Source organism: Aethalodelphis obliquidens, unplaced genomic scaffold (genome assembly GCF_003676395.1).
Source record: "Aethalodelphis obliquidens isolate GAN/ISIS:26980383/991018 unplaced genomic scaffold, ASM367639v1 scaffold41, whole genome shotgun sequence".
Classification (NCBI taxonomy): domain Eukaryota; kingdom Metazoa; phylum Chordata; class Mammalia; order Artiodactyla; family Delphinidae; genus Aethalodelphis; species Aethalodelphis obliquidens.
The window spans coordinates 5994946-6139124 of NW_020837985.1; the positions used below are offsets into that span (position 1 = coordinate 5994946).

Sequence of the window (144179 nt, forward strand, 5' to 3'; positions counted from 1 at the left end):
CATGTATCTTTGAGGCCTTTGGGAATACAAGGTTGGGCCTAGTGGTCCATCTGACTTCTCCTATGATAGACCCTGGCTTGGACCCGCATTCTGGTTTCACTTCTTTCGTAATGATGGCATCTAATTCCTTCTTAAAATGCCCAAGAGGAAATGCTTTATCACTAAGCTTCAACTGATTTACATTAACTTAAATTTAAATAGCCACATGTGGCTAGCGGCTACCACATTGAACAGCACAGTTCCATACATTGGGAAGTGAGACCAATTCTTCACCGAAAGTGAAAAATGTCATTTCTGTGATTTGAAATAGATAAAGCCTCTGTGAATTCATATCTGCATGGCTTTTAATATCAGAGATGAATATTAAAAATAGGTACACCTCATAGTGATAAGAACAAGACAAGGTAGAAAATGGAGGTTGCCTCTAAGGGCCAGGTGGTAACCAGCGGACGTCCTGGCTTCAGTAGAACTAGAATGCTTCTTAGCTAAGCGGCAGCAATTACACCCCAGTCTAGCCAAATGTTGGCCTGAGAGAAGGTAGTCCCAGTACTGTTTGATCTAGTGATTTTCTGTGAAAAACTGGAAATCTAGGTCTTCATGTGGGATTTTCTGGTGTTTTTCATGTTGGCAACTGATTTTACCATTCTCCAGGCAGCCTCAGTCTGGTTAAAGTAAACACTAAGGTTGGCTGGATATAACCTTGAGCATCTCAGTTGGTGATCTCTGTTTTGAAACAAAAATTTCACAGAGACTTACCTAGAAGTATTTTCCTTGATCTTATTAACCGAACATCACAGAACTTTCGGAAAACATCAAGTGTTAAACAACACTCCTGAATGATGAGTTCTTTTCACACATTCCAATTTAGAGAGAACCCAAATGATGGACATTTAAAATGAACGTATTGTGAATTTCAGGATCGGCTCACTTCCAGAAGCTTCCAGAACTTGCACTGTGTTGTGATATTCCCAGGACTGACAGATGTGTTTGTCTCTGATTTTTCCCATCAATTCAATTCATAGAACAAAAAAGAGGAGATGACAGAAGGAAGATTGGCAAATGCCAGCTCTGCAGTTGCTTAGATCTCTCTTTGACATGTAAGGACTCTTTAAAAAGACATAGGGTGATAAGTATAGTAAGTTCTTTGTCTCCTATAAATACATCTGTTTTTACTTAAAATTTCTTTTGCTCATAAAATTAGTCTTTTCAACATTTAGCATTCGCTGAGCACCTGCTTCATGCCAGGTCATGGGCAAGATGTACACAAGCCAGGTCAGACATAAGGCTCTGCCCATGGCAAGGTTGAACATTGAGCAGGGTAACTGGACTTTTGCAAATCTTTTTCAAGGCATTAATTCCAATTATAAGAAGTGCTATGAAATGGAAGTATCGAGTGCTAGGAAATCTTGCAACAGCGAGTCCTAATGTTGTCTGGTGGAGCGTGTGGGAGTGTGAGTTAGCTCAGCAAAGGGGGAGGTGGGACCAGGGCAAGGCATGTGAAGTCTTGGGGAAGAAGATGAGCTTGAGACTGTCCAGAACCTGAAGGCAGGCCACTGTGGCTGGAAGGTGGGTGAAAGCAAGGCGGAGAGGGAGCAGAATGAAGGTGGTCAGGTTGTGTGGGGATTTGTAGCTCATACTCAAAGACAATGGTCTAAGATGCCCTTGATGGTAAAAACAATAGGTCTCAGGAAAGCATCCTGCAGAAGCTGTGAGGGAAGAACTGGGCTCTGGCAGCTATGCTACCTGTGAATCAAGGCTATTCCTCAGTGAAATTTTAACCCCAGCACAAAGCATACAACCCCAGTGCAAAACTTCCCTGTGCTGGGGGAGTTTAAATCACCTTGTGTTGATTCTCAGTGGAGGCATAGTTGCCCCCCCGCCCAGGGGATATTTGGCAATGTCTGAAGACATATTTTATTGTCAGGATTTTTGGAGGAGGTGCCACTGGCATCTAGGGGGAAGAGGTTCCCTAGAGATGCTGCTAAACATCCTGTAATGCCCTCACAGGGCAGCTCCCACAACACAGAATTATCAAACAAGACATCAAGTACACCAAGGTTTTGAAACTCAGGTTAAAGTGAATATCAGAGGAAGCTGTAATTAATGGGATTGGGAACTTAGAAGCAACCGCAGATAAAGATGTCAAGAAGTGGGGTTGGGGGCCACACTTTTAACTATGGCTAAGTTAGCCATAGTTTTATGGCTAACTTAGCAAACATGAAATTGTATTAAAATACAAAAATTATGTTTTGGCTATTTCCTTCTTTCTTCTCGGTTTACCAACTGCCAGTGGCATCTCTCAAAATATCTGGTCTCAGCCAATCAGCCTTATTTGCCTTAATAATCCTGACTGTAATTCTGTCTGCTCGGCATCAAAATAACTGTTCAGAGTATTGATTGAATAAATAAATGTACATTGACTTATTTCCACGGAATGAAATTTTGTTTAATTATAACTATTGAGCTACTCATTTGTGCAAGGCACATTCTATGCTTTGATCTAATCCTTACAAAAGCCCTGCAAAGGAATTATTAACTATAATTGACAGAGGAAGAAACAGAGTCTCGGGGATGTTAAGACCCTTGCCGAAGGTCAAACAACAAGTAAATCTGTTTGATATCACTGCTTGTCCTTTTTCATTGCTCTGAATGTGATTTTGCATTGAGAATGGGATGTGAACCAAATTTTATTTTCTTCATGCACCAGGTGGAATCAGGTATGCCTGCCTATATGAAAAACCCCCAAATGGTGACCCAACACATAAGGCTTCCATTTTAATGCACATAAATCAACTCCAAGGTAGATAGAGTGACTACAAGGATATCAGAGGTCCAGACTCCTTCTATCCTACCTAACCTTCCTTAGTACCTATTTGCATCTCAAGGCTGCCTCACGGCCTATGGAGTCAGCTAGAGCTCCAACCATCAAGTCGCTCAGAAAGAATGGGGTGGGATAAGGAAGTGGGCCTTACCTCCTACTTGCTTCAGCTCATGGTTAAGTAACTCCAATGGAATTTCCATTCCAGTGCTTTGCCTTACACATGATTGGCCATTCCTCTGCAAGGGAGCCTAAGAAATGGAATTTTTTGGCTGGGAGTATTACCGTTATCAAGGAGGAAGGAGGAATACGTACCGTAAGAAGCCAGCGGCCATCTCTGCCAGACCACAGTAGCAGCTATCACTCTTGAAGAGAAGCTTAGAGGTTTCTCATGCGGTTGCAAAACCCCAATAGCAAAAGCAGTGTGACAATTTAGTTACTGTCAGTTGATTGTGTTTGGGCCCATGAAGCCCTTTCATACTCCACCCTGCTCTATCTAATGAGCCACTTAGCTTCCGTCTGTTCTCTATCTCTTCTCCTCAACATTTGACCTGCCCTTCCTGCCTCTCCAATCTGACACCTCTTTCCATCTCTTCTTTCTTGGTCCTTTTTATCTTTTGCTTCTGGTCTTCTGCTTTTGTCTCTTTTCCACACGTGGAGACTCAAAAAGCATAGCACAGGAAACTGTCATCCTACTCATGCCACACCTTCTTTGTCCATTTGCCCTTCCTCATCCTTCATCTCTGCTACTTTGTGGAAAATCTTTTGTCCTTCTGAAAACTATCCTTCTTGACATGCAGTCCCACTTAGATGATTGTAGCTGCAATTGAAGACTTACTTTAAGGTTGTTGGTAGGCAGTCTCCACACTGTTCCATGAATCTGCCTCCTCTGTTCTCACTCATTTATTCATTCTTTATTTCCACGTTTATTGAACATCTACTATATGCCAGGCCCGTTGTTAGGCCCAGCAGGTTCTCCATGGGATAAAACAGACATGGTTCCTTCCTTGTAGTGCTATCTGGGAGAGGAGCCACATTCAAATCATAGACCATCACTCATCCATAGCTGCAGATTTTGGTAGGAGCTGTGAGGGAAGGGGTATTATGGAACATAAAACAGGAGCAATCTTGGAGGAGCCAGTGAAGGCCTCCCAAGGTAGTGACATTTAAGATGAAAGCAGAGGGATGAATGGGAGTTAGCCATGCAAAGATGAAGAGTGTTTGAGCAGAGGGAAGAGCATATACAAACAATCTCATCTGAAAAATCTGCCAGTGGAGAGCGATTTTCTACTCTGTGCTGATCACTATTCTTGAGTATGAGTAGAGACGAAGATTCTGCCTTGAAGGGACTTATATTTGAGCAAAATGTTTAGAGAATAAATACAAAAAAAAAAGATACTTTCTGGTACTGATCAATTTTATGGAGGAAAAAAATATCTAGTTGGAGGAGAGGGTGTGTTTGAATGATGGGGAGTGGTCATGGTTGCTGGACTGTAGTGAACAAGGGGCAGAATGGAGGAAGATGCATTTGGAAAGGTAGCTAGTGGCCAGGTCACCTGAGTTTCATGAGTGATAGTAAGGTTTTGTGGAGGCACAAGGAAGCCTTTGGGATGTTTCAAGTATGAAGATGATATAACATGATTCGTACTTAGAAAGATCACTGAGATCCTGAGAGTAAACTATGTATAAATGGAATGCAAATCCTTGGACCAGATGGAATCCCTAGGGAGTGAAGGCCAGGTGCCCAGCCAGGAGCTCAGAGAGTACGCCAGCTTTACTTTGTGACCTGGGCAAGTTACTTCCTCTAAGTCTCACCATCAAATGGAGGTTATGATAATGGCTCACAGGATCATGATAACAATCTGATGAGATAATATTTTACAGCAACCTCGTCCAATATCTTGCACGTGGTTTACACATCCAACCCCATCTCCCCTTCAATGTGCTTGTCACTCCCCTCTGACAGATCACACACAGTCTCAGGGGGGAATGTTTTGATCATGAGACACGAAATTTAAATGGGAACCTAATAGATTATATGACACTTCAGAGCTCAGCAATTTTACAAAGTCTTGAATCATTCTTAAAAGAGAGGAACATGCTGGCTCTCAGTTTGCATTTTGATGTTTCAGAATGTTTTGCAAACAATTCAAAGCACTTCAGAAGCCTCAGAAGCCAGCCCCCCACCCTGCCCCCCGGCCCCCATCTCCACAGGTATTTGAAAGGAAGGGTTGATTGAACTGGAGTCACTGACTGTGGTGGATGACAGTGAGATAAAGAATTTCTTCAGAAAGAAGTTCATAAAGTAAGTTTCCTTCTTATTCCTCTAATATCTCAGCTAAATCTGGTCCGTCAACGTGGGCTTGACCATTGGCCCAGTTCCCCATCTTTACTCTCTGGCCCCTATTATTTTGTCTTGCTTGGGATTCTTGTTTCTGTCTGCAACAGTCTCCTGCCTTGAACACATATAAAACCCAGTGAGCAACCAGCGTGAGAGAAACAATCCCTGTGCATAAACGCTGTGTATCCTTCACTTGGCTGAAATGCATTTTGTAAACATCTGAAAGAAATAAAAAAGAATCACTCCCTATCTGAGAAAATCAATTGATTCTAAGGGATCAAAATATGTTATAAAAACTGCTGGGATCATGTTCCCATGAATGGAGTGATAATGAGACATTCTTCAATAAAGGAGGGATGATTAGAAGATTATGGTGACATAAAAACTCATGGTCAAGGCAACTTTTTTCTCAATTGGAGCACAACTATCCTCGAGTTTTGTTTTTGTTTTTTCTTTTTCCTGCTAAACCCCAAAGAACATTCTATAACCCAATGTTTTTACATGAAATTACATTCTTTCCATGGGGCAGAAACAAAGTAAAACATTGCAAGCAGGAAAGAAAGGTGTTTTACTTCACAAAAGAAAAGTTGCTCAACCTGAAACTAGCACAACATTGTAAATCAACTGTACTCCAATAAAAATTAATTTAAAAAAAGAACCAGGATATGATTTAACATGTAACCTTTTCCAAGTAATCATGAAAGAATCTGTCCAAATGGAACCTCAATCAGAGATCCTGCCGATTATTTGTGGACACACAGCATGAGTGAGAGTTAAACCTTTGTTTTGTTAAGCCACTGAGATTTGGGCATTCTTTGTTACTGAAGCATATTCTAGCCTGATCAGTAATAAATGGATTGGTTACACACACACACACACACACACACACACACACACAAGGGGGCTCATCTGCATTGCTAGAAAGATTTCTTGTCTTGGATGTGTTGTGCAAGGTCAACTTGAGAAACAGTGAATCTCATGGAAGAGAGGAACTTCTACGATATAAAACATTGCTCAAGGGACTAGGCTAGGCTGGCATGGATAGATTGGTCTGCCCTCTGCCTAGGGAAGTAGAAGTTGTTTAGCACACAAAGACTGGATCCTATGAAGAATGCACGAGATAATGCAAGAATCAAAGCTAGATTAAGCTATGATTGATGATAATTGAAGTTTAGTATATGGAAAAACTATCAGCCTGTACCTAAGTGTTCATATTTCTATAAATCTTGCTCTAAATTGTGATGTATCATCTATATATTCTAGTAATGAACAGACAAATAATTTATATCGCTGCTTTAATACAAATATGTATTTTGTAGGAGCACAATCAGAGATTTACTTGTGTGCTCATCTCGGTAACTTTGTCCTGCTCGGTCTCACCTTTGAGCTTAGGAAGTTTGACTGAAAACACAATTCATCTGCTGGAAGTTTTACAGCTTGTGTCTTGGGAAAATATGTGTGTTTTTTTTTCCAGATAGGTCATGTAAACCTGAAACCTATTAACCGTTATAGCCAGCTTGAATTGTAGAAAGAAGTATATTAGAGCAGGGCTCTATAGTCTGTGGACCGATGCTGATGAGAAAAGTACAGAAATTGAAAGTAAGCACTTAGAGACTTTCCTAGCAATTTGATGTCGCCATAATATCTAAACTAGTCACACGAAATGGGACCATGTATCATCTGGGATGGTTTGAAAATTTAAAAACAAAACAAATAAACAAGCAAACAAATAAAACAACTGGTTCTTCATCACAAGAATATATGAAACACCAAACCGGTTTGCAAGGCAGAACTAGAGACACAGATGTAGAGAACAAACGTGCCTGAGTTAGAGTCATTTGACCTCCACTTGAGGACCTGCTCTAGACTCAAAACAGTCCTCTTCCCAAGAATGTGGAAAGGGATGGAAATTTAAGAAACCAGGTTTAACGCTTATCTTTTTAATAGCTATTTATTGATTAGCTATATGCCAGCTACTGTGGTTTCTAGGGCTATAAATACAAATAAGAAACTCCTTGAATCAGAAGGCTTAAAGGCCATTTGGAAAGACGTAAACAAATGATTATAACATAATTTAAGTCAATAAACCTTTGTCTCTCTTTCCTTCCCTCCTTTCCTGTCTTCCAGAAATACTTATTGCTCCCCATTTTACTCTATTTTAACTTTTTTGTTTGTTTAAGATTGAATGTAATTTAAAAAAAATTTTTATTGAAGTATAGTTGATTTACAATGCTGTGTTAGTTTTAGATATACAGCAAAGTATTTCATATATATATATATATTCTTTTTGAGATTATTTTCCATTATACGTTATTACAAGATATTGAATATAGTTCCCTGTGCTATACTGTAGGTCCTTGTTTATCTATTTTATATATAGTAGTGTGTATCTGTTAATTCCAAACTCCTAATTTATCCCTCCTCCCCTTTCCCCTTTGGTAACCATAAGTTTGTTTTCTATGTCTGAGTCTCTTTCTGTTTTGTAAATAAGTTCATTTGTATTGCTCCCTATTTTAAACACCATGCGTTACTTTGACGATATGGTGCTGAATAAGGATGCTGCTCTCTTTCTCACATGAGGATTTCAGCTTTGTCCAAAAGACAGCCATAAGCTAGATAACCACAGTTTAATTAAATGATTAATTAATCCAATGAGCAGCCATTACTGTAAATTAAAATAAAGAGAGCCGTGAAAACCTAGAGAGACCTAAACTTGATTCAACATATGGTGAAGGAGGGTGAGTCAAGTGGGGAAGGTGTCCCTGAGGGTGGAATATTTGAGCTGAGCTCTAAAAGATAAGTGAGAGATATCCCAGTGAAGAGGCAGACAAAGAATGTCTGAGGCAGAGAGAGCAGCATGTATAAAGGTCCTGTGGCAGGAAGGAAGCCAATGTGGCTAAGGGGCTATGGGAGAGGTGGTTGTCTTGCAAACCTAAGACTTTTGTTGTCTACATCCTACTTAAACCTGTTAGTCTGGCTATCACTTAGTTTTTTTCCTTCTCCATAAACCAAGAACAAATAATTGTATTCATGCCTTTTCCCTTATATGGAGGACGCTGTATTGTAATCCCTTGCTTTCGCAAGTGGTGGCCCTTACTTCTTCTGGGAACTCTCCTTTTCCCAATTGATGGTTATGATCATAGTGATGAATTTTATTACCTCATTCCTGATCACTGGACTAAGTTCACCCATTCAGAAAGGCACCACATCCTCTGCTCTATCCTTCCTTTGCTTTGGCTACACAACATTCTTGGTCAGTTGTCTCAAATACCAACTAACGCTGACTACTCACCTAGCCTTTCATCTCTTAGATTACCAAATGCTGTAAATAGAACACTGGACTGCTGAAAGAAGACTTCCTCTTATTGCTGGAAATGCAGTCCACCTCCTCAGCTTTTTCCTCAACTCATAAGTTTATTTAAAGCAAAAGGACCTTTTCTGGCCTTCTCTTTCACCTTTCAGTCATAACTTCTCTGTTCAAATCTTGCCCCTATTTGTGGCATGCCCTCATAAAATATGGTGCAGTGAAAAGAGAGTAGACTTTGGGGCCAAACCAACCGGGGTTCAAATCCAACTCTGATAATTGCCACCTGTGTGACTCTGGGAAATTAAATCACCCTCTCTGAGCTTCAGTGTCTTGGCTAGCACAGAGAGTTGTTGTGACCGTTAATTGAGTCATTGTGTTTAAAACATCTAATTCTCACAGAATGATTCTTTTTTAGCTATCCAGCTAGTGCTTTAAAGCCTATTTGATCATGACAAAAACAACTCAGATAGAAAGGACGCTGCAGCCTCACCTCAGACAAATGAGTAGAAACTCACATTGTCAATTACGATCTCAGTCCTCCTCACTGAGGCATCTGACACAGACACATGTTGTGTTTTTATTAATATTTTATTTAGCCAACATACTATTACAGAAGCCAATCTATTCTCCATGAACTTCTCTTTAACTTTTTTTTTTTTGCGGTACGCGGGCCTCTCACTGTTGTGGCCTCTCCCGTTGTGGAGCACAGGCTCCGGACGCACAGGCTCAGCGGCCATGGCTCACGGGGGCCCAGCCGCTCCGCGGCATGTGGGATCTTCCCGGACCGGAGCACGAACCTGCGTCCCCTGCATCGGCAGGCAGACTCTCAACCACTGCGCCACCAGGGAAGCTCTCTTTAACTTTTTTAATTAGCTTATTAATGGGATTGGGGAGATGGATATCATTTAATGGGACATTTCTCCCTCCCTCTGAAGAGCATGACATTCATAAATCAAAGAGGTCTTACATTTGCATCCAGCCAAGGGACTGGCTCTGATAAGATGATTTGTACTCCTAAATTCTGGACTTCTGTGAAGTCTGAGCAGTAAAGGAGAGAGGAAGATTAAACAGAGGTGGGGCAAGGAGACAGACAGGTGAGGGTCTGTGGATGAGAAAGCAGAAGCAAAGCTGACCCTAAAATAGATTAATTAAACATAACTTGATAATGTGAGCCTGGGTCGTGGGGAAGGAGGGCTGGAAGATGGGACAGACAGAGTAACAGCCAAGTATCTGGATCAGGGCCCTTCCAGTCTGACAGGCAGGGTGGAGAGTTTCCTGTGAGCTGGAGGAAATGGAGTGCCTGCCTCCTGAATGTTTGTCATTGTGTGAGGGTACAGAGCTTCAAAAGGCACAGTCCTTCACCTAGAAGAACCAATGATCTATCGAAGGAGAAGGACTTTCGGTACAATATTATCAGAACACTGTTAAATGCTATGCTAAATGCCATAATGGAAATATGTTCTATGAGCATTGATGCTGAAAATATAAAGTCTTTCTGGGGAGGTAAGGAATGGCATCGCAGAGGAAGAGCCTGGCTTAAGTCCGTTCACTAGAAGCACAGCCTGAGATGGGGATTAATTTAGGGTGTACTCTTAGAGGAGCCAAGTAGTAAGGGAAGTAGGATAGGACAGGGCAAGGACCTATGCAAAGATGCACTTTCAAATTGCACCACAGAGGTTGTCCTATCTAACGCAAGGGGCCTGAGTTTTTATTTCTCTTCATCAGTCAGTCATTTGCCCTGAGTGGGTGTGTGTCTGTGTGGTCACATCCTGGACATCTCTAGGAAAGACAAGGGCAATATTTCTGGGGAAGGGAGCTATGAGTGGTTAGCTTTAGCATCCAGTGCCTGCAGCCCCTGACAGATGAGTGTACCCAGCGCTGTACATGGACACTGGGCCAGAGGCTCACAGCATTGCTAGAGTGACATTTGAGGTGGCTACCTTGCTGTGATGGGTTGGAGGATGTTCCAGCATTCCATGGAGAAGCAAAAGTATGTGCAATGGCCTGAAAAATTTGCGGGATCAGTTTTCCTTAGAGGGGCCAGTAGTCAGGTGTGCATGAGATGGGAGTGTGGGAGAGGTGATCAGAGATGAGGCTGAGAGAATGATGGTTAACAGCCTGGGTTTGGGAGTGGAACAAATCAGGGTTTGAATTCTGGCTGTTGCTTATTGACTGTGCGACCTTAAGCAAGATACATTACTTTTCCTAGCTTCAGTGTCCTCATCTGATAAATGGGTATGATAAGACTACCTTTCAGGATTGTTGTAAGAATGAAATGAGATAATGAAAGTAAACCATTGAGCAGAGGACCTGTGACGTATTAACTTTCAATAAATGGTAGTTATCTTAATTATTATAAAGCTGGAAACAGTGGCTGATTTTGAAGATCTTGAATTGTATTTAAAGGAGTTTGGATTTTATCCAGAAATGATAATCATGATGATGATGATGATGATGGTGATTCTAATGGCAATAATAGCAACAACAGTAGCAGCGGCAATAAAAGCTAAGAGATGAAGTGGGGAGCCAGTGAGCATCTTTTAAAAAGTAGGGAATTTGCAGGTCTGTGCTTGAGAAAGATATTTTGGTCAGCCCTGTGGAGAACGGATTGGTGATAGGAAGAGAAAACAGGTAGGAGAACCAGCTATGGGGCTCTCTCAATAGTCTAGGCAAGAGGGTTTGAATTTGGTCAAAAGTGGGGGCCAGGAAGGGACCGAGCCAAGACCAGAGTGAAGCCAATGAAATCCTGTAGCAACTGAGCTCAAATTGCATGCTTGGGACTCTGCCACCACTCAGATGAACCACTTCTACTACACATAGTCCAAATGCAGTAGAGCGTAGTATCCTGCTCTGGGTATGGTCTTTTATTAATGGAAAATTGGCTTTGTGATATGCAGGTTGCCCCTGGTAAGGATGATTTCAGTGATGCTCATGAGCCTTCTCTGTCACCTTTATTGAGTTTCTGTGGACTCAAATTCATTAATAAAGGAACAAAAGGGGAACCTGGGCATATTTTACTCTCATCATTATCTGGAAGAGTCTTTCGATGAAGCTCATTGAGCATGATGACATCACTGTTTCTGCTGAAAGCCCATCTCTATATAGATTGACCTTGTTTATAATCCTTGATGAAAATGGGGAAACATGCTGTATTAAGTTGGTCTCATAAAAGCCCTCTATGGAGGAAATCAATAGATAAATGCAAATAAAAAAACTCGCAGTCAACTTGGTTGAGTTTCCGCCTTGTCTTCAGAAGCAAGATGGTTAGAAGAGAACGTCATACCTCTAGATTATACTGAGCTAGGTTTGATGGCATGTCATATTTTTTCCAGCTCTAACATTCTGACTCTATGACTTCCCAAATTATACCTATAATAAGAGAAGTTAATAGCGCTAACATTTATTGAATCATCATTCTGTGGCAGGCACTGTGTTAACCGCTTTACTTAGATTTCATGGTAACCATATGCAGTAGCTACTATTGCAATTTCCATTTTACAGATGGGGATACTGAGGATCGATGAAGTCAAACAAAGTGGGGCAGGGGCTGGGATTGAGAGGAAGAGTCCAATGTAGCTGGTTCCAATCTCTGTGAGCTCTGATTTCTGCCCCTTGCCTCTTCTTTTTGCTCATTTTTAAGGACACTAATCTTTTGACATTCAGAACTAATTCCCCATCAGGTCATTTAACAGGTAACCATTAAAAGCCCTGTATGTTTTCTAACCTCTCTGGTTGTCAATGGACTATCACAATGCATGCTCTTCCCATGGACCATAGGGACATGATCTCACATTGTCCTGTGCTAGTATCTGTTTATTGAATGGGTGGGATTCATTGCCTCCCAATCACACTTTGGGGGAAATGCCATCCCCTGTTATGCCCATCATGATTTTTTAGCTCATGCTGATCACTTCTTGTCTGAACTGAACCCCTAAATATCTGTCTCTATTCCATGTTACAGCATTTGTTAATATAGACCATTGTCCTGCTTCATACTTGAAACTATATTTACCCAGCCAGATTGTAGGCTTCCTGAGGGCCAGAACCAATATTATTTTTTTCCTAGAACCTTCTTCTTCCTTCCCTATACACCTTCTCCATAATATAAGGCATGGAGAAGCATAGTAATTACAGATTTATTAGAGATTCTTTCCTTTTGTAGAAATAAGATAGTGAAGAGAGAGTGAGAGAAACTATTTCCTGGAAAAGAAGATATCCTATTTCCTGTGCCAAGTAGTTTTCTTGTTAATAGTATTCCACTCTCAAATCTCCCTGTTCAAGGATGGAGAACCTATTACAACCATCTGCATAAATAATATATGCTAAAAGCCTTCTCTGTGCCACAAATATTGACCTTGTTTAATAATTGATGATGAACTCCATACTACCCTGGAACCATGCTGACACAGTTTTGTGTCCTTGCTACAAACTCATATTTATAGCTTTTGTTTCCTTAAGCCTGAAATTTACCTAAATTTCTTTATGGAAGGGTATTTTCCCCCTGGGGCTCTAATATGATACTAGAAACTGAATTCAGTAAGGCAAGTATAGTGGAAATGAAAGGGAGGAATCTCACTCCATCATTGTAAAGAAAGTCAAGCTTTCTCCTTTAAATCATGTTCCTGATAGGTGGCTCTTTTTGTCATAATATTTCAGAACTTGACTTTTGCCAAATAATAATACAAAACAGCTAAGATTTAGTGAACATTTACTAAGTACCAGGTTCCCTTGAAAGCACTTAACTTGTATTGTCTGATTTAATCCTTAAAAGACCTCCAGGAGAGAAGAACTGTGATTATTTCTATCCTACAGATGAGAAAACTGGGTTATGGGAGGTTAGGTAATGTTTTAAACACACAGAGGAAGTGGCAGGGTTATGATTCCAATATCAACAGTCTGAATCAAAACCTTATGCTCTAAAACACTATGACAAACTGACTTCCTGCTTGTATATCCCATGTAGTGGAAAACGGCTGAGTTTGCTTTCTAATCATCACTTCTTATGGGAACAGCCCTTCACTTTTCCCTTAGAAACCATTACTGCTAAGCTTTCTGTTCACACCTGGTTCATAGGAACTAATTTAATGATAGGACTCTGACCTAAGTCCAGTATGAGATTGATTGTAAAAATGATCTCAATTTTTCACCTTCCCTGTATCCATGCCCTTGCAATGTGACTTTAAACCTCTTCCCAGTTCCTCCCAGTCCTTTCAATATGGACTGGCTTTGTGACTTAACAGGACAAATACATTGCAGCAGAAGTAATGTACTAATTCTAAGTATTGACTTCAATTTGACTTGTGTATTTCCACCCTCTCTCTTAGAACCATGCAACTGCCATGAGAAAAGTCTGGGCTAAGTTTTTGGAGGGTGAGAGACACAGGAGGAGAGCCTGGTTGTTCTAGCTAACGTTACTCTAGAACAACCAGTCTGCCGTTGCCCAAACAAGTTGAGAGCCCAGACGAGATCAGCAGCCAGTTGTCCCACAGCTGACTTCAGATGCACCAATGAGTCCCACTGAGACTATCAGAACCACTAGTCCCACCTGCAGACTCATGAGCAATAATGAAATATCATTGTCCTAAATGATGAGTTTTAGGGTGATTGGTTAGGAAGCAATAGGTTAACTAGTACATCTGACTAGCAGAAACCTTTTGAAATTTTTCTGTAGCTATTAGGAAAGAATTGATATCAATTTATTTATATTGTTAAGCTATTAGGATTTAAAATGAAATTATTGGTGGTCATTTTTGCCTGAAGAAAAGATTACTTGAAAAAATGCCAACACAAAAGAAACAGTATGAAAGATTAAAGAAAAATATTTCTGATAACATTCTTTGATCACCTGGATGCACCAATGCCTGAAGCCAAAGCTTGAATTTTCTTGTAAGATGAGGTAATAAATTTCCTTTTTGGCTTAAAACACTGTCCCTTATTAACACAAGAGTTCTGATTAATGTGATGACTATAGACTTTACAATAGCTTTTAATGAACATCATCAAATTCCTTACCTTTCTCCACCCCTTTTCTCATACATGTCCTCATCCTGGAATGTCCTCTTCTCATATCTTTACCCATACTGTTATCATTTGAAGTCCAAGCCTTGCTTCAAAATCTTATGAAAGTAAAAGGTGGAAGATTTATATGATTTGAAGAGAAACCAGAGAAATTATTTGCAAATCATATATTTGATAAGGGATTAATATTCAACATACACAAAGAATTCATACAACTCAGTAGCACCCCCCACCCCACCAATCCATCTGATTAAAAATGGGCAAAGGAACTGAATAGACATTTTTCCAAAGAAGACACACAAATGGCCGATAGATACACAAAAAGGTGCTCATTACCACTAATCATCATGGAAATGCAAGTCAAAACTGCAATGAGCTATCACCTCACAGGTGTTATAATGGCTGTCATCAAAAAGACAAAAGATAGCAAGTGTTGGCAAGGATTCAGAGAACAAGGAACTTTTGTGCATTCTTGGTGGGAATGTAAATTGGTGCAGCTACGATGGAAAACAGTATGAAGTGTCCTCAAAAACTTAAAAATAGAATCACCACGTGATCAAGCAATTCCACTTCTGGGTATATATCCAAAAGTATTGAAAGCTAGATATTGAAGAGGTATATGCACTACCATGTTCATTGCATCATTATTCATGGTAGCCAAGATATGGAAACAACCTAAGTACCCATGAATGAGTAAATGAATAAAGATGTTTCATATATACATATATGAATACTATTCAGCCTTCAGAGAAAGAAGGAAATCTTGCCATTTGCAACAACATGGATGGACCTTGAGGGCATTATGCATAAGTGAAATAAGCTAGACAGAGAAAAGACAGATACTGCATGGTATCACTTATATGTGGAATTAAAAAAATACAAAGTGAAACTCAAAGAAACAGAGAATAGAAGAATGGTTGCCAGGGGCTGGAGGATCAGAGAAATAGGGAGAGTTTGGTAAAAGGTACAAACTTTCAGTTACAAGATGAATAAGGTCTGAGGATCCAATGTATTGAATATAATATGGTGACTATTGTTGATAATACTGTACTGTGTGATTGAAATTGCTAACAGTAGAACTTAAACGTTCTCACCCAAAATGTAAAAAAGATAAATATGTAAGGTGATGGATATGATAATTAACTAGATGGGAGAAATCCTTTCACATGTGTATGTATATTAAATCATCATGATGTATACTTTAAATATATTATAATTTTATTTGTCAATTATACCTCAATAAGACTGAAAAACTCTTATGAAAGTAAGGTCAAAGATCCAAAATGAGGTTAATTAGCAGGAATGGGAATGGAAGATACTAAGGATGGAGTAGGAGAAATACTACACCTTGGAGCAGTTATGAGCAAAAGTCAGAATCATTGATTCATTCACTGAACAAATAGTTGTTGAGTAAGTCTATATATCCATGCTAGGTTTTGGAATATAGAGAAGGCAGATAATTTTCCTGCCCCTAGGAAACTTAATTTTTAGAGGAAGAGACAGATACACACAATAAGTGCACAATTTCAGACAAAGATAAATGTTTAACTTCAATGACTGAGGCAGTAGGAAGGCAGTGACTCACATGGAACTGGCATGGATGGGTGGTCCTGGAAACCTCTCTGAGAAGTGATATTGATTAGAGGCTTAGAGAATGAGAAGCAGCCAGCTTGAAATAATCTGAAGGAAAAGCACTTCAGGCAGGGGGAAATCAGTACAAAGGTATGAGAGAAACCTAAGATCTTGTGTTTTGAGGACAAGGGAAAAAGTACAATAAAGTGAGGTGAAAGTGGGAGGGCAAGAGATGAAGTTGGGGGATTTGTCCAGAGTCTTTAGGCGATAGTTTATAAGGAGTTTGGATTTTATTCTGAGTGTGAAGGTAAGCTGTTGAGGGTTTTTTGTTTGTTTGTTTTCTGTTTGTTTTCATTATTTTTTGTGGTACGCGGGCCTCTCACTGCTGTGGCCTCTCCCGTTGCGGAGCACAGGCTCCGGACGCGCAGGCTCAGCGGCCATGGCTCACAGGCCCAGCCGCTCCACGGCATGTGGGATCCTCCCGGTCCGGGGCAAGAACCCGTGTCCCCTGCATCGGCAGGCGGACCCTCAACCACTGTGCCACCAGGGAAGCCCCAAAATGAGTGTCTTTTATACCTTTTTTTTACTTTTGCATTTAAAGACAAAATAAACTTATGATAAATAGCCAAGACATATTCGAACTCACATATACATATATGTTAACTTTATAAAATTAGAGTCATCATGCTCTGTATCTAAGATTATCTGCATTTTCACTTGACACTAAATTATTCATTCAGCAAATAGCTATTGAATAGGAACTCTCTTCCAAGTAATTTTCTAGGAAATGGGGGTTAAAACAAGGGGCGAAAGAGACAAAAATATTACGGCCCTCATGAAGCATACATCCCAGGTTGGAGAGACAAAAATAAACACGATTAGCAGAATGTATAGATTTCAGGTGGTAATAGGAGCTAAGGGGAAATGCAAGAGAGTATTGGGAGGGGCTGACATTTTTAGAGATGAAACTTATGGCATACTTCTATTATCTTAAATAATTAACCAAACATTTTAATGACTCCTCAATATTCATTATGTTAACTAAACCTTAAAACCCCTATTTTTAATGACAGCATATATTCCTTGTATTTAATATTCCTATTGAACTTGGACATTTTGATTTCTTTTAATTTTCTCTATTATATGTAATTATATATAATTCTCTGCAGACACCAAGGTTTCTTGTATTTCCTTCAGCATGTGCTTACTTAAGGCTCTTGAAACCTGTACCAAACTACCTTCCACAAAGGAGTTATAATTTGTATTCCAGACATCAGTGTTTGAGAATGCCTTACAGCTGAACACTTACTTGGGGCTCTTCCTTCATGAGATACAGAGGCAAGAAAACATTGTCAACTCTAAAAGGACTTACTACACATTTATTTTTGAACTAGGAAAGTTTACAAGATGCACTGAGCCCGTTAGCAGCATGTAAAAGAGGGAAAATTGAGAAACAGAAGAAAGAAGTGACTTGGCTAGATCATTGGAGAATTAGTGACAACATCTGGACTATATCCCAGATTATTTAATTCTCAGTCCAAGGTTCTTTTCACTCCTTCATTCAATAATTCCCATCAAGTGGACAAACAAGGTGTTCAGTGGAAATTTCTGTATGAGCAACAATATTAATTTTAATGTATCACCTCAAGGTCTATGTACCATGTTGCTCCTTACCCTTTTCTGTGGGAATCTTATTTATATTGGAGAGATCCAGGCAGCTATACAGGGTTCAGCACCAAGGAGAGCTCCAGCAAGCCTGTGGCCCTTGATGTTATACAAACTTTGAAGCTTATATCATGAATAATTTAGTATTGTCTGTCTTTGGAGAAGAACTTTCTAAGCTTTAGGAGATCTGGCATATTAACATGGGTCCTGATCTCTTAGCATAGAGTCATAGATTTCTCCACAGAGCCTACTAGCTGTTCACCCACATCAGGTCGGCCATGGAACTGGCTTCTAGCTAATGGAATATGAGCAGAAATGATGTGTTCCACCTCCAGGTCTGGACATAAAACCTCCCATGCAAATTCTTCTAAGATCTTTTCTACTGAGATGGTGACACAGAGCAAACTTGGAAGTCACATGTTGAACATGACAAAGCCATTGCAAACCTAGGTTTTTAAGTGGCTGAGTAGGGAAGAGCCACAGATAACCTGGATACCCCACCCTGGGCATAAGAAAGAAATAGACATCTTGTTCTGTAAGCCAATGAATTCTCTGGGTTCTTTCTGTTACAGTAATTTACAATAATTACCTTATCCTGCCCTAATATGGTTCGTTCTTCTATTAACACAAAAGCTTTCTGCATTTGATTGAAATCTGTGCCCCCACAACAGTTGCTATTCACAATTGATTGTGTATCCCACAAATCACCTCTCCTTACTTACACCTGCTTTTCTTCTGGCACATTTATCTCACCTGTTAATGTATATAAAATTGTAAAGCCACATATTTTGGATTTTTTCATCTCTTTTCCACAAACGCTCATCATCATACCTATCTTAAAATTTCTTATCGTTTCTTTCCTTCTTCTGCTGGAAGAGATACTCATACTTTCAATTCTATCTCCTCTCATCACCCCCTTGAGAACTTGATATAACAGTTATCAGCTATTTTCCTTAGAGCACCAATCTCTCTATGTTGCAGCCAACCCTTCTGCCTACCACGATGGTTTGCTTTTCATTAGCAGATCAATCCCCTTACCTCTCTTTTTCTTCTTTCTCTTTGCACTTCTATCTTTACTTCCATCCTATCTCCATTCACCACCAAACTATGAGAAAGGTCAATTCACACCTACTACATTGACTTTCAATACAGTTTCTTCCTTTCCCTTGAGATCTGATGTTCTCCATGTTTTTTGAGGCTGGAATTGCTCTTGCTATCACATTATCGGTGGTTTCTCAGTTCTACTATCTTGACCACTGTGTACATTTTGACCTTGTTCAGCACTTTTTCCTCTCCTTCTTTTGTCTTTAAGCTAATGGAAATCTCCAACTTTTCTACATGTTTCTGTTTCTTCTTTGTTGATTCTTCTCCCTCTGGCTTTACACCACATGCATATTTTTTCTTAGGCTCTTACTTCAGCATCCATGAGCTGTTCTCTCTTTCCAATACTATTTCCCTGTGGCTCTGGTTGTATCGAAGTAATTCCTGGGCTTCAAATTTACACAGTTCCTGTCACATTGCTCTTGCTATTTCCTCTTGCATTCATTTTCCAAATATTCGTTACAGTTATATCCCTTCTTCTAGTTACCAATCAAACATTATACCCTCTATGAAGCTTTCTCTGAATCTCCCAGATGAAAGTTCTACTGCTGTCTAAAATCATTTTACACTTTATTTATACCTCTACCATGAAATATTTTGTAATGTGATTATTTGAATAGAGCCAGACACATAGTTGGCCGTCACCAGTAACTCCTTCCTAAGAGGAAGAAGAATGAAGAGATTGAAAGGTACTTTTTGCCTGGATTATTTTGTGCATCTGCAACCAAATAGCACATGCACTGTCTGTGACCGTCAGGATCTTGAATCTAAATTGCAGTTAACCTCCACGAAACCTCATGCATCAAGCTCTGGGTGTGTTCTGTGCCATTTTCCCCTTTCTTTTTGGAGGATGATGAATCAGACTCATCATGGTATTCAATTAATTCCACAGAGCTGACTCCTGAGGGAGTTTGTACCCAGTGTCCTCTAACTGATGATCAATCATGCTCTTGTTGTTGGTACCCAAGGCAGCAGGCAGCAGGCCTGTGACACGCTCCAGGTTGTCGAACAGAATGTGTCCCCATCCAAGCAGGAAAGGTTCTGGTGACCTTTGATGGCATTTGAGAGAAGTCATTTGCTCTGGCTTTTCTGAGGCCATATTGATCTCTGCCCAGGATTCAATTTTAGACAAACAGGCAACATAATTTATGTAAACTGGGCAGGTAATTAAACTCTCCTCCGAGGCAAAAAGGTCAGAGCAGAATATTTAAAGTTTTATTTCTAAGTAGAAGCGGTTAGCTAAAAAAAGAGAGAGAAATCTCACTGGGGTTGTCATGTTGCCAACTGTTACCCTATAAATTATATGACCCAGATTATCTTCCTAAGAATGGATCTGAGTTCTTTTTGCTGAAGGAGCTAAAAAAGGCAAAAATACTCATTAAAGACAAAGTTTGCATATTCAAAACGACTGAGGAGTAGTAGACTTAGTGCTAGATTGTGATGAAATCTTCCAATAACTTTTTCAGAGTGATTTCCAGACAATAACAAGTTTAAATGAAACTTGGAAGTACAGCATAAAGAATTTCCCTTCCCTCCCCCGAAACCATTTGAGAGTAATTTGCCAACATGATGTCCCATCACCCTCAAATCATTCAATATTTATTTTCTGTACATAAGAACATTCTTCTCTATGATCACGAAATAGCTGTCAAAATCAGAAGGTAATATTGATACATTACTGCTATCTAATCCTCAAGCCCCAATTAAGTTTCTCCAAGTATTCTACAATAGTTGTTTTTAGATAGCATGTCTCTAGTTTTTTTCAGCTTGGAACAATTTCTCAGTCTTCCTTGCACTTTAATGACCTTGATATTTTTGAAATGTTACCAGCCAGTTATTTTGTAGGACGTCCCTTATATGGGTTGGTCTGCCGTTTCTTTGTCAGTAGATTCATGATATGCACCTTTGGTAGGAATACCATTGAACTGGTGCTGTGTCCTTCTTCTTGCTTCCTGTCAGGTCACACATCATTTCCACTTGTCCTGTTACTAGGGATATTAACATTGACCACTTGATTAAGTGGACTCTATCGGTCTTCTCCATTGTAAAATTATTCCTCTTTCCTTTGTGGTTAATGAGTGTTTTGAAGGGAGGTATTATGTATGAAACTATGTAAATATCCCATTATTCATCAACCTTTCAATTTATTCATTGATATACTTACATCAGTGTAGACACTTGGATTCTTCTTTTATTCAATAGGTCATAGTCCATTACTCTTATTATTTCTTGATGCTCTAATTATCTGTGATTTGACAAATGGGAGCCCTTCTAGCTTGGCACATGTGTCCTCTTGATATGTTCCCATCCATCTTTGCATACTTCTTTATACTGGCCAAAAAAAGGTGCTCCAGGCTCATTCTGTACTGTCCCTGTCTCAGCCCTAGATTCAGCCATTTCTCCAAGTAACTCTGACTCCTTTTACTGGCAAACAGTACTATTTAGAAACCAAGATGCAACTGCTATGTTTGATCATTGCTATTGGGATGACTCAGCTCTTAGGTCCTTTCTGTGGACAGAGATAGGGAATATATGCACATACTCTAGATATACACACATACACATTTACATCATCCTCATTGCTGTGTTCATCTATTTATATATTAAAAACCATGAGATTATATCAGCACCTCCAATTCCAATTTGACACTCCAGGGTTCATTCTGGTTTCCTCTCTTTTTATATTTAGAACTCTCTTTCTATTATTAATAGTGAGAATCTCGAATCCATTACCCTTAATGCATTTACTTATTTGATCATTCTCTCTGCATGTAAACCATCCCTTGCCACAAGGGCCACCCTTCACTTTTGCAAAGATCATCTGTTCACCCTGCTTGGGCTCTCATACCCTCCAGTGGACCCCTGTCACAGCCAAGCCCCAATCCCTCCTGGGGACCCTCCTCACCTGCCCAGGTTATGACACACCTCTCTGCCTACATTTCTATTCCTCTCTCTGCTGCATAGATGCCTTCCTCTCCTCGCTTGAGCTCAAATCTCCCAGGCTGGGCTGCTGCTGCCATTCCCCTGTATGGATACCTTCTTCCCCCTGCCCAGGCTCTGGTGCCCTGCATTGGGCCAACCTCTTCCCCCAAGTAGAAACCCTCCCCTGCCTTCTCAGGCTCTGACACTGTGCTGGGATGCCCTCAACATCAATGTTTCCTCACTCTTCCTGGGCTCTGACATCCTGTACCTGATTGCCCATACCACCATCCCCCTACGTGTAGGTTCCTCTTACCCTGTTCAGGCTCCAGTAACCCCGCAGGGTAACACTCCCACACAAATGCCTTCCAGAGGCCAGTCAGACTCTGACATCCTTGTCAGGCTGCCCCTCCCCTGGGGTGCCCTCCAACACCTGATTGGGCTCCCATCCTCTGTGCTGGGCAGCCCTGCCAAGCAGATACTCTGCTTACTCTGCTCAGACTCTAACTCCTGTGCTGGGCTACCTTAATCTGCCTCTTCCACCCACAGATACCTGCCTTACTCAGCCCCACCGAATCATTTTGCATTAAATTATTTGGGAAGGAAACAGGAAAAGAAACCTATTTTAAAAGAAATTATTATTATTTTTAACTTTGAATTTGAAAATGACTTTTATTTTTTTTAGTTAAAAAGTTCTGTCATATTTGTCAGAACTCGGTCTGACAAAGAAACTAGGATATTTCAGTATGCATTTCTATTTTCCAAAACAATTCTAACCTCTTTGCTATCTCGTGGTCTAAGAAAAGCCTTTGGTTTCTATCATCTTCCTAGGTAGGTGTGATCTTCTGACATTATGATATTAACATCTGTAAAAGCAGTATTCCCAGCAGAAAACAGATGGTATGTGGAAATTAGGATAATGTATGTAGAGTCTAGTAAAGTTACTACTTATAAAGTTGTGGGTAAAGTTAATATCCACAAGGGATCATGCTGGACCTTGGAGGTAGTAACTATAGAGAAACAACACCATCTCTGGGCCTTGTGTCTTTGGATCTCTACTTACAGTCCTGAGGTTCAGTCACTGCACCCGGTCCTGGCGTGGGTGGATTGTCCTAGCTCCCTTCTTAGAGAGCCAGGGAGCATCTGGTCTCATTCATTCTAAATTTTTCCAAGTTACTGTGTGTAATCAGGAGAACATTTCTTCTCCTTTTAAAGTGTGGCTTCCCCCACGTCTTGTCCTTTATTCTCCCCTCTCTGTGTTTTCCATACAGTGACTCCTCCAAGTTCCAGGTCCTTACATATTAAGGCATAAATAAGAGAGAGAAAAAAGCAAGAAAAAAAAAAACTGTGGGAGTTCTGAGACACCGTTTTCTTTTTCTTGAATCAGTCTGGGTTTCAAGGTTATTATCTCCCTGTAGACTTAAGCAAACAGCACTTTATTTCGGAACTCAGAGCTTGACAGTGATGTCTTCCTTCCAAGCATCGTTAGGTAGAAAATGGCTGCAGAACAGTCAGGAACAACCAGGGGTCCTTAGGAATCAACACATCATAGAGATTCTTCCACTATACGCACAGGCCGTGAGATGTGTATTATTAACTCTATTTTACAGGTGAGGAAAACTAGGGTTCAAATAAACTATGTAATTTTTCCTGAAGACATATAGCCTTTCATGGCAGGTTTGGGATTCAAACCTAGCTTTGACTGTAAATACGTTCCTTCTCCACTATTGCCTGTTGTTGCCCTGTCTCTCTCCACTATGTGATATGATAAGCTGTAAGTTATTCACACAATAAACATTCTCATGATTGCCTATGCAGGTCTCAAAATAACAGCTTGTTGTGAAAACTAAGATCATTTTGTGTCTGTGCATACGAACAAATGACATTTGGTGGTCATAGTTCTTTTTTTTTTTTTTGACACCTTAACTAATTTCAGCTGTTTAAAATGTGGAGTAGTTGAGGTTGCTTAACCTGTCTTATGGGTTATTGATAGATTTAGAGTCAAATTTCCAGTCATTGTGAAGCATAACCATCCCTATGCTAACTCAGTGATCACTAGAGAGAAGGTGGCGCTATAGCAAGTCTTTGAGAATCGGTGGCCACCACTGAGGTGCAGGGCTGAGATAGCTCTTCAGTCAAGAACTTGCTGTTTATTTGTGGGGAGTGACGTCAGATGACATACTCTAGCTATAGAACCCTTGGATTGGCCAGGGCATTTGAGCAAGGCTGTACTCCTGGGGCATTAGGACCTAACCGTTTTTGCCCAGTGGTGGCTTGTGGAGGGATGTCCGTGCTCTAACAGGTAGTCTTTGCTCTGGTGCTCTCTGAGGGGTTGACTGAGACTTTGTCAGATCTGCATTGCAGTCTGAGGCTCTCCCTGCCCTGTCCTACTTCCTCCCCTTGTTACCATTCACAGGCTTCTTCCCACCACCCACTCCATAAGCCTCTTGCACTTGTAACTCTGTCTCAACATCCATTCCCGGAAGGCTCATTTGATGCAGAACTACTAAAGAGAGGTTTTTTTTAAAGCGATTTTTATTTATTTATTTATTTATGGCTGCTTTGGGCCTTCGTTTCTGTGCGCGGACTTTCTCATCCCGGACCAGGGCTTCAACCCGTGTGCCCTGCGCTGGCAAGCGGATTCTTAACCACTGTGCCACCGGGGAAGTCCGAGAACTACTAAAGAGAGGTTTACTCTTTTGGCTCAAGGGTATATCGGTAGTAACATGAACAAAAGTCAAGCCCAAGGCTATCAGGCTCAATTCATCACATCACCTCGTTGTATCTGAGGAAGTGAGAAGAGTCGGTAGATAGTAGTGTGTCAGGAATTTAGAGAGCTCAGCAAAACTGGGTTGGAAGCAGTGGGGTGTACTGAAAATGAGAATAAGTGAGAGGTTTAGTCCAAGTAGTCTATTTAGGCGGCAAACTATGACTCATCCTGAAAGAAAGTCAAGGCCGGCCAAGCCTGTTTATTTCCTGTGCAGCCAAACTGTTCCCTTCTCCATGTTCCCATCTTTCTCTGTTCCTATGTCGGTCAAAGCACTTATCAGATATTGATTTAAAAAACACGTCTTTCTTTAACATAATCGCATGCATGCTAGAGCAGCAATGTCCACACCTCAGGGCTTTCCAGAACTCACCACAGCGCAGCATGGTGTCAGTGCTTCCTAGCTGCTCAAACAATGTTTACTGAGTAAACGTATGAATAATTACATATGAAAGTCCCTGCTATATCAGTTTCTAATTATGTGTTCTAATCACATCAGATTATTTCTTTAGAATTCACTGGACTGACATTAAGGCCCTACAAGAGAGAACAGTCAACCTTCTCTGTTTTAGCTGGAGACAGAGTTTGCCTGCAAATCCGCTATGGCACAGTGAAGTAAGTCTCCATAGAAGAGAGACCTCGGCTGGCCTGGCTGACAGGAAGTTAGTCAGAATGGATTTGCCACTGGGAGAGTCAGCAACAGCTATATCATCTTGGTATTAGTCAAATTAGTAACAACATAGCTACTGCTTTCAATAACCATCCTCTCTTCACTAAACACCTCACTGACCACTTTTTCTGTTCATCTAACCTTTTCATCAGAAATGTGCTTCAGATATTTGGTTATAGCATACCTTTGAATGTTCAGTCCTAAATCTACCTAAATTCATACTATTCTGTTCTGTAAAGTTCTTATTTGCATTGGTATAATTATTGGACATTATTCCATTCCCAACACTAGTATTAGTAAATGACTTGACTTCATTTAATTTCTTTTTGCTTACTTTATCTTAAACATATGTGTTTATAGCATCATTTTGGGGGGTCTAAAGTTGTAATCTTAGAAACAGGAATGATAATCACATTCATGTGTAGAAGACTCTGTATTTTACAAAGAACTATCACATATATTAGCTCCCGGGTGTAAGGACAGTTGTAGTACAAATCCATGTGCATTAAGAGATTTGCATGAGTTCGTTACCAAGGTCCCTTGGTCTGTTTAAGGATGGGTAATTACGATATACTTTGATGATAGTGATTATGAGGCCTTTTTGAACATTCTCAATATGCTAAAGGATGTGAAAAATGTATTCCTGATGAAACACATTCCTGAAAATAACTTTTTTCTATGGCAGTATAGTGTATACACCACCTTCCCAGTCATCCCTGGAAGGTGGAGGTTACAGGAATTTGGACAGAGCATTTGATGCCAATTTCCTCCCACTCCACTGAATGCAAGTTCTTTGATTCTCCTTCTGAACTAGCTTCATGGTTGGCGTACAGTGTAGATGAACAGCACTACAGATGACACTGCTTTCTAGCTCTCTCTGTCCCAAACAGAGTGGACACCTGGGACCAGACTTTCTCAGGCTCAGTAAGATATGCTGCTTCCCATATAGGCTATCACTTCACTGTGTCTCAGAAGACAACAGTGAACATTAACTTTAAGACACAGGGGCTTTGTTTCAAATTCTGGCCGTGTCATTCATTAGATGTATGATATCATGTAAGTCACTTAGCTTCTCTGAGCCTCTGTTTCCTCCTGGGTAAAACGAAGACAGTGTCAATCTGTAATGGATATTTATTGATATTCCTACCTTGCATCCATTCTTTCCCTCCATTCCACTGTTATGGCAACAATATCACAATTTTGTTTTGATGGTACGATTCCACCCCACTCTTGGTTCTTGGGCTTTGAATGAATTTGTCTCTGTCTTTCCCAGGGTACAAACAGGTGACCTAGGTTAAGGCTAAGCCAGTACAATCTAGAGCATCATCCCTCAGGCTTTGATGATTGGCTTAGAGCTGGTCACATGATCTAAGTCTGGCCAATCGAAACCAGGAAAATTGAATTCTGGTAGATATTTTCTGAGCTGATGGAACGAATAGATTCTCTTGTCTGCTGGATTGAGTGCTATATTTGTGAGTTTGAGCTAAGTGCTATCATTCACCACAAGGACTCTGAGAACAGAGTCTATCTAGAAGACGAAGATGGAGAAAAAGATCCCAGGGATATCATTTGAGACTTGGTTGAGCCATGTCTACGGCTCTTGGATTCTGACCTGAATTTGCAGGCAAGTTAATAAATTTTCTTTCTTGTTTGAGCCAGTCTGAGCTGGGTTTTCTGTCACTTGAAAGTATGAGTTTAAATTGATAAAATTATCTCTAAAGGGTTGTTGCAAGGATAAAATGAATGATTATGAAAAGCACTAATCCAGAGGAGACTCTCAATAAATAGAAGCAATTATTGTGGTTTCATCTTCAGGTTTTTTCTAAATGCTACACTCTTTCCATAATAACGATTGGAGTCGTCTCAAAACCTGAAAGCTCTCCAGGGATCTGGGCAGAACCAGGTGATGCAGGTTTGTGTGTATTTTCAAAAGTTCAAAGCATCAAGCCAAAATACCAGTTACTCTGATGCAGGCTGAGTATTCATCCTCAGAAGTACATATGCAGCAAACACACACACACACAAATGTACAAAACTCTATAAACATTCATTCCCATATCCAATGACTATGTAAGTCTCCCTAGGGTAACAAGGAAAGAACAAAACTTGGCATAACCTATCAGATTAATTCAATGGAGTGTCCAAAGTAGATTATGTTAATTCCAAGAGTAATTTTTAATATTTGTAATGTAATGTATTACTTGGTAAGATTGTGAAACCTTCTGACAGCTTATTAGCCAGTGCCATTAAAACCAAACGTCAACTTTATCAACTGCTGTCAGCGAAATTAGCAATGAAACAGTCTCCAGGGGATGGACATTCAATTTGTGTTGGATAATGGTATGAATAATCACTTGGATTTATATAGCACCTTTTCTCTGAAGGGTTTAAAGAGTTTACAAACATTTACTCTCACAGTATCCCTGAATAGAAAGAAGGGGCCAACTTTATTGCCCCTATGTGGTTTGTGGTCACTTTACAGCTTTGAGATTGTGGAGCCAGTGCTCACAATAGGGTTTACATCACCCCTAGCTACTTTTCTTGCAGTTAGGATATAATGCCACTGGGTGTGGAAAAATGCCTATATAGAAGAGACTAATAACAGAAAAAAGAGAATGAAATGGTTTTCCATTTTATTATATTGAAACATTAAACTGTAGCTATTACTAAGTACAGTTAATCACAAAGAGTGACTAATTATCATGTTTGTAAAAATTAACGTACAATTTTGAAGAAATGAAAAGCAGAGACATAGACAAAGTTAGAAGAGACCTTATAGAAAACCAAGTTCAGTGCCCTTATTTAAGCATTATGCATTTTGGTGACCATTTTTGCATTTTCTCCCAAGCGTCCATTCATCTTCTTGGTTATGACATTCCAATTTTCCTCTGGGAGTCATGTTTTCCCATACTCTGTCCATGCAGTTTGGGTGGGGATGAAACTAATCCTGAGTCTTGGAGTAGTGACCTGATCCAAACTTGGCTAATGAGAGGACTGTATCCTTCTGGCTACCCCTGCTTTAGAGATAAGCATGTGATCCCAACAGGGCAGTGAGAGAAATACCTGCAACTTTTCCTATAACTATCAGGAAAGAGATTTTCCTTTTTCACTGAAGTTGCTAATCTGGTAAAGTATGAGCCTAAAGCCATCTTGCCCTCCAAATTAGAAGAGCCTTCCTGAGAATAAAAGCACTATAGGAGGCAGAAGAGCTATAAAGGGAAAAAGAACGAATATGATTCTCAGTGACCCCACTCTAGCTCCTGGGTCCAGCTGTGTGTGAACCCTATCCTCTTATACGAGCCAAATTGAATGGGCTTTGAGCATTTGCTAATCAAAGAGATCTTATGCATGTGATGCTTACTAAACCATACATGTCATGGATTGCTAATTAGCCTAAAGTTGCTTTCCTTTTGGGTAGATGTGCAGTCAGGATGGGCTAAGGTTTGCTGTGGTAACAAACACTGCTGAAATCTTAGTAGTTTACAACTACAATTTGTTTTTGTTTTTGTTTTTCCAGCTGAAATACAAGTCTATAGAGGGTGGGCTAGAGGCCCTTTGCCTTCTTGGTAAAGGTTACACCTGTCAGAATGGCTGTAGTCAAAAAGACCACACATAACAAATGTTAACAAGTATATGGAGAAAAAGGAACCCTTGTACACTGTTGGTGGAAATGTGTACTAGTGTAGCCATAGTGGAAAACAGTATGGATGTTCCTCAAAAAACTAAAAATAGAACTACCATGTGGGTATATATCTATGTGACTACTTTTTGAATGATGGCATGTGAACAGAAGTGGTGAACACCATTTGGAAAGGAACCATAAAACTTTCTGACTAATCACCCATTCTATGGTAACGGTGGAAGTCATATACTGAAAACAGTGACATCATAAGTTATGAAGAGCTAGGATCACTGAATCATTGTTTAAAGGAGAGCTACCCAGGAGAGCCAGAGATCTCCATAGGCCCATGCAGTAAGTAAGGAATAAGCTATGTGCTAATCCACTAAGTGTTTATTTATCCTTTCTTTAAATTTTATAGCTAATGTGGATTTTCCCTCTAATATATCAGAACATATAGAAATGATCTCAACCATTTCTTACCAATTGCTACCTTGGATTGCAATGATATAGGAGTACCAAAAGGGGAATTTAAATCTAAGTAGTCAGAAAAGTCTTTCTAGAGAGTTGAGTAGAATACAAATTTGATGTACCTCCACTGAATAAATGTGATTTTCATCCTGTGCATCTCAGTACACAAACTAGCACATGGAAAGAAAAAAATGTCAGGGATATGAAATCCTTCCACAAAGTGGTCTTCTTTCACCTCAGAAACCCTGAGTAGAGTCTCTGTCTTTGTCTCTAATTCTTGAGACAAATTCTTTCCTGTCTAGCAGTATTCCTCCTTCCTACACTCTTTCCAAGTCGAGCCTTTTTTTTTTCATATAGCAACAGTGAGTTCATGTCTTTCAACAAGTTAGAGTCTAAAGTCAGTGTTTAAAATGAGATTGTGTATATAATTAAAATTACGCTGGGAAGTGCAACAGGAACAAGAGAGATTCTGTCTGTCTTCCAATCCCTGATATTGACTCAGGTTGCTCACTCTATTCATAGTTAGCCATCCACGTAGACTTTACCCATCTCCCAGAAAATGACATTTCCCTCCTGAGCACCCAAATGCTTTGTGTCATAGCCCCAGGGACTAACTCAGGGACGAGTCTTGCTTATTGCACCCTAGCCAGAATCAGTTCACTTAGTTTTCCCTATTTTCTAAAAAAATCCTCCACATGTCTTCATTCTTGTCCTCGTGATTCATGTTCAACAACAAAAAAAATGCCTTCTTCTCATAAACACTAGATATCAGAAGACTAATTCGCAGGAAGAAGTTGTGATTGCCTCAAGAAAGTTTTATTTATGTTAAATTCAATCTTTGAAGGTGTCCGTGTTTAAATGTGCCACTGTTTCAAAACACAGTAATCCTTGTAGGCGTAAGCAGAGTGCATTTGGCTATCTTGGGCCATCAGGAAGGAATGGAGAATAAAAGTGGGATAGCAAGTGTCTTGCTGCAGAGCACAAATAGAAATATAGTGGGAATAAGACAGGTTTAAATTTGGGGCATTTTTAATTAGACTTAATCTTGTTCAATAGTAATTTTTGTATATGGGACTCTTCTAAGCTGGAGACTTTATTCCAACAAAAATACACATATGCACATAATTTAATATGTTGCCTATGATCCTAGGAGAACTATAATTTTTGAGGTCCCTGCATGGATTCGTTAAGAACTTTTGATCTAATCTACCTTAACACCTAGGATGGGATTTGTTTGAGAATTCCAAGTTGCAATCTATAAAAATACTTTTCTAAGACTCCAAGATTTATGAGTATTAAATTCTGAGAATATAGGACTGTTACATGACAATTCAACCAAAAATACAATCCAAATACCTTTTCACTTGAATAATGCTTTGGAAAAAATTCTGGTAAAGTGTCTTCTGATGTCCCCATGGATGACGTTTTGACAAGTTTTGCCCAGGATGACATTATTGGCAGATGACTTGTGGAATAAGTTTGAGTGGCTATACTTGAAGAATATTAATAGTGGCTCAGTGTCACAGGGGAGAAGCGTCTCAAGCAGAGAATGAGGACTAAAAACTATTGAATAGTTTTGTCTGTTATTTAGGAGATGCCATAGAAGGGAGAAATATGAAATATAAAGATTATACAGGGCTTCCCTGGTGGCGCAGTGGTTGAGAGGCCACCTGCCGATGCAGGGGACACGGGTTCATGCCCCGGTCCGGGAAGATCCCACATGCCGTGGAGCGGCTGGGCCCGTGAGCCATGGCCGCTGAGCGTGTGCGTCCGGAGCCTGTGCTCCGAGGCCACAACAGTGAGAGGCCCACGTACCACCAAAAAAAAAAAAAAAAAAAAAAAAGATTATACAATTCAAAATTTCCTTAAAAATTAAAATTTTGGAAGAAACCAAAGAGGTGAATTAGAAAATTAAAGTCCAACATTTAGGATGATGCCATGAATTCCATTCATGGAAATATATTGAATAGATGGCCATCTTACACATCTTCCCACCACAACTGAGGATACTGTTGGCAATTCTGCCTAAGAGACATCAATGAATTTGAGCAAGCGCAAGTGTGAGCATCCAGTATGGTAGGTGGTGTGGGGTAAGAGTAGACCTGGTCTAGAAATCATAAAGATTGGCTTTAAGAAATGAGGGACCTTTTTCAAGAGTAAAGAAGACCACAGAGAAAGAGAAATCTGCTCTCAAATATTGGGTTGTCCAAAAAATTCATTCGGGTCTTTCTGTAAGATGTTGTAGAGAATCTGTGTTCTGAGTGGCTTCTGGTGGTGAGTCTCCAGTTTGTATATGGAAGTCATAGGAGGTACTTTTCATCTGTTCTGAGGGAATAAAAGTCTACCTTCAGTTCCTTATCATGTAATAATTTGTCTGGGTGTCTGTTGGGCTCTCAGTATGGTTTTGCATGTAATTACAGGATTATCATTGACCAAGTTTACTAAAGAAATAGTGCTAACATTCTGTGGGTGGTTAGATTGAGGGTCCCTAAGATTCTTAGGTCTTTACAACTCTAATACTTTATATCTGTGATTTATTGTAAGCCTTAAAACCATAGTCAAGTGAGAAGGACTGCAATTTAATGGTTAGCATTGGCAATAAAATGATAAGGAAATAAGGATTCATACATTTCAGTAATTATTGTTCTGTGGTCTCGATATAGAACATATTAGATTTTTTTTAGAACCAGGTGTTTGATAAGTATTTCTAATTAAATAACTATTATTTGTTGAATGCCTATATGCTAGATGTGTATATAACTAACACCTATGAGGTAGATGTGGCATTATTTCCTATGTATAGAATTTAAATAAAAGGGTCAAGGATGTCCAACGAGTACGTGGCAGGGCTAAGATTCAAAGTCCAGGTGCTTAACCAATCTGCCATTTTGACACCTCAGTTTTCTGGGGCTATAACATGTTGGGCTTAGCATACATAGTCTTTAGGAGTCTCTATCTTGGTCCATTTATTGTGGGTCATTTTCTCTGCTTGAATCCTTTAAACACTAATAGGACCAATACAAATGTCTGAACTTGACAAACATTTGAAAAGCAAACATCAATGAGAAACATATAAAACCCTTTAGTGGGCTCTCAGGAGTTTTCTTAAATGAATCAGAGGAAGCTGAGAGGGGAACATCTAGCTGACCATTAGCACACGCTTTGAAGAGTCACAGATGTGATGCTTTTTAAAGTAGATTTGCATTTGTTAAAGGTCACTCTCCACTGAGTATTTGCACTTAAGTCTAAGACATAAGAAGGCCACTTTACCTCCTTCCTCCAATTTGTCTGTTCCATGATCAATATCAGAGTCTAGACTAGGACGACTACAGAATCTTACTGCTGGTTAATTTCCCAGAAGATTAACTGGATTTCCTGAAATATCTGGGGTGGGAAGCACAGAGAAGTGCACCGGAGTGACAAATGTCCTTATGCCACACTAAGATGCACCATTAACAGAGCTGGATGCTTCCTGTCATCTTTATACACAACCTTACTGAGATCTTCCTGCAAAATGTTTATGTATGAAATAAAGAAAATACTACAAGACTGAGTCACAGAGCCCTGCATCTGAAGAAAAGTCAAAGATGTACATGGCATTTCACACTCTGTCTAGCAATGGTCTGAAGGTGTGCTCCTCCCACCAGGCTTCTTCTCTCTGGTGGAGCTTCTTGTCGTCCATCAGAAGGCTCTGCTCAGTCTCAGGCTCAAGCACCAAAGTTATCTTTTTTATATATATATAAAGTTATTTATTTTATTTATGGCTGCGTTGGGTCTTCATTGCTGCGTGCGGGCTTTCTCTGGTTGCGCTGAGCGGGGGCTAATCTTCGTTTTGGTGCGTGGGCTTCTCATTGCGGTGGCTTTTCTTGTTGCGGAGCCCGGGCACTAGGTATGCGGGCTTCAGAGTTGTGGCATTCGGGCTCAGTAGTTGTGGTGCACGGGCTTAGTTGCTCCGCAGCATGTGGGATCTTCCCAGACCAGGGGTCAAACCCATGTCCCCTGCATTGGCAGGTGGATTCATAACCACTGTGCCACCAGGGAAGTCCCCAAAGTTATCTTTATTCATGGGGCTTAAAATAGGTTCACAGGAGTCCCTCTCAGGATACAGCCCTGAGTTCTTCTTCCGCTTAGTCCTGTCCTACCTAAGATCTTCAGTTCCAGTGACTGGACCTCTGCCTTGCCTGAGATAATGTTCTAATTTATATATATATAGGTTTTAGGTATTTACTTCTCTTTTTTTTTCCCTGTGTCTGCATCCCTGTGCCTTTGAAGACTAGATCCTTGGGGCCCCAGCTCTAACTACATGTGGATACTTCTTCCATTTAACAAAAATGTATTGAATACCTACTATGTGCTGGAAAACACAGGGATGAACAAGACAGAGACATTTTCTGCTCTCATGGAGCTTATAGTCCAGGAGAAGGAGATGACAATAAACATATCAATTAAATAAACAAGATAGACAAGATGGCTAAGAGGAGGCCACGGCTGAGCAGATACTCAGTGAGCTAAGGGAGTAAGAGTACAAACACGTGGGAGAAGCTATTCAAGGTGGAAGGCAGTGAAAACAAAGTGAATCGGGAAGCCTATGCTTGGTGTGTTTGAGAAAAGTTATAAGGCCAGCAGAACATAAAAAGGGGCAGAGTGGGCGTGAATGAGGCTGGAGGTGTAGCCCAGGGTTCTGACCTGATTCAGTAAGTCTTGGGTTGATTTCAGGTTTTGCGTTCTTTGAAACACAGGCTGGAGGACAACTGGTGGAGAACCCTGGAGGCCACGGTACAGATGTTTTCTTAACTCCATCAGTGATAGAAGCCTCTTGAGAATTTTGAGCAGTAAAAGAATGGCCTGATCTGAATTACATGTTAAATGGATCACTCAGCGGTAGGAAGAATGAGGTGTGGAGAGACAGAAAGTGGAAGCAGGAAGACAAGTTATAAAGTTCTTGCTACCATCTAGGAAACGGAGGGCAGTCACTTGACTGGGTCCCCAGCAGTGCAATTGGTGAGAAATTGTTGGATTAAGGATACATTTTCTAGCAAAGCCAGCGGGACTCCCTGATGAAATAGATGTGGGATGTGAGAGGAAGAAAGAGATCAAAAATGATTCCAAGAATTTTGGCCTGAACAAATGGATAGAGATTAGGGCTATTCCTGAGATGGGAGGAAACACTGGGAGAGAAGAAAGTTTCAGTAAGAGGTAGAAGTCAAGAGCTCTGCTTTAGACAGATTAAGTTTGAGCTGCCCATTAGCGTGCATGTGGAGATGTCAGGTAGGTATCTGGATCTATATACCTGGAACTCAGAGAAAATATCGGGGGAGAGACTTAAATTTGAGAGTCATCAATGTACAGAAAAGTACTTCCTAATCTTTTTCACAACATGGCACATTAAAAATTAAATATTATTTTGCTTATATTGAAGTAAATGAAGAAACTGTTTATGATTAGAGGTGGTAAGCTTGGAGACTCCAGATGTCCTAGAAATAATCAATATTTCCTTATATGTCTTACCCACATGATAGCTACCTAGGTATTTAATAGGAGCTAACTTTTTTTAAAAAATGAAATTGGTTTCTTATTTTTTGGCCACGCTGCGAGGCTCATGGGATCTTAATTCCCCGGCCAGGGATTGAACCCAGGCCACAGTAGTGAAAGCGCCGTGTCCTAACGGCAGAGTCCCTAGACACCAAGGAACTCCCAGGAGCTAACATTTTTTAAAGCTTTCACTATGTGCCAGGTACCATGCTGTCTGCTCCCAGATCTATTCTTCACCCAGATCCATCCTTCTCTGTACTACTGAGAAGTAAGTTTGGCTAATAGTAGGTGCTAGTGGGAAAAGTCAGTGTATTTTGACCACCCTTTAGGGATTGGCAACAGCGGACAGCCCCTTCCTTTAAGCTCCCATTTCTCGCTGTACAATCCCCATCATTCTGGCTGCCATCTGTAGCCCTGGCTTCTGTGCTTTGGTAAGTTTCACAGTGTCCCTTCACTCTTAGCAGTGGTACTGGCTTCCTACTGCTGTGCATCTCTGAGGTGTCTCATTGTCCCATATTTCACTTCTCTGACTTCTCATCACTGATGTAGCTAATACCAAGTGTTAAATTCTCTTTATTGAAATATCTAAAGTGATGCCTGTGTCCTGGCTAGACACCGCCAGACTCATATGTTACGTTCTTTACATAAATTATCTTGTTCAATTCTTGACCTGATCAGTGGGTGAATTGGGTGGGTAGGAACTATCATAATTATTACCATTTTTCAGCTGAGAACATTCCATTGAAAGGATGTGTGTTACTCATCGAACAACTAGTAAATGGTGAAGTCAAAGTCTGAATCCCAGAAATTCAACTCCAGAAACCATACCACCTGACTTTTATGCTGTATTGTCTCCTTTGAACAAGTACCTGGATTCTGCATTTCTCCTATGCATTTGACCTATAGTTTGCTTTCCTGAAGCTTGCATCCCTTACTTTTATTCTAGCTTCTAACAGTAACTTTGATTATAAGATTAACCTCTTCTGGGTCTGGCATCTAATGGATATCTTCCCTCCTCCCAACCCTGATAGCTGTTCCCAGCATGTCATCCATTTTTTAAAGGCTGAGTTGATAAAACTCAAGGTTATACAACTAGGAAACAGGAAAAGCCACTTTCAAATCCAGGTTAATTTGAGTTTCAATCCAGTTCCATCATTTCAAATAGTGTTGCCTAGAGTAACTTCTTTGCCTTTGTTAGAATGAAATAGAAATATATCATTGGCTACTGAGAAGAGTAAGTGAGTTAACATATGCTAACTGTAACAGTTCTTTGCACATAGATGGTACTCGACTGTTAGCTGTAATTAATCAAAATATACCAGGTTTACCTGCTTGTTCAATTGCTTATTTGACATCTTTATTTGGTCTTGTATCTTAAACTCAACTTACTATCTTCTCTCTCCTCTCGTATCTGTTTTTTATCCATTATTTTCTATCTCAATAAGTGGCACAACCGTCCATTCAATGATCCAAGGTGACCCAATCCTCCTCCTAAATTTCTCTACCTAGTCAGTCATGAAGCTCTTATGTGTCTGTCTAGGGTGACAAATGCATCTATATTTGCCCAGAATTGTCCCAGTTTCAACACTGAAAGTCTGTTCTAGGAAACCTGGGAAGTTTGACCATTCTATGTCTATTTCTTAAACATTTCCCAAATAATTTTACTTCTCCCTATTCCTAATCTAATCTGTCATTTTGTTCTCACTTGGATTACCTTACTGGTTTTCCAACTGTTCTCCAAACTTCCCATTTTACGATGGCCAGATTGATCCTTTAAAAGACCAAAATCTGACCATACCATTCACTTGACTTAAAATGCTTCAGTGGCTTCCTATTGCCCTTGTGATAAAGCCCCAGGCCTTTAACTGGTCTGTATTTCTCTGCACGATTTGTTTCCTGTTTTCCCATCAAAACTTATACCTCATGGTTATCAGGTCTTCTTGTCTTCGCCCTATCTACTGGACTCCAGACACTCTGGAGTAAATTCGTAAATTCGCGGTCAGGGCTGTTGCTTATGGTTTGCCAGTTGTGTATTATTCAACCCCAGGAGCAACCCTACATCCTGTAGCCATTGTTGAATTGTATGATTTTTATGTCAATTCTTTCAGTGGATAAGAAGTCAACTACCTTGAGGAAGGAGTCCTCTATCTGTAAGGATAGGCTAGGATAGGCTGCAGTAACAAACAACATCTAAATTTCAGTGGCTTCACCAAAAGTTTATTTCCTGCTCATATGTAATATACTGCAAGTCCAGGGTGACTGTCTTTAGTAGCAGTCCTTCATTCTTTGTGATCCCAGGATGCTTTGATTTTTGCTGCTGCCATTTCAGTATGAACCTACCTCCACAACTGCTGAGTCAGAGGAATAATATGCTGGAGGGTCTTGTATTAAACTTTAACTAGGGTGATCTGGAAGGCACACATAGCACTTCTCTTCAGAACCATGGACCAGAGTCATCACATAGCCCTGCTGACTATAAAAAGGGGTTGGTGGGAAAGTGTAATCTCTCCATGCTCATAGAAAGAGGGGAAAACTGGGTATGACTGAGCATTAAATATTTCTACCATGAATGTTTTAACCTAATGTGTACAAATTTTCCCTTAGGGCTAGTGGGATAGATTGCTGAATATTTAAGCCATTGCTTTGTCTATGTGATAATTTTCTTGGGTTTGGGGAAGGCACCTGGTACTTTAAACCTAGAACAGGCATGTGGGGATGTATCTTCCTAGAAAATGGGTACCCAGGGTGATACCAGGTTGGAGAAAGCCCTAAAGGGAATAAATAACATTTCACCAGACAGTGGTTGGCTAGAGGGTGTTTTGCAGGAGGCTGGTCTAGGGCTTTTCTATGTTAAGTTAAGGTGTGGCATACTTGGTCAAAAGTTCTCTGGACTTGATATTGCTTGGACTATAACAAAAGTTCAAGTCCACTGACTGATTGTGGGGTTTCAGTTGTTTAATATTCCTGAATTTGTTTCTACATCTGTCAAAAAACAATTATAACTGCCCTGTCTTCCTTCACCGGCTCATTTGGAGAATCGCAGGAGATGAAGTATTTTTTGTAAAGAGTGGACTCTTGGTTGTATTAAGTTGAATTAGGTGTGAAAGCACTATGGAAACTCTAAAGCACTCTATAAAATATATCATGGCATTATTATTGCAATAATTATCAGGGAAAATTAAAGTGAAACCAGAGTAGGAGGATCATAGCGATTCCTTTCTGAGTATTCACCTGAGTGTATCTCCCTTGATTTGTATTTCTAGAAGGACGAATGTGAAGACCTATGTGTTTAATACATGTTGACTCCATTTCACATTTACATGTTATGGATTGCCATTAGCATGCATTGAGTGAAAATCTTTAGGAAAAAAATGGTGCTGTTGCAGCAGGCTGTACTATGGCAGCTTTAGTCATTCTTCTCTGAGGATTTCAGCCTTTTAGCCATGAGATAAGAAAAGTAAATAGTTCAAGTAAATAGCTTAAGATTACCATATTAAAACAACAACAAAAAGTGCAATGCATAGATCTTGTTTATTCCTGATGCACCTAAGTCAATTGTAAAAAGACATCTTCTACATAATTAGAGAAATCTGAATATGAAATTAAGTGATTTCATATTTAATTTGAATATGAAATTAAGATGCAATTAAGTGACTGTTGTTAGTTTTATTAGATGCATTACTGTCATGGTGTTAGGGAAACCACACAAACAAAACATGACCTTATCATTCAGGAATTCATACTGAAGCATTTACACATGAAATGACACGGCATCTGGGATTTGCTTTAAACCAATCCAGCGAGCGAAGAAATAAACAAAATTAGAGGAGGCACTCATGGGTGATAGGTGACACTGGCAAAATCATGATTATTGTTGAAACTGAGTGCCTTGATAGGAAGGGGTCCATTCAAGGTTTTTTTTTTTTTAACGTTAGAAAATTTCTATAATAAAAGAACTTCAAAAATTTCCATGTAAAAGAATGAAGTCATCCTGGGGGTGTGGAGGAGCTTCTAGAAAAGCCTTTATGAACAATGAGTACTTTTGGAAACATCACAAGCACCTCATGCCAAGAAGAGGATTGTTGTGCTTCATTCTGGAACCCATTCCTTTTCTAAGTGTGACTGAGAGATAAAATCCAAACGTGTGATCACAGCAGAATAACATAGTTCTATTTCATAGAAGGGGGAGTGGGGAAAAGTGACGAGAAACAGACAGCTGGTCTTCAGTCACCAAAAATAATTTGAAAGTCAAGCTTTTCTCTGGTCTGTCCTGTTTCTCTGTTACACGGGCCCCCACCAATGACTCTTGAATGTTCTGACATCTATTTATCTAAATATGTGTAAGTATCGATATATTTACATGCATGCTGAATTCCTTTGTCCGGAGGATGCAGACAAATCATTCATCCAAAGCTGTGGAAACAGCTAAGGTTTCCAGAAATGGCAAACAGAGCTGAAAAGGATACTAATGATAATTGACTCTTTCATTTATTGGGTCATTCATCCATTTAACCAAGTTTGAGTGCTTATATGTGCCAGGCACTGTGCTAGGCACTGGGACTCAAATGGTGAATCGCTCATGGAGGTTACAGTTTAATGACCCAGGGATTCCACATCTTGTTATTAACGAGGCATAGAAGACCAAAGAAGGTAAATCATGACTGTGCGTGTGTATGAAATCACACACTAGGAAAAACAGATATTCATACACCATCAGTAAAAATACAAGTATTTTTAGCTTCATCTCTTATATCTGACTTCCCCTGTTCTCTCTCTCACCAATCATGGTCCACAGATTGCATCCTACTTTACAACTAGACCAAGCCATTTTTCTGTTCCCTAAACTTGTCACCTTACTGAATGTCTCCACATCTATTTTCCTGCCTGATTTGGTTTCCCTCCTCCATCCTCGAGAGGATCATTCTTCAAAACCTAGAGCGCATATCACCACCTCTCAGTCTGTCAGTGATACTCCCTTTCTTGCTCCCCAGAGGAATTACATACTCCCTCTTCTCTTTTCTCATAGCACTCTGTTCAGACATGTGCTGTAGCACTTAAGACCCATATTGTCATTATGTTTGTTTGTTTATACATCCAGCTTTCATGCTGAACTCTGAAACTCTCAAGGCAGAGTCTATACAAGCATCCCTGTAACATCAATGCCTAGGACCATGCCTGATTCATAGTAGATGGTCAATAGGTGTATATTAAATAAATGAATGGATAAATTAATGAATCATATAAATGAGCCTTTTTAATATAAAGGTTTAGTTCCCTAAGAGCAGTATACAACAGTTCTTTCAGCCAAAGTCATAGGATTTCAAAGTTGGAAAAGATCTCAGAGATTATCTATTCCAAACACATAATTTAGCTTTCGAGTACATATGATGATGGACTGGACTTTCCTGATTGGCACAGAATGAATTGCCTTGTTATGCTTTGATTATTCCAATGATTCTGTGTTAACAGATTCAGAAAGAAAATAGAAAAGCCAGGACATAGGAGAGGGAGGGGCAGGGAGAAGCCAACGCAGAGTTAAACATTTACAAAGGGGCTTATCTGCCTCTGGAACATGGTCACATACTGTCCTAAAGATCTCCCTGTTTAATACTGTGGGCCCCTCCCCCAACTCCTGAGTCCCTTACCCTGCTCTACTCTTTAAGTTTTCCTGTGACTAACTTTTAACATGCAATTATCACTTATTTATTGATCACACCCATTGTTTAATATCTACTGGTTCCTAATGTGGCACTCCTTTCACTGTATACATTCATACCTCACAGGTTTATTGCTTTCACAGCAAGCAGTGAGGTTTTGGGGGCCATAGAACGTAATGCTTTAGAGCAGTGGGTATCACACCATCTCTGGTGAAGGACTTGTTTCTAAATTTCCAGTTGCTCATGGATCTATGTGTGGTTCTACTGTGCGTAACCAGCATGCAGCCTACACCACAGTTACGTTACCATGTGACTTCAACAACACCAGAACTGCTTTATACCTTGTTCACGCATATGAATTTGCTGATCACACTCTTGGAGGTCTGGTGAGTGGCAGGTGGCTTTAAAATTTCCCAATGCTCACTCTCAATTTTTCTACTCATCTCATCACACGATGGAAACATGTCAGGGACTGGGACCAGTCCCCAGACCATTTTTTGGCTTCAGAGTCCATTGACCTGGGTTGAATTCTAGCTCTACTCTCTCCCAGTGAGCCTTTCCTTGTCTCAATTTCCTCCTCTGCAAAATGTGGATAATTATAGTGGCCCCCATAAAGGGCTGTTGTGTAAGTGACATGAGTTTATGCATGTGAATGGCTGAGAACAGTGCCTGGCGTATTCTCAGTATTCAATAAATGTCAGCTCTTGTTACCACTTGACTTTTTCTCAATCAGGAACACTCCCTTCGTCTCGTGGTTACTGAATTTCACAGCCAAGAGTGTCCTGGGGGTGCAAGAGAAGGTGGCTATGGGGGTTTTGGGGAATGGCAGCAGGACAGCTAGCCAGAGACTGAGATAATCTCCCTTTCCTTCCCCTTTCCCACTAAACAGCAGAGGTGGTCATTCTGTGCCTCCAGTAGGGGAAGGAAGGAGGACTCATTGTCCTAGATTTGAATGGCTAAATATAAAAAGAGGTGTTTTTCTTGGCATAGAGATTCCTGGTGATCCTCTCCATTCTGCAATGAAGTGTTCACTTCTGGGTAAAATTAGCTTGTCCCAGAAGAGGTGAGAATGTGAGTAAGGTGAGCACTTGTATTGCTTTCCAAAGAGTTCAGAATCCCAGCTTTCATTCTAATTTCATGGGCATTGCCTGGTTTGAGTTAGCACCTCTTTGGGGAGACATTTTTTTGAGTGATTAGTAATGTCCTGAGAACAGTGATGAAAATGTCCTGGAGGATGGCTTCTCCATCCCAGATAAACATCTATTTGTTGAACAGATTTGTATATATAAACCTAGCCCATTTTCTAAAGAATACTGAATAAACACACCACTATGACATATTGAACATTTAAAACAGATAAAACAGAACAATCAAGTAATAAATGAGGAAGAAATAAATTCTGTTTACTAAGATGGTTCACTTAATTTAACCAATATTTCAGGGATGACTCAACTAAAATTATACACATATACATATTTATACTATAAACTCTTGCATGGCACTTAGTATATTCTAAAGCACTGTTCTAAGGTTTTTGTATTTTAAGTAATTTAATCCCCTGATACCAAGATTATCTCTATTTAGAGATGAAGAAACTGAGACGCAAATAGTTTAAGTGATTTCCCTAAGGTTAAGCGTAGTAAGTGGCAAAGCTGGGAATTGAACTCACAGTCTGGAGCTAACACCCTGGTTCTTAACCACCATGCCATACAGGATGGTTAGAGCTTCATTTAAGGCAAGGTACATAAAAAGAAATATAACTATTTAAGCATCAGGTAAAAAGGTGGACCATTTTGTATGTGCAATGCGTGGCTCTGGATGAGTTACTGCCTTTGAACCTTAGTTTGCCAATCTTGTAAATGGAATGATTTGATAAGGCACTTCTTGGGGGCTCTTCTAGTCACCACACTCCAGGCTTTTCTGCCTCTAATCACCACTACTGTTTCCTTCTCAGTGGCTCTGCTTTGTTTCCCATTTCTCCTTTACCTAGCATCTCCTACCTTTCCTGATTACCCTCATTTATTTCCCTACTTCTGCTGCAACAGGCTGGAAGGAATGTTCCACGCTGTTTCTGCATAAAGGACAATAAATCCACCAGGCACAATCTTGGGAGAGATCAAAAAGTGTAAGGATTCACAAATGGTGCAAAATTAAGGGCCACCTACCTCTTCATTATGTCAACCCTCCCTTCCCCCATCCCCAGTACAGATGTCATAGAAAAGTCCAGGATCAGAGAACAATGGAAAAATGCCTTTAAAAAAACCCCTAAATTATAGGATCCTCCAAAACGCTGAGACTCTGTTTATTTGATTCACTGATACATCCTCAATACTCAGCATAGTACCAGCTACACCCTAAACACTCAATACATATTTGTAGCATAAAGGTCACCTAGCTTCACTCTTGTCCTATGCATAATTCCACCTTTATAATAACTGTCAATATCTGTAGAGCTATGTAGAGTTTAAAACCCCCTGCATATCCATTATCTCATATATTTGCAATTATCTCACTTAATTCTTCCTTGGCTCCAATGCACCAAGATAAACTCAGCTCACTTCCTATTTTTTAAGAGGACTTCCCCCTGCAACAGTGAAAACCTCTTTCCCCTGAAGCAGGTCAGGATTCAATTCAAGAAACTCTCTTCTGAGAGCCTAGTGGATATTAGGCACTCAACCTGGGCACTAAAACGCAAAGGAAAATAGAACAGCCAACAACCACAGTAGGTAACGGCCACTTGAACGGCACGGAAAAGAAGATCCCACAAGAATGTCCTTCTTTTTCTTAGTCAGTGAAGCACTCAGAGCATTTGCAGAAATAGACATGACTCACGTGGGGACTGACCACACAGTTGAATGGAATCCACAAGATGGTCTGCCTTGGTATTGACGGTAGGGGAGAAGGAACTTTGGATAATTCCTGTTTCACAAATTGGAAATAAATAATTTGATTTATTCAGGAAAATACTAGCCGTGTCCTCCCTTCCACTAACAATGACTGACAGTGGACATTGATGGATGCTGATGGTTTGAGGCTTCTATTTAATCATTTTCTGTAATTAGTTTTGAGGACTGACTCATTAAAAGCTTTGCTTTGGAATGACTTGCCTGCCCTGAAGTATGTGAAGCTCTGGTTTATTAGAAATACGAGTTAAATAATCTCTAAGAATTGTAAACTTGTCTTTGTATTTATGTTTTTTTTTTAATTTTATTTTTTACATCTTTATTGGAGTATAATTGCTTTACAATGTGTGTCAGTTTCTGCTCTATAACAAAGTGAATCAGTTATACATATACATATGTTCCCATATCTCTTCCCTCTTGCATCTCCCTCCCTCCCACCCTCCCTATCCCACCCCTCCAGGTGGTCACAAATAAACTCGTCTTTTTAAACCAGAGATTGGGATTGGAGATTTTAGTAGACAGCCACAGGCTTAATTCAGCCTGAGCCTTTTTGGGAAGTGGAGAGAGGATATAGTGCCATTCAGCGGTGCATCATACTGAGTCAAGACCCTGAAAAGATGGAAGGTCGGGGTTGGAATTATTTTCTTAAAGGATCATCCCAGTTCTGCCTGGTTAATCAAGTGGATGGAAGATAGGTCTTCGTTACTCCAAGTGGATTGTCCTGCCGTGATGAAATTCAACTACAAACAAGTCATCTCCTAGGTTTGGGTTGCTCTGGGTCCAGTTTTACAAGGGATATCCCTTCATGACGTGTTGATAAAGAAAAGAGGAACATTCATTTTCTGATGCCTACTACGAACTAGGGGTTGTATGGATATAAACTTACTTATGTTTACAATTCTTTTGTAAATGATGAAACAGGTGTTCAAAGTGATTCTGTAACTTTGAATCAGGGTCAAGCAGCTAACGACATGTGATGGAGTTAGCATTTGAACCCTTGGCCTGTTCATAATACCACGCTGCATCCCTAGTACCTCCATGTGACCAAATCTGTATGTTTCTTTATCTTGTAAACGTGCTCAGCTAAATAAAGACATTGGCTACTCAGTGAGAGTAGGGATGAAAAGAAGAGAAGCAGACGATATTCCATTCTTCTGCCTTCCCACCCAGCGACGTATCAGCCTTGGAACCAAGTTACGATCTGTCTTCTCAGCTACTAAACGTGGGGAAATGAGTCCCACCAACCCAAATCCGGCTGAGCCTCCATGCTCTATATCAGTCTTTTGGGCAGCTCTTTTCCATTTCCCTCAATGACTCCTTCAAAATTTTAATACCCTCTCCAAGCACTTTATCAACCTCTTCTCAGCAAATAACCTTATTACTGAGACCATGAGACATGAAAACTTTCAATGCTCTGGTTGTTCTTTGGTCATTCAAATACAGTGCATCCACTATTGACCTAGAATCCTAAGCTATTATCCTCATAGACAATGAAGTAGTTCTTGTCTTCTTCCCTCAATTACCTGCCCAAATCCAATCATCAAATCAAATTTTTACTTTCTAAGTATTTCTTGAATCTCTCCCTCCCTCTGTATCTCTACTATTCTTGCTCCAAATCTGAACTTCTTACTCTTTGGCTTCAATATACTAGCTGCCTCTCTATTGGTGTCTCAGTTTTCAGTTTCTCCCTCTTTTCATTCTTACCATATATAACACTGTGATTTAGGTAAAATTAAAAGCCAGCCCTTCCACTTAATTTTTCAGTGGCTTCTCATCTTTCTTACAAGTCAAACTTGAAGCTGTTTTGTAGGGCGTATAACACCTTACACAATCTGTTCTAGATGACTTGTAACTTGGAAAGTGTTTAGAACGGTGTGTGGCACAGAGTAAGTTTTCAATTTTGTTAGTAACTTGGAAAGTGTTTAGAACGCTGTGTGGCACAGAGTAAGCTTTCAATTTTGTTGGTTTCTTTGATGATGATAATGTCGATGACAGGGAGGGTGAGGATGTTGATGATGATAACGATGGTGTAATACTTCTACCTACTGCCTCAGCTTCATTTCTGCCATTCATTCTCAAGCAACTCCAAATGGCTTATACTTTTCTCAAAACAATACGCTAATATTTTGCTTCTGTTCTTTTTATCTCCATAATCTCTAGTACCCGATATGCCCTTCTCCCTGAACTCCTTCTCCTCTGGCTAAATCACGCTCTTTTATTTCTCTTGCAGGTGTAAACTTCACCTTGAAGTCTTCTCCCAAACACTCCAGGATGGGAGAGGCACCCTTCTCAATGCCTTCCTCGCCCCTTGTGAATACTGCATATTGCGATGGGCTCTTTAGTTAAGTCGGTCTGCCCACTAGATGGTGGGCTTGAAGGATGAGATGCTCTTGTTCTGTGATTGACCCCAGGCTCTGGCATAGCGCCTGGCACAGAGTAGGTGCCTCATGTGTCAGTTAAACAAATGAATGAACAGCAGGATATAAAATCCAGGGATGAGGATAGAGACTGGAAAAGTGACAGGACTCTGGAAACAAGAGGCAAGATCTGCCTTGGACCCCCCTACAGGTGTACGAAGACCTGGCTTTCTGATTTGAATCTACCGCACTATCTTCCAGTTTAGTGTCCTTGGTGTCCGCTTCAAGGACATACTTTATTGAAACCTACTTTATTCAAGCTTCATTTTTTAGTTTGGGTTTTCCATTTAGTAGGAATCAAATACCTCTAGGGGCATACATTCTAAATTATCTTGAGTCTATTGAGAAATAGAACGAAAGGAATTGAAGGCTGGTTTTGATGGAGGTAGGAGCAGATACTATGAGACCTGTAGTCATCTGGGAAGGGGTGTGGCGGGAGGGGATATCTCCAAGGGGGTCAGCTGCTTCCTTCCACTCCGGAGCCAGTGCAAAAGTACCTTCCTCATAATTTTGCTGAGGATTGGCCTTGACACCGCCTATGTCTTAAATTACCCTCAAATTGAGGGGAGATAGCAAATCTCTGGGCGTGATTAAGAACCTTTTAAAGGGGCAAAGTTCAGAGGGAACAAAAACGGTCTGCACAGAACCATAAACAGTTATGGTCCTTCGGCCTTTTTCTTCATGATTGTTAATCAGCTCCTTGCCCGAGGATGGAAGGTGTGATATTTGTGCACATGCTAATCAAACTGTGCCAAACGTTAGGCTCACATGAGACTTATCCTTCCACAAAGTAAACACGGGGCCGTTACTGGTTATCATCTCAACTGCAAAGAGTTCTAAGCCGGGTACTATTGATCCAAGCAAAACAGATAAAACCTGAAGGACTTAGCACGCATGTACTTTTGCTTGGGGCAACTCCCTTCGGTCTCTCCAGTTTCACATTTCACAGCATCGCAAGGAGAACTGTGCAATGGCCCACATGAACATAGCTGCCGCTGACATTGCCAATAATAACAGCTCCTGCGAGGCTGAGGGTGAGAAGTAGGTACAGTATTGGCATTGTAAGAGGAACATGTACTGTAGGGCCAGACAGGTCTAGTTCTGCAAATATTCTTACAGTGTTATTGCCTCTCTTCCACTCTGGTTCCTGTCCACTGCCGTGATCTTTGTATATTTTGCAGCTCTTCTGTTAGGTGTACACAAAGTTAGGATTGTTATGTCTTCTTGTTGAACTGAATCTTTGATCATTATAAAATCTCTCTTTTAAAAAGAAATCTCTAATGATACTTCTTGCCTTAAAGTCAACTTGTTTCTGTCTGAAATGAATGCAGCCCCATCAGCTTGCTTTCGGTGTTCTTGTGGTATAGCTTTTCCTGTCTTTTTCCTTCCAACTTCTAACTTCCTTTTAACTTTAAGTGTGTTTCGTAAACAACATATCACTGGATTTTTTTTCCTTAAGTCTAGGCTGACGCTTTTGTCCTTGAATTGGAAGGAAGCACCAATTTACATTGAATATTAGTTACTAATAAAATCGGGCTTTACCTTTACATCTTACTAGTTGTTTCCTACTTGTCCTGTTTCTTTGCCCTTTACTCTTCTTCCCCTGCCTTCTTCTGGATTAACCAAGTATTTAAAAAAAATGATTCCATTTGTTTTTTTTTAGAAGATGTTGGGGGTAGGAGTTTATTAATTAATTTATTTATTTTGGCTGTGTTGGGTCCTCATTTCTGTGCGAGGGCTTTCTCTAGTTGTGACGAGCGGGGGCCACTCTTCATCGCGGTGCGTGGGGCCCTCACTATCGCAGCCTCTCCCGTTGCGGAGCACAGGCTCCAGACGCTCAGGCTCAGCAGTTGTGGCTCACGGGCCTAGTTGCTCCGCGGCATGTGGGATCTTCCCAGACCAGGGCTCGAACCCATGTCCCCTGCATCGGCAGGCAGATTCCCAACCACTGCGCCACCAAGGAAGCCCGGTGATTCCATTTTATCTCCCCTTTTTTGGGGGAAGTTACCTCTGTACCCCAGAAGTTTATCCCTTTAGCCTCTTGCTCCAGAGACAGCATTAAAATACGGCAAATGTCTGGAGGGGAAAACCTGTAGGATTCTTTTGCTTGTTGCAGCCTTGTTTTTTTTTTTTTTTTTTTTTAATCGGGACTTTGTGCCTGACAATCTCCTTGTGAAACCACAAGGACATTTCACTCTGCCTTTTCAGGCCAGTCTCAGCCTCCACGCCTCCCCAACACTCAGCTTAGGTTTCAGCATGCTTTACCTGCCCCTGTGGCTGTCAAACCCCACAGGTTTCTCTTTCCCCTGCTGAGGGCTGTTGGGTTAGGCCAAGTCCAATCCTCTGCCTGTGTCCAGAATTGGCAAACACCCTCAAGGGGAGAAAATGTTAGGCCATCTCAGTTCACCTGAGAAAGACTCCTTTCTAAGTGCTAGCTCTTCCAACCCTCTTTGCACCCCCAGCTTGCCAATGTAATTAAAATTATGATTTTGAGGGAGGGGAGTGACTTATCGTTTTAATTTTTTCTAGCCTTTTTAGTAGAAGCAAGGCCTATGATTACTTCCTTAGAAATGGAAGTCACCATCATCACTGAAATTACACATGTGAGATGCAGAGGTACGTATCAGAGGCAAAGTGGGCAAGGCTGGAGTCAGATTGCTTGGTTTGAATTCCTGTTCTGCCATGCAGCCTTTGTTGGGCCCTGGACATGGGATTTCACCACTGGGCTTCTATTTCTTCTCTTGTAAATTGAGAATAATGATGGAACTCATCTCACAGGATCACTGTGACAGTCTGATAACATAATGAATGTCAACTATTTCACATGATGACTTGTCCAAAATAATCAAACCATTAGCTATTATTAGCTATTATTGATTATATTAATTAGGAACCCAGAAATCACTGGTTTTGAATCAGATACCACTTAGGAACAGTGCTACTTTGAATGACTTAATCTCTTTATGGCTTCATTGGCTCATTGTGAAATATTGGATTAGTAATAATTTCTCATAAGGGCTTAATTTCTTTTTTTTAACATCTTTATTGGAGTATAATTGCTTTACAATGATGTGTTAGCTTCTGCTTTATAACAAAGTGAATCAGCTATACGTATACATACATCCCCATATCTCCTCCCTCTTGCGTCTCCCTCCCTCCCACCCTCCCTATCCCACCCCTCTAGGCGGTCACAAAGCACGGAGCCGATCTCCCTGTGCTATGCGGCTGCTTCCCACTAGCTATCTATTTTATATTTGGTAGTATATATATGTCCATGCCACTCTCTCACTTCATCCCAGTTTACCCTTCCCCCTCCCCGCGTCCTCAAGCCCATTCTCTACATCTGCATCTTTATTCCTGTCCTTCCCCTAGCTTCTTCAGAACCATTTTTTTACTTTCTTTTAGATTCCATATATAAGGGGCTTAATTTCTAATTTTATTGAGCTGGGAACATCATGGTCTGTAAATCAGAGTTGTTCATGACCAAGACCCATGTCATGGGTCTGAAGCTGAGTTAAGGTCTCAGATAAAATTCTAACTTAACTGAAGGAATAGCATTCAGGGCATTGTTCTCATTCTCATGACATGAAAATAGACTTCTAACAATGGTGTTCCAGATCAAGTTGCATATTCTCGTTCTACTTTATGCGAGCATGTTGAATACAGATGTCCAAATTTTAAACAAGCATCAAAAATTGCATATTCTTTTCAATACTATCATCTATCGATGTATATTGGGATTTTTCTGTATTTTCATATATTTGTGTTGGTTAACCAACTGTACTGCCTTGGGAAAGACTTTCTTTTATTCTGAGATTCTGGCTTTCAAATTTTTTTATTAAAGTGATTCTTGTTTTAAAAATGATGCCAAATAGTAGAGTAGGTGTATTTTATTTTAAGTGATTTTATTTTGTTAAAATAAAATCCTGGAAAACTTAGTCTCCTACTTAAAAAAACAAGCAAACAAAACTTCTTGCTCATCCATGAAAGCTGAAAGTCTGAGAACAACTCACTTGGGTACCACGTGGTACCAATGGTACTTGGAACCATTCACTCACTGAATCATAATTCAGGTTCCTCCCAAGCTTTGTTTTTCTCTTCTCAACTTCATATATATTGTAACACTTGCCAAGTATCTACAAGTCGTAGATTTCAATTTTTCATTTATACTTCATTGCATTTTATGGAAGAAATTATATGAGTGGTACTCAAAATTTCAGGAATTCTCAAAAATCATAGAAGTACTAAACTTGAGTTCCAAGGATTTTTTCACACATGTATATCAGGTATCACATTGTTGACGTTTTAATTCCCTTTGTTGCAAAAGGAAAAAACTGAGTCACAGAGAGTTTGGATGAGGTGCTTGAAATCTCATGATCAATGTTGGAATCTGGAAAAAAAAAATCCACCCAATTCTATGAATTCTTAATCTTTTCCAGGCAAGTGGAAAACATGTCTGCTTTCTTTTCTGGTCTCCAGTCAGGGGAAATGTAAAAGAAGGTAATAATCTCTTCCCCTTCCCTGCATATTTCTCCCTTTTGCCCCAGAAGCTGTATCACAAAATTGCCCTGTTCCTTATTGACTCCTGAATCCAAACCACCTCCTGCTCCATTGCTCGGCCTGGAGGAGACTGGCCACTATTCTGCCTCTCTGGAGCCACCAATCAAAGATGTGGATTCTAGCACCTAGTTCTTACCCATGTTTCCAAGAGGTACACAAAAGACATTTTGTCAGGCTTGCCCTGCACCTCAATGCCCTTCTATTTTTTTCTGTCATCAGCACAGACTGTTCATCTGGTTTGTGCATACTTTGTGGTTTTTTTCTCCTGTAGAACTTGGAGCCATGGTAATAAAGTCAGTTTTCAAGGAAGCGGTGGATTGAATGTGACTCTTTCAATGAAGCTCAGGATCACAGCCCTTACTTGTCTCTCAATGTTGACAGTCGCATTTTTCTGAAAGGACTCTGGCTTGCCCGTGTTGTAGTTATGTGGGCCTCACACGATGACATAGTTCTGATCATTGAGAGGTCAACTACCACATACTAGGTCCTAGAAGTTTCCCTTCTCAGCACTGTAGAATTGTTGATTTTCTAACAGGAGTGTCAACATGCACTTGGTTCAATTCCTTGTCATTGAGCTATTATTAACCCTGTTTGGTTGATGAGCCAACTGAGGTTAACCAAGATAAAATTTCCCCAAAAGATTCAAATAGGTGAGAGGGAAAAAGGAAGTGAAGCTCCCTTGTTTTTAAATTCTTTAAGCAATGAATCCTTTTCTCAAAGGAAGTGTTATGGAGAAACCCAGTTTTTAAACCCATTAAAGCCATTGGCATGCCATTGTTTCAGAAGTTCTATTTTTTACGTTTATTTTACTATCAATAAATGAAAAAATCTTCAGGCAGTTTTGACGAAATAAATAAGTGGATTTCAGATCTGAGATGATAATTATTTCACTCCATTGACTTTAGTTTTTTGTTTCTTGTTTGGGTTTTGCAGTCTTATGTAAGCCTCCACTCACATGGGAACAGAGATGTAAAAGTTACAGTAAGAGAAGGACTTGTCTTGCAAAGTGCTGTACATTCTCTTGTTAAATTGACTAAGGAGCTTCGAAGAGCATTGAGTCTTTTCTACTCTAAGTTGAATCACTAACAACATCTAACTACTGCCCATGTTCCTTATAAACACAAGTGTTAGAGGATCCAAAGCCGACAAGGGCTAAAATCAAAAAGGCGATGCTCTGGTGTTTCATGTAACTTTTTATGGGACCACCTACACCACACTGTGTGTTGAAAGTATGCTCTGAGCACCTAGAGCCCTGCCTAGCATTTAACTGAGTGCAGTGTATGTGTGCTCGTTTGTGCTTCTTTATGCAAGAAGATGTGTACAGGGCTGAACTCCAAGAAGAAGAAATTCCAAGTAAAAAGCTTTCTAAGTAATGATATAATTCCATGAAGTTTAGCCGTATGCGCAGAAATGGGAAAAGAAGCTCTAAGTTCTGCACAAAACCTAATTAACTTAGCCCAAGATATCATATTAGCGGGTCTCTGAGATTTTAAAATTTAACATGTTTGAGTGTGCTTACTGTGATAGTTTTTTAAAAATAGTATATATGTTATGGATATTTGAGTTGAATATTGTAAAACTTCTAAAACGCCCCAGAGAGAGAATTCTTTCCTATGGTCTACACCTCTCTACATGTTCTGGTTCTTGTCTGCTACCCCACCTACATCTTCTACAATCATCCCCTCTCTGTATCTTCAGCAGAGCAATCCTTTCCCGTTGGAAGTTCTTTGTATTAGCTATTGTTTTCTCTACACTCCTTGACATCTATGACTACTTCCATCTTAATCTTTAAGAGCTCCACTCAAATACCACTTCTTCAGTGGGAGAAGACTTCCACTAAGGGATTATCCCTTCCAAAGTAGCTCTCATTCCTTCAGCTACTTCCCATCACGTCACCCTGTTATATCCTAAGACATATCACATACCTTTACTTTTTTATTCCCTGCCTTCCTCAACTAAGAACACACTGTAAGGACAGAGGCTCTGCCTGGTTGACTACATAACCTTAACTTATTTGGATAATCCTGGTGTATGCCTGTTGTTCTGACTCTTATAATTGCCCCTTCCATTCTCTAAAGTATGTCATTTTGGACAATAAATTATACATTCACTTGAGTCAGGTCTGTCTTATTTAAAGTCCTCTAATCCTGGGCTTCCCTGGTGGCGCAGTGGTTGAGAGTCCGCTTGCCGATGCAGGGGACACGGGTTCGTGCCCCGGTCCGGGAAGATCCCACGTGCCGCGGAGCGGCTGGGCCCGTGAGCCATGGCCGCTGAGCCTGCACGTCCGGAGCCTGTGCTCCACAACAGGAGAGGCCACAACAGTGAGAGGCCCGGGTACCGCAAAAAAAAAAAAAAAAAAAAAAAAAAAAAAGTGCTCTAATCCTAATATAGTACAAGGTACAGGATAAATGCTTAGTGAGCTTTTGTCGATATTCACATGTCCTGGATTGGAAATTGTGAGTCCTGGGTTCCAGTTCCAGGTCCAATCAAGTAGTGTGCCTAATACCCCTAAAAGATTAGTAAATCAGGTACAAGTTTTAGCAGGCAACATCCTCAAGTAATTTCCATTATCTTGCTTTCTATCCTATCAGGAAGATAACAGAGTACTTTCAGGCAAAGTGGTTCTATTTCTAGAGATTTACGTAGAAGTTCCAAGTTAATTCATGGTCCAAAGCATACACTGACACAGGGGCAGTTGAACTTATAATAAGGAAGAATTATCAGAGCCAAGGAGACCTCGTGAGGCAGTGAGAACCCGCTGCTGGAAATGCTCAGTGAACTCCCCAGGGAAGTGTATTCCTGTGGAAAGAATGCTGGGCTGCATATTCTAATCCTGGCCTGTCAATTAATAGCTGTGACACTCAATCTCCCTGAGACCAAGACTTCTCATGTGTAAAATGTAGAATATGATTTTGATTCTTTCTATCAGATCCTGCTTATTTTCTCTGTTAAGTTTGCTGTTAATTAAAAGAGTTGATACATTATTTTATTGTCAAGTGTAGGTGACAAAACTGTTTGTTGGCAGCCCAGTGTAATACAATTCACCCCCGATGGTTGCCTGGATTTCCAGTGCAGGGACTGAGGGGCTGGGTAAGGGAGGGAGCTGAGATGAATGGTTCAAGAACCCCTTAGACAGAGACAATTCTGTTCCTGCCTCGTATGTCTCAACTTTGGACTTTGTAAAATGGGTGTGATGGGAGTTGTTTTGCTTCCACTCCAAGATCAAAAGAGCATTCTATTTGAGACTGCTGCTTGCGGGTGAGGAAGCACTATATAAATATGAAAGTCGAGGTGTTGCACAAAATCCAGGTGGGGGCTTTCACATGTCCAGGTGGGAGCCCTGCAAGACACATTCAGGGGTGAATGAATTTCCCTTCCTTCAATGTGACAAAGTTGAAAGCACAGTTGTTCCTGTAGACACAAGAGCCTTGAAAGGTGAGAGTGTAAGAACGAGCATAGGTACCCTTGATGGGAATAAAGGCAGAGTGGAAAGAAAAGTGATCATCTTAGCACTTACTCGGCTCCACGTTGTCTTGCATAGGTGATCTCATTTACCTTAAGCTTCATACAAAGCCAACGAGGGAGATGTTATTATTTTTATGCTACAAGTGGAGAAACTAAGGCTCAGAGAGCTTGAATAACTTGCCCTAGATATTGTAGGGCATAGGCAGCCTGCTGGAGTCCCAGCAAAGTGAGAATTAGATAGAAAGTGTGTGAATTATGGTACCACAAAGACCAAGCCTTGAATGTTGGTCTGTCCCTCCTCCAACTTAGTGATATAAACAACAGCAAGCCCTCCCTTTTCCTACTCCTCTGACATAATGACTTTCTCATTCCCACCTCGCATGGGACCACTTCAGTCCCACTTGCACGGACAACAAGAGAAGCACAAAGAATTGTGTCCTTTCATCAGTATCCTTGTCTTGTGTTCCATCTACAAAGCTTGTTTACTGGTTTAGGGATGGAAGTAACCTTAAACTTAGTCCCAGTCAACATTCTCAGAAATCTTGGGTCCCAATCCAGCCCTCTGTGGTTTTGCTTAGGCAGAAGGGCACACAGGCTGTAACTGGCAAGACCAGAATTCTAAGTCATTTCTTTCTAACTCATGCTCTAGATGTTCCACCGTTCAGCTCCCTCGGTTATGTGCAAAAGGATAAGCTCTACTTTGTAGAAGATTCTTTATTTAGATCATACAAGGGTAGTTATGGGGAATTCCAGTTCATTAAAATTCATTGAAAGCTACAGAAATTCAGGTCATATTAGTAGATAGAGTATTTTCAGACCAGGTTCCAAAGAACTGAGTCTAAATTAAATACAAATGATGACTGTTCTATAAATATTGTCTTTCTTCGTTGGCAAAGGGAATGGAATTGATGACTACCTAGTTCTTTTATCATCGGGGTCTATTATTTTTTTCACGATGACCTCAGAGTAGCCACGGCATTTATGATCTTATTCATCTGGGCTCCCTGCCCAGAAACACAGGGGAATGAATCTTTCCCTAAAATGAATAATTCAGATGACTTTCAAGCACCTCACTGCCCCCTGAAACAATTTAAACTTTTTATTGTTATTAATAAAGATACCTTTTATGTACATCTATGTTTCATTTATTCTGTGCCACTGAAGAACCTCACAAAGAGTTTCTTCCCATGGCGTCTCTGAGAGTGAAAAAAAAATGGTTTCCAAAGTGCTTCTGGAATTATCACGGTGGTGTGGTGGGAAGGGCATGCATTTGAGGAGGCAACAGACCCGGGGTTAAAGCTCACACTTGAAGTTCCAACCAACTGTGTGTCCTTGGGCATATATCTTAACCTTTCAGGACTTTGGTGGCCTCATCTATAAAATACATATCTTTATGCCCACCTGTCTGCGTGAAGGAAGCAGTATGATGCTGCCTGTCTTTTGTGAGGGCTCAGTAAATCCTACCTCCATTCTCTTACACCTTCACAGGCTTCTAAGTGATATGTGGCACATTTTCCTATATTGGGAGTCTTCATTGTGACTATGTCAAATATTTATTTAGCTAAATGAAATTTATTTAAAATTAATTTTTAAATACAATTTTATTTGTATTGTACAATAATATATCTTCATTTTAAAGAATATTCAGGGCTTCCCTGGTGGCACAGTGGTTGAGAGTCCGCCTGCCGATGCAGGGGACGCGGGTTCGTGCCCCGGTCCGGGAAGATCCCACATGCTGCAGAGCGGCTGGGCCCGTGGGCCATGGCCGCTGAGCCTGCGCGTCCAGAGCCTGTGCTCTGCAACGGGAGAGGCCACAGCAGTGAGAGGCCCGTGTACCGCAAAAAAAAAAAAAAAAAAAAAAAAAGGAATATTCAGACTGCACAGGCGTGCATATGGTGAAAAGTAAATCCTTCTTCATCTACCCTGAATACCTATGTGCCCCTTCTTAAAAGTAACCACAGGTAACGATTTCATATAGAACTTTTAAGAAAATTGCAATGTATATATGTGTATAAATATGGATATATTATTTTAAAATCATTTACTATGGCATTTCTCCATTTTTTCACTTAATTTACCTGAGTTATTTACTATATTAGCATAAATTTTAATAGGCTCATAATATCCCATCATATAATCAATTCTTTACTGAATAACATTTTTAAACCTAAATTAGCAACAATGTTTAATATTTATTTTTGAGGCAAGTGTGCTCGTTTTGGAAATAAATTTGGGTTCAAATTCTGCATCTGCCTCCAACATAGTAAACTTGGACTTTCTAAGCCTCTATGTTCTCATCGGGACAAGACTAGCTGCCTCAAAGAATCATAAGAATTACATTAGGTAATGCCAAAGAGAACCTAGCATATCACCAACTTATACAGATTTCCCATATATGTTAACGGTAATAACGATAACCTCCTAACTTCTGATCGAAGGGCACATATTCCTCATGAGTTGATGACTTTGTGAAAAATAACAGGTAGCAGGACGTCGCAGGACATTGTGATTGTCACTGTTGATGCTTTTTGGTGACCAGTAGGACGAGGCTGGGAAAATAAACCACAGGTCTTGACCACTCCAAGGAAACCTGCAGACAACAATATTTTGAGGCCACATCTCACACTGTATTTTTCACTGCATGCAACTAACTTGCTCCCTTGCTAGCTGTGAGCTCCTAAGGATAAAAAGAGAGGTGTTTCTTTTCATATACCTTGCACCTTACAGGGAGTGTGAAATATTGTATTAGAGATATGGGCTTGATTATGGTGGTGGTAGAGGAAGAAGAAATCTTAGTAGAAGAAGGTAATATTTACTGAAAACTTACTCTGTGTTTAGGGTTTTACCTGCATTATCTGATTTAAGATCTACACTTTGAGGTAGACAGTATAATTTTCAGCACACTACCTAACTTTCGGGTGTCTGTTTCCACGTGCGTAAAATAGGGATCATTGCGGTACTATCTCAGAGCTTAGGTGTAAGGTCTTATTGAGATCATACATGCAAAGTGTTTAGAGCAGGGCTCAGTGCATGGTGAGCACCCAAAGAGCAACCTGAGGCTTAGCAGTGTTGAGAGGCACATGCAAGGGAACCTGTGGCGTAGACGCAGCCATCGGATTTCAGAGTCACCACTCTTCACCACTGAGCCTTACTGCTTTTCTGTGCTTGTCATGAATGTGAGTTAAACGACTCACTGGCAAGCCCCGCCTTTATAGAGAAAGGAAATAAGGTTTAGGAAAGTAGAATGACCCAACTGTACCTGACATTAGGACATTCCAGTATCCTCCCAAGTTCTACGATGGGAATGCTCTCCACTACAATAAGCAATGCAGTTCTTGGATTCTGACTTAGACGCACACTTGTACTTTCCACTTTTCCTCAGAGGATTGGGAGGCCGGAGAGTGTAGGAATCAGGAGCTAAAGTTCCAGTGTTCACCTGGTGTTACTTTGGACCAGTCAATTACCATCTCTGCCTCAGTTTCCTCATCTATAAAATTTAGAATTCATTTTTGTAATCTCTTAATTCCCTGCCAGGTTTACTCAGCTTTGTTTCATGCGTCACCTGTTTCTTACCTCCTATGCAGTGAGAGCTAAAAACCTATAAACACCTCTTCTCCCACTGCTCACTTGCCAGTGATCTCCAGTGGTCAATGAGATGATGTGTGTGTTCAGGTTAACCTGAAAAAAGGTATACTGGGGGTTAGCTGGAATTCCTTCTCCCATGGGCCTGCGATTGAAACGTGTCTTGGAATTGTTTCTTGAGTATCCAGTTTCTTGACTCAGGATCTGAGGAAGAGGCCAAGCCCTCTTGTTATGAGTTGTCTCTGAGCAGTCTGTCCCCGTGACATCAACCTCGTTTTTTTTGATACTATGATGCAGCCATCTTTAAATGGCTCACACCTGTTGTTACCATATGTGTGGCTAAGGCTCGGATGCTTTGACATCAAAACAAGAATGGTTGCTGGGAGACAGAACAAAGATGTAGCATTCATGGACACTTGTGTCAGTACTGCAGAATGCTCAGCAGCATGTCAATTCAAATAGTCGATAGACACGTTGGGGAGACAGTCGAAAGAAATACAGACATCAAAATGCATCTAAATAGAGAGTCTTAGACTGCTACAGTCAAAGGAGACTGAAATAATGTTCAGCCACTTCAACTGCCGTATGCAATGAGTCGCTTTACCATATTCTAGCCCAGGTTTGTCAAGCTCCTATTGAAACATCCCCTGGGATGGAAACCTCACTTCCCCACGAGATTCTGCTAAAGTCTAGACAATTCTATGAACATGTGCTCTTATACCAAACTGAAGTCTTGATGACCTCATACAACAATGTCAGTTGCATCTCCATTGACACAGAGCCCAAATTCAATCATTGTTCCATATGGCAGCTCTCAATTCTTTCCAACTGCCTTCTTTACCCTAAGGCATTTTCCCCCTGATCGAAACGTATCCTTCTATCATTTCTCATAGGACATGATTTCAAATTCTGTCCTAGTTAGGAAAGAGACCATAATTGATTAGGAAGGTTAAATCCTATACACTTGTTCATTAATTCAGCCAGTCATTAAACATAAATATCTTATGTGCCTGCTAAAAGCAAGGCATTCTGAAGGATACAGAGACAGATCATATCTTATCCCTTTCTGCAAGATGTCTCAACTTTGTCAACTTTTGCTCGCTGTGTGACTTTGGGTGAGCTGTTTAACCTTTCTGAATCTCAGCCTTCCCCTCTCTAAAATGTGGATCAATTGAGCAACCTCACATGATTGATGTAAGAATCAAATACAAAAATGTATGCAACACTGTGAGCAAACTGTGATGCACCGTAAGAACATAGGGCATCCTGATCAGAGGAGAGAGATCACAAACTAACTGTCTATGGTAGACAGAAAGGGATCCACATCACAAAAGACTTATTAACAATACACTAAGATTGAAAGACTGAATGTTACGTGCACATTCAATACCAAGAAAAGGAGGACTTCCTAAGCCCAAATCCAAGTTAAGAATTGTTATGTCAACTTCCAAGCAGACAGAATTAACCCACAATAGGAGTAGCAATGACTCTCAGGGAGAAAGGCAGAAATTTTTGCTGTACAAGAATCCAAGTGGAGAAATGACCACGTTCAAAATTCTTTCCATAAGGCAAATGAAAGAAAAATACTTTGGAAGTTGGCTTAAAAACACATGTGTGAGCGTATATCTGTCTACATGCACCTGCATGCACATGTGCCTTTTTGGTGGCATTCATGCTACATGCTCCCCCCTCCCCACAACATGTACAATATAACAGCCAGTGGCATGGCAAGAGCTCCATAGACTATTTTGGGCAAGTGGTGGTCTCCCCATTGGAATGCCCCTGGCTCTGAGGTAAAATCCTAGCCAGGGGGTCTCTGATTGAATTTGTATCCATGGCAGGAGCCAGAGCTTTCTCCAGGGAGACAGAAGGTTATGGGCAGATGATTAGATCATATGTTTTCTAAAATGGGACACTTTTTTTAAAACTTTTTATTTTATATTGCAGTAGAGTTGATTAACAATGTTGTGTTAGTTCTAGGTATACAGCAAAGTGATTCAGTTATACGTAGGCATGTATCTATTCTTTTTAAAATGGGACACTTTTGAGAGTACAAAAAATGATTTTAATAATTGTTCCAGGACAATAGATGGACACTAAGACTGTCCCAGACAAACTGGGATATGTGGTTTAAAGAATGAGGTTTAGGGTCAGTATAGACCAGGTTTCTCTTTCATCTCTAAACCCAATGAGCTATGTCACTTTGGGCAAATCACAGAACTTCTCTAAGACTCTTTCTCTATTTGCAAAACAGAGTCAGTAATATCCATTTCAAAGTAGTATAAAAAGAACTGAATAACATGCTGTGTATAGAAGTGCCCTGCTCAGTCATGACACCTTGAAAGCTTGTGAAATATGTTGGTGTTCTTCCTTTCTCAAGTCTCTCCCTTCTCTTCCTTCCTTCCTGCCAGCCTGCCCTTCTCAAGTCTTGAGGTAGCAAAGCTAAGGACAAGAGTGGGTAGACCCACCCATTCTGAATCCATCAGAGCCATCATTATGATGATTATGACCTACAGGCTCAGGTGTAGACTGAGGGCAGGAAGGAAGGAAGATTTTGTAGGAAGAAAGTCAGCTATAGGTCAGGACACTTTACTCATTGGCACGTGGACATTTGTATAACATAGATAATGAAAAAGGAGAAGGAATATATAAACATAGAATGTTGGAATTTATTCAGTCATCCACCCATTCATTCAAAAATATTGAGTGCCTACTGAGTCTTTGACCCTGTGTTACGCATGGCAAACATGGTGGTGGGAACATAAGACAGAGATTCTTCGTTCATGAAATTAGTAATCTAGACATTCAAGAATCTTGAGAAACCCTAAAGTGTTCTATGAATCTCGACAAGGGAGAAAACAGTGATACTTTAATAAGTGTTCTTGAAGTATTTTCTTATTGCTGAATCTTTACATTTACTGACAAAATTATAGATGCATATGTACACCTGAAACTAATATCATATTGTAAGTCAATTGTACTTTAATAAAAAAATCACAGATGCATGTATATCAGCATCTCACTCTGTTCTCTGGAATAGAGATTCCAAAACAAAAACTTGGTATTGTTAAATATCATCAGTTAAAGTCACAATCTCTAATCCAGGAGTTGGCAAATACAGTGTTTTTGTAAATAAAGTTTTATTGGAACACAGCCACAACAGTTTGTGTATGTATGGTCTGTGGCTGCTTTTGTGCAGCAGAATTGAATTGGGACAGAGATCCTCAGACCCATAAGCCTAAAATATTCACTCTCTGGCTGTCTAAGAGAAAGTTTCCTGACCCCTACTCAGAGGACCTTTGGGAAAAGTCCACAAACACATTTGTATACTAAAAGCTCTGAGAAGTATTGTACTCAAGAAATATTTTAATGTTGTTTAACCCAGAATTTCTGGGCTCAACAGTTCCTAAAATGGTCTTCAATGATTCCTACTCCCTGGTATTCCCACCCTTGTAAAATCTCCTCCCTTTGACTATAAACTAGACTTTGATTTGCTTTTAATGATGATGTGCTTTTACTGACGAGATGTCATTTCTGAGATTAGGTCATAAAAAGCCCATGTTTTTTGTCTCGGACACTCTCTGGTTCTCTCCTGCTTTAGGATCACAGGTTGCCATGTCATGAATACACTTGGGAAGGCTCTGGTGAAACCCAGGTGGTGAGAATCCAAGACCTACAAAAAACCACGCGAGAACACTTGAGAATACACCTTCTGAGGCTGCCAACAGCCATGCGAGTGAGCTTGGAAATAAATTTGTTTTCCATCTTCATTTGAGCCTTGAGATCATTGTAGGCACAACTGATAGTCCCATGGCCACCTCATGTCGGGGGGAGACTCTGAGCCAGAGGCATCCTGCTAAGCTGAGACCAGATTCCTGACCCCCCGAAATGATGAGGCAATAAGTGTTTGTGGTCTTAAGTTGAGAGGCATTGGAGTAGTTTGTTATACAATAAAAGATAATTGCTACAACTTCCTAAAGTATTTGGCCATTGAAAACATTCTATTTTCTCCCTTTCCAACTCTTTCCCATAGATCATTCATTGCCTCCTATCAGGATGCCAACCGTCCAGAGAATCCAGTTTGGGAAATGATAGTATAAGATACTAAATAATGTAATCTTACAAATATTCTGAACTAAAGAAGAATAAAGATAAATTTTGTTTCCATCCTAGACTTGGATTAAAACCCCAAAGAGTTTGGTTTTACTGTCTTTTATTTGATATAGTATTAACATGTAATCTTTACACAAAAGGTTATTATTCAGATCAGTGTTCCCACACCACTGTAAAAAAGAAATACAATTATGGAAAATCAACAGAAATAACAACTGCTTCAGAAAATAGTCTATCATCTGCTGCCCTCTGAACTCTGTGTTTTCCATGTTACACGAAAAAATAGAGATGCTGTGCTATAGAGACATATTTTGCTAAGCACTAATATCTTCCCTGCATACTCACCGGAAGACACAGAACCATGCATCATTATTGTTTATGAGCTCTGGGAAATGTCTTGGTTGTCCTGGAACCTGCTTTGCTTTCTGATTTAGCCCACAGCTGACTCACTATTTCATGACGTCTGTTTTGCTGACTTGTTAATCACATGGGTTAGTGAAGTATTTTTCCCTCATAAATGACCATAAAGCCTTTTCAACTGAGCTGGATCAGCAACAGAAGAGACAAGGGCTCAGAATACATGATACTGGAGAGCTTAAATATTCAATCGATCTTTCATTGACAGTAGAAGTTAAACAAAATGCTCATCAATTTAATGATATCTTTATAATAAACTTGCTTTTAGTATCTATTTTGTGTTCAGGGCTGGGGATGAACGAGAACTTGCATTTCTATCAGTGAAGGATGTTAGCTCCTTCCTAAGTGGGCCCCAAGGCAACTCAAAAGAATGTACACTTTGGAATTAGACAAGAGGGAGTTTGAATTCTCATTTCACCGTTTGCTAGTTGTTTGAGCTTGGGCAAGAGGCTCAGTAACTCAAGGCTCTGTTTCTCGATCTAAAAAGGTGTAAAATCATGGTGTTGAGAATTATGAAATATATAAAATATATATGAAACATAACCAAATATAAAAATTCAGTTAACTTTTCTTTAAAAGACCATATAGTAAATATATTAAACTTTGTGGTCATTTGCTCTCTGTCACAACTACTTAAATTGGCAATTGTAGCATGAAAGCAGCCATGGACAATGGCCCAGTGGCTGGATCATGATAAACACTTAAAAATGATTATTTTTTTCCTTGCTTTACTCCTTTTCTAGACTTACTTTTCATAGCAAAGCACTATGAGGTCCTTTTCTACACTGCACCCTGGATGAGCTGAGCTACTGCTCTGCTTGTGTGTTGGTAGCCTCTTATCTTGTCATCTTTTGGATCCTTATGTGTAGCTTCTTTTTGCCTCTAATTGACATGTGCTTTCTTTGACATGAAGGTTAGGAAACTTCAGCATTTTCCATAAATGACTACGATGCTCAGCAGTTAATAAACATCCTAACTTTGAGAATTTTAACTAGTTAAGAGATTACTGGAAGCAATATAGATCTAAAGCAGGGGTCAGTAAACTACCGCCCTTGGACCAAATCTGGTCCATTGCCAGTTTCTAGAAGTAAAGCTTTATTGGAACCCAGCCATTCATTTGCTTACATATTGTCTACTGCTGCTTTCCCAATACAATGGTAGAGTTGAGTACTTGTGACAGAGACCATATGGCCCACAAAGCCTAAAGTATTTACTACCTGGCTTTTTACAGAAAAATTTGATGACCTCTAATCTAAAGAGCTGATCTCTGGAGACAAATTTAGGGGTTAGACTCCTGAAGGTCTGAACTGATAAATATTATTGTGGAAGTAAATTAGACTTGAGAAAACAATAAACATCAGAACAAGGGAAAAAATAGCCTGGAAGATCTAGAACTAAGATGCATTTCAGTGAAATTAGCCAAGGTGGTGGGGAGCAGATAGGCATGAATTCAGACATCTGGGGTCAAAAGACATAAATTCCTTTCACAGCTCCATCACTTTCAAGCCTGTGACCTTGAACAAATGGCCTTGGTCTTGAAGAATTGGTTCCTTAACCTGTGAAATAAGGATGGCAGTATCACCTTCATCAGAGAATTTTTTTAAGAGCCAATGAGATAGAGTACTCTGCTTTATACCAATGTTATTTTTATATAGTTATGACGCATAATAGGCATTGGAAATATGTTTGCTGAGTGAATTAAATTAATTCATTAATTGAATTGAAGTACATCTCTAAGGTTGTTGGCAACTTTCTAGGACTGTACATCACAGTATATGTTATTTTAACAGTCAAGTATGGGTTAAATTCATCCTTGCCCAAAGTTCCAATTATATTTTCTTTTTAACTCAAATGATATTTTAGGCTTTTAAATTTAAGATGAACTTCCAATCTAGCCACTTTCAGATCCCCGTAGATGACGTGCCATGTGTAAATTGATAAAAGTCATGAAATGCCGTTGGACTCACTCCATACTGATCAATGGCAGGAGGTTTAAGCATCCTTGACTCTCGTGCAGGGATTATTCCATCACTGGGCCTGGAACGACCAGTCTGTCTCAGAACCATTAGAGCCATATGGGATAAAAAAACCTTCTCTATTCTTCCTTCGGCCTAGGGGCATGATAATATGCTGGCAGCTTAGGTAAAACTCATGTTCCTACCCCCTGAGTCTTCCGGCCTTGAAGCAGATACACAATGCTCATTGATTTGTAGGCATGTACAAATAATATCTTTGGGAAGGTGCAGGAAGGATCTAGTTGCTCCTACAACAGGGAAGAGAGGGGAGGAAGAGTTAGGCAGTTAAGACGATGATAGAGAAGGAGGTCTGCCTTGAGGGGGGAAAAATGGGGTGAATTTAAATGAAAACTTCTTATTCTGGGAAGATGCTGGCAGGATTCCCAGATTTCCGTTTGTGTGAATGGCATTTGGTTCAATTAGGTTTCCAGCCTGTGATGTGCTCCAGCTGTGATTTGTGCCTGCCATGTCAGTGATTTACTCTCTGCCACTTTTAATCCACACATTTTCAGGGCTGGTGACAACACATACTGGCACCTAATTTGCAGTGACTGGTGTCATTCTGACATCAGAATGTCATAAAATAGAAAGTACCTATAGGGAAAATTTCTTGTGATTGTGGGGCATGGAGGAGTTAGGGTGCCCAGAGAAAGAGCCTTCGGAAGACCTGTGCCCAGATTCCAAGGCAAGCTCATTCTCTCCTCTTTGCTTCACCTACATTTATCTCAAATACTGTGTATAAGTAAATATTCTAACCATTTTACAGATGAAGGAACCAAGACTGAGATAAGGGACTTGTGCACAGTCATTCAGGTAGCAAGTATTAACTAAATAGAGAACACAGGTTAGTCTGTCCACATTCTTTTCATTCTAAAGGGCTGTTCTTATAAGCCCTGGCTGGATCTTTTAGTATCAGGAGTGTCTTTTGTGACATTCTCTTCCTATTTCCTTCCTTCCTTCCTTCCATTTTAGAACTTAGAATTGTTGGAGTTCCATCAGACAATCAGCCCATGCCAACAAAGTAATTTTAATTTGGTGGTGTCAGAATTTGGAGTGTTTGTGAATAAAAGCACAGTGGCCCACTCACCACCAAATCCAGTGCCAAGCCAACTCCATCAGAGTTGTTCAACTAATTTATACATATTAGTTAATTTTTAAAAGAGAGTGGTTAACTTTTTCTGTAAGGGCCAGGTGGTAAACATATTAGACTTAGTGGTCATTTGGTCTCTGTCACAGCTCTGCAGTTCTAGCGTAAAAGCAGCCACAGACAACCTGTAAATAAATGAGCAGGGCTATGTTCCAATAAATCTTATTTACAAATATAAGCAGCAGGCCAGATTTTGTCTGTGGGCCATGACTTGCTGACCTGTGTCCTCGACTGCCTTTAGCTTTAAGTGGCTGAGCTGGGATTTCTCTGCAGTCTATGGCAGATAGACAAGATAAAAACAAAGAGACTGCCTGGGGAAACATCTGATTGGCTTTAGTGCCTCCCAAGAGTTCCAGCTTCCCTGGTTTTTGTGTGATGAGGTGAAAGGAGCGATCACTGGTGACCACAACAGACAGACCCAAGAGCAACTGCCCCTGTGAGGCTAAATATGGAGAGGTCAACTGGTGGGCCTCAGTACTCAGGGACAGAACTGGGGTTGAACTTGAATACTTCTAGAGACACTGAAGAGAAGATAAAATAAGAGGCTGTCCGTGGTTGTGCTGGTGGTGGTAGAGGGATTTAGGGACCAGTGTAGGGACAGAAGTCATGCCATTTCAACCATCTGCTCTGACATCAAAGTCAAACTTACTTTGAAAGATGGAGAACAGTATGGAGGTTCCTTAGAAAACTAAAAATAGAACTACCATATGAGCCAGCAATCCCACTACTGGCCATACACCCTGAGAAAACCGTAATTCAAAAAGACACATGCACCCCAACGCTCATTGCAGCACTATTTACAATAGCCAGGACAAGGAAGCAACCTAAATGGCATGCATTTCTTTTGCCCTGTGTTCTAAGCAGCCAGGACACTTTCGTTCATCTGTCCAGTCATCTGCTCCCTCACTGACTCATTCATTTACGCATTCACACTAATCATGTTAACTATTTACTATGTGTCAAAGACTTGCATTGCAGGTCTCTGCCCTTGAGAAGCTTAGAATCTAACGGCCTGGGCCTGGCAAGTGACTAACAAATGCAGTGACATCTTGTGGGTGCCATGATAGGAGTTTATATAAGGTACACAAAAGAGGCACAGATTCGTGAGTGAGGAACGGTCTCAGGTCAGAATACAGGCATACCTCACTTTATTGAGCTTCGCAGGTATTACATTTTTTACACCTGGAAGGTTTGTGGCAACCCTGCGTCCAGCACATCTATTGGTGCCATTTTCCCAACAGCATTTGCTCACTCTGTGTCTCTGTACCACATTTTGGTATTTATCACATTTCAAATTTTTCCTTATCGTTATATTTGTTATCGTGATCTGTGATCACTGATCTTTGATGTTATTATTGCAAAAAGATTATGACCTCCTGAAGTTTCAAACGATGGTTAGCCAATTTTAGCAATAAATGATTTTTTATTTAAGGTATGTACATTGTTCTTTTAGACATAATGCTATTGCGCACTCAATAGACTACAGTATAGCGTGAACATAACTTTTATATGCACAGGGAAACCAAAGAAATTGTGTGACTGTATTGCAATATTTGCTTTATTCTGGTGTCTGGAACTGAACCCACAGTATCTCTGAATTGTGCTGATACAGGGCTGACCCACACTCAAAAATTGCGGACAAGGATGATGACTCAAACTTAGCTTAAGTTGTTTGCTGTTGAAGTTGATGCTTAAACCATTTAATAAACAAGGTAAATGCCTCCTGAGCTCCCATGGAGGTGTGGAAACGCTTAGGGATCAACACCTGCAAAGAATAAGTGCCCCACCAGGTTGGAAAAGCAAAGAAACTGAGGTCTTGCTGCCTTTTGTATCACCAGAATTGGGGAGATGGCCACGCCATTCAGGTTTTCATGGATTCTGTTTCTATGGCATCCTAGGGCTATCATCACACATGGTCACACTCTCCCATATTATTCCATAATTTGTCATGAGGAATGAATATGGAAAATTCATTCTGATGCTTTTGCTAGATACAGCTCAGTAAGCATCAGCCCATGTTGTTATCAGTGTTAACATTAATTATCTAGACAGCTAGTGTTTATACAGGGCTTTAGCATTTGAAGAAAATGTTCATACTTATCTTCTCTTTTTTTCTGACCCTACAGCAATCTTATAAGACTGGATGAATAAATGGAGGTTCAGAGACATGAAATGGTTTAGCCAAGTTCTCACAGTTGATTAGTGGCTGGAGCAGAATCTTAAGCCTGGTTCCCTAATTCTAACTTCTGGCTCAGAATTCTTTAAAATCCACCATGCCAATTTCACCTCTGTTGTCTCCCTCTGCTGCAAATATTCAATGAGCATCATGAAATAGTATTTTTTAAGATAACACAGAAGGGCAGGGAGGATAGAGTACTGTGAGCTTAAAGTTGGGAGGGAAATCAATTGCTGGGGATTTGTTCTATCAGCTTCTGCCCTCCAAATGGGCAGGGTGTATTCATGGTCATAAATGTAAGCTAATCCTCTCTTAGACTCTGGGAGGTCATAAAAGGAAGGCTTAACGTGGTAGGGAGATTTTGAAATCTCTAAGGAGAGAGAATGAATCCAGTGATTTCACTGTTTTGGGCTGGAGATAAGCATGAGCATTATGAAGAAAGAATGTCAAGTAAGGATTTCTAAGTATACTTAGTCTTGCATTCTGTGTAAGGATCAGAAAAAAAAGGGAGTGGGTATAAAAAAAAGGATTTTCAATCTTTCTTACAGTCTAACAAGTATTTTCTCATTGGTTATCTCATTGAATCCTCCCAAACATTTTGGAAGTATCATTATTATTTTTAAGTAGTGTTATCACCACCCTCATAGAGTAGAGGGGAAAACAGACTTAGTGAGATGAAAAACATGTTCATATTCACTCAGTATGTGACAGAGCTGAGAGCTGCCTCATTCCTAGTTCTATGTGAGGTCCAGGCTCTTCTTGGCTTATTTTTTTCTCTACTGAAAATCTTATCTGTATTTTATCCAGATGGAAGGAGATCTCTATCCTTTTTGGCCCCTTGCCATTTTCACTGCTAGAGGATAGGGCAGCACACTAGTTCATCAATGTCACACACAATCTGACACATACACAGAGGAGATGCTGACACATACACAGAGATGTTCAGGACATGTTTGCCATGGGAGAGTGAGGAACTGATTCATGGATTAACGGGTAGAAGCCACCATGGATGTGTCGTTGACCGAGATCACAGTACCTCATGGACTATGGACATGGCTTTTATACTCCCAGGGACCATCTTTCAAATCCTTAAATGTCAGAGCTGGAAGAGGTCTGAGGTCATCTAGTCCAACCTCCTGATATTGCAGACGAGGAAAATGAAGTCACACTGGAGAACTGTCTTGCCTAAGGCTACACAACTTTGCTCAGCTCTGTAGCCATGGATCACCACTTCGTAGCTATGCACAAAGGTACAAATGGTCATGAGGTTGGCCAGTTCAGCAGGGAAAACTACGCATGGTGCTGAAACATGCATTAGGCCTAATAATGCATGGAAAGATGGAACAAATGAATAAATCCATTTTCATTCCTGGAAAATGATGCTAAATGCAGGCCTTACTGAGAGTGAGTCATTCTGTCCTTATTGCCAGGAAAGGCAAGATGTGTCTGGGTGTCCACTCCAAAAAGAGATAGTCTTAGAGCCCATTCATTTCTAACTTTTAAGGACTCATTTACTTCTGGGTCCAGAAAACCCTGACTGACAGGTACAAATCTCCTCTACCTTTCCAGAGCCACCTCATTTAGCAAGATGTTAAAAATCTCTTGTCTCTTTATTCAGAGAAATCGAAGTTGATTCTACTATCCTCTTCTGCTTTTTGGTCTCTGCAGAATTCTTGAGGATCCAGCTTCCCCTTTCAAGAAATTATCTGCTATCTCATAGATAAATGCAATCACAATGGCCATTCATGTTTCTGAGGAACTTATCTGGAACAAAGGTATCTCTGTGTAAGGCTAAGTAAATAAGGAAAACCTCCTTTTTTCTTATTTTTTTCCTGGACCTTTTAATGCTACTGGGGTAAGGAGTTTCTACAATGCTGAAACTGCAACAAGAGCAATTAACAGAAATATGGTCCAGGTCAAGCCAAAGACTCCCTTCTCTGAAGGCTTTCGAAGAACCTACCTGAACAAGTGAAATGAATTTGTATGTCCTTTTAATTGAGGATGCACCTGCTCTGGAAATCAAACATTGAATTTTTATAAATAATGGGTAATTTGTGTCCAAAAGTATAGCTAAACAAGGAGGACATCAACTCAGAGTTTGGCAGTGTGGGTTCTGCTCTATCACTATCATTTGCGACTTGTGTGACCTCAGGAAGGCAGGTCCCTTACAGTCTCCCTAAGACTCAGTTTCCTTATTTGTAAAATGGAGATAATCATACTTATCCTAAGAGGTTAACTGTGAAAAGAACTAGCACAGTCTGAGGCATCTAGTTGGTCCATGGTTTGATTTCAACTTGGGTGTGAAATTTTGGAAACTAGGTTTCAATGGAATGAACCCTGGGCAAGTATGACATTGGGCAAGTGACCACTCCACTGGACCTCAGTTCCCACACCTGTTTTCTGAGTGTAGATGGGATGATTTCTGAGAGTTTTTCAAGCAGTAGTAATTATATGCAAATTATATTAAATGAAAAGTACTTTATATATGTATGCGTATGTATATACATGTGATATATGTCCGTGTGTGTGTGTATATATACACACACACAAACACACACAAACACCCTGGAGTTAAATAATATCATCACTTGAAAGAAGAAGGAGGGTAGGTTGGGAGAGAGCAAGTAAATATCCAAGGTCACAACACCAAAAAGTGGAAATACTGGGATATAAACCAGATCCTGAAGACAGTCAAGACCCCACATGGCTCTGCCATGTGATACTGTCATCTCAGAGATGGTGCCACGTTGGAATATATAGGAATGTTGGGGCAATCCTAAGACACCTTGATTCCCATGCCAGCCCCTCAATGATTCCAACACTGTCTTCTTAGGTCAAGTCTCCTTGAACTTAGACAAAAATTAGACAAAAATTAAATAATCTACAATCTTTTCCTTCTTATTTAGACCAATAACCAGCAAACTGGCTATGAGCCCCCATCTAGGGTGGATGATGTCACTCCCCTTCGAATTCCCTGTACCCTCTGGACACATGGCAGGGGCTCAATGCCTGCTTCCTTGAATTGAGCTTACCGTGTACTTTGTCCATCTCTGTTTCCTGCTCTTGTCTTTGCAGCACTTTTATTGAATTAAAGTCTGTTTTTAAAACAATTATCAGAACCTTAAAGTAGAATAGATAAAGGAGCATTTATTTTAATGCTTTCTTGTTTTAGGAAGGAGACTGAATTCACAAAGTGAGCTGATGGCAGAGGAAGTTCTTTCTTCAGTGCAGGATTCTTCTCACCCCACTCCCACTGCCTCAATCAAACCCCACTGCAGCTCCTATTCCTAGAGCTGCGCTAAGTGGCAAAAAGCATCTTGGCCCTACAATGTTAGAATGGACTGTGGTATTTCTGCATTGTATCAGGTGGGCTAGGAAGATTCTGGGCCAGGGACTCCGGACTGCTGTTTACAAGTATACATGACTGACTTTATTTTGAAAGCTTACTGTGATGTTGTGATTTATAGTAAGAAATAAATATTTGGTCTTGGACCTCCTTCCTGGCCCAGAGCTCCTAAAACTCTCGGAATTTCCTAAGTCATGAGCGAAATCAAGGTGTTTTATTTAGGTTAATGAGGTGACTTTTGGAAGCCCCTAGGTAACCTAAGGATGGGGGCTGGTTGCCAGGAGAACCAACCATAAAATTAGAGGGTTGGAACCTTCAGTCCTGGTGGAAATCCCCAGTCAGTCTCCCCTACCTACCCACCTCCAGGGAGGGGAGAAGGGCTGGGGGTTGAGTCAATCGCCAATGGCCTATGATTTAATCAATCATGCCTGTGTAATGAAACCTCCATAGAAACACAAAAGGATGCGGTTCAGAGAGCTTCTGGGTTGTTGAACAGCTGGGGATTTGGGGAGAATGGGACACCTAGAGAGGGCATGGAAGCTTTGCCCTTTCCTGTACCTCGCGCTATTCATCTCTTCTATCTGGCTGTTTCCCAGTTATATCCCTTGATAGTAAACTGGTGAAATAGTAAGTAAAATGTTTCTCTGAGTTCTGTGAGCTGCTCTAGCAACTTAGTGGAACTCAGGGAGGGAGTTGTAGAAACCTCTGATTTATAGCCTGTTGGTCAGAAGCACAGTTGACAACCTGGGCTTGGGATTAGAATCTGTAGTTGGGTTGGGGGCAGCCTTGTAGAACTGAACCCTTAGCCTATGGAATTTGCCTCTAACCCTAGGTACATAGTGTCAGAATTGAGTTGAATTGTAAGATACCCATTTAGTATTGGAGTATTGCTTAGATGTTTGGGGAACCCTCCCCACTGAAACTGGGTGCAGAACTCTTACCTCCCAGCTAAACGCAGCAATAACAAAAATCAATCGAGATGCTACCCAAAGAATAGGAGGGCCTTGGGGGAAAGGAAGAAGAAGAATCAGCAGGAGGAAAAATGTGTGGGCTAATATTTTATTCATTTATCCCCTGTGAAAACCCTCAGTGGGCTATGCCATTTTACAGCAAGACAGATTTGTCCCTGAGATATCTGTCACTAGAAAAAAAAAAAAGGTGTCTTCAGTCTTGTCAAAATTGGGCTTGGGCCAATGAAGTCTGTGCATCTGGGGTCTCTGAGAGGGATGTGCGGACAAAGTCTAATTGTAGCTTACTGAGGAGTTAGTCAAAGACACTAGAAATGAAACCAGATTGGGAGGAAGAAAGGAAGAGAATGTTTATTGATTACCTACCATGCTCCCAGTCAAGACAGTGCAGAGGCTTTAACTCACAAACCTACAAACCCAGATTCCCAACTCTCCAGTTATATAACCTAGCAATTTATTTAATCTTCCAGTACATTATAAAGTTTTTATGAGCAATAAATTAGATCAGTCAAATAAAGTTCTTAGAACACTCCCTAGCTGGTGGTAGCACTTGATAAGTTTCATCTCTTATTATGATGGAGTTTTTGCAATGTGTGTTGGGGTGGGAGAAGGGGCAGGGAGCAGGGGGTGCTTTCAGTTGCCTCAGTGACCATGGGTATTACTAATATTCAGAGCTCAGCTTCCAGAAATGTTTACTGTCTTACAATGTATGCAACAGACTTGCACAAAAGGGGGTTTTCCCCACCCCAAATGTCAACAGTGCTTTTGTTGGGAAACACAGAGCTAGGACCTATAATGTGGGTTGCATAATTTTTAATCATTACCAAATACTATAAGGTCAGTTATTATTACCCCTAATTCACAGATGAGGTAACTAAGATTTTCAGGAACTTGCTCAAGGTCTAAAAGCTATTAATTAGCATTGCTTGGTTTTGAATTCACACACTTCTCTCTCTAAAATGAATGTGCTTTTTGCTACACTCTGCTTTCTTGATTACAGGGATCCAGATATTGGTGTTTGAGTCCTTCAGAAAAATGGAAAATTGGGGGTGAATCCATGTATTCCTATCGTAATTTGAATAGGAATATCCTAATTGGGTGGAAAAAAATAGCTAATTTACAGGGCGACTGTTGAAGTTCAGCAGCTTCAGCTGTGTGAGAAGCTGCTCATTAGCCAGGAGGGAGCTTGTCTTACTAATAACCGATCTCTCCTCCATCAGGAGCCTCTACTATCACAGATGGTGTGATCACACCACGGAGATGCCCTGGGCATCCACAGTGGCTGCCAGAACACCCCATAAGCTTCCCACAGAGGTGTTCTGAGCTAATGTGTGGAGGTAACTGGTAATTAAAGGAAGGGTCAAACACATCAACATTATACAGTTGAGGGCACTAGAGGAAAGCACCTCTGCGAAATATATATTTTTCTCCGATTTAAAAAATGAATCAGGAAAGCAGCCTCCGAAGGATTCCTACATCTACTTCCCAGTGTCCATAATATCCCTTGGATGGGGTGGAATGCACCGTTACTCAGCATCTGATTTAGTCTGTGTCTACATTCACTTATTCACTTAACAACGATTTCTTGACTCCTTTCAAGGACAAGCCATTGTGCTAAGAAAACTGTGGATACAGAGATGAATGTAAGAGGATCTTCAAGATGGCGGAGGAATAAGACGTGGAGATCACCTTCCTCCCGACAAATACATCAAAAAAACATCTACATGTGGAACAACTCCTACAGCACACCTACTGAACGCTGGCAGAAGACCTCTGACTTCCCAAAAAGCAAGAAACTCCCTACGTATCTGGGTAGGGCAAAAGAAAAAAGAATAAACAGAGACAAAAGAATAGGGATGGGACCTGCACCAGTGGGAGGGAGCCGTGAAGGAGGAAAGGTTTCCACACACAAGGAGCCCCTTCGTGGGCGGAGACTGCGGGTGGCAGAGGCGGGGAGCTTTGGAGGCACGGAGGAGAGCACAGCAACAGGGGTGCGGAGGGCAAAGCGGAGAGATTCCCGCACAGAGAGGATCGGTGCCGACCGGCACTCACCAGCCCAAGGGGCTTGTCTGCTCACCGCCGGGGCGGGCGGGGCTGGGAGCTGAGGCTCGGGCTTCGGTCGGAGCGCAGGGAGAAGACTGGGTTTGGCGGCGTGAACACAGCCTGAAGGGGCTAGTGCACCACGGCTGGCCGGGAGGGAGTCCGGGGAAAAGTCTGCAGCTGCCGAAGAGGCAAGAGACAATTGTTTCGGGGTGTGCCAGGAGAGGGGATTCAGAGCTCCGCCTAAATGAGCTCCAGAGACGGGCGCAAGCTGCGTCTATCAGCGTGGACACCAGAAACGGGCATGAGACACTAAGGCTGCTGCTGCAGCCACCAAAAAGCCTGTGTGCGAGCACAGGTCGCTCTCCACACCTCCCTTCCAGGGAGCCTGTGCAGCCCGCCACTGCCAGGGTCCCGGGATCCAGGGACAACTTCCCAGGGAGAACGCACGGCATGCCTCAGGCTGGTGCAACGTCACATTGGCCTCAGCCGCCGCAGCCTCGCCCCACACTCTGTACCTCTCCCTCCCCATGGCCTGAGTGACCCAGAGCCCCCTAATCAGCCGCTCCTTTAACCCTATCCTGTCTGGGTGAAGAAGAGATGCCAGAGGGCAACCTACACGCAGAGGCGGGGCCAAATCCAAAGCTGAACCCCAGGAGCTGTACAAACACAGACGAGAAAGGGAAATCTCCCAGCAGCCTCAGGAGTGGTGGATTAAATCCCCACAGTCAATGTGAGGTACCCTGCATCTGTGGAATACCCGAATAGACAATGAATCATCCCAAATTGAGGAGGTGGACTTTGGGAGCAACTGTAGACTTAGGGTTTGCTTTCTGTGTCTAATTTGTATCTACTTTTATGTTTATCTTAGTTTAGTATTTAAAGCTTATTATCATTGGTAGATTTGTTTATTGATTTGGTTGCTCTCTTCCTTTTTTTAAATATATATATTTATTCTTTTTCTTTTTCTGGTTGTGTATGTGTATGCTTCTGTGTGTGATTTTGTCCATATAGCTTTGCTTTTGCCATTTGTCCTAAGGTTTCTGTGTGTCCGTTTTTCTTTTACTATAGTTCCTAGTGCTTGTTGTCATTGGTGGATTTGTTTATTGGTTTGGTTGCTCTCTTCTTTTTCTTTTAAATTACTTTTTAATTTTTTTATTTTAATAATTTATTTTTATTATTTATTTGTTTATTTTTCCATAAATTTATTTATTTATTTTTGGCTACACTGGGTCTTCATTGCTGCTCGCAGGCTTATTCTAGTTGCAGCAAGAGGAGGCCACTCTTCATTGTGGTGCGTGGGCTTCTCATTGTGGTGGCTTCCCTTGTTGCAGAACATGAGCTCTAGGAGTGTGGGCTTCAGTAGTTGTAGCACACTGGCTCAGTAGTTGCAGCTCACAGGATCCAGAGCACAGGCTCAGCAGCTGTGGCGTATGGGCCCAGCTGCTCCACAGAGACTTCCTGGACCAGGGCTCGAACCCGTGTCCCCTGCACTGGCAGGTGGGCTCTCAACCACTGCACCACCAGAGAAGCCCTATTTTTTATTTTAATAACTTTATTTATTTTTTCCTTATTTCTTTTTTCTTTTCTCCCTTTTCCTCTGGGCTGTGTGGCTGACAGGGTCTTGGTGCTTCAGCCAGGTGTCAGGCCTGAGCCTCTGAGTTGGGAGAGCCAAGTTCAGGACATTGGTCGACCAGAGACCTCCTTGCCCCTCGTAATATCAATTGACGAGAGCTCTCCCAGAGATCTCCATCTCAATGCTAAGACCCAACTCCACTCAGCGACTAGCAAGCTCCAGTGCTGGATACCTCATACCAAACAACTAGCAAGACAGGAACGCAACCCCACCCTAGCAGACAGGCTGCCTAAAATCACAATAAGTTCACAGACACACCAAAACACACCACCAGGTGTGGTCCTGCCCACCAGAAAGACAAGATCCAACCTCATCCACCAGAGCACAGGTACCAGTCCTCTCCACCAGGAAGCCTACAACCCACTGAACCAACCTTACCCACTGGCGGCAGACACCAAAAACAAAGGGACCGACAAACTTGCAGCCTGTGAAAAGGAAACCCCAAACACAGTAAGTTAAGCAAAATGAGAAGACAGAGAAACACACAGCAGGTGAAGGAGCAAGGTAAAAACCCAACAGATCAAACAAATGAAGAGGAAATAGGCAGTCTACCTGAAAAAGAATTCAGAGTAATGATAGTAAAGATGATCCAAAATCTTGGAAATAGAATGGAGAAAATACAAGAAATGTTTAGCAAGGAACTAGAAGAACTAAAGAGCAAACAAACAATGATGAACAATGCAATAAATGAAATTAAAAATTCTCTAGAAGGGATCAATAGCAGAATAACTGAGGCAGAAGAACGGATAAGTGACCTGGAAGATAAAATAGTGGAAATAAATACTGCAGAGCAGAATAAATAAAAAAGAATGAAAAGAATTGAGGACAGTCTCAGAGACCTCTGGGACAACATTAAACACACCAACATTCGACTTACAGAGGTCCCAGAAGAAGAGTAAAAGAAAGGGACTGAGGAAATAGTTGAAGAGATTATAGTTGAAAACTTCCTTAATATGGGAAAGGAAATAGTCATTCAAGTCCAGGAAGCATAGAGAGTCCCATACAGGATAAATCCAAGGAGAAACACGCCAAGACACATATTAATCGAACTAACAAAAATTAAATACAAAGAAAAATATTAAACGCAGCAAGGGAAAAGCAACAATTAACACACAAGGGAATCCCCATAATATTAACAGCTGATCTTTCAGCAGAAACTGTGCAAGCTAGAAGGGTGTGGCTGGACATTTAAAGTGATGAAAGGGAAAAGCCTACAACCAAGATTATTCTACCCAGCAAGGATCTCAGTCAGATTTGATGGAGAAATTAAAAACTTTACAGACAAGCAAAAGCTAAGAGAATTCAGCACCACAAAACCAGCTTTACAACAAATGCTAAAGGAGCTTCTCTAGGCAGGAAACACAAGAGAGGGAAAAGACCTACAATAACAAACCCAAGAAAATGAACATACCTATCAATAATTACCTTAAATGTAAATGGATTAAATGCTCCAACCAAAAGACATAGACTGGCTGAGTGGATATAAAAACAAGACCTGTATATATGCTGTCTACAAGAGACCCACCTCAGACCTAGGGACACATACAGACTGAAAGTGAGGGGATGGAAAAAGATATTCCATGCAAATGGAAATCAAAAGAAAGCTGGAGTAGCAATTCTCATATCAGACAAAATAGACTTTAAAATAAAGACTATTAAAAGAGACAAAGAAGGATACTACATAATGATCAAGGGATCGATCCAAGAATAAGATATAACAATTGTAAATATTTATGCACCCAACATAGGAGCACCTCAATACATAAGGCAAATGCTAACAGCCATAAAAGGGGAAATTAACAGTAACACAATCAAAGTAGGGGACTTTAACACCCCACTTTCACCAATGGACAGATCGTCCAAAATGAAAATAAATAAGGAAACACAAGTTTTAAATGATGCATTAAACAAGATGGACTTAATTGATATTTATAGGACATTCCACCCAAACACAATAGAATATATTTTCTTCTCAAGTGCTCATGGAATATTCTCCAGTATAGATCATACCTTGGGTTACAAATCAAGCCTCGGTAAATTTAAGAAAATTGAAATCCTATCAAGTATCTTTTCTGACCACAAAGCTATAAGACTAGATATCAATTACAGGGGAAAAAAATACAAACACATGGAGGCTAAACAATACACTACTAAATAACCAAGAGAACACTGAAGAAATCAAAGAGGAAATCAAAAAATACCTAGAAACATATGACAATGAAACACGACCCAAAACCTGTGGGATGCAGCAAAAGTAGTTCTAAGAGGGAAGTTTATAGCAATACAATCCTACCTCAAGAAACAAGAAAAATCTCAAATAAACAATCTAACCTTACACCTAAAGCAATTAGAGAAAGAATAACAAAATAATCCAAAGTTAGCAGAAGGAAAGGAATCATAAACATCAGATCAGACATAAATGAAAAAGAAATGAAGGAAATGATAGCAAAGATCAATAAAACTAAAAGATGGTTCTTTCAGAAGATAAACAAAATTGATAAACCATTAGCCAGACTCATCAAGAAAAAAACAGAAAAGACTCAAATCAGTGGAATTAGAAATGAAAAAGGAGAAGTAACAACTGACTCTACAGAAATACGAAGGATCATGAGAGATTACTACAAACAACTATACACCAAAAAAATGGACAACCTGGAGGAAATGGACAAATTCTTAGAAAACCATACCTTCTGAGACTGAACCAGGAAAAAATAGAAAATAGAAAATATAAACAGACCAATCACAGGCACTGAAATTGAAACTGTGATTAAAAATCTTCCAACAAACAAAAGCCCAGGACCAGATGGCTTCACAGGCAAATTCTGTCAAACATTTAGAAAAGGGCTAACACCTATCCTTCTCAAACTCTTCCAATATATAGCGGAGGGAGGAACACTCCCAAACTCATTCTACGAGGCCACCATCACCCTGAAACCAAAATCAGAAAAAGATGTCACAAAAAAAGAAAACTACAGGACAATATCACTGATGAATATAGATGCAAAAATCCTCAACACAATACTAGCAAACAGAATCTGACACCACATTAAGAGGACCATACACCACGATCAAGTGGGGTTTATCCCAGGAATGCAAGGATTCTTCAATGTATGCAAATCAATGTGATACACTATATTAACAAATTGAGGATAAAAATCATATGCTTATCTCAATAGATGCAGAAAAAGCTTTTGACAAAATTCAACACCCATTTATGTTAAAAACCCTCCAGAAAGTAGGCATAGAGGAAACTTACCTCAACTAATAAAGGCCATATATGACAAACCCACAGCCAACATTGTTCTCAATGGTGAAAAACTGAAACCTTTTCCTCTAAGATCAGGAACAAGACAAGGTTTTCCACTCTCACCACTATTATTCAACATAGTTTTGGAACTTTTAGCCACAGCAATCAGAGACAAAAAAAGAAATAAAAGGAATCCAAATTGGAAAAGAAGAAGTAAACCTGTCACTGTTTGCAGATGACATGACATTATACACAGAGAATCCTAAAGATACTACAAGAAAACTACTAGAGCTAATCAATGAATTTGGAAAGTAGCAGGATACAAAATTAATGCACAGAAATCTCTGGCATTCCTATACACTAGTGATCCAAAATCTGAAAGTGAAATCAAGAAAACACTCCCATTTACGATTGCAATTAAAACAATAAAATACCTAGGAATAAACCTAACTAAGGAGACAAAAGACCTGTATGCAGAAAACTATAAGACACTGATGAAAGAAATTATAGATGATACAAACAAATGGAGAGATATACCATTTTCTTGGATTGGAAGAATCAACATTGTGAAAATGACTATACTACCCAAAGCAATCTACAGATTCAATGTAATCGCTATCAAACTACCACTGGCATTTTTCACAGAACTAGAACAAAAAATTTCACAATTTGTATGGAAACACAAAGGACCCCAAATAGCAAAAGCAATCTTGAGAACGAAAAATGGAGCTGGAGGAATCAGGCTCCCTGACTTCAGATTATACTACAAAGCTGCAGTAATCAAGACAGTATGGTACTGACACAAAAAGAGAAATATCCATCAATGGAACAGAGATAAACCCACGCACATATGGTCACCTTATCTTTGATAAAGGAGGCAAGAATATACAATGGAGAAAAGACAGCCTCTTCAATAAGTGGTGCTTGGAAAACTGGACAGCTACATGTAAAAGAATGAAATTAGAACACTCCCCTAATACCATATACAAAAATAAACTCAAAATGGATTAAAGACCTAAATGTAAGGCCAGACACTGTAAAACTCTTAGAGGAAAACATAGGCAGAGCACTCTATGACATAAATCACATCAAGATCCATTTTGACCCACCTCCTAGCGAAATGGAAATAAAAACAAAAATAAACAAATGGGACTTAATGAAACTTAAAAGCTTTTGCACAGCACAGGAAACCATAAACAAGATGAAAAGATAACCTTCAGAATGCGAGAAAATATTTGCAAACAAAGCAACTGACAAAGGTTTAATCTCCAAAGTTTAAGCTTTAACAAAGTAAAGAGTTAAAGGTCCCAGACAACAGTACCAGGAGGTAAGAAGTTAAATGTGGGTATGGAAGTGGGTTTCTTAATAAAGTTTTTGAAATGGAAGAATACTGTTATAGGTTGAATGGTATCTTGTTAAAATTCATACATTGAAGTCCTATTCCCTAGTACCTCAGAATGTGGTCTTGTTTGAAACTAGGGTCATGGTACATATTAGATATAATTAGTTAAGAGAAGGTCATATTGCAATGGGGGGGCCTCTAATACAATATGACTGGTGTCCGTATAAAAAGGGGAAATTTGGACAAACAGACATGCATAGAGGAGAGACAGAGGAGACACAGGGAGAAGCCAGCCATCTACAAGCCAAGGAGAGAACCCTGGAACAGATCCTTCCTTCACAGCCCTCAGAAGAAACCAATCCTGCCAACTCTTGGATTTTGAACTTCCGGCCTCCAGAATTGTGAGGCAATACATTTCTCTTGTTTAAGCTGCTCAGTTTGTGGTACTTTGTTATGGCAGCCCTAGAAAACCAATACGATGTCAAGGAATTATGAGGTTAGGTTTTGGATGGTTGATCCATGAGACTGCCTCTAGTGGATACCATTGGTACTTCACTCTTATTCCCTTGGATGCCTACTGTTTCACCAAGCTCTGCCCCACTTCCTCCCCACTTTATTGGGCTTTATCTTCCTTCTGGAGGATAGCCCTTAGGCTACAGGAGCAGCTTTGCCCTCACCTGCAGACTGTGGGAGTTTAGAATCTCCATCCCTATACCCAGTGGTCCTAGACCAATGGCTGAAGGGTGAGGGTGGAGGAACAGCCAGCTTTCTGGGCTCTGAGGTGGAATCTCCACTACAGAGGTCTCCAGCAGGATAAGGATGAAGCTCCCTTCCACAGGACTTCATCTGACATCTCCCTCTTGGACTGCTTCCCCATTTTTTTTTCCCACCAGATTCTCCTGGAAGTACTTCTTTCATAAATCACTTGCATCTGAATCCTCATCTCAGGATCCGCTTCAGAGGACCCCAGCCTAGGATAATGTTGACTCTTCACCCAGCACCTAAAATGACTAAAGTTGGAGTAGGTAGTAAGGCTGTGATTTCTCCACGAATACAGGAAATGAGATTAGTAAATGCCAGCTAGGGTGACAGTTGAAAGGCAGTATGGACAGATAGCATGTTCCTTAGAAGACAGTATTGGCACAGGGATGAAATAAATAACATGAGGAGGTCACAAAAGGGACCTAGGAAAATGTCAACACAACATCTATATCCTTGGCACACAGGGAGTCACATGTTATTAAGAATAACACGAGCATACTTATAATTATGATGCAACGTAAGTCACAGCAGATAGATTGAATAGTTCACACACCTTGATTCTTAGCATGTTGTTTTACATCTTCTCGTTGTGCTCCAAGAGTTAAGGCAACATGTGTAACTTGTATCAAGGAAGTGACTTTTTCACCTGCAGAATTTGGCTCTGTGTTAGTGAAATGTTTTGGAATTTAAAGTGAAATTTTCCCTTTCTTTAAAATGTCTAAATGCTGTGTTGATAAATGTCACAGACAATAATGAATGTGCTGGAATGTGCTGAGGATAATGGGAGTTACTTTCTCGTTCACCTGAACCATGACTTCTGCATTTAGCAAGAATAATGAATGTAATTTAATACAGCACCTTTGTAGGGAAGTGACTCAAAACACTTTTCAAAGAGAATATTAAAATGCTGAATTATGCAATAAAGACATAGATTTAAGCAGATAATAATAGATCACCTAGTTACAAAAGCACACAATGTAGCAGAGGGTACATTTATTTAAATATGCATTATATTGTTATTAGGTGGAAGAATGAGCATAGAAAGAGAAGTCGATATGGAATAAGGGAAAAAAACGTCATATAGAGATTAAACAGCAATTTTAATGAATAGAGCCAGCACTACATACTGCAAAGGGCATGAAATCTAGACTCAGATGGAACATAATTTGATCTACCATGGGTGATCTTGGTGGCTTTAAACAGTCAGTTAACCTATTTGAGATTTAATCTCCCTACATATGTAAAATGAACTAATATTACCTGCTTTTTAGGGTTTTTAATGGGGAATTAATGAGGTAATATATATTTTAGCAGGTGCTCAAAAGATAGCTTTTTAACATATTATCCTTATTATCAATGAGATGTAATAACTATAGCCACCTTTTACTTATTCGTAAGGTCCTGCTACACACTTTAACATATATCAGTGACATGCCACTATATGTTAGGTTTTGAATGGTTGATCCATGAGACTGCCTCTAGTGGATATTACTGGTACTTCACTCTTATTCCCTTAGATGCCTTCTACTGTTTCATCAAGCTCTGCCCCACTTCCTCCCCACTTTATTGGGCTTTATCTTCCTTCTGGAGGATAGCCCTCAGGCTACAGGAGCAGCTTTGCCATCACCTGCAGACTGTGGGAGTTTAGAATCTCCATCCCTATACCCAGTGGTAATCCTTAACTATCCCATCGCTCTCTATTTCATGGAATACAGTCATAAATCATATATAGCACTTGAAGAAAAAAATTGAAATTCATCTAGTTTAACCACTTTATTTAATACATAAAGGAATTGAGGCTCAATGAGGTGAAATGATTTGTTTGTAATCATACCTAATTGTAGCTACTATTTTGTTCCAGGGACTCTGCCCTGCACTTTATATGCATTACTATATGAGATTCTTATGACAAGTTTATGAAGGAGGTGTTCTTATTTATCCCTGAAGAAAGTGAGGCACAGAAAGAGGAAGTCATTTGCCTAAAATTACACAGCTGTCCAGATGGCATAGCCGGGTTTTCAACCTAGGTCCAGCTGACTCCTCAGCAGGTGTTTTCTGAGTCCCTACTTTCCTTCCACCTCCCCACCTGCGTATTCCTACTGAGCTTGCATGGAGCCAGGAAGCAGCTCAGGCCTTACTTTACTGGTAGTTATGCAAACAGGTTGCTGCTAACTACTGTCATTTCTCCTTTGCTAGAGATTTTCTGTGTCCCTGTGGGAAAACAAAAAAACTACTATATATTGTTGATTTTGTTTTTAACATCAAACAAAAGGTGAGACTTAAAATGCATTTTCAGATAATCCATATTTTATGAGAAGTGTTTGCTGGTCCACTGGCCATAGGACACAAATTCACACAAAAAAAGATTACTCTGTTGAATTTTTATAAGTCATTGTGGCTACATAGTTTTTGGTTTTGTTTTGTTTTGTTTGGCTATGCAGTTTTTTGAATACAGGACAAAGGTAAACTATCAGCTACTTTGTTTTTATTCATCTTATTGAAGTAGAGTTGACTTACAATATTGTATTAATTTCAATTGTACTACAAAGTGATTTGGTTTTTTATATATATATATATATATATATATATATATATATATAATCTTTTTTTTGATTCTTTTCCACTCTGGGTTATTACAAGATATTGAATCTAGTTCCTTGTGCTATATACGACATCCTTGTTTTTCAAATATCAGTTACTTTGAAATGACGACTAAGGAAATGATGGTTGAGAACACAGAACTTTCACATCAGGACGCCAGCATGACTTTCTAAGCCTGCAAGATCCTTGGCAGTAGCCTTGTCTAGTAAATCAGCGTGTCAAAAGCAACAGTAACCCTTCCCACAGAACAGGAATAAAACCACTGAACTCTCCAAGGTGGACTTGGAACAGAAGTCTCCAAGACAACCTTGATACCTCTCATTCCTTTCTCACTCATTGAGGGCAAGTACAAGGGGTGATGGAATTCCTTCAACCTAATCAAGAGGCTCACTAATCCAGAACGACCCTAGAGGACCCAGATAAGAGAGTGAATTAATTGCCCATTGTAAATATCAGTATCCTTTGGCCAAGCCACCAACCGTTATTCTCTGATGTAACATGAAAAATTTTTACTTGGACTGGAACCCAGGAAGCAAATTAAAAAAATGTAATAGTTCATTTTAGCTTCCTGACAACAATCAGGGTAGGAGGATTTGCTACCAGAAATCCAAGGGAAACCAGATCAACGGTGGGATGTTTTCGATTTCATAGATTTCAGAGATGAAAGGCAACTTATACATCAGCCTGTCCAACTACCTTGTTTTACCCAGGAGAAAACATGGACCCAAGAGGCAAGACAACTTGTTCAAGGGCACACAGCTAGTTATATTGCAGAATTGGGTCTAGTGGCTGGTCTCCTTGTTCTTTTTCATTCCTTTTTCCATAATGTAACATGGCCTCTCTAATCATGAACTGTGGTCTGGCAGTCCATCATCCATCATGTGTGTATTGAGCACTTACTATGTGCTTATCTATGTTTCCAGGACCAACTCTAGGAAAAAAACTGAATTAAGTAAATGATAAAGAGCATTATTAGTGTATACTGTCTCATTTAATCCTCACAATGGCACTGAGACCCTACTATCAGTGAGGAAACCAAAACTTGTTTACATTCACACAGCTAAGAGCAAAGATGTGATTCAAATTAAAGCTGTTTGACCATATATTCTAGGCTTATGACCCTCTATCATTCTGCCTTTCACATTCCAGATGTTTTCCTCTTCAACTCGTGTACCCCCTGACTTATTTCCACGGGGCCTTTTTCTAATCCAGTTGTCAGGGATGAACCATGATCTGGGAGCTTACAAAACCCCTGACCTCAAGAAGCTGACATTCTTGGGGGCCATAGACCAAAGACCATAAATAAATACATGTGCAATATTTATCAATTTGGGATAAGGGCTAAGAAAGAAAATGAAGGAGTGAAAAGAAGAATCAGACTGACAAGAGGGGTGCTAATTGAGATATGGTAGTCAGGGAAGGCCCCTCTGAGGAGGGAGCTTCTGAGCAGTAGCTGAAAACGGCAAAGTGCAGGGGTGGATATGGTCACACAGGGAGATTTTGAGGAGACAACATAGTGTGTCAGTTAAGGGCACACACTCTTACACTGACGATCTACTGAACTGTTTATTGGCTACATGACTCAACTAAGTTCACTCAAATTCTCTGAACATCCTCTCTAAAATAGTACTAATAATAGTACTCACTTCTAGGGCCATGTGAAAATTAATTGAAAACAATGTCTGATACACAATAAATATCAACTTTCTTCCTCTCTCTCGAGTCTCTCTCTCTCTCTCTCTCTCTCTCTGGCTGTAAATGATATGCCCATCATAACTTCATATCATTGCCCTAGATGCTGTTTCCACGCTTTAAAAAAAAAGCAGACTTTTTTTTAACCTTTTATCACTTCAATAAAATATTATGGGGAAGGCCAATAAAATAAAATAGATAAGAGGGAAGCTGTTCTGGTTGACCCGGGGAGCAGAAGGCGGGCAAAACCTACTCAGCTCCACCCTTACATAACCCACCCCATGTGGTCCCGAGAAGGCCCTGGGTTTCAGAGAACACAGTTAATAACATTCCCATTTGACAGAGCTCCTAACACAATGACTGGCACGAAATAGGGGCTGAACGTGTAATTGTTAAAATAGTGGTGAAAACTGCAAGGCCTAGCCTCTCGGCTCTTTGACTTGTCTGAGTCAGGAGATTACTAGGCCATACCGCACATAGCCATCCTCCTGGAGGAGGGTTCTTGGGTTGTTAATTTAGCTCAGGTTCAGTCACAAGTGTAGAACATTCTGTGGGTGTTACCGGAACTCGGTATCATGGTTCATCCCGACTCAGATCACTCCAGCTAAGGCTGCCAGTGACCTCCCCTGGGGGGATGGCTGGGATTCCCAGGCTCTAAGAGAGCAAATGGGCCTCCTGCTTCTCCTTCAGCCTAAGGGACAGCCCCTGTGGCGTCCTCATCCCCAAGAGCTGGAAGGGGCCCTGGCAGGTGCCTCTAGTGCCCCGTGAGGGAGACCACCCTGTGTTGTGGAGCCTGCTACTTTAGATTTCTAGAAATCTCTCCATCACCTGGAGGCCAAGTTATGTTTTTATCACTTTCATGTGTCTTGCTTGTATGCTGCTGTGAATTTGGGTGTGGTTAGCCCAAATATGGGTCTGTTGTTGAGGGTTTATTGGTCTCTTGCCTGTTCACTTCACTCCACCGCAGCACTTTACTGAGCCCTCTTTTCTTCAGTTCCTGAAGCTCACTTTCTTCAAGGAAAGAGACTCCTGTTTGTTGAAGACCCTCCTAGGTGGCAGCCAGAGGATAGGCATGTCCAACTTCAGAAACGTGTTTAATCCTCTCAACAGTCCTATGAGGAAGAACTTATCCTCTCTCTTTAGAAGAGAGGTCAGGGAGTGAGTGAATAAGAGAGAGTCATTTCAAACCAAAATCGGGCAGACTCAAAAGGGTCTTTTTTCCACTGTGCTGTGCTCTAATGATAAAATCCATCTAATTAAAAAAAAAAAGTCTGGTGTACAGTTTAATCCTCTATGAAATAGTCACATTTTTAAGACCTGAGGTTTACTTATCCAAATGTATTTTTAGATGGAATAATTTCAGGGACAGTGTATATGTATATGTGTATCTGTGTGTGGCAGAGAAGGCAAACAGAATATGTGGGAAATTAAGGATGGTGTTTTCCTAATCCTTTGAAGGACAGTGGTTAAGAACATGGGTTGCAGACTAAGACAGACGGGTTTGGGGTGCCAACCAGGACTCTTTGTTGTATGGCTTTGGGCAGAAAACTATCTTGATAAGTCTCAGTTTCTTTCAAAGAAATTGAAATTCTTTGTACTTTAGAGGGGGTGTTGTGAGGACTAAATAAGATGTTTATAAATTATTTAGCATATGCCTGGCACAAGAAAAGTGTTCAATAAATGTTAACCTCTAATAGTCTCTAAGTACATATACCTCATTTTAATCCTGTGAGGCTTCTATAAAGTAGTTATTACTAGCCCATTGTATGTGTGAACAGATTGAGTCTAAGGGAATTTGAAATCAATTGATCATGGTAACAGAGCTAATAAGTGGCAGAGTTGGGAAATGAACCCAGGCTTACCTAGCTACAAAACCTGTTTATTTCAATTAAATCACAGTGCCTTCTATGTTGAGTGAAATTCTGCTTTCCAGCAACTGGGAAGCAACATACTATAGTTTTCAAGACATGACATAATGCTGCAAAAATTACTTGCAGTACTGAAAAACTTAGGTGAGATAATAAAAATAAAACACCTTGCATACTGGCATATAGTATTCACTTGTACTAAATTTCCACTGGTATTTCCATCACCAGGACAGACCCTGGTACAGAGCAGGTGTTCAATAAGTGATGGTTTAATAACTGATGGCATACACTTTGAGTTTTGGAAGCAACACAGGTAAACTCTACCTCTACTCAAGCACTGTACAGATAGAAAAGGGGATTTATAACATCTTTTTCCAGTCTCTTCTCAAGGCTACCTATTGCCAGTTCCCTCCCCTTCCTTCTGGCCATTTCTCACGTCTTTGAATGTAGGCCGCATAGAATGGCTGCCTGGGTCACTGTGGGAAAGCCCAAAGGAGAAAGTCACAGGTTTGACTCCCTCCTCCGCCCCCGGCCCGGGTCACCTAGCCTCATTTCCGTTTCCCAAACAAGACACACTTTATGAGACACTACTCTGATTTTCCCTTCTACTCTTAAGAAGAGAAAACTTTAAAGCACGGTTGAGGGAATTTAACCTGGGTGAATTGAAGCCCACTGGGTGGAAATATCTGATGAGCTTGTAACACTTAGATTAGAACCTGAGCACCACGCATTTGCAATGGGAAGTGGTTTTTTAGATCTCCCCAGAAGAGCTGCCTCATTGAAATCTTTGTTCTTAAAATGGTATTAACCTGCTTTTACTCTTCACCTCTAGTTCTCTTCTCTACCTGTTAACCCACAGTGTTCTTTCTCTTCTAATGTTAGAAAATATGACATTGTGAATACGTGCAAGTGGCAAATCACATGAGGGTAACAAATTTCCCAAAGGAGGTGGGGAGATTTACCCACACAATTTTAGCTCACCTGACAAGTGGTGGGGTGGCAGAGAGCTGGTACTCTACAAAGGTGTGGAGGGAAGCCCGGAAATGTTACCTGATTCCCTAGGACAGACAATCTGACTTGGATGTTCTCTAGGGCCTGGATCCCAGAGGAATCCAACATGCCCTTGATTATAGACTAAAATTCGTGGTTTCCATATCGAGAAAACTCTACTTTCTAGAATCTGGGATGCACAGCCCTCAGTGAGTAAATTGCTAAGGTCTTTTCATTTATTCACATACTCATTTAGCAAATTTCCTGGTGATACCAATTAGCATTTATGGAGGATATCTTCCCTCTGCTTTTGTTTACTGTTTGTTTTTGTTACACATCCAACGTTGTGCTGGTGTATTTTATTTTTTAATGAATTATTTTAATTCATCTGCATGACCCTTCTAAGAGGTGAGATTGGTATCATCATTTTTAGATGAGGAAAATGGAGCACGGAATATTTATTACTTACTAGTACTCTTAATTGTGGGATTGTTGGAACTTACCAATATTCGTGTTCATTACCAAATTAATAAAAGAGCTAAAATCCAAGCCCATAAGGAACTCACAGTCTCCTGGATGACATAGCTAGCTAGCTAAATTAAAATAAGAGAGATGTACTTTGAGACTTAACTTTTAATAACATGAAAATCAAAGTAAAACAGTATAACCTCACACCAAGTATATATAAATAAGCTTTTTAAAAGGTACATAGGCAAAAGCTCAAAAGAAAGATAAATTTTTAATACTATAAATTAAGAAGAAACTCAGATTATCACAGTGGGAAATATCTGAGCTGACATTATGGCAACGTGAGAATGGATAATGGATACAGAATAGACTTGTATGGTTGATGGTTAAGGTTTGAAGGTCCCCTATGTGATTAGGAAGATCAAAGCTTGAGCCTGAGTCCAGTACAGAGGTGAAACTTACATCTTGCAGATATAGGATCCTATAAGGGTTTTCACTTGTATTAACAGGGCCCTGAGTGTACAACAAATGTCTCTCGTAAGAAATCAAAACTTAAGGCTATACCACTTGAGGTTATAGGATCTGAGTTTACAGTTCCCATGTGACATAGTAATCTCAGAGTTACCGATATAAAAATTCGTTCTAGATCCACAAACACACTGGATGTCACTCTTGAAGACAGTATAAAGCATCCACAACTTGGCCTGTGAGATCCCAACTGAGAAAGAATCCACCACCACTGAAGATGAACTCACAAACACCAATCATAAACCATTTGAGAAAAGATATATCACAAGGGCAAGAGAGCAAACACAACCACTGGGGAGACAGCATACCAAGAATTCAATATAATAGAATAACCTGAGGACTATAAAATTTTTAAAAATTGAATATAATGAAGATAAGTAAAAAAGGAATTATGACAAAAGTGAAAGAAAGGTGTACTATGAACAAAAGGGCAGGTGCATTTTATAAAACACACACACACAACCATGCATATACACACAAAGAGAACTTCTCAATATGAACAATTATGGCTGTAGGGAAAAATTCAGTGGAAGGGTTAAACAGCAAATTAGATACAAAAGATGAAAGAATTAGTGAATATAGATCTGAAGAAATTACATTAGATGAGGTTCCACAAAAATAAAGAAATAGAAAATATGAAACAAGAGCTATTCTATGGAGTATAGAATAAGTTTGTCCAACATGCATCTAGAAAGTTATCCCAAAAAAAGAGAGTAAAGAGGAGAGGGGAAAGTAATATTTTATAGAAGTATCCCAACTAAAGAAAACTTTGAATCTTCAGAAAAAAGAAACACATTAAATTTTGAGGATATTAAAAAACCACAAACTTCAGTTAGACACATAGTGGAGAAATACAGAATACCAAACATAGAGGAATGATTTTAAAAGCAAGTAGGGAGTAAAGACAGTTACCTATGAATATCCAACAATTAGACTGGCACTAGCAGTGGATGTTGGAAACCAGTGAAATCATATTTGCAAAGTGTTACAAGGATGAATAAGAGGAATGCAAAGAGCAATAACGAGCAAATGAATTGAGAATTATGTAGATGAATGTAAATGAGGCTTGACTGTAGAAAACAGAAAGATGATTACTAATTGAGGTGTTGCAAAAAGGATGGAATTAAAATATTAGTTATCAATACCATGAAAGATAAAAAGTGGTGCTAAAGAAATGCTTGTCGTTTGGGAGGGATAGGCAAATGTAAACTCTGACATTGCTAAATCAAAGTTAAGTGCGACGATGTTAAGGATAATCTCTAAAGAACCGCACAGATGTGAGAACTTTTAAGTCGGTGGAGCATGAATAGAAGTAGGAGTCAAGACAATCCCGCCTAGTTGAAAGAAGACAGGGAAGAAGGAAAAAGAAGAAAAAAGAAGGGAAGTTAGAAAGCACAAAGTAGTATGAATGGATGAAATACAGAGGCCAGGATTAGACTCATTCATAAATGGAGACTAGTCCATGAAAAATCAGCAGTAACTAATGGACCAGCCAATATATAGTACTAGAAAAATTGATCCTCCAAATTGCAATAAATAAGTACGTAAGTAAGTTAGGTTCTTACCTCACACCAACCACAAAAACAAATGCCAGGTGAACTAAGGGCCTAAAGGTGAGCAACAACGCTTTAAAACTTGTAAAAGAAAATATGAGGTTACTTTTTACTGTACTGGGTAGAAAAGGAGTTTTGTATTTTAAAAATAAGGCACAAAAAGACCAAACCACAAAGGAAAAGATTGATTAACTCTGAACACCTTGAAATTCAAAGCCTCTGCATAACAAATGGACCAACATTGAAATGGAATGACACAGACAGGTAAAAATTATTAGCAAAACATGTTGTTGGTATAAAAAACAAATACAGAGAGGAAAAACAACCTATTTATAGAATAGGCATTTTTTTTTAAACTGGCAACTTATGAAAAAGGGGACAAGAATGGCCCATCAACAATTATATTCCCTTCTTCATTTTTTTAACATTAATATAAACAAGTTTTAGGAAATATCAAGTGTCTGTGAGGATGTGGAGAAATGGCAGCTGTTGTTTGCTGCTGGCTGGAGTTAGATCAGAAGCCATTTGTAAAGCAGTTTGGCAATAACCATAGATCTGAAGAGTGCACGCAATGCTTATCAGGTTTCTCCTCCCTTAGGCAGATTGTATATTTTAGGAGAACCACCCCTGGGTCTAGGGGTAGGGCATGTGGCTCAGTACTAAATTCTATGTATAGAAATGCATAGGTAGAAATTCTTCTATCTGCCCATAGAGCAGCTATAGGACTTAAGGGGATCCCATTATACCAAAGTCAGCACTTTTATTCAATGTATTCCTCCTTGCTTTCTGTAAACTAGGAAGCAGGAATCCTGGGCAGACAATGGCAATCATTTTGGGACCACTAGGGGAAGAGCTTGCCAATGAGAGAGGCAATGCTGAGCAGCTGGTGCTGAGAAATGGAGAGAAAGCGATTCTTGGTCTTATCTTGTCACTATACGTAGCTTCCCCCAAAATTAGTTGTCTCTAGACTTCCATCATATGAACCAAAAACACTGTCCTTTGCTATTTAAGTCATTTTGAGTTTTTATTTGTCCTTGTAACTACAACCAACAGCACCCTAAAACAAGCAGGATTTAACTAGACACAAGGAAAAAAGGTCATTAACCCAGACCAGTGGGTTAAGAGGAATATTGTGTTATGCATGTATTTGCTCTGCTTTGAGTATGTTCTTCCATACCACCCTGTACTTTCCAAGTTTATCCATTTTCATACTTAATTGTTACTGCTCCTTTCCTACGTAAAATGTAGGTGCCATGTCTATCTTGGCCACCATTGTATACAGAGAGCCCAGTCCAGTGCCAGGCACATGGTAGGGACTTTATAAAAACTTGCTGAATCAGAGTTGAACGAAAAGCACAAAGCAGAGCTGGTAGGCAGGATCCAAACCAATAGCTGGCATAATCCACATAGAGCAGAATTTACTGGGCATCATGTTTAGTTCACAGGCCAAGAGGCAGGTTGTGAGGAAAGTACCAAGTGCAAAGTACCAAGAGGAAAACCACAGCTTAAGAATGCCATAGGAGAAAAGAGCTTGCAAGTTCATTCACGCATTTATTTATTCCAAAAGAAATGGAGATCAGGACTTACGTATGATGGCTCACGTACTAGGTGCCAGGATCTATCCTAAAGACTTTTTTGCTTCTTTTCATCCTCATGACATGTGATGTGATGGAAACTATCACCTAGTAAGTGCTTAATTTATTGAGTAATAGTAGTTGGATACATTAGTAAATCCAAATCCTGTATTCTTTTTACCCATCAAGTTACTTCCCATGAAGATTGATTGGATGCCTCCCATGAGACAGCAAAGCCAAGAGCAGTTGCCGAAGCAACGAGAATAACCCTGGCAGATGGCGCTCCATGGATGTGGAACACTTTTTTCAAACCTGGATGTGCAGGATGCTTTAAAGTCCCAGTGAACAAAGTTTACTCCTAACAAAGTTTAAATTAGGGAGAGAATGGTAAATCCAACCTATGTGGACAAAAGGAGACTTCTGCCTTGATTAATACAAAGAGTAAAGTTTTGCAAGATGGTAATAACAGACAAGGTCAGGACAGATGATGGACTCAATTAGAATATAAATTATTTATCTAATAGGAGCTAATAAATTTAATTTAAAAGGGGACTAGATATACCCAAAGAAGGAGGCTGTTCCACAGTCAGCTGCTTGAGAGTCTGTTCTGTGGCAGGAATGAGCAAGGAACCAATACAGCCTTAGGAGACTATGGAAGGAATGTACTAGAGTTAGCGACATTGCCACAGGCAATAGAACTTAATGGATAAGTGCGTGGATGGTAGAGTTAGACTTCTAGGTTATGATCCCATCTCCTCTACTCAGAGCAGCAGTGTAAATTTTGCAGAAGCCAACACAGAGGTCGGAACCGTAGTCATTGCTGTGAACAGTCTTTTCTACGACAAGAGAAGCACAGGCATGTGGACTGGAATTTGGGAGGAAGAGAGAAAGGGGCCAGTATTGAGAGCAAATAGGCCAAGGGATAGAACAATGGAGAAGAACAAAGGAAAGGACAATGTCTGAGAACAGAGGGAAGACGGCGTTTCTACAACAGGGAGCCAACAGAATCTAGCATTACTGCGAGGTCCAAGGAATTGAGGCTTGAGGCAGGATCTGGGGTAACACAGAGGCGGTTCAGGTACCGTGATGGGGGCAGAGATCCAACTATAGATGGTTAGAGCTGGCCAATTTAAGCCAGGTGTGGTATTTTCCCCTTTGCCTGTGAATGACCCAATAATGGTCATAGATCAGTGAGACACAGAGAAAAGCCTTCTGGGAAATTTTTCTCATTCTTAAATAAGAACTCAAAAAGCGACATTTATTCCCCTTTTCTAATTTTGCACATTGTTCCATGAGGATGTGATGTCTGGAATTACAATAATCACCTGTGCTCATTAAGAGACAAATACAAAAGCAAAAACTGAGACGCTGGAGATGGCAGGATCTCAAGGCTGGGGGGGTGGTCAATCCTGGAAGCATCCTACTGCCAGAAGTGCTTTAGGTAAGACAATGACATTTTCTTTTATTTATTTCATTGTTGATTGGTTCTTGGGCTACCTATGTCAAACATATACTAACCAGTATTTTGGTTAGGACTAAATCAGTGAAGACGTAAGGATTGCAGGCCACGTAGTAGGTGATCAAGAATGTTATCATCGTCATAACCACTATCATCATCATCGTGGAATCATGGATCTACTGACCCCAGACCAGTACTTTCTACTTCATTGCCTCCCTGATCTCAACAGAAAATTAAAATCTCCTTTCAGACTATGACACGATGTGTTCCGAGGAGTGGGATGATAGCCTGAGAAGGACAACAAGAGTGTTGTCTCTTTTAGAAATTGAGGCTGTGACAGAGATTTGATTATTGATGGCACTGGGTTGTGTCTTTTAGATAATGAGATATTTGCAGGGTAAAGTGAAACCTTTGGATAACAGGTGCCCTATACAAATACGGGTGTTACTAAGTGGATAATATTTAACAAACACTCCCTCCTTATCACAAGTAATTCAAAGCAATAGCATAGGATATTACAGTCCCTGGCAAGCAGCAGGTAGGGAGAGTGTGGAATCCTTACATTATTTCTAGTAATCGATAAATAGGGAGAGGTGCAGAGCCTCTCACCATCCTGCTTCCTGCTTTCATTCAGGTTGTTCAGAAAGATGAATGTTGCTTTAAGAAAGATAATGCCAATGTAAAGACTGTCTTCATCCTCCTAGAACCCAATAAAGAGAATCAAATCAGGTACGTGTGATGAAGACCTAGATGAAATGAGAGGCTATTTACTTGCCGTTGAATGACAACTAGAATGATAATAATAATAGCATCATGAAGAAGACGGAGTAGAAGAACAGGAACTTTTATTCCTCTGGTTTCCTCTTTATCTGTACGTTTCATATGTAATCTCTCTCTCTTTTTTAAATATATACTTTATTTATTTATTTATTTTGGCTGTGCTGCACAGCTTGTGGGATCTTCGTTCCCCGACCAGGGATCGAACCTGTGCCCCCTGCAGTGGAAGTGTGGAGCCCTAACCACTGGACCACCAGGGAATTCCCTATGATCTCTCTTTAAGTTTGATGTTCCAACAAGCCAGTGAAGTAGCCTCATTATCCACATTTAACAGATGAGGAAACTGCTGCTCAGAGAAGTTGACTTATATATCTGGGATCACAACCAAAAAGTACAGATGAAGGACTTAAAATCAGGTCCCTGAGTCCAAACACCATGTTGCTTTTGCTTAACCACATTGCCTTTCATTTCTTTCTCTCAAGGATGAGACTCTTGGGTGGTCAGAACTTAAGACTCGCAAATGACCTTCCTCCTACCCTTGGACATGTAAGCAGGTGCCTCTGTGAAGAGCTATGTTGTGTAGGATCCCAGAAGACCTGGCTCAGAGTTCTGACTAAATACTGTAAGTGCTTTGTGATCTAGGGAAAGCGTCTCTCTCTTAGCTTCTCTTTCTTTAGTTTTAAAAGCAAAGAGCCCTTACTAGATTGTCTCAGATTTATATTATAGTGTAATGATTTTCTTCTCTTCTGTTTTGTTTTATACCAATTGACCTCTATTTAAAAAAAAAAAGAAAGAAAGAAACTAACATGGAAAAACACTCCTGCTCACCTGTGCTATTTATACTCACCCTACATAGGTGTTTTCTTAATGTGCATAAATAAACAAAGGTACTTGTGAATGTCACTTTTGATACATACGTTGCCAGTTCTAATAGTACAGAATTGAACATTTTAGTCATAGGGACTTCTCTGAGTCACAAAGTGAGCATCACGTAAAAGCTGGCCAACAAACGCTCACACAAATCAAACTCATTCCAGAACCAAGTTGTTGGCTGATTGGATGCTATCCCACTCACTCTGTTCCAGACTCTCCTGGCTGTACAGCTCTTCTGGACAATGAAAGTGTGAGGATCATTCCTCTTGCCTCAGACTAGAAATCCAGCTAGACTTCTGACATCATTCCTTAAGACGAACTGGATTTCCTCCTGGCTTTGTGGCCCCAGAGTCCCTTCTTCCAAACACCTTTAACCCCAGACACTCAAGATCAATGTAGAACTTCTTCCTCCTCCTTAAATGGCCCTTTTTTTTTTTTTTTTGAATCTGGACGGCATCCATTCGTGTTACAAACCACACCTACTACTTTGTAGGCGCATGGGTTTCTCATTTACTCTTCAGAACAATCATGTCATGCAAGGAAGGATAGTCCCATTTCATAGAAAGGGAAATCGAGTGATTTGATCGCTTGTCAAAGCTGATGGTACTCCTGAGAGGTTAACCTAATGTCCTAGCCTACACGTCTCTGCTCTAACCCATCTCTACAAATTGTCTCAATGCACTCTTACCTTTGATGGCAACGTGATTTCTATGAAGGTTTGGATAAATTCACTTCTTTTCATGATCCATTAATGTTCTCTGCCTCAGTTTTCCCATCTATTAAAAAGACAAAAAGCAATAAGGTTGAGTTACCTTTGTTTGGTCTGTTGAAGTACTTTGAATTCTTCTGAATCAGCATGAATGCAAATTGCCTTGTTATTTCACTGTTTAATGGTATCTGCTTGGAAATGCAACTATTAGTACACAATACACGATAAGGCTTATAATTATGGATGACAGAAATTGCTTTTGTTTTGTTTTGTTTTGCCCTTACCACCTTCATCCCAGTTTACCTTCCTGAGTTATAGCTGCCTCTGTAGGGGTTAGCAAAACATATTTTAAAAATCTAAACAATAGGCTCCTTTCCCAAGGGTTTGGAAATTGATGAATCATCTTCCTCTGCTTGCAGCATTCAAGCTGTGTGTTTGACACATGGGCGGAAAAGTGGGCTCTTTGAAATGCGAGCTGAGTAGAGATCATGTCACCTGCCTGGCGCGTGACCTGTTCCACTCGCCACCTGACCCCCTGTGCCCGACGTCACCTGGAGCCTGAAATCTGGAAGCGGAAAGTCCTTGACTGGAGTCAGCGGAGAGAAAATCATCACCTGCTTGGGCACAAACATGCCTGGTGACTGCGTCACTGTTTGTTGAGTGGGATCAGCTAATAGTTGCACAGCGGGCCTTCAAAGCCCTATGGTGGGGCTGATGAAGTTTCTATAAATGCACTCCCTGTGTGAAGGCCTTGGACTTTGAATCTCAAGTACACTGGGAGCATTTTGAGCTTGCCGACAGGCTCTCTGGCGCACTCTATTTGGTTAAACTGCAGTGGAAAAGAACTGACTTCATTGCCACCACCCATTACCTGGATCCAGCCACACTCCTGCCTGAGGGCTTTTGCATGTGCTGTTCTCTCTGCCTGGGCAGGCTTCCCTCCTGGGTGCCAGCATGACTTGCTCCTGTGTTTCACTTAGTTATCTCCTTACAAATCACCTCCACAGCGACTTTCCAATTGCTCTCTTTCTCCTTACCCTGCTTTGTACTTCCTCATAACACCTGATTCTATTTTACATATTGATTTGATTAGTCCTCTGTGGTGTGGTTTGTTTCGCTGCAGAAGCCACGTTTTTGTCCACTGCTCTGTCCCCAGTGTCTGTAGTATACCTGATCCAGAGTAGACCCTCAAGAAATATTTCTTGAATAAATGAATAAATGAATGAGTGAAGGAACTATTTTCCCTCATTTTGCAAGTAGAAAAGCTGAAAAATAGAGAGGGAATAAACGAGTCGAGTTCGACAGCCACTTAGCGGCAGAGTTAGTATTAACACTTTGATAGCCTAACACACAATCCTGTTTTTTCTCTTCCATTTAACACTGTTCTCCAAATATTTGGCAACTAAGACATCCTTGAGTCACCATTTGTTTACCAGTCTTGAACCATTTTATGTCTATGGAGATAACTAGAACTTTATGAGGGATAAGTGCTTATTAACTCGGTTCTTACTGAATTTATCTGTCTTATAACTTTTCAAAGGCAAAGTTGACTGAAAGTTGCTTAAGCTACCTGCTAAATTTTAAAAACATTTTTAATATAAATGATTATGAGCATTTATCGTGTAAATGTGGATACACATAAGTAAAATAAGTATTGTGATCCCATATGGAAGTCATCTTTTAGGTATCATGTGTATTTAATACCCGAAATCATGCTGTATGCAAAGTTTTCTAACCTGTGTTTTGACATGTTCTGAATGTCACGAAATCTAACATCGGCTGAGGGGTTGCATATAGTCTGATATCTGGGTGCGCCATTATTTTACTGAACCTTTTTCCTATTATGTATCATTAAAGTTACTTCCATTTTTTATGTATTGGATTTGTAGGTTTTAGTCCTTTTTTTTAGCTATTGTATTAACATTTCCATACTTGTCAAAACTATGCAGAGAATAAGCTGCCCAAGTTCTTACTAAAAATGCCACAAATGATCTAAAAAATCCTGGGTTGGAAGCTCAAAACTCCTCTTCGAATCAATAAACACTGAAGATTTCATTCACATGCGCTTCCGGGCTCTGAGGCTTGATGTGGACCGTGGGAGCATGGGGGCAGTGGGGCTGGACACACTGGCCAGTTTGAGAGCAAATAGAGGCTTGGGGAGTGTATTTATGTTTCCGCCCTATGTGTGCAACTCTGGCCTTTGTAGCAAAGGAGACAAAAAGCCAGACTCTGCACCTTGATGACCTGGAACAAGTTGTACTGGGTCCGAGTCAGCATGACTCAGCCCAGAGTGAGACTCAGTAGTTCTGCAAAGTCTTGGCTTTGTCCTACCTCCCGTGACAGTGGGGAAGGGAAGGACCCCTAAGGGTCTGTCTATCTGAGAAAGCACCCTGTGCTCAAACAGACTGTGGCCAAACCTGGTGGGTTATTTCAGCCATAATTCTGGTTGATGATGGCCTAGCTGCGTACCCCCCATGCTTGGAAAGCTCCAGTCAATGCCACCTCTCCCTGTAGCCTTGCCTCAGCAGTAACTGCCACCGTTGACTGAGCATCTCCTCTGTGCCAGCGTGTCACGCCAGGTGCTTTCAATACGCTGTCTTTTTTCACCCTCAAAGAAGTCCTGAAGGCATTACTGACTGCGCTTTCCAGATAAAGACACAAGTTCAGAGAGGTGAAGGGAGCTGCCCAGAGTCACACAGAGCTGGGATTTACAGCTGGACTGTTGGACTTGAAGGCTTCTGCATTATGCACACCTCTGGTTCTGCAGAGTAGAAATCGTTGTTTATACTCAGTTCCCATGACTCTTAGGACAGGTGTCATGAGATACACTGCATTAGATGTATCCATTCAACAATAATCCCATTTAATGGCCACTTAGTGTGCATTTACTTTGCACCAGGATCTCTGATAGTTTCCACTGAGAGAGTTGAATAAAAGACTTTCTCTGTCCTAAAATGGAGGAAGGTAAACACAAAGGACAAGATTTTGGGCTATTTAAGCCTCCATCCTTAGGACCTAGAATACTATATTCACCACAGGAACTAGCTCATCATGGAAACTCAATAAATATTTGTGGAAGTAAAGAAGGAATGAAGGATGGGTGATACATCATAAAGCACTTAACACCTGGTCCGAAGAATTTACTTTGTATTTGTTGTGCAACCTTCGGGAGCTATGAGCCTGCCTCCTTATTTGTAAAAGTGGGGATAATTATCCTTGCCTGATTCCACTCAGTATTACCGTGGATCCAAGGGATCAGAGGCTCAGCTATGGGTGCTGGAGATACTAAAACATGTATCTCATCATCTTCAAAAGTATCAGGAACTACGATCGTGCAATCCCACTCCTAGGTATATATCCAGAGAAAACCATAATTTGAAAGGATACATGCACCGCAATGTTCACTGCAGCCTTATTTACAATAGCCAAGACATGGGAGCAACCTACATGTCCATCAACAGATGAATGGTTACAGATGTGGTACATATATACAATGGAATATTACTCAGCCATAAAAAAGAATGAAATAATGCTATTTGCAGCAACATGGATGGGCCTAGAGATTATCATACTAAGTGAAGTAAGTCAGACAGAGAAAGACAAATACCAGATGATATCACTTATATGTGGAATCAAAAAAATGATACAACTGAACTTATAGACAAAACAGAAATAGACCCACAGCCATGGAAAACAAACTTATGGTTACCAAAGGGGAAAGGGGGGAAGAGAAAATTAGGAGCTTGAGATTAACATATACACACTATTATATATAAAATGGATAACCAGGGCTTCCCTGGTGGTGCAGTGGTTGAGAGTCCGCCTGCCGATGCAGGGGACATGGGTTCGTGCCCCGGTCCGCGAAGATCCCACATGCCGCAGAGCGGCTGGGCCCGTGAGCCATGGCCGCTGGGCCTGCGCGTCCGGAGCCTGTGCTCCGCAATGGGAGAGGCCACAACAGTGAGAGGCCCGTGTACCGCAAAAAAAAAAAAAAAAAAAAAAAGGATAACCAACAAGAATCTGCTGTATAGTACAAGGAACTCTACTCAATATTTTGTAATAACCTATAAGGGAAAAGAATCTGAAAAAAATAGATATATATGTATGTATAACTGAATCACTTTGCTGTACACCTGAAACTAGCACAGCACAGTAAATCAACTGTACTTCAATAAAAATAAATTTAAATAAACAACAAAGTATCAGGAACTATAATAATTGTTGGTCAATTAACTTACCAACATTTATTGTGTGCCATATGCCAGGTGTTGGACTAAGGGCTTTACAATCGCTGTACATGTGTCCTTTCAATGACAACATTGGATTGATATAAACAGTTCAGGTGGCATGCCTGAGACGGTACAGCGAGCCATGGCAGAAGTAGGGTCAGACCCCCAGCTGCCCAATGCTAATGTCCTGGCTCTCACGGCTGCTCAGTCATTGGTCACAGTGGCTTCACGAGAAAGTCGTCCCACCAGAAACATCTCTCTAAGAAGAGAAAATAAGCACTGGTTCTGACAATACCCACTGAGTTAGAATCAGCCACAGGAAGTCAATTCACTCACCAGAAGTCAACCCCAGGATGCAGAGCTTTGCAAACCCAGGAGTCTTTGTTACCCTCAGATCTTCATCTTCCAAATCCTCTCAGTTCAGAATCCAAAGCCATCTTGCTTCAGCTCTGTCTGCTCTGTCTATGCCTCTTCATATTTGCTGGGGAGTAGGCGAGGAGGGAAGGATTTATGCATAATGTGTATGAAATTCAACTGAGGTGCCCAGGGCATTTGGGGAGAGTGGTGGAATCCTGAGGTTTTTGTATAGAAGCGACTTCCTGCCTCAGCTCTTTTCAGGCGCCCGTCCTTTCTTCTTAAACCTTTGCAGTTCCCTCTTGCGTCTCTGCTCCTGTGTCTCTCTGCTTTGGCTCTCATTTCACATCACTGCTCGAGTGGCCTTTGTTGGACCAGTTGAGCCTCTTTACCTTCCTTTATAATGTGGCCTTTATAATACAAGGGAGAGTCTCAGAGCTCCCAGATTTCATCTCTTGCTCTTAAACTCACCCTCACCCCAGCTCATTCTTGCATGCCGAAGCCTCATGATGGTCCTTGAAATTTCCACCGCCGTTTGCAGGTCCCTCTGTGCATCCTGTTATCCGGGTCTGGACTCCACTTTTTCCCCTATTTTTCTTGGCGATCTGCTATTTCTTCAGGGTCAAGCTCAGGCAACAGGCTTTTGTGTAGGGCATTCTAAGTGGTATTACCTTGCTTCCTCTTCTGTGCTCTTGTGGTACAAGGTACCTAAGTCAATTCTGACACGTCTCCCATTTTGCTATTGCTATTTCTGTATGTCCCTGTTCTTCCTGCTGGGCCATGAACTCTGTAAGGACAGGGATGATGTCACATTCATTTTTATATACTTGTTACCTAGCACATAGCTTGATATATAGCAGGTGCTCAATACACACCTACCAAGTTTAATTGAATGGAGAGCCTCAGGCATGAAGAGTAACTGGCAAAAATTGTATAAAACTTGGGAAAGAATTTGAAGAGTCTCCAGTGCTTATTAAAGAGTAAAGAATAATATTTTAAAAAATTATAGTCTTCATGTTGGCTTTTAAAAGATAAAGTTTGGGGTACTGAAATACTCAAAACAAAACAAACAACCAAAAAAATGCACATGAAAATTTTTATTTTTAGGCTCCCTCTAGGACTTTCCGAGAAGTCAGGTTCTATTTATGTATTTAATTAACCTCTGTCCCCAGTGGTTTCTTATGATGACTTTCTGTTTGAAGAGTTTATAACAGTGAATAGTCCTGAAACTGTGACTGATGTTGGCTTAGTTAGATTGATTTCCCAGTTCTCCAGGTTTACCATTAAGGTTGTATTTCTTCATTAGGTTTCCTGCCATCACCTCCTCAGTTCCTCTGCTTCCAGGTCCAGCCACCTTCTTGGCTCCTTGTCACACCACCAAAAAGATAAGGAAAGGAAAGGGAAGAGGTAGTGGAAAAGAAGAAAAAAGAGAAGGAAGAAGGGTTGTGATACTTCTGAATCGCCTTTACAATTCACAACAACCTGTTTTTTATTGTCGATATCCGTTGCTTGCTTGACCTAGCACTAGGTGACATAAATGAGGTAGGGGTACCTAGGTCATGCAAACCTTCATGCATGTGGAGATTCTGGAGGGATGAGATGAATAATGTATGCAACATTCTTTGGTTATGAAAGAACCATACTTAAGAACGCACCCATTTTTTCCCTGTAAGGTCCATTTACCTGGTTATGGTAATGGACCTACACTGTTGGCAAACTTGGAGCATAATTTCCATCTTGGGCCACACAGCCCCTATAGAATTTTTAGGTTTTATTGGCTCTTTTATATTATTCCCTGCAGACTCACAGACTTAGAGAACGAACTTATGGTTACCGGGGGGACGGGTGGGGGGAAGGGATAGTTAGGGAGTTTGGGACCGACATGTACACACTGCTATATTGAAAAAGGATAACCAACAAGGACCTACTGTACAGCCCAGGGAACTCTGCCCAATGTTATGTGGCAGCCTGGATGGGAGGGGAGTCTGGGAGCAGAATGGATACATGTATATGTATGGCTGAGTCGCTTTGCTGTGCACCTGAAACTATCACAACATTGTGAATTGGCTATACTCCAATATAAAATAAAGAGTTTAAAAAATTTTTTTCATTTTCAAGCTTTACTCAAGAGCTTAAAAAAAATCTTCATTAGCAATCTATTAAACTTTTCATCTGTAATCATTTTTCCTGTTTTGCTTTTCCTCCTGCACTCCCCACATACATATTAAGTCTGATATGATGACCTGACCATTACTCCTTCTGGGAGCTGACGTATGATCACGAAGACTCTTCAGCCTGATGTCTTATCTCCTCAACTGCCTTCCTTTTCTCATAGGTTTGCTGTTCGTATCCCCAAAGAAACAGAGGGACATTTTCTACACTTTGCTGTCATTTTTCTTCTTGCATCTTATCACGAGCTTATCATGGCCAACATGGCATCTTGGAAAAGTGGTCCTCTGTAGAAAGGGTGACACTTCATGATTGAATGGAATCTACCCTGAGAGATGGTGCTAATCAGACTAATCCTTTTGCAGTCTTTTTTTTTTTTTAATTTCATGTCATTCTCTTTCCATGTCCCTACTCACTCCACCTCTGGCCTCTTCTTGGTCATTTCAAAACAATCTTCTAAAAATCAACTCTGAGCCTCATTAAAGGAAGGGTCCCCTCTTATTCATCTCTGAACCTACAGATCAGAGATTGCTTCCCATTAACTGAATTTGCTTTGGTTTAGTCTATCTTCTCCTTTGTCACCTGGACCATAAATGTGCCACAGTTGGGCTGCCAGGGATCAGGTTTTGGAATCAGATTAGGGCATAAACAATAGGTTCCTCCTTCCGAGGCATGTTATTTGTACATAGTGAAGTCAGAAGAATCAGTGCTTGAAGGATATGTAGAGATGCTTTTATCCAAGATCTATTGATATAAAATTATATACAATTAGGTGTAGACAAGTATGGTAAATGTGATCAGGTAGGCATGAGACCCCAGAATCCGGCAGGATCAGATCTAAGGTGAGTACAAGCATAAGAAAAGTGGGACAGGAGGAAAAACAGACAGAAATCTCCTTATTCCATAATAACTGAGACAATTTCACAAGTGGCCCCAAAGCGTATATATCTCATCATCCATCCATTCCACTCATCCTTCCTTACATCTACCCATTCAATTAGTATTGATTGGGAGCCCATTACAAGCCATCAATGAAGCCATGTGCTGTAGCTATCAAAATGTAGAATATAGATGTTGTTCCTGACCTTGGTGAGTTTATAATTTGCTCAGAAGTGAAAGGATATAGACAAGTTCAGCAATACTCAATTCCAAAAAAGTCCATTAATTCTGCCCCTCCCCCCACCAAAAGACAAGTAGGTACATTTGGATATTCAATGAAGTCAGATATTTGGTAAAAACAACAAAAGAAACAAAAGAGGGGGGTAGTGAACAATGAAAATTTCTGCTGATTCATTGGGATGGATTAAGGTATGGTGAAGTTCCTCGGATTTCTTTCTTTGTAAATCTGCCCCCTTGCTCTGATTTTTAGCAAAGAAAAACAAAAATTCCAGGATGAAGTTTAACAGCCGAATGGGTGGAATCAAGCACTACTGGGAGTCTGACTTTTCCCAAAACCTAGAATTTTAAGTAGCTGAACAAGAAACCCCACCGCGTTACAGTATTTTCCCTTTCTCCGAAGGACATTTCATGACTGTTGCTTGGTTCTGAATTCTTTGGATTAAACATTTCTGGATCTCACCATGGTTGTTGAATATAGGCAAACACGTAGCTTACGATTTTAAATTCCATTTCAAAGATTCCCCTGGCAGACTTTTGACAACCCATAAAATGCAGTGTTGCAAATGTGTTACCTCTCTTTTAGACCAAAAACACTTATATGGTACATTTCATCTAATGAGGCATATTAAGGAGAAATATATGCCTTCTATAGGAGGGTGAAGGGAAAAAATGAAAGAAAAAAGAGGGAGTGTTAGAAGGAAGTTAGAAAACCTTAATCATTTTACAGCTGAAAGCTTGTACCATGTTGCCAACCTCTCCCTATCGCCCTATAATAGAGTGTTTATATATATATATATATATATATAAAATCCATTTATTTTATCCATTCATCCATTGGCACTTAGGTTGTTTCCATATCTTGGCTATTGTGAATAATGCTTCAACGAGCTTGGGAATGCAGATACCTCTGTGCGATCCTATTTTTGTTTCTTTAATAAACCTTCAAGGTGATTCTGACGGTTCAGACTAATATCGTCAATAGAAATATGTGAGACGTAAATTTTTAATAGCTATATTTTAAAAAATAAAAACAGGTGAAATTAATTTTAATAGTCTACTTTAACCCATATATCCAAAACGTTATCATTTCAACATAGAATTAATACAAACAATTACTAATGAATATTTTACATTTTGTACTCAATCTTTGAAATCTGGCATGCATTTAATGCTTACAGCACAGCTAAAGTGAAATACAGTCCTACCAAAACAATAAAGTTCTGTATAGTGGCAAAAATATTTTACACTGCCTTAGTTTTTAAATTTAAATGAGTTAAAAATAAACAATTTTAGTTTATCACTTACACTAACTGCATTGCAAGTGCTCAATGGTCACAGGTGGCACGTGGCGACCATACTGCACGGCAGGTGCAGACACTCATTGCCCACAAGTTCCAAACTCATTAGTTTTCGGGAATTCCCTGGCAGTCCAATGGTTAGGACTCGGCCTTTTCACTGCTGTGGGCCTGGGTTCGACCCCTGGTGGGGGAACTAAGATCCCGCAAGTCTCAAGGTGTGGCCCAAAACAAAACAAACTCATTAGTTTTTTACTTTTGATTGTTACTCAGGCAACTAAGTCGGAAATTATCATAAGGGGCTGCCCTTTCAACCCCAGGCATTTACCTGGCAAACTATCATAATTCTGCACAACCCAGATCAGTGATGTTTTATTTCCTTGACCACCATCCCAGAATCTGCGCCCTCCTCTCCATAATAGGTATGAATACTTTGCTTGGGGCTACCTTTCCACCTGATTTACACTGACATGATTATAACAGATGCTAATACATGTCAACTAGTTATGAGCCCCTTTGAAGCTGCCAGGGCTGAACCTCATTCGTCTTTGCACCTTAGTGCTCAATAATTTTGTATCAAATTGAATGAAATCAGTCATTTTTCAGTGTTCTAAAAGATATCTTTGAATAATGGTTTTAGATAGAATGGCCTTGTGTTGCCTTCACACTTGTATCCTGACCCCATTAGAGATTTCATTCATTCATTTCTTTTATCCAAAAATTATATGCTGGGTGTGTGTCAAGCGCTAAGCTCACATGCCATGGCAGTAAGGGCAGGCTAGGTTATAACACATGTAACCTAAAAACAAAGTGGATTAAAATGATGGGACTTATTTATTGCATACTGTATACATCCACTGGGGCTTAGCTGGGACCCTGATCTATGTTATGTGCCCACCTGGACCCAGGCTAATGAAGCCACCATTGGGAGCACTGCCAATCATTGGCAAAAGGAAAGGAAACAGTAAGATGTGCATTGTCCGTGTGACATGAAATGGTGCCTGTCAGTTCCATTTTCCTGTCATTAACTAAAGCAAGTCACATAGCCTCGTCTAACTCATAGAGGGCAGGAAGTGCAACCCTATCTTGTGCCTGGAAGATGGAGAGTCCTAATATCAGTGAGTAGCTTTAATACCTACCATGATGAGCAGACACAGAGAATTCCCACCTTCATAGATTACATTGTCTAACGGGAGAGCCATTAATCAAAGCACTGTGCTTAAGTATTGAGTGATGATCATGAGAAGTATTGCAAAGCAGAGGTATGTGTTGCCTGTGAGAACATAGAAGAAACAGATTTGGGAACTGAGAGATTATAGGAATTGACTAGGTGAGGATGGAAAGAGTGTAGGCAACAGAAAAGCATGCACAACAGAACAAGCAACAGAACAGCAACAGAAACAGCATGTGCAAAGGCCCTGAGGTTGGAGGGAATCTGGTATATTTCAGTGTGGGAAAGCCCACTGTGACCAAAGGGCTAAAAGAAGAGACAGATAATGCTGGAAGTGTAAGCTATGACTTTCTTATAAATTCAGTGGGAAACCCTTCAAGTGTTTTAGGCTTGAAATGGCAGCCTTGTTTTTCGAAGTTGAAGAGAGTTATTTCAGTAGAGTGGAGGGGCTGGAAGATATTGGTTGAGCACTTAATCAAGGGGATAGTTGTTAGCTGGAGAGAAAAGGTAAGGCTAGGAAGAGAATAGCAGTGGCCTTTTGTGGAAAGACTTTCTTTAGATGTGATCTGTGACTAGAAGAAAATGTAAATTTTAGAAGGCAAAGAGACGAGAGGGTGTTTCTATAGGGGTCTTAGTTTATTCACCCATTGTGATCAAGGAATTAACACAACCAAGATGTTTATGTATATCTTTTATATCCCACATAATCCTTACATGACCAGGAGGCTCAGGGAAATTATTTATACAAGCTCCACAGCAGCCCATGGTAGAGCTGAGATTCCAGTGTGAGACCCTTTAGTGCATCTTGAATCTTGGATAAATAAAGGATGTGGGGTTGTTGGAGTAGATGGTCTTTAAGGTGCATTTCAGTCTTTTTAAAAGATACATACTCCCCAGAGATAGGTCTGGCGGCAAAAATTGCATCAGTTCTTTTCTTTATTTCTGTAATTCACTAAATCTCTGTCAAGCTTCTTTCATTATGCTGACTTTTTACCAAGGAAATTTCAAGACTTCTTTTTTCCTCAATGGACCTATTAAAGTCCACAGGGTGTGTGCGTTATCAAAGTCAAGAACCTGACCTACTTTTTGCGTTTTTATGCCTCTATTCATCTTCTCTTGTCTTTGACCTCTTACTTTAATTAATTTCCAAAGTGCATTACCAGAAATTGCCTACCCACTGTATCATTTGCTTACTACCATTCAGATGTTAGAAGCTGATTCATTAGCTGGTCCCACCCAATCAGCAAAAGGCTAGAATACAGCTGCTGCTCCAGTAAATGAACGGGTGTAGGAAGATTTGCAGTTAGCTTTGTCTGTCTCCTTTGCTAATCAATGTCAGAGCAGTTTCACGTGTCTAAGCAAAAAGATGACAGAATGATATTTTGGAGAAATTTTCTTCTTTTCTTGGAGCTTGCTAATGGAGTTTAATTCACTGGTTATTTTTTAGAGAATGATTAAGAGCAATGATTAATTTCCTAGAGAAGATGTTAAATTTTAATTATAGCTTTTAAAATAACTTGTTCTGTAAGAGATATGGGCTAAAAGATCTTTCCAGTAGTTTTCTTAGTAACATTAATAGACATTTGCAGCTTTCTTTAGTAGCCATTCCCTGTGATAAAACTAGTACATATACTTGTTTGTACAGCGTAATAGTTAAATCACAGGCTTCAGAGTTGCACTGCCTTGGTTTAATTCCTCACTGCAGTACTTAATGATTATTTTAAAATTAAGCAAATTACTTAAGCCTTCTGAGCCTCAGTTTTCTCATCTGTAAAATGCAGATTATGATAATTCGTATCTTATTGAGTTCTGTAATATTTAAATGAAATAAGTACATAAAGTTTCCCTAATAATGCTAGCTATTGTTGCTACTTATATCATATGAACCTACACACACACACACACACACACAGATAGGTAAGGACAAAGGAATATGTATCTGGAAACTACTTTCCAAGTCATTGTACTATCCAGGACATATGTAGGAAAATGGAAGTCAGCCTAGAAAAAGCTTCTTGTTTCAGTAATTGATGATTTAATGAAGACCTACTGTGTGACAGTCTATGATCTTACTATTGAATAAATCATAACTGGTACCCTCAAGGAGTTTAAATTCTAGCAGAAAAGACAAGCCACGACACTTTGCAATAAGAAGTAGGCGGAGGAGAAATAAAAGAAGAGCGGGGTGGGACGGGGGGCTTCCCTGGTGGCGCAGTGGTTGGGGGTCCACCTGCCGATGCAGGGGACGCGGGTTCGTGCCCCGGTCCGGGAGGATCCCACATGCAGCGGAGCGGCTGGGCCCGTGAGCCATGGCCGCTGAGCCTGCGCGTCCGGAGCCTGTGCTCCGCAGCGGGAGGGGCCCCAACAATGAGAGGCCCGCGTACCCTCCCCCCCCAAAAAAAGAAGAGCAGGCGGATGGGAAAAAATAAGGGGGAGGGAGAAAAGGGATAAAAAGATGGGGAGGGCGGTTGAGGAAAGGAAGGAGAAGGAAAAGAATCAGCCTCTGGAGTTTGCTTTTCATTAGGAGAAAACACATTTTCTGCTTATATGAAAAGTTGTGATTCTAGACTAAAATTTTGACCTGAGTGGAACTGAATAAACTATGATTTTAAAACTTCTGCCTGTTCATTATGTCAATAATAACAAAAACACAAGCGACAACCTACATTTATTGAGTTTTGCTAAGTTCCAGGCACTGTGCTAAGATCTTTATATGTAGTAACTCATTTAGATTTCATGACACCAAGAGAAAGGTCCCATTGTGCTCCTTTTACAGATGAGAATACTGAGACTTTAATATATTAAGCATCTCCGTGAAGGAAAGCAGTTTGGTGAGGACAGCAAATATGTAAGGTTGTATGATGTTTGGGAATTGAGAATCCAAGGAAAAGATGTTCAGGGTGAGCTGAGACAAGTAGATGTAATACCCTCCCCCGACCTTCTCAGTATCGTTGAAAATATTGGGAAGGCCTGGAATTTCTCTAGAAATTGGAACAGTTATTCATGGCATTTTAGTTCTATGTTAATGGAGTCATTCAGGTTGTGCAAACCATTATAACACAGAGCAACATATGTCATGACGGTGGCAGGCCCAGGGACCTGGACAGACACAAATGAGGGGGGCTCAACCCAGCCTGGACAGTTCGAGAAGACATCCTTGGAGAAAATGGCCTTGGATGAGATTTAAAGGATGTGTGGGAAAGAGAATTAGTGATGGCAGTGAGGAGATTACAGGTGGAGCAAACAGCATAAGCAAAGGCATGATGAGAAGTAACTTGGTGTGCTAGACACCATAATTAGGCAGGTTAAAATGAATACTATTAAATTAATTTTTTAAAGCTGTACTATACATCCATGGGAGAACCCAGAAAGCCTCATTCACATTCTAATTACTTGTTCTTTTCTAGAAAATTCAGGCAACTGAATTATCTGCTTTCCTATGTCTCAGCAAATGGTAGGTGAGGAAGAGAAAGTGGGAAGAAGGCAACAATTATAAAGTCAGACATAAACATTTTAAATAAGAGCTCACTGTAACCATGTATTGATACTACATGGACAGACTCACAAAGTTTGACAGAACCACAGTTTCAGCTAACTATATCATCATAGTATGCTCTAGCCCAGGGTTAGGGACTGAATGTTTAGGCAGAGATTAGATCAGGAAGGTAAGGCCCCCCATTAAGGGATGAATGTCCTTCAGGAAGAGAAAGAGAGATGACTCGCCCGGTGAAGATTCAGCAGGAAAGCAGCCATCTGCAAACCAGGAAGAGGGCTCTCCCCAACCCTGATCTTGGACTTCCCGGCTGCCGGAACCATGAGAAATTGGTGTCTGTTGTTTGAGCAACTCATGTAGTGATATTTTGTTATAGCAGCCATAGCCGACTGAGACACTTAATCCCCCATCCAGTGCATGAATGGTTTCTGGACTGTTCCTGGAGAACAGTGGAACATTCACATCTTGATGTGTGTCCGTGATGGGTAACATCACTTCAGCATGTTCGGAAACTGAGGAAGAAGAGGCTAAGATACCTCTTAGGTTTCTGATTTGGGGGTGGCTGGAGGGTGCTGCTATGAATGGAACATTGTATCAGATTAGGGAGAGCTTCTGGTTGAAGTTTGGATACCTACAATATAACCAGAGTGAGATATCCAGCAGACGTTGGAACACCTGAAGCTCAGGGAGAGGTCTGGGAGAGCAATTTAGGCTTGGGAAATCAGCGGTTGAGTGTAAGTCACTGGGACAATGAGAGTGGAGAATTTTGCATATGAGGCTATGATTAACCAATGACAAGGGGCAAGACTCCCAAAGAATGCCAACATCAGAAGGTTGAGAAAACTCACCAGGACAATAAAATGGCCTCTCAGCGGTTAGCCCTTTCCTCTGATACCCTGCAGCTTTTGTAGGTGCCTCTTCAATGCTGGTGTCCTGAAATAGATAGAAATTTTAGGTCTAGAACAGAGCTGAACTTTCACTGGTCTTATTTAACATCTGTAGTTCTACAAATGCAGTGTCTATATTAACATTTTGTCAGCCATATTCCACTGTTGGCTGTTTTTGAATTTTTAGTCTAACTAAAGCCTCTGTGTTATGTTCTCATTAACAGTTACAAAGCCAAGTTTCTATAACTTGGGCAGTTGATTTTTGACCTTAAATATGTCTCGTCTACATTAATTTTTTTAATCCTTTGTTTGTTGGTTACCTAAGTAATCAAGAGAGCAATGAGATTATGTTTCATTACTTCAATGAAAGAAGCCAGGTAAATGACTAATAAAAATTATTATCAAAAATATTTCAATTAAAAACTGTGCTTGACTGGGTCAGGCTTCAATACCCTGGGTGGTCATAAAATATTTATCATTCTTTTTTAAATTAATTCTATAAATACATTCTAAAAGTCTGCTATTTACCAGGCACTGAACTAGGGGCTGGGTGTTCAGGAATGTAAACAGTCCAGTTTCTTCCCTCATGGGTTTGATTCTCAAGTGAGGGAAAGAAACATTAAGCAAATAAATAGAAATATAAAATCATTATATACCATGAAGGTAAAATACAGGTTCCCATGAGAAAGGATAACAGAGGGATTTGTGTTAAGTGTTGAGTTAGAGCAGTCTCTTCTGAAGAAGTGGCCTCAAGCTAAATTTGGAAGCGTGAGCCTCAGCTGAGTGAAGATGAAGTGGATGGGGCAACGCTTCAAGACAGATCGGGGCAAATAAAAGATCCTGAGGACCCAGAAGGAGGTTGACGTGATTGGATGGCAGCACAGAGGTGACCTCTGATGGGACTGGTAAGCGAGGAAGAAGCCAAGTCATCCGAGCCTGGTGCGCTATGTTAAAGATTTGAGTGTGTGTGTGTGTGTGTGTGTGTGTGTGTGCGCGCGCGCGCGCGTGCCTGCGTGTGTCTGTTTGCCATATACAACGGGAAGCTATTGAAAGATTTTCAGCAAGATAGCACATTTTTGTTTGAGAAAGATGATTCTGGGAAGTTAGTTAGAAGGTCAGTGCTAAAGTTCAGGCAAGTGATGTTGGCGGCTTGCGCTAGGATGGGGGCAGTCAGGATGGGGAGATTCAGGACAGGCTTTGGGATGATGTGTGGAGGAAAGTAAAGCTAATGATGGCCAGGTCTTTGGCCAGTTCAGCTGGATGAATGGAGGCTAACATGTACCAACATAAGAAGAACAAGGGTAGTAACAGATTTACAAGGGCAGGTCGAGATTTCCAACATGGACATGTTTCGTCTGAAAGCCTGTTGGTTGTTATAACAATTGGGAATATAAGAAATCACACTTCAGGCTAGAGATATAAATCTTAGAGGCCTTGACATAGAGATGAAATTTAAAGCCAAGCGATAAAGTTGTGTAGGAGAGATTATAGATCAAGCACTGGCTTGAGATCAATTCCTTAAAAACTCTAACATTTAGAAATTGTGTAAAAGGACTTAGTTGGCCAAAGCAATTGAGAAGGAAGAGGTGAAAAAGAGAAGGAATTCCTATACTGTAGTTTCTTGGAACATAAGAGAAATGAGTTTCAATAAGGAGGGTGTGATTAAATGTTACTAAAAGGTCAAGTAAATATTGTTGCATTAAGCACTTCTATCATAGATAGGAAATCCTTGTGGATAGACATGACTTTATTTACTCTTGGGCCCCTAGACCTTGCCTAGTGTTCTCTCATAGTAGAGTCATAATATATTTTTGCAAAATCAGTGAATGAATAAGATAGTAAAATTTTATTGTTTGCCACTATTTGCATAATATTTTTAATGCATAATTAAAACTATTACAATCACATAGTAAGGTAGTTTTTATCAGCCCCACTGTCCAAATGAAGAATTGGCCTCCTGGAGAAGTTTAAGTGTCTTGCCAAAGCTCAAATGTCTAGCTGTAAAATAGGGCCAGGACAATTCTATTGTTCTATACCAACATCCCAGTTCACTCAGGATGATGGATAAATGGCATCATAAAACTAGGTATCAACACAGATGAACATGTGTCATGTTAACACATGTTAAGACATACATCTTGGAATGTATTTGCATATGGCTCTCTGTGTGTGTATGTGTATCTATATTTCCCAAAACTTGAAATACGATCAAAGACAAAAACCTTGGGTTTGGCAGTCAGCTCATAGCAGTGGTGGCCACATTCCCTAGTGTAAAGGGGGGATGTGATCCTAAATAGAGCACGCTGGGTGTTGAGGGGATTGACAGAAGGAAAGAGGCTGAGAGTGTGAGATACCAAGAATTCTAGCCACATTCACACACAGCAAACAAGTGCAGCTGCAGTGACATCTTCAGAGAGTACAATAACCTAGAGGGAGGGAATTAGTCATTCTTCCCCTGCTTTGTCTCACATTGTCATTTGCTGTTAACAACGGTTAACGGATGAAAGGATTACCCCTCCCCCATCACTTCCAGTTCCCATCATCCCTGCAAATACACATTAACCAGCCCAAAATGTGGGATGTGGGATGTAGTATGTGCAGGACATCTAGGATTCAGGGAGTTCAATGGATTTTATCCTGATTTCAACTTTGGAAACTGCATCTTCCGCAATCTCCCTTCTTTTGATTCCTTCTTAGCTGATTTGGGAGCAAATGAGCTCATAAAGAATTTCTTCTTCAGACACACATTTTAAAAGAGAAGATCCTTGTGATCTTTTGTCCTCATGAGGACAGGAGCTTATTATTTCCCAGAATTTTGATTCCTATAAAGTTCTAGCAGAGAATCACAAAATGGAACATAAAAAGTCCCTTTGTGGCTCTTGGAACCAATGGTCTTAGAAGATATAATCTGTAGCTCACTACATTAGGTATTTTCCAAATTCATGATTTTAGGTAAAGGATTCTAATAATGCTTTTGGATAAGCAGCAGTGCTTGAAGTAAACTCAGCAGGATCTATACTCTGGGGGCTCTTAATGGCTTCACGTTATGGGTCATGTTTTTCCCAGCTATATCTTTAATGACTTGAACAGCAGGTCAGGTGATGAACCAAAAGGAGTCTGCCGTTCTTGCAGATATTATTAAAAGCTCAGAAATTAGCACACAATGCTAGGCTCATAAAGCTGTCATACAACATTTTCCAGCAAGTGTTGAGTCCTATGAGTGGCTCTTTCTAGAAAGGGTTAGACTGGTAAAATGTTCAGGTCATAATTCAACCATAGGCTCTTCTTGGGTAATACAAAAATTTCGTTCTTGGTACTAAGAAAATTTTATATCTAAGAAACCAGTTAACTTTGCTTTATCCTATGCTCTTCAAATTTCCTTAATTATAGAACTTTTGGGTTGTTTTTGGTTTCTTTCTACAATAGGAGTGTGTTTTATTGAACAGAGATGTGGCAAAGTATAACTAATGCCAAACTTGGGAAGACTTGGGTTCAAATTCTGGCTCTGTCATTTTCTAGGTTACTGCTCTAGCCACTTAGAGCGGAGTGAGCTTGGACAAGTCCTTTTAACTTCTGAAACTCATGGGAATAGTAACACTTGCCCCAACAATCGTTGCAAGGATTAAATGAGGTAACAGGTAAAGTACCAATCACAGTGTTTTGCACGCAGTAAAAGCCTACAAACATTAGCTAAATCTGAATCTGAATCACTGCACAGAGGGAATCAAAATAAAAAAGGAACAAACAAAAGGCACTTCCCATCACAGTGAAGACTCCTGTGGCAGGCTTTGCAATGCATGCAATAGCACACACACTGAGATCACAGACCACTCTTTACCGTCTAATTCTTTGCAGCAGGCTTATGCAGGAGAAATGCTTAAGTAACTCAGTACATGTCCTTGGATGCTTTCAGTCCTATTGTAAAGCTAGATTAGTAAGGTAGACTGAAAGCCAGACTTTTGCATTGAACTTCCTTGAGGAAAATCATCCCGGAACTGGAGTGCTAGAAAAGCTATTCAAATACTTTCCTGGGAGATGCAAATTACTTTCTGAATACTGAATAGAAACATTATGACACTCCATTACAACATTAATGTTGGGTCTGGTCAGGATGCCAAGCATTTATTTTACGCTGTGCAATTGAAAAAAAAAAACCATTTTGTTAAGGAAGCTCTTGTGGCCTCACAGGTTCAAGTTTAAAAGGAAGTTTGACTTCCGGCTCTCTTTCACTTTTTAAAATAAGTGAATGCGCTATTTTTTCAGCCAGCAAGGAATTGGTTGCATCCATTGACTTCTTTCTATACAGAATCTCCTTATACTAGGGAAGTCCAAGTCAACTCTGTATTTGAAAATTAGCATACGTTTACCAGACTTCCGACCAGAATGGAAATCCCTAACTGATCTTTCAACTGCACAGTACAATTCTGTCTTTGCAAAAAAGTGAACCAGCTTTCTGGGAAGGTTTATCTTGTCCTAGCCTGAAACTGGAACACATTAGTCACCACCATAACTTATTAAAATCTAGCAAAACAGTGGGTAAAATAAAGTCTCTGATTGGTATGCTGAATTTGACTAGAAATTGTCAGTTAGCTTCCTGAGAACAGTCTGAATCAGGAGGAGAAGATGGATCCAATGGGTGAGAAACTTAATAACAACTTACACCTTCAGGCATTTCCAATAAAAAGGGGGCGATATTTTTCCAGACAGGTCTGGAGTCCGGAGGAGATGACTCAGATTCACAAACTATCTCAGACTCTTGATTTTCAGGCCATGAAGGTGAAATGTGAGAGTCGGTGTCATTCCAATCAACAAAGAGCCATGTTAGATATATGAAATGCACCTGACCATGAAGCTGAACCAAGTTTGAAAGACAGTCTCCTCCACTGATGCAGGGTGAAGCTACTTTGTGATGAAAATCTGTCCAATCTATGCAAAAGCCTAAGCATGTAAAATAGGGGCTCATGAATTGATTTTAGGGACAAACGGTCTTCACCTAAAACATCACTGAGAAATGTCATTGCTCAAGTCTCCAATTTAGACAAATTATGAAGTATGACATCAAAGTCTGAGGAACAGAAAAGAAGGTGGGGAGAACGTTGATATTTATTTAGCACCTTCTTTTTTCCTTAGAGGCACCGTGTGAGTTAATGTGCATACACGTTTTCATGAGTCTCTATTACAACAGTCTGAGGTGGGCATCCTCGTCGCCGTTTTAGAGAGGCAGAGAGAGAATAGACAACCTGCTCAAGATCACACAGGGAAAAATTCCAATTCAGGTCTTCTGATTATAAAACGAGGGCTTTTTCCTCCTCCTCTCAATTCTCTCCAGCATGTGTCTTATACATCAGCACTTTGGGTGTTATTCAGTAGGATAGCATTCTTGCCAATTTTCTCGAGTCACTTTAACATGTAGATCTTCATTCCTCTAAGTTAAACTAGCTAATATTCTTGAATGACAGAAACCGAGCCAGGAACTTTACATGTAGAATCTTCTTTAATCACTGTAAAAAGCCTATGACAAGTTCTGGCTCTCATTTTACAGATGGGAAAACAAAATCTTTCAGCACACTTTGCCCAGTATCACTCAGTTCAGAAGTGGCAAGACCAGTTTTGCGCCCAGGTAGTCTGATTCTAGACTTGTTCCTTCAGATACTATGCTAGGTTAAATATACATGCGTACACCGTGCATTTGCTTTACAAAACTGTGATGACCTGGTTTATTCCTTCAGAAATACAATAGTACCATCAATGGAACGAATACGGAAACCCATTCTGTGTCCACACACATGCTATGGCTATCTACTTCCCAAATGATGAGGTTTGATCCTGGGAATGTTGTTGCTTTGCACCCAGTATCTCATTTTAGTTGATGGACTGTCATTAAGATGATAAACCTACCAGTCAAAGCTAGTGGCCTGCAACTGATGTATCTATATTGGCAGATCAATTATCAAAAATTTTTGAGAATTGCTTGCCATAAAAGTAAGAAGCCAGTGGACTGCAATGGGTGGCTTGGACGCACATTCTGATATACTAGACCCTAACCACAGGTGTGATTACCTATAGTAAGGGTGCCTTTTTTAGGACTTTCTTTACAACAGAAAACTTTATCAACATAACATGAAGTATATAAGCTTCAAATTCAATTTAAAAGAAAACAATCTCTCATTATCCATTTGGATTTATCATCTCTCTTAAATATTGTCAAAAACAGTTAAAGTGTTACTATAATCTTACTAAAATATGTCAACTCAATTCATTTGGAGACATCATGTAGACTTTGTCCCTAGAGCTTGTGTAAGATCAAGGGAGGCCTACCCTTTCTTCAAGAGATGTTACCACTAATCCTCCACCAAGGGACAAAGAGAACATACAGTTGCTCAAGTCACACTGATTTGTGTCCTCACACTGATAGTAAAACCTATGTCTTAGTCATATGTGGAGTGATTTTTCAATGCTTTAGTTGAACAGAGAGGAAATATTCTTTCCAAAATGACTCTAGTTAATAGAAGTTCTGTTAGATGTTTCTTACAGTTTAATTTAAAGTGTTTCATCTTTTAATATCTGGGTTTGCCTCCAGAAGAAGCCTGTAGCTCTTCTAACTCATTTTCTTTTTTCAAAGATTCTCAGACTTTCTCCAAATGACCACAGTGTTTTCATCCAAATTTCCCTTTGTGGCCAGCGAAGATCCCACAGTCATGGCCTGGGTCGGGCACTCAGAAGGCAGGGCTAAGCATGCCAGGGCAGGGCTGGCCTCTGTTTATGAGGTGCAGAGCTAAGGAGAACATGATATCTGGGTTTCGAGGGAAGGTAGGCCCAGGAAGCTTGGGGTTGTGGGGGGCGGTTCTAAATATCTCTTCCACAGGGACAATCTTGAAGAAAGAAGTAAATGCACATCGAGGGATCTACAGCAAGGACTAGTTAAGACTTGGGTCTCAGAGCCTGATCAGATGCCCTGAGCAATGGTAAGTGGCAAAATTAAGGCTGTTCCAATTGGGCCAACATATTTAATAAGACTTGCAGTTTGGCTACAACTTGTTTAGACGCACCCGAACGTGAACCCTTCCAAACATAACTGAACAGAAATTAGACAAGATTTTTTGCTGACGTAAGCAACCTCTGTCACAAGTTGAATCTTCACTCAGCGATTCTCCATTTAACCAGTGCCCTCTCCACATTTTCAGTGTTAAGATGCACAGCCCTTCCTTCAGAAGCTCAACTTCATGTTTCTGGTCCTCCGCAGAACACCAACACAAAGGGCTCAATAGTGAACAGGGTGACTCAGTCAATCATTATGTGGCATTATAAACGTCCTAGAGATTGTGAGGGAGTTTTTTTTCTTAAATATACCAGTTTATTTTGGTGAAATTATTATAATTTTAAATCTCTTTTATTGCAATCCAAAATCTGAGCAATTCTTTTAATTAACATAATTATTTTTGTTTTTCAGTTACATGTATGTGTTTCATAAGTAACATGACCATTTTCTCTGCATAGATCCAAGCCCCAAGTAGACATGAATGAGTGTGCAGCTAATTCTAATCCACTTCCCCTGCATGTAGCATTAGTCACTGTGTGAGAACAACTCAGTGGCTCAACCTAACAGAACACAAAGATTCTCAGAAAAATGAAAGCCATAGATTAGAGGAGAACTCTTTTGCAGCTCACATTTTAGCTCCTTTTCCAAGACCTCATATTTTTAACTCTTGTCCAGGGGCTTTAGGGATTCAGAAAAAAAAAAAAAAAAGATCAGCCTTAAGTTTCTCTACTGAAATAATATGGGGAAATAGTTGTAACTGGCATCAGAAATTCTAGGCTCAGAATTCATTTTTCCTAGTTGCTGACTGCGTAAACACGGAGAGGTCACATTATCTCTCTGGATCTTCACTTCCTAACTAATCAAATCCTTTCTTTGTCTTCACTGTCTCACAATATTACCCCTTAGATCAACTAAAATATTATAAAATAGCTCAGTACATTGGAAAGCATAAAGAAAATATAAGTAATGCTTATTGTATTTTCTCCTCTTGCTACTTTGTCAGAAAAGATAAACTCAACCATGTCCTCAAATAGCCAAAAAGTAGTTGGTGGTTTGGTATAAGGGCTGCCACATACAGTTGTGCAGTCTGTACACTGCAAAACTAGGGCTGTCAGGATCTGGTGGAGAGGGCTTGCAGTATAACTTGAGGTCTACTGACAGAGCCATGTACCCTGGCATAGGTCTGCTTTATTATTTATTTTTGCCAATTAGCACAAAAAGACTATTTGTGTTAACAGAAGCCTGAATAGTACAAGAGAAATCAGGACTCTGTGGAATCAGTCTTGAATATTAAATTAAATATATTTATAGTATCATTCAATTATGTACATCTCAAAAGAAGGGATTTACAATTAGGAAACCTAGATTCTAGCCCTGGCTTTGCTGGAAATCAGCAACTTTAAACAATTTCCCTATAGCTACCTGGGGTTTCTCATTGCTCACTTGTAAAGTGGTTATATCTTCCATCTAATCTTGGTTACATTCAATGCAAGTGTATTTCTATAGTACTCTGAAAATGTAGATACGTTCCTCATTCAGTGGACTGACCGCATCTTATCCAATTATCTGCCTTATTTAAAAATTCCTGACAATCTATTAATTGGTTCCTAAGAATAAGCTCCGTATTTAAAATGTAGAAAACTCACATCGTCAGCCACCGCCTGGTGCAAATGAGGCCCGATGTTCTTCACCCATGGCAGAAGACCCACACCCTCTCTCTATCTCCTTTCTCCATCATGTCTGGTCTCCAAATTCCCTTACTCATCTCACTCAAAAATCGCTTGGTGGCTATTATGTAAAAGATAATTGATTTAATTACTTTAGCTTAAACAAACAAGTCCAAACATCGCATGATGGGACTTGCCACCGGCATCTCCAAGGCCTTAAGTTCTAAGGCACCCAGTTTAAACAGTAGGGTCACAGAGTCATGAAGAGTGTGGGGGAAAGGACCTTATGGAGCATCAAGTTCAGCTTCCTTGTTTTGTAGAGAAGATGTTGAGGCTCTGTGTAGAGCAGGCACTGGCCCCGAATCACGCCATCATGAGTGGCACACCTGACTCAGAAACCAGGACGTCTGACTTTAGGTGCATTACTTTTCTGATGACATCATGGTTTGGCTATGCCAGCTACATCTCCTGTCATTCTCCCACTTGCTCATTAAACTCAAGGCCCTCCCACGGCTGCATCTGGTGCCTTTGGGTAGCTTGGGAACAGGTAATCCTTCCTCTGGGAGACCATGTACCAGGGCACATAGCTTTGTGACGAGACCATGAGCTGGTTTGCCAGAATTTCCTCATTTAGACCAGATTGGTTTCCACCTCAGGGCCTTTTGACTGGCTATTTCCTCTTCTTGGACGATGCTTCTCCCTGTAGATTCCCCTAGAAGGCTCCCTCTTTTCCTTCAAATTGTTCCTCAAATGACACCTCTTAAGAGAAGCACTATCTCCTACTCTATCTGAAATCCTTGACCTTGTCATTATTCTCTATACCATGAATGTGCTTTAATATTTTTCATAACCCTTATCAGTCTTCAGTATTATATTTGTATCATTTATTTATACTTGATAATTATCTTTTGTCTCCACTTGAATATGAGTTAAAAAGAAAACTTTTTTCTTGTATGTACCACCTTATCCTCTGTCTGGCACCTAGTAGGTGCTCAATGCATATCATTGAATGGACGAATGAATGATTGAGCTTATGAGTGAACTATTCTTCTTAGTTTACAGAGTGTTTTGTCTTTTTACTCTCTTTTAGTAATGAAGCTTGTTGATTTGGGTGCTTCTAAGAAATTAGTATAATTCAACCTCAGTTTGATACTCTTTAAATGTCATCTCCATGTTTTCTATCACTGAGTCATTCTTACTCTTTTCTCTCATCCTACAGAGAAGTACAGTGTAAGTAGCAGTAGACTCCCACAGTTTTCCTCTTGAAACACGATGGATTCAGAGGTCAACATGCTGTTTGTGCTTTATATCTGCTTCAAATTGATTGACTTTAAAAAGGAACCTCAGAGAAACCTCACACCTTGTCTTTATTAAGATATTAGTTGTTGACACTTGTTTCATATTGCTCTCCTGACCAGGATGCTCTGAAGCCAGAACTGTGCTTTTTCATGTGCATAGAGGTCTCAGCAAATGGTGTCACATGCTAATTACATTGTCTACTTTAAGCCCAAAATAATGATGGATTGTGGGCTAAGGGTCCCAGTGTTAAAATACTGGCAGTACTTCTTACCTATTATGACATTTTTATTTAGCTCAGTCTTTATTTTCCAATCTACTTGTTTTAGAATCACTTCATTTAAGGGGTTATTATTGATAGTAAGAACATTTTTTTTTCCTGTGGCAGAGAAAAGAGTGTAGAGATTACAGTTGATGCAAGGGCAAATTCAGAAGCAATCCAAGCCAGACTTTGGCCTCTGTGCAGAGCCAAATCCATCAAACAGAAGAGATGAGACAGACTAGTACAGCCTTTAATTAGCTCTTACCCACAAAGTGGTTTTCAACAGGGAAGGGAATACTTGGGTCCTCATACTAGTGTCTTCTTGTCTCTGAGGGACTTCCTGTAGGCTTGAGGGAAAAGTTCTTTACAGATTAGGTATTTCCTTGTTTTAATTTAAGTCTATATATATAATTTACTTAGCCATTCACAAGGTTGGACTGTAAAGTTCTCAAAGGGCACAAAGTACATTTAATCAATATTCAGAGTTTATACACACACAACCTAGAGTCATTTCAGGTACATAATAGAGTTTGTGAATGAATGAATGAATCAATCAATGCATGAATGAGCAAATAAAGTAGATCAGTGAATTCATTCTTCCTACCTGATTATGTATAATGAGGAATAAACAAAAGAATTCTATTCGTGTAGTTATCTGGATATATCCCAGCCTCTTGCCTCAATCTGGGACAATTTCAGAGCTCCTTGTAGAATCAATTGAGGCCTCTATTGTGACTGCATCAATTTCTTCTGTCGAGTCCCACTCCATTCAATCTCTTCCTTATATGCGTGGTTCCCATATGTACTTCCCAATAAACCTCTTGCTTGCAAATCTCTGCTGCTGAGTCTGTCTCCAGGAAAGCCAACCTAAAATCCTAACCTAAGGAATAGAAAAGAAATGTTATAGTTGGCTGTCAGTGAATGTTAATTTCTTTTCCTCTTTTCCTTACAACATGGGCCATGTTTTAAGTGTTTTGCTGCCACAAAATTAGTGATAGGCACATACCTGTAGCATGAATGAAAAGTGCAAATGTCCCCACATGTCCTTTTTTTAGTCTGTAGAGTGATAACACAGGTAAAGGCCAAGATGCTGAAATACCAGCCCATCTCATGTGGACTCTATAAATGAAATTTCAAAGTTCAACTTTGGTAAAGTTTGCTTCTAATAACTTTGAGTTCCTCCCTTTATTAAAAGTAAAGAAAAGCCCAACGATTTACACTAGGCTATTTTTATCTCTTAGAGAGAATTGTTTTCCTCCCTTTTCTGGGCACAGAACAGCTTCCATTAACAAAGAAACTAAGTTAGTTACCTGCCTCAGAAGTAGTCATGAAGGTTCTCCTAAGAATTATTTGGTTCTCTTTTTACCTACATTCTCAAGCCTGGCATTTAGACCTGCCTCAAAGGAAAGATCACTTGGGCCTAAGCAGGAGCCCAGCCATCCCTTTCCATCTTCTCACTTCTGATTCTCCTTTGAGGTAAAACTGCAATGTTTACTGAGCTACCACTGCATGTTAGGCAGGTTTTGACAGATGGCATTTGACCCTGTCTGTCTTATATATTTAAGTGGATTTTAGGCCCCATGGTGAATCTGTTTGCCTAGGTTTCCTCTCCTGTAATGTGGAGGAAGACACCCTCTGGTAATGGAATAGTTTGTTTAGTATGGTGTAGACACAGACTCACTTAAATGTACATTCCATTTTTAATGGTACATTTTTTGTTTTGTTTTTTTTTTTTTTTGGCGGTACGCGGGCCTCTCACTGTTATGGCCTCTCCCGTTGCAGAGCACAGGCTCCGGACGCGCAGGCTCAGCGGCCATGGCTCACGGGCCCAGCCGCTCCGCGGCATGTGGGGATCTTCCCGGACCGGGGCACGAACCCGTGTCCCCTGCACCGGCAGGTGGACTCTCAACCACTGCGCCACCAGGGAAGCCCCTTAATGGATTCTTGATGTTAGGAGACGAGTAAGAACAGTTCTATCTACATTTATTGAGCATCTTTCATGTGCTGGGACCACATATTTGTTGACTATTGTTGCAATGATGTTACACAAAAGAAAACCAACACAAACAAAAGGCTTCTGAACAACAAGCATTTGTTTTCACAGTCAGTCATGGGATTTGGCTACTACCATTTGGCTGATGGAGGCTGGGCTTGGTAGAGTGGGTCTGCTTTAGTCTAATGGATCTACTGGGCTTGGCTCCAAGAGGTGAATTCAGTTCATATCTGCTTTCTGTGTATTTGTTCTGGAGCCTGGGATAAAGGGGTCATGCTTCCTGAAGAAACCCACCCCCAAGAGTGAAATACAACCCCCGTACTGTTATTGTGTATTGTTATCTGCTATTCTCCATCATAATCTATAATTATATAACAGTTGCCTATTTACCTGAGCTTTTGAGGGGCAATAGGTCTTAGTCATGTCTAGATCTTGGAAACTGGCACACAAAAGGCACTCAATAAGTGTTTTTGAGCTAACAGATGCATAAGTGAATAAAATCTGCATAAATCTATACCAATTCATTCTAAAAGGATTGTGCTAAAATGATGAATGGTTGAGTTACAATCTGTAATTGGGACAAACTTGACCTGCTTGGGTACTTGCTGAGTCCTTTGAAGTCGACATTATGGAACACAAACGACAAATGATTCTCTCCTGTCAGCATTAGTGCCATATACTGGGTGGAATGGACCACTGATTTGACCTACTATGCTTTGTATTCATTCATGAGAACATGATTAAGCAACTGAGAGATTTCAGCAAACGTCCACACATAGCTCTGAGTTCTTCAAAACATTGCCTTTGGAATTATTAGGAGAAAATTATTTATTATCTACAGAGTATTAAACAAGAACTAGTCCAGTAACACACTTGACTACCTCCTGGAGAGCAGTTCAAAAACAATTCCATCAAGGCAAACAGAAAGCATTCATGGAGAGTCTTCAACATCAGAGATCCAACAGCCCGTTTTCAGAAGCTCAGCTTCACTGGGAGGTGTTTAGAAGTGGCCACAGGAGCTATGAGGACTTAGGTTTGCCCTCCTCCTTCAACTTTTAGAAATGCATGATGCTGGGGAAGTCATTTAACTTCTCTGAGTTTCAATTTTCTCATTTGCAAAGGGGACATCATAATACCTACAGGTAGGTTAATTGTGAAGATTAACTGGGACAAGGTATGCTCAGTACCTGGTGATTGCTTCTTCAATGTTTTTGATGCAAAGCCCTTTTCTCTTTATATTTTGCAAGTAGCTTTTTTTGTGGAATATTGATGGAACTGTCATTCTTTTCATTTAACTTTTCTTTTGCTTTTATCTTGCTTTGCTCTAGAAGTATAAAATTATTTTAGCATTTATCTATCTAAAATCTATTATCAGTATTACATGGGTAAGTACCATGAACTTGTCTATTAGGTGATTGGAATTCTGATGCATTTGTGAACATTTTCTGTGGCTCAGTTATTTAGCCTTTCTGAGCCTCTGTATAAATTCTTCGTCTCCCTATCTATCTACTCATCACTATTTTCTTATTTATGTGTGCATCCATCCATAAGTCCATCAAAAACACTTTTCATGAAAGAATATGAAAAAGAATATATATATTTGTATAACTGAGTCACTTTGCTGTACAGCAGAAATGAGCACATTGTAAATCAACTATACTTCAATAAAATTAAACAAAACATTTTTCATGCCATTCACAAAATGACATTTTTATAGTAAATGAATCTTCATATTAACTTGAGGTTATAGGTAAACAACTAAAATTAACCAAAACATTGCTGAAACTGACGCAATGAGGATAAATACTATTGTTGTGGGTGAGAAATATCTATACATTATTATATACTAAAGTATATCATTTGACCAAATAAAATTGAATTGGTGGGTGGCAAAAGGGTACAAAACATGCTTTGAGCTAACCCCAAATAGGGAAATACAAGTTAAGTAAGCACATATGTTAGAGGGTTATTATCTATAATCAGTCAGGATAGGAGTATTTTAAATAACAAGCTCTTCTGACATATTCAAATGTGATTTACTTTATGAGAATCTAATTTACATAGAGTATTGTTTTCAAGAACACATACATCCCATGTATTAAGCTAAGGTGGTCTTTTTTTTTTTTTTTTTTTTTACCATTTCCACTAAATATGAGCCTCTATTTGGTTTTAAACTTTAGTCTTAGGTCTTAGTTAATCCTACTCTGAATTCAGCCTCTACGAAAGATTTTTCTCCAGCTCCCTCTTCCATTTCCACTGTTCCTGCCATTACCTTAGTCCGAACCCTTAGGAATTCTCTCCTGGTGGTTACAACAGCTTCCTAGCTGATCTCCCTGCTTTCAGAGTCATCCTTTTCCAATTCAATTCATCAGCCAATCTGGCGATCTTTAAAGATATAAAGTTGATTCTAAACATCCACTCAACTATTTTGCATTTCTCTTAGGCTCAAGAGCAAACCCCTCTGCAGAACACACATCACTGTTCTGGCCCCATTTATCCTCATTTCTCACAACCCTATACCACCTACCCCAAGATGGTGGTGAATTGATCTTCATACTGTTCCCTGAGCTTTCTTATGCTTCTGTGCCCTTTCCATACATCTTTGCCCTGGAGAAAACAGCTTTTCCCTATTAACACATCTGAATCCTATTTAATCCTCTGATCAAATGCCTCCTCCTCCAGGAAGCCACCTCTGACCTCATCGTGCATCTACCCTTCCCCCAACAAGTCTATTATAGTGCTTCCCTTTCTTGCTTCAAAGGTACTCTTGCTTACTTTTCTTGATGACTAACCCACTGTAATTATCTGAAAAAAATGTTTCCATCGCCCCCAGTACACGGTGACCAGTTGAGTGCAAAGGTCCATGAATCTAACATAGTGCTTGGCATGTGTTAGGCATTTGGTAAACATTTGTAAAATGAACAAAGTGAACGAACTTTTTAAAGCAGCGGCAATTTGGTCGTCACATCCAAAATTTCAAATGAGAAAGAAAATTACCATACAAGATGATTTGTCTGAGTGCTTTGTTTCCTTGTCATATTATGTCAGGGATCAAAGGATAGCATTTTTTCCTCTTCAAATTGAAAATAGCTTTGTTTTTACTGCCTTTTCGTCCCTTATATTAAAGGGAGCTTTCATCATAGACTTTAATATGACTTGATTGTCTCTGTATTCATATCCCTTGATATCCTGCTTTTTACTGTAAGTCAGCAAGATCAAAATCTTCTAATTATCTTCACTACCTGCTGAAATATCTGCTGCTGGGAATGCGTCAGTTGCTCCAACAATTATGCTGGTGGTAACGGCACACGTTCCCATGAGGCAGGGTGGTGATGCCTGGACTTCAAAAGGCCTATGTCAAGGGGTGATGTATATGGTACTTCAATTAAAGCATAATTAAGGTGGCATGCTATATTCTGACTTCTGCTCGTGTCAAAGAGAATCCATTCCAATAGTGCACACCGCCACTTTCATGGAGGCTCCAGCGTTACACAAGGGATGGCAGAGCATTGCTCTCTCACTCCTCCAGGGCCCTTGCACAGGAAGATGGCACTGGATGGTCAGTGGGATCAGTTTATTCCAGCATCCGTGTAATGAGCTGAAGCTTTGTGCCAGGCCCAAAGGTAGTGTGATGTACAATATTTCACCAACTCCTGGTGTCAAATGTTATTATTCTCATTTTTCCCGAGGGGTTAGCTAAAGCTCAGAAAGGTTCTATGCCATGCCCAAAGCCATGAGATTTGTCATTCACTAAATCCATAACCTTAAGCAAGTTCCCTAACCTCTGAGATCCAGCATTCTCATCTGAACAGGAATCAATGCCTTCATTACTGGTCTGTATGTAATTTGCCATAAAACATGCATACACACAGCTGTGTTTGTATATCTGCATCTATCCATCCTCTATCTATCTATCTGTATCTATCACCTATCATCCATCTATGTCAAGTTGTGACCAACAAAATAGGTACTCTGTAAGTTTTAAAAAATGTTTGCCTTTTTGTTTGTTTTCAAAGACCTCCAGAGCAGGTGACTCATCCAGCCTCCCAGTTTTCTTACGCCTAATGGCACTCTGACTGTCATGAACTCTCTACCCATTCTATCAAGGAGCAAGTGGAAACAACGCTAATATTTGGTAGGTCTCTAAGTTGACTGAAGAAGACTACATAGATACTCAGTTCCTCATATTTGTCTTACTCTCGAAGTAACAGCTCAGAGGACCATAGATTTTGGTGGGGGTGGTACTTAGAGGAGGTCGTTGATGCTACTTTGGGCAGCTGATTTTCTGATGTCCCACTGGTGGTTTGGTAAAAGACACTGAGCTGGTCTATTGCGGTTAAGAACATAGAATCAGGAGCTAGAAAAGTATGAGTTTATTTTCAGGCTCTGTGAGTTAATAGATGTGTAAATATAAGCAAGCTACATAACTTATCTAAGCCTCAGTTTTATCATCTATAAAATGGGAATGACAATAGCACTTGCCTCATAGGGCTGTTGGAAGGATTAAATAAGATAATGCATATAGAGCCCTTGGCATTATGTCTGTCAGATTCTCAGAATCCAATAAATAAACAGTAGTAGTAGTAGTAGTAGTATTACTACTGCTACTGCTCTTCCTCTGTCTCCTTGTAATTTCATCTCTTGTCACACATGCACACTCTCTTCCAACCTCAAGCTCACCTCAGATTTTCAAATATTCTTGAAGGTACTATCATGAAGTGAAACAAGTGAGTGAAAGTACAGGCTTATGCAAATTACCTCTGGAATTCATTCCAACCTCCATCTTTGCATTTCAAACAGATCCGCATCTCAAAGGCCTGAGCCTTGTCTGACAATTCTCCTGGCAATAGCCACAATGAAAACTAGAACATAGTCACTGAGCTATCTTAAAAGCTAATTCTCATAATTAACTGGACTTCAGGGTAGACAATATCAGTGAGCTGTATCAAACGTTCAGAATCATCCAGTCATGGGTTGGATGGGACAGTGCTCTGCATATGACTCTATCATTTCCTGTCTCAGAGCTAATCAGTGATACCAGAGTGGTTCCTGTCTCAGTGTTCCAGTGTAACAGTATGACAACAGACTCACAGTGTAGAATTCTACTAATGTTTCAACTTGCAAGACAAGATTTAGTGGAGAGTAAGCCTGCTTAAATCTTGACATGCAAATGTAAACACAGTTAGGGGGCAAAAGACCAAGTAATGGAGGATAAAAGGGAAATAAGGAGGAAGTGAGGGAGGAGAAACAGACTGAGATGGATGTTGTCATGTAAATACCTGGTATTGCAAGACTATTTCCTAAGTATTTGCTATCTGCTAAGAACTTGCATTTTCCCCTGATATCCACTATACCCTTTCAGCAAAGGATTTTTTTTTTTAATTCCAAACACTCAATGAATTCTCATAAGTATTAAAGTTGAGAAACAAAGATTCTTAGTTTTTAAAGAATTATAGTAGGCAGTTAGAAATCTGAATAGTTGGCAAGTTTTCAAATATCCAAATTTACAGTAAAACCCCCAGTTTTCTAGAAATAAGTGATTCTATGGGGCGAAAACTAGTTAATGGTTTTGATTCATTTTTTTCAAGTGCTAAAGTTATATTTTATTATTAGATGTGCGTTCCCCCCTAATATATCTTGCATAGTTCCTGGCCTTATGAAGCCATGATGTACAACTCCATCAAGTAAACTGATTCTTGTCTTCACATATGAACATGCTTGTTAACACCATCAATTACACCATAGACTGACTTCAGGGTCAACATAGGTAGTTAATTTGCCCTACACTGACCGGCCTCAGACTGCTGTATGTTAGGAATTCTTATGCTTGTTTTTTATGGATTACTGTCCCATTTGTGTTTGCAGTTACACATTGTTTTGGACAATGCATCTGCCTGGAAAAGAACATTCTACTGAATCCCATCTGCAATAGCAAAAACCAAACAAACAAAAACAACAAAAAAACAAACAGCGACAATAAGATCATCAAATCTTAATTGATTTTCTTTTGAAAAAAGAAGTAAATATCTACTCCAGGCCAAGTATGTGCTAAGAGTTGGGGCTACAGACATGCTAAACCCAAATAGCTCATAGGTTAGTGAAGAGGACAGGCATTTGTAAAATTATCCATATGGCAAAAAAGTGAAGTACTCTGACAGCGACCCTGAACTGCTAACAGAAACTGACTAGATAAGATGAATTAGGCACATTGGCTGCTGAAAAACTAAAGGGAACAGTCCAATGGGAGAGTCTATGGCCATTTAAGCTGGTACTTATTTCTAATCCATTTTTGTCACACCAAATGGGGAGCAAGAGGTGGAGAAAGGGGGAATCGCATTCTATAGACTTAGCGCGATCTGATGTACAATAAATCTTATTCATTCATATGTCTGTTTCTTTTCTCCTTCCTCCAGGGTGAGGACTTGAGACACTCACTACGTAAGTATTGACTACATTTGAAAAATCTCAGAGAAAGATAATAGCATTTCATATGTAATACAGATGTAAAAATGTATCATATGTTTGACCTTGCTTCCTTCCTCCCTTTTCTCTAAGTATTGAGAATAATTTGAATACTTATTCAAAGTATTATTTGAACACTTATTTCAATACTTATTGAAATAAGTATTGGGAGTCTATTTTGTGCCAGACACTGATCTAGGTGCAGGGAATACAGCAGTGAAGCAAGTAGGCAAAATCCCTGTTCTCATGACACTTACAATGTAGTTGGGAAGATGTGGACAATAAACAAAAAAGTATATTTATTATGAGTATATACTTATACAATGAGTATATAATTGTTCAATATATACTTATGTATATCCTTTATTGTCTGCATCATCCCAACTAGAATGTAAGCATTCTATACATATGTAACTGTGTTTACATATATATATGTATATATGTATACATATACAGATGCTTACATATACAGATGTATATTCATATACATATGCTTTGTAAGGGTATACACATTACCCTTTATTATTATATTTAAATATATATACATAGATATATAATAATTGCTATGGCTAAAAGTAGAGAAAGGATAGATTGTGCTAGGACAGCTGTGGGAGATATTATTCTTTTTTTAATCATTTTTTGTTTTTCTTAATTAATGGAATATAGTTGATTTACAATGTTGTGTTAGTTTCTGCTGTACAGCAAAGTGAATCTGTTAAATATATACATATATCCACTCTTTTTTAGATTCTTTTCCCATATAGGTCATTACAGAGTATTGAGTAGAGTTCCCTGTGCTATACAGTAGGTCCTTATTAGTTACCTATTTTATATATAGTAGTGTGTGTATGTCAATCCCAATCTTCCATTTTATCCATCCCTCCCCCGCTTCCCCCTTGGTAACCATAAATTTGTTTTCTACATCTGTGACTCTATTTCTGTTTTGTAAATAAGTTCATTTGTACCATATTTTTAGATTCCACATATAAGCGATATCATATGGAAGACACTATTCTTAAAGATGTGAGGTCAGGGAGAGTCTCAGTGAGGATCCGCAATATGAAGGGCATATGTATTTCTAAGTACGTCTGATAATAAAACATATCTTTAGCACTTGAAAAGCTAAATACAAAGTTATTAGCTAGATTTGGCCCCACAGAATCACTTTTGAAGTGAGATGCACTAATATAGTGTGTATTTTTCACAAGCTATTTCAGCAGCCCAGAGTACAGATATAGAATTGACAGTCTGATTTAATGAAACTTTGGGGTTTTGCCAGGTGAGTACAAGAAGAGAGGTGTAAGGGATTTGAGATGTACATGAGAGTATGATCTCGATGATATACCTTGGAATCTAAGCTTTCCTCTTTTCTTACACAGGTGATGCTTTGTGCTGAATTTGGGGGAACGGGGAGATGAAAAGACGTGGCCTTTGCTCTAAGAGAAGGAACTTATAGTGTAGTGAAATTTCCCAAATTTCAGTCATTCAAATGGCCCATTGTGTTTTTGTCATATCTTTGTGCTCCCCACATTACTTAATGTTTTCTTTAATTACATATACTTCTAGACCTTAAAAGATTTTATTTGAAAAAAAAAGTTTGTGTCTCAGCTTAATGGAAAATCCGTTTCATTTGTCCTAAATAGAAGGTAATTGTTAAACCAAATGCAATGAAAACAGTCCTGTGCTTGAATTTTCAAACCAGAAACTTTGTGTGCTGAGGTCTCCAAGCCTGGGTTTGCTTGCCTCTTTGATAAATAAAGGAGATTATCAAGTATAAAAGTTGTTAAGAGCATGCTAGCACAAAACTCAGTTTCTTCTTAAAGCCATTAGGAGGACTGAAGAGAAAGAAAAGAAGACCTGTCTCCACTTACCCTTCACTGTTATATAGTGTATTGTACACTACAGTGTAAAAGCAACTGTTGTCCTCTAATAATGCACACCCCATATTTAAAGAAATACATATCCAGTAAGAAGACAGTCATACTAACAAGCAAGTACAATATGTGTGTCAAGGAATGACACTAGGGCCACTAAATGAGTTTGTCGTTCTTTAAAAGAACAAAGTTTTGGAATCAGTAGATGGCTTTAGTGTGAGTGCTCCTAGAATGATGCCATAATTGAGTGAGCAGCTAAATTTGCAAGAGGTGGGCTCCGTAGGAAGCGAACCACATGGTGATGGACTTATCCATTCTGTTTGGCCACAGATGGTCATAGAAGGCTCCGCCACCAGGCTGGGTTTAATCTCTTTCTCTTACACTAAGCCTTGCTTTGGGCGTCTACTTTGTCTCTTCTATTTATTTTGATTTCCAGTCCTGTGTTAGAGAAAAGGAAAGTGGAGATAGTGAGACCAGTTAAGAATGAGTAACCGAAGTGGAAGCCATAATGTCTAAACTAGGTCAGCGGAATCGGGGATGGAGAGGAACAGTTGGAATTAAAAGATATTTGACTATAGAATCTATAGAGATTAGTGATAGATAAACTGAGACAAGTACTTTAAAGAGGGACACTCCTGAGATGACAGGTGGTTCTGTGATATTTAAAAGTAGATGGAATGTGCAGCATGATTTAAGAAACTTTTATGTTGTCAAACTCTGTAACCTCTTTTAACTGGAAAGAGGCTTTCCTGGCGTACTTTCTGCCTTTTACCTGCATTCCAGACAGGTGAAGTTGCCAGATATTTAAGTTTCTTACTTATGAGTTAAATATTAAAACATAAATGAAATTGCTTTTTATTTAAATGTTGGATTTGCAGCAAAGACCTAGTTTGAGATTTGGTATGAGAAGAGCCCACTCGGTAGTAAGCCCCACTGAAGGCAGAAATAATGTCTATTGCTTAGTAAGTAGTTACTGAATACACAAAAAAGGGTTCCAAGTCTTTGCTATGTCACATTTCCACTCTTTGAATTCTATCACACAGCTGTATCTCTTTATTCCTTTAGAAAATACTTGTTGAGAACTACTTTCTGCCAGGCATCATTCTAAGCACTGGGATATACTTCATGATCACACTGAAACGTTCTTTTTTCATAGATCTAGAAAGTGATATAGAGCTTAATCAGATCACCACATAAATAAATGTAAAATTGCAGCTGTCATCGCATGTTACTAAGAGAGCTCTGAGCTGTCATGAGAATGTGAATGCATTCATTCATTCATTTAACAATTATTGGTTGAGTCCTATTTTCAGTCCTGTGTTAAGGAAAATAAATGTGGAGCCAGAAAGATCTGTGAAGAGGAAGTAACCCAAGTTGGAACCCATAATGTCTAAACTCAGTGAGTGAAAGTTGAGAAGGAGAGGAAGAGTTGGGATTAAAAGTAAATATAACATTGCAACTGTAATTGCCTGCTACTAAGAGAACTCTGAGCTGTCAGGGGAACATGAATACATTCATTAAATAATTTTTGGTTGACTCCTATTATGTACTGGCTCTCTTCTAGGCACTAGGGATGCAGCAATGAGCAAATTAGGCAAAGCTTCCTGCCATCATGGAGATGACATTCTAAAGGAAGGAGAGAAATAATAAACAAGATAATTAACTGGTAATTAATTAATTGGTAAGCAGGGAAAGGGACAAGAGTGGAAAGGAGGCCATGGTTTTGGATAAGGTGGCCTGGAAGAGAAGGACTCAGCGGGAAGAGGACTTTTAAATAAGGATGTAAAAGGGCTTCCCTGGTGGCGCAGTGGTTGAGAGTCCGTCTGCCGATGTAGGGGACATGGGTTCGTGCCCCGGTCCGGGAAGATCCCACATGCTGCAGAGCGGCTGGGCCCGTGAGCCATGGCCGCTGAGCCTGCGCGTCCGGAGCCTGTGCTCCGCAACGGGAGAGGCCACAACAGTGAGAGGCCCGCGTACCGCAAAAGAAATAAATAAATAAAATAAGTAAATAAATAAATAAGGACGTAAAAGAAGTGTGTTCTATTCAGCTTTTCTGACTTCTCCATCTCAAAAATAAGCTTAATGGTTCTTTTGGCCGCACCGCACAAATTGCAGGATCTTAGTTCCCTAATCAGGGATCAAACCTGTGGCCCCTACAGGGAGATCGCAGAATCCTAACCACTGGACCGCCAGGGAATTCCTAAACTCGTGCCTAGAGCTCAGTAAATGTCAGTTCCTAAGTGGATGAATCTAACTGTTCCCTGTATTCAGATGAGGCTCTGAAATCTTGTTCACATGTGTGTACATTTTTCCTACACTACTCCACCTAACTTTTAAAACAAATAGGTCAGCCTCTCCCACCCACTTTTAATGTGATACGTATTATTTGCTTGCAACAAATATATTTTACACTTAGGCTTACTCCTTTTGGCTCGCCCCTTAGCTCCATGGTCCTGAAGAAGCCAGGATGCAATACATTCTTGTTTTGTTTGCTCGAGGTGCGGCTTGAGAGGTACAGAAAAGTAACACAAATGGCATTTGGTGGCAGTTCCAGGGCAGGAGGAAAAACATCCTGCACACATTTCCCTGTGTGGGTTCCGGGAGTATCTTCAGCAGGGAGCAGGGGATTAGATAGCTTATTGGCTTGCCGGGTGACCTTGGTAGGATGCATAACCTTCTTAGATCTCAGTTTTTTCACCTATGAAACAAAGGGAGTGCTAACCTTCTCTGATCCCTTAGAAGCATTAGGAGGGAGAAATAAGTTAATGTTTGGAAAGGGCTGTGTGACCCTGTGAGCCAAGACATTATCAAAGTACAAAGTAAATTACAGGCACTGTTTGCTATCCCATTAGTAACTCAAATAGTACAAGGGGCTCCTCCTGTGAGATCCTTGTAAGTCAAGCTTGTAATACACACTTGTTTTTACACCAGGACAAAAATGGAAACAAAAGAGTTGGATACTCTTTCTCTTTGGATTCATTTTTAAAAGGTTTTGCAGTAGAAATTCTTATGGGCACAGAAATGTTCCTTTGCATAAGATCACCCTGTCCCAATTCCTTCATTTAGCCCTAGGAGCCAGGAAACAAGATAGAGTTTGGAGCTTGGAACCTGAACCCAAGGTTTCAAGACTTATGTGACTTTAGCCAACTTGCTTAGCATTCCTGACACTGTTTCTGGACACACAAAATGAGAACCACCATCATCATCCCTTCTTGGTTATGATGTCTCTTCAAAATAATTAAATAGCTGATACATTAGACTGTTACCTCTTACTATGTTAAGCACTCTGTTAAAACTATCTCCCTAAATCCTCCCCAAAACTCTGTGAAGTATTGTCTATTATTATCCGTGATCTTCATATTAAATAAATGAGGCCGTGAAAGGCTAACTTACCTATAGTTACAAAGCTCAAAGGCAGGAAGGTTAGAATTCGCTGCAGATCTACCTGATTTCAGGCTGGAAAGTTGAACCTTCGCTTACTATATTCTTTTCATCTTTGTATTCACTCAACCTGGCACAGCGCAGGTTGACGCTCCCCAGTGTTATGCACCTGAAAAGTAGAAATGCTTTGCAATTTTCAAAGCATTATTCAAATGATGGTATTTGGATCAATACTCACATTTTCACAGACCAGATATGTCCGTCAGCCCTTTGTGCAAGACAGCAAACTGAGACATCTGACACGTCTGCCTATTAATCACTGGGAATTTGTAATAATAAATCCTTTCTAAGCTAAGACGAGCCAGTGCTTGGATCTTCCAAAGGTTTATTCAGGCTCTTTTTAACCTATTAGCCTATGGTGTTAAACCAAATTACAGCTCTCATAATCTTTAATTTATCCCCAGTATAACTGCAATCAATAGAGGGGTGGGTGTTGCACAGTGAGAAGGGAAGTAGCAGTAAAAAGCCAGTGAAAGCAGAAAACACTTCACTCCCTAGAGGCCATTTACAGAAGTTTTCAAAAGTCTTTTACTATTTACAACAGCCAGGACACGGAAGCAACCAGAGTGTCCATCGACAGATGCATGGATAAAGAAGATGTGGCACATATATACAATGGAATATTACTCGGCCATAAAAAGTAACGAAATTGAGTTATTTGTAGTGAGGTGGATAGACCTAGTGTCTGTCATATAGAGTGAAGTAAGTCAGAAAGAGGAAAACAAATACCATATGCTAACACATATATATGGAATCTAAAAAGAAAAAAATGGTTCTGATGACCTAGGGGCAGGACGGGAATAAAAACACAGATGTAGAGAATGGACTTGAGGACACGGGGAGGGGGAAGGGTAAGCTGGGACAAAGTGAGAGAGTGGCATGGACATATATACACTACCAAATGTAAAACAGATAGCTAGTGGGAAGCAGCCGCATAGCACAGGGAGACCAGCTTGGTGCTTTGTGACCACCTAGAGGGGTGGGATAGGGAGGGTGGGAGGGAGACTCAAGAGGGAGGAGATATGGGGATATATGTATATGTATAGCTGATTCACTTTGTTATAAAGCAGAAACTAACACACAGTTGTAAAGCAATTATACTCCAATAAAGATGTTTAAAAAATATTTTAGACATTAACCCTCATTTAGCATACAAATGTATCTCACACCCCAGGCTATTCAACAATGTTTGGAAAATTCGTTGGAATGGAGATCTAAAATGGTCCCTTTCGTAGTTGCTTAAAAAGGAAAGACCAAAGTTGACTATGTGTTTATGAGAGAGATCAAGAGACTGGTATTTGACACTAGTATTTCAATGGATTACTTAATTTTTTCTCAACTTTAATAAGACAAATTGTTGAATCCTCACTAACCCTTGTTCATGTTGCCTCTAAAAATTGTCTTCTTTATTGGGGTTGGAAGGGACAAGACAAGAGGAGTTATGAAGTGAAAGCTCTAAACACCCAGATCATTATAAGTAGTAAGTCCGCTGGAGATCATGTTGGTCTTTTAATTTCAAGGCACCTTCTACAACGATATTTAAGCTGTGCCTGGGATAAAGAAAGTGGATTCAAACCCAATGAAAATAGGTTTCAGTTTGCTGCAGAAGGATCTCCAGTGCATAAAGTTAGGTATCACAGGATTGAAAGAGACAGAGAGGTTTTTTTTCATTTCAAGGGACAACAAAATTCCATTTTAAAATGGGCTCTCAGCCTCCAAACTTAGACCTTGCACGTCCACCTTCCATGAAGTGGTGTTTTATATGAGCATTAAGCTCATATAAATTCAGCAATATTCATTTTTCACAAGAGAAAAAATAAATAAGGAGTTCAGGTTATTTCTCCTACCACTCCTCTAAACGTAGCAATGTACTGGAATAATCCTCTAGATGGCTGAATAGGGTGCCAAGGACAGAAAGAGGGACATGTCCTTTCTGGAAAGAAAAAAAAAAAAACCCTAGAGATACTGGATCCATTATCCTTGAGTGATGAATATCAGTCTTCAAAAAGGCCTTGAACCTTTCTAATCCATTGTCAAGGTAATTTTGATTGTACGTTTTTTTAAATCTCACATACTCACGTTAGAACTTTATCTTTCAGAAAGATGCAGTCCTACCATACTGCACACAACATGATATCCTAAAGGGCAAGTTGGACCATACCTCTCCCTAATCAATGATTCCTCACTTATTCATTTCACAAATATTATATGGGCACCTACTATTCTGGTACAGGTGCTGGAAATACAGCAGTAAATAAAAGAAAAGAAATTCAATCTCTTGTTGAGCTTTTATCTCAGTGGAGGAAGGCAGAAGATAAATAAACATGTACGTAGCCAAGACGATTCCATGTAGTAGAAAGCACCGAGGAAAAACATAAAACAGAGTGATCAGAAAGTAGAGGTGAATCAATTTCTGATGGAGCCCGGAGAGGTGTTGGTTCTGAGAAGGTGATTTTTTTTTTTTTTTTTTTGCGGTACGCGGGCCTCTCACTGTTTTGGCTTCTCCCGTGGCGGAGCACAGGCTCCGGACGCGCAGGCTCAGCGGCCATGGCTCACGGGCCCAGCCGCTCCGCGGCATGTGGCATCCTCCCAGACCGGGGCACGAACCCGTGTTCCCTGTATCGGCAGGCGGACTCTCAACCACTGCGCCACCAGGGAAGCCCCGAGAAGGTGATATTTGAGCTGAGATTTAATCGATGGCTGGTGGGAAGGAGTCAGCTGTGTGAATGCTCAGGAAAGAGGGTACTAGAGATATAAATTATTGCAAAAGCCTCGGGGCACAGAGAATTTTGTCACGTTTGAGGAACAGACAGAAGATCAGCAGCGTTGGCGGTTCAGAAGCATTAGCTACTGGTACACACTACTTGATGTAAAACACTACTTGATCTGATGCTACCTGACTTTCCAATCCCCCCTTTCAACGTTGCTCTTCTACTCTGTTCTCTAGTTTTGCCGGACTGCTTGGAGACTTTGGCACACATGTACCAGGCTGTTCACGTCTCCACTTACCAGTACCTGCTGTTCTCCCTGCCTGAAATGTGCTTCTCTACTTTTTCATCTGGAGGATCTTACTCATCTTCCAAGATAAATCTTCCCTTCCATCCCTGTGGAATCAAAGAGAAGGAATGACTAAGGCCTGAATTATCCAGACCTCTATCAATATCAAAATGCTCTGTCACTTCTTTTAGAGCCTGTATTCTAATGGAGTATTTCTCTCTTCTGCTCTACTTTGACCCGTCATCAAATTCAGCATAACATTTTAGGTTGCAGACTCCAGAAAAACATGCACCTTTCCCGTGTCTAGTGCAGAAACGTAGGTCAGCACTCAGATGAATCAATCATTTCTCTTCCTTCTTTCTCCTTTCTTCCTTCCTTCCTTTCAGTTCATTTTAACTAAATTTAAGCATAAGCCTTGATACCTCCCTTTTCCTCTTCCTTTACAGCCATGTTATTAGAAAATCACACTGACTCGGCCTGACAACACATGCATCATCTATCCACCTCTACAAGCACACCTTGTACCATCCTCCCCCTTCAACAGAGATGACCCTGGCAGTCTGCTCTCCTGGCTCCCTCTTGTGCAACAAGAAATTTTTCACCAGGGCCTTTACATTGTTCCCGCTTCAGATCTCACACAGAGACTGTCCTAGACCACCCTATCTCACACACATACTTTCCCATACTCTTTATCACATCACCATTTATTTCTTTCATAAGATGTATCAAAATATTTGATTCTCTGCTTATTTACTAGTTTATCATCTACCCGTTCTCATTTTAATATAAGCTCATTGACCTTGCATGTTTTATTCACAACTGTGTCCCGGAACCCAGCATATGTGGCACATGTACAGCTTTAACAAGTGAATAAATGAATGAGCATTGGTAATGTGCCAGGCTCTGTGTTAGACAACAGGAATACAAAAAAGTTCATCAACTTGGGCACAGATGCCCTCTTTCCTTCTTTGTAAGTCGAGCTTTTCTTTCTTTTTCCTGTTCTTATGCCTTTTGGAGAGAATATTTGTTTAGTGCCGTGAGTTAGAACCTTGTAATAATGCCCTAGAGCAGAGGTCATGGATCTCATCTGGAAGGGAGCCAGTTATCAGTGTCCTTAAAAGCATCCCTAACTTTGAGGGCTTATTTTGCCATCATCTGGGTTTGATAATAAGGTGGTGTGAATGGGTTAGATCAAATATATCCCTTAATTAGCACTCACCACAGATTCTGTGGTGAACGGTTTAAATATCCACCTTCCTTACCAGGTTCCAAGACACTCAGTGGCAAAGCCCTTGCATCTTGTTTATTTTTCCTACTCTTCATCTAGCACCACCATAGGTGTGCTAATTTTTTCCCCCTAAAACGGCAACCACCACCATTAAGGCACCTATTGAACTGGTTTTCAGAGCACACAGGAAACTTTAGAGATGATGTTGGCTACCTTCGACTATTTCAGATGAGAAAAATGATGGGGCGGATTACGTTCCAAAGTAAATGGCAGAGACAAAACTGTGATTTGGGTCCATGACTCTGAGGCTTGACCGCTTTTCTGGTTCAAAGTCACACATTTATCGGAGAGAAAAAGCACCATTCTTGGGAATCGTGCTGGGTTGATGAAACCTTTGCTCTCACATGGCAAAAGGCAGCAAACAAATGATTTGGAAATGAGTGCTGAGCTGGCATAGAGAGCTGATGTTTCGTCTACAGAAGACTCAAGGCATATGCCAATCTGACAGCAAGGAAATCCTGCATACTCTGAGACTGTCACTGGCAAGAAGGAACTGAGAGCTGTCCCTGAATTAATCTATCAGGTGACGCTGGAGAAAAACACTCCCTTCTGGAGCCTGGTCTACTTGCAGCGACCATAAAGAATTAGACCTAGAGAGACATGGAGACAGCCACCTGCCATCCTTTCCCATACTTAGGTCCACAGGGTTAATCATTTTCAAAGAATTAGCATATAGTATGTGATGGTTAATTTTATGTGTCAACATAACTGGGCCAAAGGGTGCCTATATATGGCTAAACATTATTTCTAGGTGTGTCTGTGATGGTGTTCCCAGAAGAGATTAGCATTTGAATTGGTAGACTGGATAAATCAGACGGCCCTCCCCAATGTGGTTGGACGTCATTCAATCTGCTGAGAGCCTAAATAGAGAAAAAAGGAATACGAGTAAGGGAGAATTCTCTCTCTGACTGCTGAGCTGAAACACGGGTCTTCTCTTTCCCTTCAGCTGGAATTTATGCTATAGATTCTACCGGTTCTCAGGCTTTTGGATTCAGACTGCAACTTACGGCATCAGTTCTCCTAATTCTCAGGCCTTCAGACATGGACTGGAGCCACACCACAGGCTTTCCTGGGTCTCCAGTTTGCGGATGGCAGATTGTGGGACTTCTGAGACTCCATCACTGTGTGAGCCAATTCCTTACAATAAATCTCTTTATTGGTTCTGTTTCTCTGGAGAACCCTGACTAATACAGAGCATCTTTAATTCCTGGATAACCAATAAGCCTTACAGGTGATACATGTTCACTGGAACACTCAATTAACCAAAACATTCCTATTTTGCAGATTCTTGAGAAAATCCTTGTTTACTTGCCTTGACTTCCTCAAGCTATTTGGGAAGCAAAGGTAAAAAGAGAGGCCATAAATAGTCAGGACCCTAACATTTATTGAATACCTCTGTTGGGGAGGACTGATTTCCAACAGCAGCTGACTGTCAAGGTGGTCTTAATTGTTTATATAGCATCTTGGGTAATCAATTCCTCACCCAAATTTTAATGTCAGTTCCCTATAGGTCTTATTGTATTACAGTAGGGTTTTGTCAGATTTCATTGATATCTCAACAGTCCATACTCTAGACTTTTTATTGCCTGTGCTGCCAATGTATTCCTGGGTCCTTCATGAAGCTTTTTTGACTGTTCAACTGCGGTTTTCACACAAAGGTTAGAGAGCAGGGCTGTAGAGACCTCCCATCTGGTCTGGGCAATCCTTCCTTCTCAAAAACTGTTGTGTACAGTGCAGCCAACATTCAACCTTACACAAAATGTAAAAATAAATTAAAAATCCACTTTATTCTCTAAAACACGTTCTGTCTTATTCTGGGTCCCCATTTCTGTGGATGACAGAAGGAAACCTACCATTCCCTTCTCATTTAAAACAGTCTTTCCTGTTCTGTTGCTTTACTCTTATTTGTACAAATACTCTGTAGATTCAAAGCTCAACTCTGCTATTAAGATTATTTTTCTCTCAAGAGGTCTCTTCTTGGCCATATGCTGAGTTCTTTCTACCCATAGTTTATGGTAATACTTCATGGACAAACCTCCTAGATTTATTTTGCTGTATAAAGGGAGATACTTGAATTTGGAAATCTTTTTCTCATACGAGAAAAACTGTTTGCAAGACTTTTGTAGTCCTTTGGGCTTTAAAGTTGACTATTGACTACTTTTCTTTCTCCCCTCTTCTTTCTGGGGACAATGAAAGATTGTTTCCTTCCTCTCTTGTGCCGAGAGGAAGGAAACACCAGGAAGAGAAAACTTCCAATAATAAAAAATTCTCTTAAAATGGTAAAAATCATCTTTAAAACTCCCTAAAGTAAAAGTTAACTATATACCTTTTGTAATTCACCCATTTCAATTGGCTATATCAATTATACTATAAACCTTTCAAAGTGAGATGAATTTCCTTTATGCATCTGAAGTCAATTCAATTCAAATCAGTTCAGTGCAGCTGCAATCAACAAATATTGCCTGTTATGTGCCAGGCTCTGTGCTAGGTTGTGAGAAGGCTGATTAAACAGACACTTTCATTTTTTCGAGCAGCTCTCGTCTTATGAGCAAGCAAGAGTTGTAAATACATTATTTAAAGGTAAAAAATTCAGTATGATCCTTTCAAAGAATATAGGCAAGGCCCTAGAAGAAACCTTTGACTTCTGTAAGAAAGTATACTTTTGTGGTGCAGAGAAAGGAAAGTATGAGGGGCTCAAGGACAGCACTTCAGAGGAAGCCATGTCTGAGCTGGATTGTAAAGCATGACTCCTTAAGTGCACAGGAAGGGGGAGTCATTCCAGGCAGAGGCAGCAATACGTAAAAAAGGACCAAATCATAGCTTGAGTGAAGAGGCATGTGACTTGACCCACCATATGTACTGAAAGAAGGCAAACACTTTTTAATGCACTGGTTAAATACTGAGTACTGACAATTTAAAGATCTCCAAACCCGGTCCTTTCTGTCAGAACACCCAGTCTGGGCACAGAAGAGCGGGGACAGATTAAGTTAATAATTAAAATTAGGACAGCCACAGGGCCTATGGGAAAATAAAGGAAGTGAAGTTGGAGAATGCATTGCATTTTCTAGATAGACTGCAAGACCGTTCATGCATTTCCTACACCACCAGGTCATATTACTTGGAAGGCAGGTTGGAGTGAAATAACCTCTTTAGAGGGAGCTTAATGGAGAAGAGTCTAGTCAGAGACACTAAGAAAAGCTTAAGTAGCAAAATCAGAGGGTGGGTTAACACAGTCCTCCTCTAGCCAGCTTTTCTAATATCCTGATCATTGTCACCATTTAGTGACATGCTGTATGGATTTTTTTTTTTTTTTTTTGCGGTATGCGGGCCTCTCACTGTTGTGGCCTCTCCCGTTGCGGAGCACAGGCTCCAGACGGGCAGGTTCAGCGGCCACGGCTCACGGGCCTAGCCGCTCCACGGCATATGGGATCTTCCCAGACCGGGGCACGAACCCATGTCCCCTGCATCAGCAGGCGGACTCTCAACCACTGCACCACCAGAGAAGCCCTGTATGGATTTTTTTAAGAGTAAAAACAACTCAGAAAAATGAATGCGTGCAGCTGAGCTAAAGAATTAACTGTAAGGATCAGAATCATTCATGGGCATCTCATTCATTAGAAAACCACTGATTTGGCTTCTGTGATCACTTAGACTTTTATATCGTCACTCTCTGTAAAGATGGCATTCAAAAATATATAGTAGCCATGAATCTAAGAAAATGTTTAACCTCCATAAGAAAATTCACTGTATTCAATAACAATTTAGTGGCAGAGTAAGAACTAGATTCTAGACCTCCTATTTCCCAATCTAGTATTTTTTCTCCTAGCTGATAATTTAAGATGTTCTAGAAAACAAATAAAAAAACTCCGCATTTCTGGTATAAATGTTGCATGTAGGCTACTTGTATACAGAGGAAATAAAACAGTGGTTATTATTTTTATACAATGTCTATGTTACAAGTACTTAAGTACTTAATATACATAAAGTCATTTAATCTTCTGAACAGCTTTATAAGATATGAACTACTATTATGCCTGTTTTTTTTTTTGGCGGAACGCAGGCCTCTCACTGTTGTGGTCTCTCCCACTGCGGAGCACAGGCTCCGGACGCGCAGGCTCAGCGGCCATGGCTCACGGGCCCAGCTGCTCCGTGGCATGTGGGATCCTCCCGGACCAGGGCACGAACCCGTGTCCCCTGCATCGGCAGGCGGATTCTCAACCGCTGCGCCACCTGGGAAGCCCCTATGACTGTTTTAAAGATGAACAAACTGAAGCCCAGAGAAGTTAAGACTCTTAGCTAAGGTCATACAGTTCCTAAATAGTCTGGCCTGGGCTACAAATCCCGGACATTCACCTCCAGAGCACTGCACTACACTGTCATTTTCATGTTCTTGTGGCTACTGAGCACAGAACTTTCAAATTTAGGAGATAATCCCTGACTAGTGATGTGCTCTAAAGAAGCACCTTGGCTTATTAAAGGTGCTGAGATCTCAAGGTCTCTAGAATTTGGATGCAAGAGGCAGATTGGAGTCCTGAAGTTCCTGAAGGGATTATATAGATGGAAGGTCATCATAGTTAGAAAGTGGAATCCATTCCAGAGTATCCCTTCAAAGTTCTAAAGGTATAAACTGGGCCCTGGGTGGATACTGAACTGGGGGACAGAGGATGAGGTTGGTGCTCTGTGACTTTAGGAAGATAGGCTGTTTGAGTGGGTAGACTTGAAACCCAATGCGAGCTACAATAGAATGGATATTGTGGGTTCACTGTGATGGAGAAAGAACTGAGGGAAGTAAGAAAGCTTGTCAGTCTGTAAAGGAGGTAGAATGATTTAATGGGACAAGAGGGTGAGATCACTACATGCTCTGAGGTCACGGGCGAATATTCCAGGCGAAGTGCATTTCCACCAAAGGACACATCAATGTTGTACAAATATCAGCTGAGGAGGCCTGGGTGTAGGAGCCAGGTGGTGACTTTGAGGGGTGGGTGGAAATTCAGAGAACATGGGCAGGCTAATACTCTGGCACTCCTTCAAAAATACATTTGTTACATATTTGTTCAAAGTTGAATTTGAGGGACTCAACCTCAATCTTATATAGCCACTCAACAACACAAATGTCTTGTGTTTCACCAAATCCATACGTACAGGGAGGTTTAGACACCAACTTTTGTGATTTGAACATCTTATAAAGTGAGTTCATAACTCCTCTTATACCCCATGAAGCTTACCCAAGTTTTTGTTTGTTTGTTTTGTTTCCCCAACCTTGTATAATATTCTCAGAAAATAGTTATAATAAATACGATCATATTTGGTGACATTTCCAATGAGGTTGAAAGCCCCCTTGATACTGGGGCTCCCAGCAAGTGCTTAACTGTTATTCTGCTAAACAGAGGCCTCATAACACTCTAGTTCTGGATATATCCAGAAAATCCATGTGATTTGGGCAATTTGTTTCCCCAGC

General features: G+C 40.2%; 1 long non-coding RNA gene across 1 annotated transcript; it reads right to left on the reverse strand.

Moving 5' to 3' along the window:
• Positions 1 to 9297: 9297 nt before the first annotated feature.
• On the reverse strand, positions 9298 to 100395 carry LOC113633838 (uncharacterized). The gene is made up of 3 exons (XR_003438371.1): positions 100251 to 100395; positions 95665 to 95752; positions 9298 to 14582 (listed from the first exon to the last, which is right to left on the reverse strand). It is a non-coding gene; the product is annotated as an uncharacterized LOC113633838 (long non-coding RNA).
• Positions 100396 to 144179: the final 43784 nt, after the last annotated feature.